We start from the raw sequence: 144,179 nt of genomic DNA on the forward strand, positions 1-144,179 counted from the left end.
TATAGCATTTGAATCCACTTGAAAAGAGAAGTGATAAATCATTCTTATTACCCTCAATCAGGGAGAAAAAAAGCAATCATGCAATATATCAATATCATCCAACAAACACTGTGTCATAAAGTAATATGTAGTACGGGAACATGTTTACACAAAATTTTGAGGTCTCATATTGTATTGATTGTTTTAATCAAAGAAATCCAAAGATATATAGACTTTCCCACATTTATATTGGACCTGAACAAATAATTCTAGTTTTCTTTATCTAAAAGGTCAAACTGAATTAAATTTTTCTCCATGATTCTTCTTGTCTGTATCACAGGCCTTCTGCCAGAGGGTGCTCTAAGAATCAGCACAATGACACCTTCACCTTGAGTTTCGATCATCAGCAAAGGGTGTAAATGTTAATTATCTATAAGCTTAAGGTAATTCTATTAGGTTAAATAGAGAAAGCTGTTTTAATCTCTTAAATGTGAAAGTAGGTGTGATAAAAATGTAAGTATTGTCTGACGGGTGTGGCTCAGTGGTTGAGCATCAACCCATGCACCAAGAGGTCGCCAATCCAATTCCCGATCAGGGCACATGCCCAGGTTGTGGGCCCAATCCCTAGTGTGGGGCATGCAGGAGGCGGCCAATAGTTGTTCTCTTTCATCGATGTTTCTCTCTCTCTCCCTCTCACTTTCTCTCTCTCTCAAATCAATAAAGGAAAAAAAATTTTTTTTAATCAATCAAAAATGTAAGTATTACAGCATAATATGAAATTACCAATACTCAACTACAATAGAGTAGTTATCCTACTACTCTAGTGGCAGCCTAGTTTCTCATGCTAAAAACCCTAGTCAAATAGCTTTACTCCAAATTATCAAGTGATACGCATTTATACTCTGAGAACCAGTTCATCAAGAAATGAAACATATAGGGATGAAATCTTTGACATAGCAGGTAGGGCCAATTATTGTTCTCTTCAAATGAAATTGTCAGACTTTGTCTATTTTTTGTAGAAAGCTTTCAAAACAGAAGTAACACCATGATGAGCTGATTCAATTAAGTACCACTCTGATGCCAGGTTGAGAATCCAAGTCCTCAAACATGGTTCTCCTGTTTCACATCAAGATAGCCTTTAAACAAGTCATGGAAATTAGTGTTCAGGAAAAAGTTCAAGAGTACAAACAACTGCCCTCTGTTCTCCAATTCAAGTCCTAACTCAACAAAAGCCACATTTAAATGTCCTGCCAGCTAACAACAGGTGGCCTTAATGTTATTAATATACTGTTGTCTCTAACCAATAGTATATAAAATTTATATCCAACCACATCTTCAGGAAATAATCCCATGTCATCATAATACTGAGTAGAAGATGTGTAGAAAATATTTAGACACAGGTTGAACTGGGTATATTCTTTTTCTTTTTTTTCTTAATTGATTTTAGAGAGAGAGAGAGAGGACTAGAGAGGGAGAGAGAGATAGAAACATTGATGAGAGAGAATATCAGTTGGCCGCCTCCTGCATACCTCCCACTGGGGATTTGTCCCACAACCTGGGCATGGGCCCTGACCGAGAATCGAACCGGCGATCTCTCAGAGCATGGGTTGACACTCAATCACTGAGCCACATTGGCCGGGCCAGACTGGGTATATTCTTATATCAATACTACAGAAAGAAAAACTGAAGAACTAGAACAGGAAGGAAAAAAAGATGAGGTAGAAGAGGAGGAGGAGAAAGAAGAAGAGGAAAAGAAGCAGAAGAAAGAAAAATCTTTTGCATATAGGTATACTATGATTTACACATAAATGTCAATGAACATAGCATAACACTAATAAAATAATTCATGCTAAAATAATAAAATGCCACTTGTCACACACAATATGTTACTCAATACTTTTTAAAAATTATAGCATCCATTGGTAGTTAGATTTTGCTAAATTTAATCTTGTGCTAGATGATGGACGGTTCTATGAATGGAATATGAACGTATGTATCAAAAGCAATTGTCTTCATCCAGCAATTTGACTTTCTGTATCTCTAAATAAATAAATAATCGAGAATACAGGAAAAAAAACAACTATGTGTATAAATCGGTTCATTTTTAGTTTAAAAAACAAAAATAAAAATCAACTACAACTCTGGCTTAAAACTCCATAAAGTGTTTTCATTACTCTTAAAATGCTTCCACTTTTGTCTTTTCTTTCAACTGGGCTATAAACACCTTGAGAGTAGCAGCTGTGTCTTATTTCTCTCTTGCCTACTGTTCGGTACACATTATTAACAAGGCAAACATCAAATAAGATGGCCAGAGAGCAGAAGATACTGTTTTCTTACGTGGTTAGATTATGAAACTGGGTGGCAATTCTAGAGAGGTCTCTTCATACACCCATAGGCAATTTTTATTTTATGATGTAGATCTTTATAATAAATGCATTCCTGGCAGAATGCTAGTGCTTTATACCATTGCTTTAATGTATTTCGAAATACATGTCCCAGAAAATAAAAGACTAAGCTCTTAAAATTTAAAAATCTGATTGCTAAGAAATACTAAGGAAAGGGTTAGAAGAGAGAATCAAAATCTCGCACAACGTAAGAACAAAGACAAGATTAAAAATGTGAAGGAAAGATAAGAAATGTGAAGAATCAATTCAGAAGACCCAACATCTGATTGACAGGAGTGCCATTAAGAAAGAACAGAGACACTCTAAGAAAAACATCTAAATAATCAAAGAAAATCTTTAGGGTCACGAGAGATGTAGTTTCCAGATTCCTCCAAGTACTACTCAGAATTAATAAGACCCAAATATCATTATGAAATTTGAGAACACCAAGATTAAAAGAGGTCCCAAAAGTTTAAGGAAAGAAAACAACATTGAACCTAAAAAGAAAATTCCATTTTTTAAAAGTTTATATTTATTTTCCCATCAAGAAAAAGCAAAGATCAAACACTTCAAAGTGAACAAATTGTATAAGAAGGTTATAAGCCAATGTTGAAGCAAACTGAAATGTTGTATGGTTTCAATGAGTTGATAAAATTAAGTAAAGAGTCTGCATTTGATCTCTTTCATAGAGAGACACAAGGGTTATGAAATTGCAAGAGAATATGATCAGAACATCTTAATTGACCCTGTAAGGAACATTGTTTGCACAGATATAGCATAAATACTGTTTACTGGTTTTTCAATTTTTAGTATCAACCCAAATACATAACATAGGAGACTTCAAAATAGTTGCAGAAAGAATTGTTAACAACATTAGCAATGTGAAAACAAATGTACATTTTATCCGTGTTGGGGAGTGCGAAGGTATAGAACACTAAAGATAATGTACTAGTATCCCCATCTCTTAAAGTAGATTTTTAAATAGACTTTTGTACATTTACCCAAAGAAATCAAAAGTTCAGTTTTTATAAGTGATACATGCATTAAAAATTTGTATGGAGGAAAATTATAGGACATAGAGACATTTATGTCAATTGGGATTGGTGTTGGAATTGTTTGATTTTCTGTTTTAAATTTGATTCAAAGTCACTGTATTAGTAATTGACCAATAAAAATCAAGCAAAAAAAAATCACATGTGATCTATAAGTCTCGTTGATAGAAGGCATTACTAGAAGAAACATTTGGGGACACATTGTGCAGAAGACAAACTCTGGCATGTAATTTACAGGCCAGATAAGATCATTTTCACCTAAACAGTCTACCCCACAGTGACTGAAGGGTCACGAAGGCCCATTTTGGCATGCATGCATCTTTCGAGTACCTCTGAACTCAACATCTACTTACTCATCTCAAATTAAGGGAAACTGTCCGGCCGGTGTGGCTCAGTGGTTGAGCACTGACCCATGCACCAAGAGGTCGCTGGATTCCTGGTCAGGGCCCATGCCCAGGTTGTGGGCCCGATCCCCAGTCGGGACCATGCAGGAGGCGGCCAATCGATGTTCTCTCTCATCGATGTTTCTCTCTCTCTCTCCCTCTCCCTTCCTCTCTCTCTAAGAAAAATCAATAAAAACATTATAAAATAAATAAATAAAAAGGAAACGGGTGCAACGGCACTGTCAGAGGGACCTCCTCAAAATGCAGGCTCTGCTGGCAACAGAAAGAGCGTGTAACCCTATTTCTTTTCAAACTCTTTTGTTCTTCAGTACAAAATGGTCTTCCTCTACTTCCATCTACCTACACTTTGATGGATTTTTCTCCGAAAAGATTCCGGCCACTTCATACCCATCACCCTGATTGTCCTCGTGTGAAGAAATCATTTTGCAACTCCACGGAGAGTGGGAGAGCGAGCACCGTTCATCTCATTCCTTAGACAGACAAGCAGGTGAAGAAGTCAGAGAGGGACATTATCACAATGACGTCGTATCAAAATTCCCGTCTCTGACTCCCTAGGCTGCTCCCTTTTGAGCCACAGCACAGCTATCTCAGGGCATTTTAATGGTTACTGTAGTTTACAAATTCAGCCCAGAGCAGTTACAGACAGCCCAGAGTGCACGGTCATGATGGGATTCCAGCATCATTCCGTGGAACTGTTTCTCAACATGCTTTTCTCTGGAACTTCCTGAGTATATCATGAACTTATATGAACACAGGAGAAAAGTAAACTTACCCAGGACAAGGGAAAGATGACCGATTTGGTAATGAAAGTACATACATGTAACTAAAAATGATTCAAGTTCCAGGTATCATTGAGGATTTGCCTTTCTAAAGATTCCAAGGGTTAAAAACTTCAAGGGAAAACCACACAATTCAAATGGATGTTTGTTTGTTTGTTTTTTACTTTGGGAAAAGTGTATTGTAGACAGAATTGTACAGGAGAAAAGAACAAAAGGCGACGAGAACAGTGCCTGTAGGAGGCTCCTCACTGATTGAGCATAAAGTCACTTTCCGTGCGAGGCACTGGCTGACCCTGTCTACCCAAGTGTCAAGAGTGCCCTGGAGAGCAGGTCCCCCCTGCAAATGAGCCAACTTGCCCACATAGAAGTACAGGCTGGGAACTACCCCCAAGAGAACAGAGTTTTGCTTACATTCCTACCAGCAAGTAGACGGGAAGCATTCTCAGCCCGACAAAGAGGCAGGCAGAAGCCAAGGCTAAAAGTAGATTGCATTTCTGAGGTTCTGACATTGAAAGAACGGAAACCATATGGGGATTACTTTATTATTCAACTGAAGCCTTCAGGTGGCTTTAAATTAAAAGGAATATTGTCAACCACATTCCTGGGCCCTTTTTTCCCCCCCTTTCCCACCCCCTCCTCTTCTTTTCAAAGTTTACAAGCTCTGTGATTTAGTAGTGGAAATTCCCTAAATATATATTAAGCATTATGTCCACCCAAGAAATTCTTCCTGGCACTCAACCAGTAGTTTGGCATTAAAATCTCTTATATGACTCTTGGGAGAGTAAGTTAACAGTTAACTCTTGTGCATGAGTGTGTGTGTGTGTACACACTTTGAATTTTCCTCCTTTAGAATTATTCTCCACTATGGAAAGATATTTGTTGGAAAGTATACGTGCAGTGTATACTGCAGAAACGTAGTGTCCCTTCTGAAATGTAGGTCACACCCCTAAGGAATTACACCGAGTTTTTATGCAACAGTAACTACCAGATTTCTCGCCACCAGCACAACTGTGAATATCCCCTCCGCAGCCAACCCTCTAGGCTTAATTCCTCCAGCTCTAAAGAGATAATACTGCTGACTGCTTCAGTCAGGGCAGGCGGATGGGCAGCACACAGACCTGCACCTCCCCACCAACCCTAATGACTCATAAGCACCAAATCCTACTTCTTGCTCACACTGTGTGTTCAACCTGGGCCAGGACATCTCTCCATCAGGGCCCCTAGGAGACATGACTGTGCAGACTCCAGTGTGGGTGTATCCACCAAGGCAGGAGGAAGGGATGAGGCAAATTCCACAGAGACCCTTTCCTTAAACATTTGTTTATCTTTATTGTTGACAGTATGGCAGATATCCCCCCTTTCCCCCATTGACCACCCCCCCTACTCCCACCCTCTTCCTGCCTTCCCTACACTATTGTCTGTGTCCATGGTTGTGCATATAAGTTCTTTGGTTTATCTCTTCCTAACCCTCCCACCCCATCCCCCTTCCCTCTGAGGTTTGTCAGTCTGTTCCCTACTTCCAGGCCTCTGGATCTATTTTGTCCGTCAGCTTATTTTGTTCATGATATTCCATAAATGAGATCATATGATAGTTGTCTTTCTCCACAGAGACTCTTAATGCTTCATCTGGGAAGCAACATAAGTGACCTCTGCTCATGTTTCATGGGCCAAAGCCAGTCACATGGTCACGACTAACCTCAAAGGAGGAAAGGAAGTGTGACTGTCCTATGTGTCCCCAAGGAAAGCAGTTGATACATTCGTGATCATCCTTGATGCCACAGGAATTTCACAAAGGCTTTAAAAAACAAAAACCTTCTAGAACCCATAAGGACTATCATTTGATTCTTGAGGTCACAGATCCCATCTACTCTTCCTTATATTCCTAGCCCCAAGGACAGGGAACTCAATTTCAGCTCGACAAAGCCAGAGAGAGAGAGTGGATAGTGTGTCTATGATAGTTCCTATTCCTTTAGACCTCAGGGTTAATTTGGCAAGTTAAGTAAAAACTTTCTTTCTGCTGTTAATAACAAAGATAACAATAAATGAAGGAATGATACCATCTCTGTGCTTCAAATGCTCCGTGGGTGCTCTCCAGGAAAGGGGTGCTCAATCCTAGATAAGCTTGTTAAGACAGAAATTCACAAGGATATAAGCAAAGAATTTCCTTGCTAGTCCTTTAAAGAAGACCAAAAGGATATTTCATCACTTACCTCCACTTAATGCAGATGCAAATTTTCTTACCATTAAGTACTCAGGGTCAGAGCATTCCATTTTCATATGAGGAAGGCCCTTAGTACACACAGAACAGCAAAAGAATGTCTGCAAAAATCTTGCTTTCCCAAGAATCAGTCCAAAAAAAATTGTTATCTAAGAGAGAAGCTGAAGGTCAAATAAGAAAGAACACACAGAAGTGGAACCTTATTTTCTCTAACTCAGAAATACTTGCCTAGCGTTCCTTCTCTGGTCCATTAACCCCGCCTCAAACCCTGAACTTGTAAATGGGAGGAGTAAAGGAGATGTATTGGAAGGAGACTTGGGAGGCTTTTAGTAATGTTAGAAAACCTCTTACTGTTTACTAGATACATGGAGAGACTTAAATAAAAAATTCATGCCAAACAGTATCTGTACAAGAAACCAGCTGTTGTTATTTATTCCACCAGACATGGTTACACAGGACTCCAAACTCTATTATCTAGGCTCAGAGAACTACTCTAGCAACAATTGCATGGGCTTTGAAGCAATTCACGTGTCAGAACAAGGCCCTTATGTTACAGAGAAATGCTGAGACAGTTTATTCTAAGAACTCTACATGCTCCCTAAAAGCTATCAAACCTGAAGAAGAAAAAAAAGATCTCACCATAATGTAGGCTCAGCTCCTAAATTACTTTCCTTCTCCCTGTCCTGCCCCAGACTAGGCAGCCCCTTCCCCACTCCTCCATGCTCATCCTCAATGACTCACGCACACCATCCCTTGAAACAGGACCAGATGCTGATGATCCCAACTTAGCACTGTCTTTCGGTGGTGAAGCTTAAATGAATTCATATACCTCCACCCTCAAGTGTCTTTAAGTACAGTGATCTCACTTGAATGTTTTGCAAAAATTCATTGTTTAGTTTTTGATCAACATCAATGAATGACCGAGAACAGTACAACTACAAGAAAGAAGTTCAACTACTATCTTTTAATTATAAAGGGACTAGTATAAAAGCAATAACTGCAGCCCTGGCTGGTTTGGCTCAGCGGTTAGAGTGTCGGCCTGCGGTCCAGAAAGACCCGGGTTCGGTTCCGGCTAAGGGCATGTACCTCGGTTGCAGTTTGTCCCCGGCCCTGGTTGGTCGTGCGGGTGGCAACCACTCGACGTGTCCCTTTCACGTCGATGTTTCTCTCTCTCCCCCTCCCACTCTATCTGAGCAAAAAATGGAAAAATGTCCTCGGGTGAGGATTAAAAAAAAAAGCAATAACTGCCGTAGCAGTTAATTGACATTTAATGAGTATTTTTCTAATCACCAGGTTCTGTGTTAAGAGCTTTATAATCTCATTTAAACCTTAAAACAACCCTCTGGGCTGTGCCTAGTCACTTCCTTCCAAAGAGGACAATATGAAAAGGAGGCAGGGGAGAGGAACTTTACAGTGGGGAAACCTGGCAAACATGACCTCAGCCAGGTGATCAAGGTCAGCATCAATGATGATAGGCCATGTGGACAGAATGATAATTCAACTTTGTGGTCTTCCACTCAAACACCTGTAACCCAGTCTAATCATGAGAAAAGCATCAGCTAAGTTCCCAAGTGAGGGACAGTCTGTAAAATGCTGTCCAAGTCATCAAAAACATCTTTGAGAAACAGAGGAGTGGAGTCTAAGTAGACAGTAGACATGGCAACACAATGTAAGGTGGTACCCAGGACAAGAATCCTGGAACAGGGAAAGGACATAAGGGGGGAAACTAGCAAAGCCCAGATAAACTCTAGAGTTTAGTTAATAATAAAGTACCCATGTCAGCTCCGTATTTCAGACAAACATCCCATAGTAAGGGAATGTGGTGACAAGGAGGGAAGCAGGTGACAGGAACATGAATACACTCTTTCTATCTTTGCAACTTTTTGGTTCATCGAAAACTATTCTACAATAAAGTTTATTTTAAAAACCCTCTAAGTATGGTGCTTTTATCTTCTTTCTAGAAATTAAAAAATAAGTATAGGTTAAATAGCTTCCCAAGTTTACAGGCAAAAAAAGAGCTTGGTCAGATAGGTCTATTTCACATTCAAGCAACCAGTGGACTCGGGCTGTAATATAAGCACTTAAACAACATCTATGAAAACAGTTTTACCCCAGATAACATGCTGAGAAACTTAAACTAAAGGAATGTATTTCCTCATGACAATGCACTTTTATTTCAGTGCACACTTTCCCAGAAAGGGGCTATAACATTACTTTCTAAAGATTTCATCTTTATTTGCATCACAGATTTCAGTTACTCAGGCCGGGCCATATAATGATTCCATCTAAATAAATCAGTTTAAGATTTTGCCAAAACGTCAATGTTTCAACATTCCATAGGAGAAAAAAAGCATTCGCCAACGGACACTTCATCCCCAAACCTCCTCTTTCAACTCTGCTCACTCGGTACCACCCACATCTCATCAGACGATGGGTATTTTGGGGCCGGTGAGCTCAGTTGTTGCTTTAACAGGATGAGGGGGTTACAAGCTCAAGTGCCCTTCGCAAGGAAATGACATCAATATAAAGAAAGGACTAGTGCACACTTTGGGTTTCTTCAGATCCTGAGAGATTATAAGATCAGCTGTGGTTGCTCCAAAAACCTAAAGAAAACGAACTGTCTTCAGAAATATAATTTCTAACAGTGTTATCTACTGAACCAGTGTTTCCCACAAAGTGAAGCCAGACTCTCTGGGAAAACTCCAATGTCCTCCCAGAAAGGCCCGAGCTGTCCAAGATATAGTCTTCCTTTTTTTCCCTTGGGATTTGCCAAAATATAACAGTAGGATTCAACAAATATTTCTAAATACTGTACTTAATATATTGTCCCCTGTGAAAACATAAAGTGGAAATGATCCAGCAAGTAAGGAAACAGGCTGCCTTCTATGTGTGATTAGATTAGCTTGCCTAAAGACATGTTTTTCTCAATCTTACTCTATTTACAAGGCTTTTTATTTTTTATTTTTATTTTTTTAGGGCAAGTGATTCCTTGAATTATTGATTTATTTTATCACTCTGGGCTTATCTCTGGAGTAGCTACCCCCATCTCCCTTTATACTTCAAACTACCCCAAGGCAAGTCGTTAATGGCATCATATCTGTTTTAATGGAAGAGAAGGATAAAGAGAAAAAAGAGGAAGTAAATATGACACATTTTCCCACAGTCTCACAGCAAAACTGTAAGAGAGTAACAGATGGGACCTAACCTTCCTCATTCATTGGACAACAGAAATAGAACCCAATCCAAAGTTTAACTTCTTCACCAATGGGAAAGAAATGAACCAAGTTCAAGAAGCCATAATTATTCACACACCCACACACACACACACACACACGTACACACACAACTTGGCAAATTGGTCCTTATCCAAAACAAACTCTTCATCTCAAGAATCTTTGTTATTTTTATAGCTGAAGTCACGAAAAATCTTTTCATTTTGGAGCCCTGGGAGGTTTAGGCTGGAATTTTTAATTTCTAATCTCATACCAGTATGAGAGGCCATGTGGACACTACATTTCTAGGATCACTGTGATGAGACAGAGACTGGATATCAGAAGACTGCCCTTTGGGTAGATTCTTGGGGACTCAGAGAAGCATTTAAGCCTCTAGATGAGTATCTCCAAGTGAGCCTGCATCCTGATCCTCCTCCAGTCAGACATCCCTCATCTAAACTCCTATTTCTATCCCCGTCTCAACATTCCAGATGGACGGACACTGAATTCATTACCCTAATCTCCCACCCTTCAAATCCTGTCCTAACTCCCCAAAGGACACCTGCTGAACATTAAACCCAGATTGAGTTTCAAAGCCAGAAACCTACAAAATAAGGAGAGGTCAGATTTTTCAAAGCTCTTGCCGATAAGCTTTTTTACTGTTCTTTCAAGTTTTCATGAATGGTGTCAAGTTCTCCCAATGATTCTCCTATCTGCTTTTGGCTCTCCCAACATCTGAAGTTGCCAACAATCCACATGGTAGGAACAGTTTAACCATATGAGACAGAAGAGAGCAGATAAATAAAACACATATGCAAAAATATGAAGCAAAAGGTGACCATTTATTCTTAATGTTTACATGTCCGTATTAGTTTCCATATTGGTATTAACTCTCTGTAGGCAAAGCAACCTACATCAGTATATCAAATAGAACTGATCCAGCCATTTGCCGTGTGAAAAACACACAGCAACACAACAGAGCCTTGTATTGTGCCTGGCACACGCAGACATACATACATATATTGTTGAATTTGTCAATCAGTAGCCTTTGATATTTGCTAAACAGTCATCTATAGGAAAAATGAAAAATTCTTTCCCTTCCTGGTCTTCACAAATATTTCCAAATAACTTTTACACTTAAAGTGCTGTTTCCATCACTGCCCTTTGCTGTACTTAATATGCAAGTAATACAAATATTAGAACACTTTTGAGAACAGATAGGTGAAATAAATTCATGTAATTACTTTCAAATCACCTAGAGATAGTAACTTTTATGTTTGTTTATATGTCATCTTCCAAATATTTCCAACACCTACATGTTCATCTATACATGCAACACAGATATTTTTTAAAAATAGGATTATACATAAAATGATAACCGTTTTAATGCCTCAACTGGTATTTTATTGTATATTTCCACTACAATTTATTTGATCATCCTAATATTGTTTAGACATTTATAACAAAATACATTACAATAAGCTCATGATAAAGCATTCTCATAGTAAAATCTCTTTACACATGTTTGAGCATAGTCTTAGGATAAACATTCCTAGGAGCTGTATTATGAATATGCACATTTTGTGGCTTTTGGTCCTCTACACAGTTGACCCCGAAACAACATGGGTTTGAACCGCATGGTTCCACTCATACGCAGACATTTTTCGATAAATACTGTAAAGGTATTTTTTTTCCCTTATGATTTCCTTAATAACACTTTTTTTGGTAGCTTAAATTATTGTAAGAATACAGTATATGATACATATATCTCACAAAATATGGTTAATAGACTGTTGATGTTATCAGTACAACTTCCAATCAACAGTAAGCTATTAGCAATAAATTTGGGGGGGGGTGTCAGAAGTTTTATGTGGATTTTTGTCTGTGTGGGGACTGGGGGGTCAGTATCCCTAACACCCACATTGTTCAAAGGTGAACTGTATTGCAAAATAATCTCCAGATAAATCTTCCCCCAAAGTAGTATTTTTCCCATAACTATAATAACACTAGATATTATATTTATTCTCAAACTTAGCCAACTTTTTTTATTTTTAATCCTCACCCAAGAAAATTTTTCCTATTGACTTTCAGAGAGGGAGGGAGGGGGAGAGAGCGAACGAGAGCCAGAGACATTGATTGGTTGCCTCCAGGGTGACCCTAACCGGGGCCAGGATCGAACCTTCAACCCAGATATGTGCCATTGACCAGGAATCAAGCCTGCAACTCTTCAGTATGCAGGCTAACACTCTAACTACTGAGCCACACAGGCCAGGGTTCAAATTTAGACAAATTTGATGGTTAAAAAGTACATCTTGCCCTGGCCGATTTGGCTCAGTGGTTGGAGCGTGGGCCCAAGGACCAAAGGGTCGCCAGTCCAATTCCTGGTCAAAGGCATGAACCTAGGCTGAAGGCTCAATCCCCAGTCGATGTCATGCAGGAGGTAGCCAATTGAAGTGTCTCTCTCACATCGATGTTTCTATTTCTTTATCTCCCTCCCTCCCTTCCACTCTATCTAAAAATCAATGGAAAATATCCTCAGATGAGGATTAACAACAACAGAAAAAAGTGCATTTGTTTTACTTTGCATTGTTTAGAGAAAGGGTAATTGTCCACATACTAAAATATAAATAATATGCATAACATTTTGGAGCATCAGCTCAAAGTGGATACTCATAACCAATAATACAGATAACAGCTTTAAGGAGCTAATAACTATTTAAAATATAGCAGGATGGTTCAACTTAGGATGAAATATGTGTTTTATTTTTTATTTTTTTAATAAGCAACTTTACCTTATTGTCAGACACTTAAGAATGTCTTAAATGCTCATATTCTCTCTTTAGCTCATGGCCCACTTGAGTTTTGCTTTAAATGTGTGTGTGCTGCCCTGGCCTGTTTTGCTCAGTGGTTAGAGCATCAGACCATGGTCCAAAGTGTCGCGAGTTCGATTCCAGCCAAGGGCACATACCACAGTTGCAGTTCATCCCCAACCCTGGTCAGGGTCAAGCAGGAGGCGACCAGTTGATGTGTCCCTCTCACATAGATGTTTCTCTCTCTTCCCTTCTTTCCCTTTCTCTCCCTCCTTCCCATTCTATCTTAAGATAAATAGAAAAATATACTCAGGTGAGGATTAAAAACAATAATAATAAATAAACGTGTGTGTGCATGCATGCACCTATATATGCATAAATGTATGTGTGTATACATATGCATACACATACATCCATATACATATGCCTGATACATATCAATGTATATGTACACACACACACAAGCAGATAGCAGATCTTGCATTTTCCCTAGTCTCATTAAACCAGCTGAGGTGCCTCAAGCCACACTTGCTCTGTCCCCTAAGTGCCACCGCCTTGTCCCGGCCCTGTGAGGAGGGCACAGCCCCACACAGTCATCATAACTGACATCTGTGGGCACGCCGAGGTGCACCTCAATCACGTGTGCCTGCTGGAGAATGCTCACTCACGCACCTGCTTCAACGGTGTGCGTTCAGCCTGTGGGTTCCCTTGATTGATGTTGGTGTAACTGCTCCGCGCTCCCTGTGGGTGGAGGAAGTGGGCTCGGCTCAAAGCAGTTGTGGTGCTTCGCGCTTCCACTTGGTCTCCCTGCAGGAAGGGCCGCGGGGCGCGCATGCGCCTGCGGCTCCCCACACCCGCCCGCCGTGCAGAGAGGCGCCCCATCTTAAAATAAAACAACAAAAACAGGGCTTTGAAAACCAGGAAACAAGCAAGTGAAGGAAGCATCTGTCTCTTTCATTCTGAACAAATCTTCCCCCATGAAACACACACAAATGCGCGCACGCACCCCCACCACCAGGGCACTGCTGATGTACCACCTCCGGCCTTCTAGAGACTTTCAATTTGTCTTAACGAAGTGAGTCCCGACCCACAAGAAAGAGGGGGTGGGGGGAAATGCCTACTTGAGCAAGCTTTACAACTTTCAACAAGGTTCAACCTACCATAAAAAGGGTGGTCATCAATCAAGTGCACACGCATCGCTTTTCATTTTCCACATCCATGTCTTATTTTCAAAGCAAACATGAAGTCGGCTATGGTATAGTCCCCATTTAGATACCCCACAGCCAAACCCAGGCGACCAAGCAGGTCCCCAGATGAATGATCTGACCAGACTCCGCTCTCTTCGGCTGTCCTCACATTGATCTCGCTTTTCAGTGAAGATTTGATGCAATAACCGCAATTTAGAAAAACTGATCACAATTAAATCCAAGCAACAACAAAAAAATACCTGTATATTCTACAAACTATATAAAAACATGCACTAGGTGGCCCTGGCCGGTTTGGCTCAGCGGTTAGAGCGTGGCCCATGGACCAGAGAGTCCTGGCTTCGGTCCCCACTAAGAGCAGGAAACTTGGTTGCAGTTTGTCCCCGGCCCTGGTTGGGTCGTGTGGGTGGCAACCACTCGATGTGTGTCTCTCTCACATCAATGTTTCTCTCTCTCTCTTCCTCCCTCTCTCCCTCCTGCTCTATCTGAAGATAAATACAAAAATGTCCTCCGGTGAGGATAAAAAAAAAAATTCACCAAGTGGACGCCAAAGCATTTCTGTTTCTTTAAATTACTCCATACACCCAGACAAGGGAGCTGTAGAAATTCTGGCAGAAGTGTAATAATTGTGTTCAGGTGAAGTAAGTAGAATTGCCATGTTTGGACAGTTGAAATACTGCCAGTGTCCCATGGACCCATCTAAATGTTTCCTTAGATCTAAATACACCCGCGGTGTTTTTGGTGATTTGAACATAATATTGATCAAGAACAGAGAATCTTCACTTTCTTCCTCCTTCATTTTCACTTCCCGTCTTCCCCTCCTCCTCCCTTTCGCTGCACCCCACCTCTCAACAATGTCCAATAAAGACAGGAACGAGCAGGGATCCCAAGTAATCACCAGGAGCCAGAATTTGGGTTTGGTCCCAATTCGAGGTCCAGAGGTAAACCTATAACTCTAGGTATTATTATCTTTTTAGTAGGGCTCTAAACATAATGTTTTCTTTTCTCATGTCTTCTGTTCAGGGACCGTTTATCCTAATAATGACATTCACTCATCCAAGGGGGGTTTAAGACAACACTTGAAGACATAATTTCTGAACACTACAACCAAGCTAATCACAGCTCCCTTTATTATAGTACATTTTCCATCCACTTTCTCCCACGGGTCCCCGAACTGCCTTCACGTTTTCTAGCCATTTTACCTTCTTCTTTCTAAGAAGCTTTCCACTGGAATTGATGAGAGTTTTCCAGATTTGAAAATAACCTTCAGGAAGTATGAGAAGAAATTACTGAATTGCTGGCCTTTACTAGTTGAGACAACAGTGTGCGTTTAAGTGAAACATCCACCCATCTTTGCAGGAAGTAGAAAAATAGGCGGAAAAGCATGCTTTTCTCAACCACACATATATAATAACCAGGAAGCCCCTGCCCCCCACATGGTGTGGCAGCCAAATGTGTGCTGGAACCTTCTGATAGATGTCAACGGTCAAACATCAGAGAGAAAAGATGCCAACTGAATATAAAAATGTAGAAAAAATCCTTTGACATTGTAAAGACTCTGTGAGCACAGAGAACTGATTAACTGCTGCCTCCAACAACAATGCAAGCCTGACAAAACGCAATTTAACTCCTCTTTTAAGAAAATGTATTAACTGCCCTGGCTGGTTTGGCTAAGTGGTTAGAGCATTGGCCCGAGGACCAGCGGGTCATGGGTTCGATTCCCGGTCAAGGGCACGTACCTAGGTTGTAGGTTCCTCCCCACCCAGTGGGGGTCATGCAGGAGGCAACTAATCAATGTGTCTCTTATATCAATGTTTCTCTCTCTCTCCCTCTTTCCCTCCCTTACACTCTCTGTAAAAATCAATGGAAAAGTATCCTTGAGTGAGGATTAACAACAACAAAAATGTATGAGCGGATGCAGTGCTCTCATTCTGACACCTTTTCTCCCATGAAGCTTCTGAATATCGTCCGTCCACAGCATTATCATCAATCTGATTTGGAACATAATTGGGATGGGACTGGAGTAAAAGAAACTTTAGGAGTTTAGATTCAAAATTACAAAACCATGACCCAGTCCAAAGAAAACCAAGTGTTTACCTAGTATGAACTAAATTATAAGATTTTTCTCTCTTTAGATAATGCCTTCCTTAACAGCTCAGTTTCTATTTTATTATTCCCTTACAGACACTGTAAATTGTATATTTCGAGACAAAATCAGAAATATGGGAAGCACAGACACAAGTCTCCTCATTGTCCTGAGTCACAAAGTGTTCAATTTTATAACAAGGTCATTGTGACTCTAAAGAATTGGTATCTGTTCACCTATGATACATGGCAACTAAAAATTACAGTAATGGCTAATGTGCGTAGCGATTCCACTAAGTACATAGCTCTGGCTTTGTTTTGTTTTGTTTTTAGTAGAGTGGAAGGGAGGGAGGGAGAGAGAGACACACACACACATTAACTGGTTGCCTCCTGCACGACCCCAACCAGGGCTGGGGATGAACTGCAACTGAGGTATGGGCCCATGACCGGAATCGAACACACAACTCTTTGGTCTGCGAGCCAACGCTCTAACCACTGAGCTAAACCGGCCAGGACACCACATTCCCAAATGTACACACAAGGAAACGAAGACTCAGAAAAGTAACTTGCCCAAATTGGCAAAGCTGATGGTAAAGCTAAGACAAACCCAGTTCTTCCTCATCCCATCATCCTCATCTCTTTGTTTCCTCCTGAGCTTCTCCTGCAGAGGCCAATCAAGAAATAGCTGAGAAGGGGAGGTGAGGACCGAGGAAAAGGCACAGTCCCCACCGTGCCACTCAGGACCCATAGGGTACTGTTCCTCAGCCCTAGCCGACACTCACCATGGGAGCATGCATCCCAGTCAAGCCAGATCTCTGGCTTCTATGAAAAAACGAGCCAGATTTTTATATCACTTTTAAAAAATACTGGCAGTTGGTTTTCTAAACATACACACACACACACACACAGACTGCCTTGTATGAGCAAACACAACATATGTAACAGCTAGGGCCATCAGTGTATGACATCTGCCCTACCCCACATTGGCTCCCATTTATTATATCCACCAGGAAGCCACGCTCTCGTCCAAGTCCACAAGTTCCAGCGGAGCCTTTATTCATTTATATTAGGGTTCCGTTCACTTGGCAAATCAAAACTCTCCCTAACTCTCCATATAGTCTCCGTGGACTGAAGAGAGGCTAACTTTGAACAGAAGCATCTATCTTATCACATGTTCAGTACCTGCAAATGAACAATAAAAGAACACAGCCACTCAGCAGCCCCTGGGTTCAATGAGTCCCTGCTTTCCCAGCCCTGCAAACCAGTGAAAATTTCGGAAAGGTAGATCACTGAGGCAAAAAGCACTTGCAGGAACTGCTATGCCCGTAATCTTCCCCGTCCCTTTTTGCCCTTCAAGTCTGATGATCTGGCGGTTCTGGAGCTCTTCCGAGAGGAGTCAAGACTCACTCTGCCAGCCCAGCTGCTCAGAGCTCAGCCCAATCTGTTCCGTACAGTTGGCTGTATTATACCAGTAATGTGACTGCAATTCACCTTCATTTGCTGCGAAGATCATTAACTACCCCTCGGAGAGATACAGCATTAAAGGAAGAGAGTGCCCGAGGCATAATAAATGGGAGTCTCTTGGTAACATAGTTCAGGAAAGGTAAGATGATGCTAGCGAGGCCACCTGACAGTTTCGATAGTCAGAGCAAAGGGAAGAAAACAAGGGCAGGAGGGATGGGACATCAGCACGAGAAAAGCAGAGCTGCGTGCCTGGCACACATGTGTGCTCAGGTGGAGAGAGATTAGAGAGGACAAAAAGAGAAAAAAAAAATGGAAATAAAGACAAGAGGACATTTAACGTTAAATCACAGGAGAGACATGATTCTACTTGTCTGGTAGCTCAAACATTCTACTATGGAGCTGGAATTAGATCTAGACGGAGACTGAGAACAGAGAAAACGAATTACTATCTTACAGGGGAAAAACGCAATATTCTAGACAAGTTTCGGTGATGTAAAATACGGTGAATTCCGTGCCTGGCGTGTATCGGAAACCAGATCATGCATCTGACCTCCCATTCATAAAACTGTGAATTACAGTGTAGAGCAGATGTTTCTTCATTCAATTCATACTTCAGTTATTAAAGTCTTACGTGAGTCTCATTTCAATCCTGTTCTCCAACCACTCAGCCCACCTTTCCACCCAATAAACCAGCACTACTAAGGCACAGTGATGGGGGAAACATCCCTTCTTAGAAAGTTCTGCATGTTACATAAATACCTGGAAGTTCTTCGCTTGATAGGGAGAGCATCACAGTCAACACTCGCTTGCTCTCAGGTACAATTGTTTACACTAATCTAAACCAAATTCCAGTCAGTAAGGGATAGATAATTGGTAGCTAAGTGGGTATTGTACCGGCAGACCTGATCTCCTAAGAATTTCCTTTCTTTTTCTGATTTACTACCCAAAGTTTTTCAAAACAAAACTAATAGGTCCATGATCTACATCTTTGTTATTGTTTTTACCTTCTTTTCCTTAGATAAACTCATCTATTGGTAGAATAGTGGTTCCCAGCTGGGGGCAATTTTGTCCTCCATGGGACTGTTTTGATTGCACACTGGGGATATGGGTGCTTCTGGTAATTAGCGGGGAGAAGCCAGGGTACTAAATTATACAATACAGAGGACAGCAGGCCCTGCAATACAGAAGTAACCAGCTCAAAACGCCAGTTGAACAGAGGCTGAGAAACCCTGCCTGAACGCTTTCTGGGCTTAAACTCCGTCTGCTGATATTCTATATGGTTTTGAGAAGTAGGGGAGCAGACCGAGTTTCTAAATGACATCTTTCTATCATTAAAATACCATCTCTCCACATAGTAGCAGCATTTGACATAAAAGAAAAGAAAGGCAAGGGGCAGAAATGTAAAACTAATATAGAATTACACTGGAACCCTGGTAAATCCTATTATAGCATCAAACTTTGCATCAGGCTCCAACCAGTGAAACAAAACGTCAAAAACAACTGCAATAGTCTAATTAAATTCACCTAGAAAGTAGCTTTAAAACGTAAGAATCCATGGACAGCCAAAAAATAGGGTTTATTACATAAAAAGGAAAAACAGCAGGGGTCACCTCTTGGGGACACACACACCCATACATGTACCCAAACCAGAAGACTACGTGAAAGTTCTTAGATTGGCTTTGAACAAAAGAACCTCACCTAATTGGGGGAGGAGGGGGGGAGAGTTGGGATTTAACCCTTTCCTGAAAGGAAAGAGACAATCACACCTGGAGACTAATTAACACTCTTTGATGTATTCATCTGTCCTTAGCCCAGGAGCTCAGTGGAGTCATCCTAACATGTACAGAACTTGGTAAAAAATAATTTGCTGTGAAGTAATTTAGTGTAAGCTCAGCTCATGTCCCAAGCCTGCCAAATACACAGAACTGCCAAGGATCCTTTCCTGTTGCTCCAGCCTGCGGGCTGATGCGGTTGCTCACCTGGCTGGCCCTCCCCTTCCCATTGATCCTCACTCATTTCCATGGGGTTTTACGTGTGTGTGGCAGGTACAGGAAGGCTGGCTGTGCTGGGCTCTTTGGCTTTCCTGGATCCTTCTTGGCAGTCACACTTGGGACTCCACAGCTCCCAGGAAGGAAAAAAGCAAAAGGGAGGCGCAGTCTTTAACAAGGACAGAGCTGTGCCCTCCCAGCCCACGGAGAACATGCGCTGCCTTGTCAGGATGGGGAAATCACTTCTGAAGTTGAGCCCAGGCCTCCCCAGTGCCGACCGTCCACCAGCTATTGTTCCAGAGCAGACTTCCACTTGACACAATAGAGACACAATGACCAAGGAATCCATTCACTGGGGAGAGGCATTGTTCTCCGAGTAGGAGAAAAAAGTGCAAAGGGAACTGTATTTGAAGACTTCTGGGCAGGGGGTGGGGGTGGGGGACGAAATGCTCCCTGTTAGGCAGGAAATATAGAATATGAATTTGGTTACAATTTATACATTGTCCATGTGTAATGGAAAGGGAAAACATGGATCAGGATTTGTTACAACCCTAGCCACTCCCCAGAGCTAACCCCAGAGCTGCTCCTTAAACCACTGTGGAGAGAATCTCTCACCAGGTGATGGAGATAACAGCAGGGTGTTCACCTCTGGTTTGGAAAAGGAGAAAGGTGAGGAGAAGCGGGGACGGGATCATTTCTACAGTAATTCCAGCCGATTAATGAAATCTTTACTAGCCAATATACTTATACCATTGGAATGCATTAAAAAAACAAAATCTGCTCTGGCTGGTTTGGCTCAGCGGTTAGAGCGTTGGCCTGTGGTCCAGAGAGACCTGGGTTCAGTTCCCCCTAAGGGCGCGTACCCCGGTGGCAGTTTGTCCCGGGCCCTGGTTGGTCGTGGGAGTGGCAACCACTCGATGTGTCCCTTTCATGTCGATGTTTCTTTCTCTCTCTCTCTCTCTCTCTCTCTCTCTCTCTCTTCCTCTTTTCTTCTCTCTCCCTCCCACTCCATCTGAACAAAAAATGGAAAAATGTCTTCAGGTGAGGATAAAACAAACAAACAAACTTAAATCCCCAAAACCCTATATAGGTCAATCCCAGAGGGGAAACAGCAGTGTTCAGCAATGGGCACTGAAAGTATTTTTCAAGTCTCGGCAGAATTCTAGAAATTACTAAATCAGTCAATGATGTTACGTCAAACAGAAGTCTCATCCTAAAAGTAATCATATTAAGATTCCTGAAGATACCTTTCCTCAAAGTGCTTTCCTCTAATCAAAGGAGGTTGGGTGAGAGGGAAGGGTGTAGGTGTAGATGGGACTAGAAGACGGGAAGGGGGAGGGGCTCACAAAAAGCATAGCCATACCCACAGTTCAGTAGTACATTTTGTAAAACGGTAGATCATTCATACCCCCTCTTTTTTTTTCACTTATGAAACTAAATTCACTCATTATGCAACACTACCTTGTTTATTAGATCTATTGGACAAATTATACATAGTTAAATGACAAAATGAATTATATAACAAAATATTGCATGCCAAGAATGTCCTTTCTCCCCAAGTAAAATTTTCTGGAATAAATACGTAGTTGATCATAATTACTCCAAATCATTTTCCAGTTCCCCTGAATCAGAACATCATGAACAGTATATTCAATTGTACCTGTGTGTGTGCGCACACGCATGTGTGTGTGTGTTTGTATGTGTGTGCATGTATGTATTTTTGACATCATGTTATGATACAGTTTGGGCACTATGCTGTTTTATCTTACACAGTCATGTTTGGGATACCCAGCTAGTTTAACCAGAAAAGTTAACAGAATTAGCTACAGCACCCAGTATCAGGAAAATTATTTTGAAGGATATATTTTTCTGAATAAAAGTGCTAGACACAACATTTTTGTGAGTCCTCTTGGAAAACAGAAATAAACTATCAGTGGATACCTGTCAATTACAACCCTCCTGGAGTTCACAGTATTTGTGATTTATGACAGGAAAATCATTCATTTTCCTAATAATTGTGGAGAAGTCTGCTGAATTTTATATAATATAATTGAAGAGACAGTAAGTCAAAACATAGAAAACACCCTTCACACTTATCACAGCCATCTGCAAAGTTTCTTATAGGAACAAACTATATGACATCATGTCAGGCAGATGTAGGAGTTGCCCAGGAATGGTAAGTTACTTAAACACGAGCAGTTGGCTGTCTCCATAGAAAATACCAATTAGCAAATTTAAGGTACTAAACAGAGGAAGTCTTCCCACTGACATGCTAGGCTTGTCCAGGATGGCTCCCCAAAAAGCTGAGACAAAGGACACAGAGCAGTGACAAAGAGCCACCTCCTGATGGCATAGCAGAAAAGTAGAATTTCCTGAGGAAAAATAAATACGAAAATGGCAGAAAACCTTACACTCCACGGTGCCATAGCGGGCAGCTCCGTCCCCGCTCTACTTCCTCAGTATTACTCAAGCCTGATGTCAAAAACACCCACATCTAATTCAAATCGATCAAGCTGAGCAGGAAAAGTTAAACATACATACATACATACATACATACATACATACATACATACATACATAAATGCAGCAGCCGCCACCGTCGCCACCCAATTTTAGCCAGTAATACATGAAGACTGGATAGGAAGGTCCCTGAGCCCTGAGTGTTGGTGGCATTTCCATCATAGGTGAAAAACGCTGGTGACAAGGTTCAGTTTTCCACCTGTGAGATGATGATAATTATTCCTGTCCCTCCAGGGCTCCAGGCTTTTGAGCACCCTCGTCTCCCATGCGCTCCCTGCCCACGTTTGCCCGGCCAGCTCTGCTATCGTCAGCTTAGCTCGAATGTCTGCGGATGACCACAGGAAGGGTTGCTTCCTCCCGCCTTTGTGATAATGTGGCACTTCAACTGCACTGTGACCATCTGAGTACAGGACAGTGTCTCCCACAAGAATCAAAATGCCTTGAAGACAGATCAACATCTATCTATCTAGCAAAGGGTCTGGCATATAGTAGCTGTTCAATAAACATCCCTTGAATAAGTGTGCCAGTGAACAAAGAAGCATTTAAATTATGCCAAAGACTAGAATGAAAAGAACCCAGTTTGCATATTTCTGCCCTCCAATCATCACACTTCAAAGGATTCTAAAGACAGGGTATTTATCTTTTTTTTTTTTTTTATCCTCACCCGAGGACATTTTTCCATTTTTTACTCAGATAGAGCAGGAAGGAGAGAGAGGAAGAGAGAGAAACATCGATGTGAAAGGGACACATCGAGTGGCCGCCACCCACACGACCCAACCAGGGCCGGGGACAAACTGCAGCCAAGGTACGTGCCCTTAGCGGGAATCGAACCCGGGTCTCTGTGGACCGCAGGCTGATGCTCTAACCGCTGAGCCAAACCGGCCAGGGCTATTTATCTTTTTAATATAAAGGAAAATATATCCTCAAACAGAAAAAAATAAACAATCCCATGTAAATCTTCACGAGAACAGTGGACGTTATAAGTTGTAGCTGTGAAATTCTAGTCCTTGGAAAGCTATATGGTATCTCTCTCATCTTTCTTGAGATCTGTTTTTCCATCATGGCGAGGTTCAGGCTGAAGCCCAAGATGACGCAGGGACACCCGTGTGCAAACTCTCCCATTCTCTCCAAACACCGTGTCCCTAGGTCCAGCTGAAACTTGAATTTCCTGGAAGGGTGCCCAGGGAGCTTTCCCTAACCCTTCCACTGACTTAATCCTCGCCCACCCTCTAACTGTGCCTGGAATTACATCTTACGACTACTTTCCTAAAAAGTGGGCACTCCATATAATTGATGGGAAAAAAAATGGGATAGGCCTGGAAAGACGTACACACAAAACTATTTCCTAAGTCAACTGAGGCCAAGTCAAGGTTCTCAGGATGCCACGGCCACTCGCTCATCAGGCTAAGAAGTAGCATCGGAGAGAGGCTGTGGACTCAGAGGACCTGGATTTGAGGCCACACTAGCTTGGGGACCCCGGCAAGTTATGAATTCGACTGTGCCTCAGCCTCTTCAACTATAAATGGGAGCATAATGGTGCCTACCCCACAGGAGTACTGTATGGAAAGAAAAAAGTTAGTACAGATAATGCAGACAGACATCTGTAGTTCACATTAAGCATTTAATAATAGAGTTAGTGCTAGATGGTCTTCAGATGCCCTGGTCTTTGAAAGGATTGCTTAGTAGAACAGTCCAGATGATGAGAAAATGCCCCTCCTGAGCAAATCTCTAGCACAAATAGCATATCACATAGATGGCAGTATAAAACCCTGACCCTACCTAGCCTGACTGGTATGGCTCAAAGGATAAGCATCGACCCATGTACCAAGAGGGCACCGGATTCATTCCTGGTCAGGGCACATGCCCAGGTTGTGGGCCCAATCCCCAGTGGGGGGCAGGTAGGAGGAGGCCAATTGATGTTCCGTCTCATCGATGTTTCTCTCTCTCTCTCCCTCTCACTTCCCTTCTCTCTAAAATCAATAAAGAAAAGAGGATTTAAAATAAAATAAAACCCTGGCCCTAAAGTATTATGTTGCTATAGGGTATGAAATCATGAAGGTTTTAAAAGAAAATACAATGTAGCATTGATTTTACTAGAACCCACAAGACTGCACACACAAAAAAAATCTTTTTTTGCCACATATAACAGAGTAAACAAGAAAAACACTATAATGCTTACTAGCAAAATGTTTTGGAACAGGCTCTATCAGCTAGCTTCCATATCTATCCAATAAGATTTGTCAATGTCACAATCATCTTTTCCACAGCTAATGCTCTGTGTGCGCGTGTGTGTGTACGCACGCATGTAAGCGTGTACACGAAAGTCACTAATATACAGAAGACCCATGCAAGCTTAATACTGTTATTCCTCCCAATTTCTCTCTAAATCTGTGAACTTGCTGTGATTCACATCAGATTTTCAAGGTTCTCTTGTTACTTTCACACTGAATCTGGTCCAAAAGGGGAAAAAATACTAAAGAAAGCAAAACAACTTTTTTTGTTTCTGAAAAACCGAATTAAACATTCCTGATGAATGAGTTCCCTATTTCCTTCAGCCAAGAATATCTGTTGCAAAAAGTATGTGAGGGAAAAGGAAAGTATGTAAGGGGGCCAAGAAAGGGTGAATGGTTATCAGAAAGCTGTGCAGAGAAAGCAGATGATAGAACAGGCAGTGTTAGTATCAAGTTAGTTGTAAAAAGAATAGTGACCTCTATCTCCTGACTTTGGACTTAGCAGACAAAGGGCAATAAAGGTATAATATGATGTCCATTTTCACTTTGAAAGCAGATGGTGAGCAGAGTCTGAGAAAACTGAATTGTATACCCTCCTAGATATTCTGCCAGTATTAGATAAGGCCAAAAAGTATAATTCAGAGCATATAAGTAATCTAATAAAAATCAGATTTTATGCTCTCTTTCCCCTTCATAACTGAGCGACATATAAAATCATAGATTGAACATAAATGTCAAAAAGATTTGTGTATAGCCTTTTTAATGTCTTAACTTGTAAATAGTTTATTTGTGCCCCAAATCTATTATTAAACTTATCTTTGTGGCCAAAGTGTTTTGATATTAGATAATAGGAAAAAAACAATTTACCTCTAAATACAAGAAAAAGGAGTATTTCTTCAATTCCAAATACCCTATGTTCATATACAGCAAATCCCATTTAGCTACAATCAATAAGTAGTTCAGGGAATGGATCTAAATTTCTGACCCTCCATGTGATTTACTTGCATGGTATACAGATGAAAACAAGAGTCAATGTATTCATTTATTTGTTTGTTTTAGTCTTTAGAAGACTAAGTTTGGGGGTGGGGGGTGATGTGACATGACAAAGTTCACACAGTTGACAGATGCAGTGCAGGGATTTGAGCTCAGAGTCTTCTAAATTCAGCATGTCCCTCACCCTATCGAACTACAGCTCCTTTGAGAAGACACCTTCACAGACAGCTGTGGAGGCCTCGACTCGAAAGGCAGATTGAAGTCAGCTAGTGGTGGCGGTTGAGGGTTTGCTTTGTATTCAGTGGGTGTCAGAAGTTGTTTACAAGGAAAACGACATGTTGAGGAGGGGCAGAGATATTGCCCCTGTCAGATGAAATTTTAAGAAAAGGACGGAAAACTTTGCTCCTCCGACAATGCGTTCTGGTCGGCTGTTGATCTCCTTGATGAATAGTTTCAGAGACACAATTCATTGAAAGATTGGTCAAGTCACTCTTTCCAACTTGCAAACTTCTAGGATATATCATATTTATCATGATTATCTCTTATATCTGGATTGTGAAAATCCAAAGCCAGCTTTTATGAAATCTGCTAAATGCATAAAAGAGAGATGAAATAACCCAGAATAGCTAACAATGTTAAGAAGAACAAAGTTGGAAGGCTAACACTACCTAACTTCAAGACTTATTTTAAAGCTACCGTAATCAAGACAGTACAGTATTAGTGAAGAAAAAGACAAATAGATCAATGGAAGAGAATGGACAGCCCAAAAAAGACCACATAAATATAGCCGACTGACCTTTGACAAAGAGGCAGGGCAATGTAATGAAGCGTGGACACTCTTTTCAGCAAATGGTCCCAGAACAACCAGTCGTCCAGATGCAAAAAAATCAATCTAGACATAGACCTTACACCCTTCGCAAAAATCATCTCGAAATGGATCACAGACCTAAATAGAAAACACAAAACTATAAAACTCCTATAGGATAACATGATAAAATCTAGACAAATTTTAGATAAAGCACCAAAGGCAAAATCCATGGAAGAAATAGTTAATAAGCTGGACTTTATTAAAATGAAAATGTTTTGCTCTCTAAAAGATACTGTCGAGAGAATGAGGAAACAAGTCACACACTGGGAGAAAATATTTGCAAAACATGTATCTTATAAAGGACTTTGTTGATCCAAAACATACAAAGAACCCTTAAAACTCAACAATAAGAAACAAAAAGCCCCAATAAAAATGGGCCAGCCCTGGCCAGTATGGCTCAGCAGTAAGAGTGTTGCACACGGACTGAAGAGTCCCAGGTTCGATTCTGGCCAAGGGCACATACCTAGGCTGCAGTTCGTACCCGGCCCCAGTTGGGGTTGTGCAGGTGACAACCAGTCAATGTGTCTCTCTCACATTGATGTTCCTCTCTCTCTCCCTCCAGCTCTATCTGAAGATTAATGTAAAAATATCCTTGGGTGAGGATAAAAAGAAAAGGGTGCCAAAGACCTTAGCAGACACCTCATCAAAGGAGACATATAATAAGCATGCAAAAAAAAATGCTTCTCATCACATGCCATCAGGGAAATGAAAATTAATATAATAAGATCCCACTACATACCTACTAGAAATGCCAAAATCCAGAACACTGACACCACCAATTGCTGGCAAGGTTATAGAACAATAGAAACTTTCAACCATTCCTGGTGGGAATGCAAAATGGTACAGCCACTTTGGAAGACAGTTTGGCAGTTTCTTATAAAACTAAACCTTCTCTTGCCATTCAGCAGTGGTATTCATTGCTATTTACCCAAAGGGGTTGAAAAGTTATATTCACACACAAAAAAACTGCACATGGCTGTTTAGAGCAGTTTTACTCATAGTTGTCAAAACCTGGAAGCAACCAAGATGTCCTTAAGTAGGAAAGTGGATAAAGAAATTGTGGTATGTCCAGACAATGGATTAATATTCAGGGCTAAAAAAAATAAGCTATTACACCATGAAAAAAACATGGAGGAAACTTAAATGCAAAACATGTAAAAAAAAATTTTTTTAAGCCCAGCCAGTGTGGCTCAGTGGTTGGGCATCGACCCATGCACCAAGAGGTCACTGGTTCAATTCCCAGTCAGGACACAGAACCAGGCTGTGGGCCCGATCCCCAGTGGGGGACATGCAGGAAGCCAATCAATGTTCTTTCTCATCAATGTTTCTCTCTCTCTCTCCTTCTCCCTTTCTCTCTCTGTAAAATCAATAAAGAAAAACATTTTTAAAAAAGAAAGAAAGAAACTTAAATGCATATTACTAAGTGAAAGAAGCCAATCTGAAAAGGCTAAATACTACAAGATGCCAACTCTATGACATATGGAAAAGGCAAAACTATGGAGACAGTAAGAAGATTAGTGGTTGCCTGGGTTTGGGAGGGGAAAGGGAGATGAATAGGCAGAGCCCAGGGGATTTTGGGGGCAGGAAAAATACTTGTATGTTTTTTTTGTTTGTTTTTTTTGTTTGTTTGTTTGTTTGTTTTATCCTCACCCGAGGACATTTTTCCATTTTTTGCACAGACAGAGTAGGAGGGAGAGAGAGGAATAGAGAGAAAAACATCGACGTGAAAGGGACACATCGAGTGGCTGCCACCCGCACGACCAACCAGGGCCGGGGACAAACTGCAACCGAGGTACATGCCCTTAGCGGGAACCGAACCCGGGTCTCTCCGGCCACAGGCGGACGCTCTAACCGCTGAGCCAAACCGGCCAGGGCAAAATACTTGTATGATATCATAATGACAAATACATGTAATCCTACATTTGTCTAAACCCATGTACAAAACCAAGAGTGAACCCTAATGTTAACTGTGGACTTCAGGTGGCAAGAATGTGTCCGTGTAGGCGCAATGATAACAAAGGCATTACTCCGCGGGGAAATACTGATCTGGGGAAGCTGTGCATATGTGGTGGCAGAAGGTTTATGAGAAATCTCTGTATCTTCCTCTCAATTTTGTTGTGAACATAAAGCTGCTCTAAAAATAAAGTATATTTAAAAAGAGAGAACCAAAGATGAATAAAATATAATCATACTGATACTTATCATTTTAATCTTTTTGGGGGGAAAATATAGCATTCCTTATCCTCTCAGATAGAGTCAACAGAAAATCATTCATGGACAACAAAGCTGCATGAGATCCTCTACGGAAGCAAACTGTTTCAGGTGGGGAACAATGACAGGTGAGGGTAAGATATAAGTGAATGCCCAATACAAGCATTCATTGAAAGGGTATGCTAGGATACACAGGTAGAAAATTGAAACAGCCCTAGTTAGAACAGAGTAATAAGTGCTATCCCCTGACAAGGGAAAAATAAATAACTCTGGCTTAGGCCACTTTGGAATGTAAGAGGTAACCTAGAACACCACTGTCAGGAGACATGTATGCCTAGCTTCCAATCCAAATCAGACAAAAAAGTCAAAGGAAAGTTCCCACATGATGTTAAATATAAACCAATATAAAAATGATTTATTTAAGGGATATTGTTTATGTTGGAAAGGTATAACAAGGTTGTAACAGCTTTTATTCCGTTGGTTCAATCCCAATGCCAAGCTCCTGCCTTATGCTTCCATGAATGGTTCATCAGGGGCCAACTACAAGTCTACAAAGATGTTTACTTTAAAACAAGAACAAGCACAGGCTGGTTCATTATTCATGTATCTTTCTGAGGAACAGATATAACAGATATAAAACTTTCTAAGGGAACATTTCTATCTTCCAATTGTAGTTTTTTTGGCTTTCATAAGCACCTAGATAGTTTTTCTAACTTTCTTCCTAAAAGAATCCATAAACGCTCAACGGAGGTTTAGGTTAACGAGAAGCACCCGACCACAGGCTCAGGTTGAGGCTCAGATTTTAGAAGGGCAATTAAAACCCTTCTATCTCCGGGGAATACCAAAATAAATGCTGATCTGACTATTCCATTTTTAAAGATTCCAAAAGAAGTGATTACCAAAGGAATATCTAGTCTTGCACTCAGCTCTTCAGATTTTTAAATTATATAGAGTTTCCTTTCCAAAGACCCAATAAAAGATACGACGCCATGTCTTCTTTACTCATTAATTTCTTCTGTTGCTTTAATGAGGTAACTGTCCTTGACCATCTCCCCACTGGGTAGGGCAGACAGATCAGAGTCGTGGGAACCTTTTTTCTTTTATCTCTTGTGTGCTTTGAGTATTAAGCATATTAATGGCAATGACCAATCTTGAATAACGTGGTATTCTTTAGGTAATGTAAAATACAAACACTATAATCCTTAATAAGATAAACTATAATCAGAATTACTGAACTTAAAAACTGAATCATAATACTGAGAGTCTTAATAATAATTCAATCTAAAGCCTTATTTTATAAGTTAAAATATAAAACAATTTTATATTTGGATATGAGGCCCATAAAAATCAAGTTACTGCCCTGGCTGATTTTGCTCAGTGGTTAGAGCAGAGGTCCATGGACCAAAGGGTCATAGGGTGGATTCCAGTCAAGGGCACACCCCTGGCTTGGAGGCTCAATGCCCAACCATGGTTGGAGTTGTGTGGGAGGCAACCAATCGATTTGTCTCTCTCGCATTGATGTTTCTTCTCTCTCTCTCTCTCCCTCCCTCCCTCCCTCAGTCTGTCCCATTCTCTCTGAAAAGCAATGGAAAAATATCCTTGGGTGAGAATAAAAAAAAAAATCAAGTTACTTTATCACCTTTACAATTCTAGCTAGTAGCAAAGCCAAGCCCAGATGCCCAATCATGACTCCCATTCCTTTTCATGACTTTACTGGAATGGATGTTTATATGTTTATACTATGTCTACCATTTTTAATCACATGGTCAATTCTCTTCGTTCTCATGGTTGGATGTAAACAACTTGTTTTCAGAATTCATAAGGACTCCTGGCCCCACAGACTGTGTGCTCGGGGCTAGGCTGGGGACAAGCCCTAGGAGAGCTGAGGGCACAGGCTGTGGCAGTGGAGTGTGGAGCCTGCAAGGAGACGCCGTGTGCGCCTCGCTGCCAACACACACACCGAAAGGGCGACTTTCCAACACTCTGACCCAAAACCAACTGAGAGCAATAAGATGTTCATCCTACTCTTCAATGCGGAGAAGGGGAGGGGGCGGGGGGGTAAGCAACACTCCTAGAGAAGGGTTACTCCCGTCAGCTCAGACAAAGGCAAGGGTGAGGGAAGGTAGAGACAGATTTTCTTTCTGTTCCAGGTAGAACAGAAACGTGGAGCAGAGATATTGCAAAGCCCTGAGCTCGCAGGCTAAAAGAAACTGCCACGGTTCCACTTCTCCCTCCAGAATTAAAACAAACAAACAAAAAACAGAAACATTCATTGCCCTGGCCGGTGTGGCTTGGTTGGTTGGGTGTTGAGCTATGCACCAAGAGGTCAGGAATTTGATTCCCAACCAGGAATCAGTTGTGGGTTGTGGGCCAAATCCCCAGAAGAGGGTATGTGGGGACAGTGGGTTGATGTTTCACTCTCACATCAATATTTCTCTCTCCCTCTACCTTTCTCTCTCTAAAAATCTATTTAAAAAATCTTTAGCTCTGGCCGATATGGCTCAGTGGTAAGAGCATCACCCGTGGACCAGAGACTCCCGGGGTTCGATCCCAGTCAAGGGCATATACCTCGGTTGTGGTTCGTCCCTGGGCCTGGTTGGGTTGTATGGTTGGCAACCAATCAATGTGTCTCTCTCACATGGGTGTTCCTCTCTGTCTCTCTCTCTCTCCCCCCCCCCTTCTCCCACCCTCCCTCCAACTCTATTTGTGTAAAAGTATCCTCAGGTGAGGATAAAAATAAACAAAAACAAAAAAATCTTTAAAAAAAAAAAAAGTGAGAACAGCCAGTTTCTATCCTTCTAATAAAGAAACTCTGAAATTTTTTTTTTATTTCATTTATTCCCCCAAGTCAGAACTAGGCTAATATCCCCAAAGGACCATCATGGATGAGAAAAGGTGAGCAGAAAAGATATGGACCTGAATATGAATCTTACTTTTATTGATATTTGCCTGATCAATAGCAACCCTTGGGCCTGGGGCAATGATCACTGATAGAAGTCAGACAATGAAGACTGTTGGATTGTAGTCCACTCTTGATAATTTAGAGCAAATGATATAAAAGAATTGCTCAGACTCCTGGTTGTGTGTGCCTCCCCCTCTCCTCTCTTAGGTGAATTTCCCTAGAAATTTTCACATATATCATATCATATCTAATAGAACCACAAAAAATACTGTAAATATCTCCACGTGACAAATAATGAAAAGAGAACTCAGAGAAGTTACAAAATTCCCCAGTGTTCACTCGTTAACTGGAAGAGGCAGCTTCTAATCCAGACTTTGCAACTCCAAGTTCCCCAAACCACGGGCACTCACTGAAGAGAATCTCTTATCCTTCTCACTCTTCCATCCTTTCCTCCACTTAAAGAGGTGAGAAGTAGAAGTTTTTAAATATTTAGTTTATAGGTTTCAATTCTCCATGTTCCTTCTACCGCCAAATTATTACTGAAATGTAGAGTAGGTTTTATGTATCTCTTGGGTCTTTGGAGGGAAAATAAACTAATTTTCAAAATAAACAAATAATAAAGCAAAACATGGGCTTAATTTATCATACACGGCTAGGGGCAGGTGGAGGCTAACAGTTTTTTTTCCAACCCAGTTCTAGAATCAAAAGCGGCAAATCCCCAATGGCAAAGTCAATTCTATCTTCCAATCAAATAAATGAGGCCTTCTAGGTTCATCTTCACGCAAGAAAGATAGAGAGAATGGATCCAAGATCATTTATGGATGTTGGGGAAAGTCAGCACCTGTTCATTGAAAGTTAATGTTTTGGGTTCCACACAGGCTTTGGGAAAATTAATATAAATCCTTTTGGAAGCAGAATTAGTCATCCAAAATAGTAATATTCTTTCTCCTCCCAAGAAAAACAGTCTCTGGATAGCTGGGATTTGAGAAGCATGGTGTAGCTTTCTGAATCTCGTGCCTCTGTGGACATGCGATAATGGGCATTCACTGTTCAAATTATGAAGCAATCCCTTTGCTATGTGATTCAAAAACCTTGACTCCCTATTTTCAGATTAAAATGAAGACTCAGAGACTGAACTTGAACCATGTCTGAATGTCTGTGGGCTGTTTTCCCCACAACCAACAACCTTACTTCAACTCCCAACTCTTTAACTGCTCCGACCATGGAAACAGTAATAATGACCCTCCTTCATTAAACCTCAACTTCCCCTCTCACTTGTGCTTCTGACCAGTTCACTCACTTCAAAGCAAGCACAGCATCCTGTTCAGTTACTCAGTGGGACTTCTGTATCTTCACCCAACACCTTCGACCAAAAGCCACAAACAACTTCATGATCTCCGCATTCCTCCCAGTCCAGTGACGGCGATTATGTAACCTCCGATTTTTTTTAATTTTATGTTTTTATTTTTTTTCTGTTGCCATGGGAAAGACTGTGTTTGGTCAGCTCCATCTGCAAGGGGTCATTACTGGCCTTTCCTCCACATAAGACACCACACACCTGCAAAGAAAAAGAATACAGAATTAAATAATTTTTCAAAGAGGCCAAGCAAGGGTTAACCAATGTATTGCTTTGCTCCTGGTCTGAAGAAACGAGGGCAGCTGTATAGTGCTAGCTGAACTCAGCATTTCAGTTTAAGTATTACCAATAAATAGCAATTAATGTTTCCTCATAATTTAATATTTGTCGGGCACAATGGACTGAGCACTTTAAATGAATGAAATTTATATGGGTAAGCTCCATAAATAAAAATGTATAATTCCAAGTTTACAGAAAATGAATGAGGTTAAGAGAGGCTGAGTAACTCACACAGGGCTAATAAGCAGAGGAGCCGGGACTCGAACCCGGAGCCCACAATCTTGCTGCAATGCTTGTCACTCATAGTGCCTGCCCACAGCCTGTGTCATAGCACAGGCCAGCTTCCAGTATGGCCTACTGGCCTGCTGCAGGGACTCAAACTAACACTCAAGATATCTCATAAAGCTAAAAAAAAAAAAAAAAAGAAAAGACAAAATATTTTTGATACCAGAATGCATATGACTGTAGATTGTAGCAGTCACAATGATTCACTTTCATTTTTCCAGCACAAACTAAGTATGCATGTGTGACATTCAGATCGTGTGACCTTTTCCATTGTCTTAATCTTCTCATTTCCTGGAGTTAACTTCGCAATGTAACAGTTCTGGTTAATGAAAATACTATCTGCTAAAGTACATTATAAAGCTGACTTCGAGTCCTAGCAGATTTGTGAGTTTGGAATCAGGAGAGCAGTTGTTCTGTTCTCCTTCCCTTTCTTCCCTTTATTTTCCTGGGAGAAGAAATATTTTATTTTGGCCTCTTCACTAATTAAGGCAATTATTGAGACCCCTGGCACCCTCACAGTAAGGATCTGATTCCTAAGGGTGGAAGGTATAAAAAAGTCCCAAAGAAATCCATGTGAAAAGTGTCAAGTTTGACATACGATTAAAAGAAGCAGAGCCTTAGAGCAGGCTGGCAATATTAATCATTCCATCTCTTAACATGTCAACATACAGGAGTAGAGTCTTCTGAAGGGCCAGACTGCCCCCCTCACACAGATACACACACCTCCGAAGCCCCCCATCTCCCTTCACTCCACCTCTCACAGAAGAATCCAGAGCGGGTGGAGCCCCAGGCCCCCCTTCTCCATCAGCCTGTCCGGCAGTCACAGAGCTGCCTGTGAGTTTGGTAAGACTCTGGCCCCCGTCCCTGGCCTCATCTGACCTTGTCTGTCTGCCATATCACTCATCTCCTGGAAAGGAACCTATTTCCAAGCTTCTTCCACATCAGCAGTAGGAAAGGAATTTTGAGTCTCTGAGTGTTAAGTAAACTGGGGGAAAAAAAGTCCAGCCCGGCTTCCTCAGGAGGGAGCTGAGACAGAGGGCTAGGGAAATACAATGATACACTTTCACTTTGCCAAATTCCCATCCCTTGCTTGGCCTTTGGCAACGCCAGCAGAGAAAGCCAAAAGGAGGTGGGAGGATAAGTGGAAACAGCTCCTCCTCTTCTCCTGCGCTTCCTGGCTGGCTCTCTGTAAACACATCGCCGCCCTTCCCCACGCAGGGAGCCGGGGAGGTGCACAGGCACGCCTCGCTTGGGGGGCCACCCCCGGGCCAGGTGCCTCCTTGGCTCCCTGAGAACCCGGGCTCGGAGGGTGGTCAGGGAGGGACAGGGTGCATTCAGGGAAGCTCGTCCGAGGACAGTGACCTTGCCCTAAACAACTAGAGCTGTTGGGGTCTGTTCCCAGAGGTGAGGGGAGAGTGTTCAGACCAAGTCCTGCTCTCAGCACCACCCCTCCAGCCTCCCCTAAGGTGCTGCACCTGGCCCCCCAGGCCCGAAGCAGAGGTGAGGGATTCCGCCTGTGGGAATGAAAGTCCCCAGGCGGGGAGCAGGGAGGTCATGGTGCTGAAATCCCTGCTTGCAGACTTAGGGCCAGAGCAGAGCCTGTAATTAAAAGTAAACTTGGCAGTGGCTCTCTTAACACAGGAGGCAAAAAGTTAATGTCTGATGAACCGGGGCCCATGCCAAACTCCAGCTCAGTGCCCTCCCCACGGGGGACTAGTTCAAAGGAATGAGGTCTGGTGGTGGCAGACCCACCCAACGGGGGCAGGGAGCCCCTCTCCTGGGCTCCTGCACCACCACGCACCTCTCTCCCACAAGCTCTCAGCACCGTCATTAGTGCCTCGCTGATGTAGCTTGCCCACCAGGCAGAGCTGAGGGCTGACCTTTTCTGGACTTCAGATGCTGTTGGCGAAATATGCTAGGTCTGCACTGTCTGGTGAGCTGGCCGCTAGAAACACACAGCTCGGAGCGCTTGAAGTGTGGCCAATCCAAATCGAGACATGCTGTAAGTTTAAATGAGCAGCAGATTACAGAGACTTAGTATGAAAGCTAAAGTCGAATATCTCAGTTTTTTAACATGCATTACCTATTGGAATGACAATATTTGGGGTCTATCAGGTTCAATGCAATGTGTTAAAATTAATTTCACCTGTTTTTAATGTGGCCACTAGAAAACAGGAACATCCAATATACGTCTTGCATTGTATTTCTACTGGACAGCATTGTCCCCGGTATCTCATGAATGCTGTTGAATGAACCCATGAAAGAATGTTGACTTCAGATCAGCATCAGTATTTTTAAGTCCACACAGAAGTGGTCAATGGAAATGGTTAAAAGAGAGTGAGGCATCGCTGTTCTCTGAAATAGTTGTGTATCTGGAGCTACACTGCATTCTGAGTCATTTGCTGTGAGAAAATGCTGACCAATCACCCAGGACTCCAGAAGGATGAGAGGGCGACAGACTGTCGGCCAGGCCACGCCACTGAGGCCAGACTCAACCTCCAGGCCCAGGGTGGCGACAGCAGACCAGAGGAGCAAGCACACACACTGCCAAGCACACAGAGGGTTGTCAGAGGAGGAAAAACAACTGCCCTGGGAACCCCATCGCTTCCCAAGCCTCTGTTACCTCAGTCCATCTGTTTGCTCTTAATATGTCCTTTAAAAGTGCTTTAAGAAACATCATTGCAAATCAAAATCACTGTGATTTATCACTTCACACACATCAGGACGGCCACTCTATCAAAAATTAAACAGGAAAATAACAAGTGTTGGTGAGGTGATGGAGGAATGGGAAGCCTTGTGCACTGCTGGGAACATAAAATGCTGTAGCAGGTATAGCAAAACAGTATGGAGGCTCCTCAGGAAATTAAACAGTGAACTACCACGTGATCCAGTCCTTCCACTTCTGGAAGAGACAGCTGCACCCCCATATTCACTGCAGCGTTATTCACCATGGCCCACATGCCCGCTGGCGGAGGAACGGATAAACACAGTGGGGCACATACACTGGAAAGCTGTTCAGCCTTCAAAAAGGAAAACCTGGCCCAGCCAGTGTGGCTCAGTGGTTGAGCGTCAACCCCATGCACCAGGAGGTCACCGGTTCAATTCCCTATCAGGGCACATGCCCAGGTTGTGAGCTTGATCTCCAGTAGGGGCATGCAGAAGGCAGTCAATCAATGTTCTCACTCATCAATGTTTCTCTCTTTCCCTCCCCCTTCCTCTCTCTGTAAAATCAATAAAGAAAAAAAGGAAAATCTGCCATATGCTACAAAATGGATGAATCTGGAGGATATCATGCCAAGTGAAATAAGCCAGTCACAACAGGACAAATACTGTATAATCCCACTTGTATGAGGTCCTAGAGTAATCAAACCCACAGGAAGAAGAATGGTTAATTGCCAGGGGCTGGGGGAGGGGAAGTGGAGTCGTTGTTCAATGGGTATAGTTTCAGTACCACAAGATGAAAATGTTTAGAGATCTGTAACACAACAATGTGAATGTACTAACATTACTGAATTGTACACTTAGCAATGGTTAAAACGGTAACTTTTATGTTTGGTTTTTACCACATTAAAAAAGGCGGAGAAATGCATAGAATAACCAATTTTACTGTTACTGAAGAATTCACAGTGAAGACCCTGATCCAGTCTAACATTCATCATCTTTATCATAATAAAAGAAGAAAATGCGTGCACAGATATTTGCACACCACGTTTATTGCGGCGTCATTCAAAATAGCCAAAAGGTGGAAACAACCCGAAATGTCCATCAGCAGATGAGCAGATAAACAAAATGTGGTGGGCACATACAATGGAACATTACTCAGCCTTACAGAGGAATCAAATTCCAACACATGCTACACCATGAATGAACCCCGAAGACATCGTGCTAAGGGAAAGAAGACAGGCACAACAGGGCACACGCTGCCCGCTCCCACTGGTATGAAATATCGAGAACAGTCGAATTCAGTGACTGAAAGAAGAAAGGTAGCTGGCTGTCTTGGGTTGTGGGAAGCAGGCCTGGGAATTCCCATTTAATAGGTAGAAAGTTCAGTTTGGGAAGATGTAAAAGTCCTGGAAAGTGGTGGTTGCACAACACTATAAAAGTACGTAATGCCTCTAAACTGTACATTCATAAAACAGCTAAAATGATATATTTTATGTTATGTATATTTCACTACAAAAAAAAAAAAAAGTAGAAAGTGTTACAAGAGAGGAACAGTGAGGAGGTGAGACACCAGCAGGGGCAGGGAGATTGGAACGGCCCTTAGATCATCGAACAGGAATGCACACACGTCCCTGCACAACTGCCTTGAAACGTTGACACAGCAGCACTGTGCTCGCCACACCAGACAGCCTCTACGACAGCACCCTGTCTTCCCATCAGTGTCCAACTCTTTCAGTTCACTGCTTGAACTCGCCCCGAGACTCAGAAGACAGAAGGAGCGTGCACAGCCAAATGGTAGAAAGGGAGGAAGAATGTGTGTGCACGCGCTATTTGGGGTAAGAATCATCTGTCTCTTTCGACCCACCATTTATATTCTTAGCCTGTGTCTACCCTCACCTATGCCAAAGTCAGTAACAACAACAAAAATTAGCATTACTGATGGCGAGAATATTCTTTCAGATACTATAAATATCATTGATCGAATGACCTAGCAAGGTAATAAGAACAATAGGTATTATGTAGCAAGCACTGTGCAAAAGGCTTTAAGAATTACAGTATTTTTTAAAGCACTTTAAAAATTACAGTGTTTTTGACGGCAACCTTATAGCATTAAGACCAATGAGGAAACTGAGGTTGATAGAATCATGTGTCCAAGAACACCCAGGAGATGAGATTTTCCCCTCAGGTGGGATTGACTCCAAACCCCAGTCCCTGGCTGCGGCTGGTGAGGGCAGCTTTGTAAATAAAGGCCATCTAAACAGGAGGACTATTAACGAGGCAGAGGAAACAGAAGAGTAAGTGAGGGTAAGGCAGGGCAGGCACTGGCGAGCTAATTCCATTGCCGAGACATGGATGATGCCCACCTACACCCACATGAGGTGTGAAACCTAATGTTTTAGGACTGACTACCATTCCAATGTGAACGTATTCTTCTCAAGCTCACCTCATAAACAGGAAGCAGGAGAAAATGACAACCCGCGAAAGAGAAATTCTGCATAGGGGAGAGGTTCATGATCTGCTCTCCGACAGTGTCCTTCTCTCTAGGTTACATAGACAGTTCCACTAGAGGCAGAGAAAATCAGAGGGAAACAGAAGTGTACTCCAGTCAGTGTACCAACCCCAAATTGTGTGTGCTTTCCAAAATAATATACTTGAGATGAAAAGCGTAAGTGCATCAGGAGCATGAGAGGACTGGATTCTTAGTTCGCAGCTTTACGTGGCGTTTTGCCTACACCCAGGTCACAGGCTAATGGGCTCACCACAGGGCTCAGATTCCTGGACAATTCAGTGAAAATGGGACAGAGACCTCACAAAGGAGCACCGGCTTCCTGACTCTGTTCCCTCATTTCCTGTGTCACCCAGAAACCCAGAAAATTACCTTCAGACACATTACAGGATCCAAGCGCGTGCTTCCACGAGAAGCTTAAAGCGCCGCACAGACTTTTCCATTTGCTCTGCTCTTCCCTCTACAGGTGTCATTTTCTGAAGTCCCCACGCTCCTACGCCCGACGCACAGCTGGCGGACACCACCCTGCCCACCCTCTCCTCTACCTGGACGCATTCTGAAGTGCCTGGCAAACACAAGGGGAAACACAGGGCAAATGCCAGTCTGTGACCTCTGTCTGGACTTAGCCAAGCATGATGTGTGAATCAGGTATGTGGAATGGAAGTTTCCATGGCAACGAGACTTCAAGGCAGGCCCGGGAGTCACCTATTCTTTCCACCAAGGTAACAGAAACACCGAGGCCACCGGAGGGACGCTGAAGGGGGACACAGCAAGTTCCGAGTTGTCAGTTCTCGGGTGACTTCAAAGACCCTGGTCCTCGTTGTCTCCTCCCCCACCTTCTGCTCTCCTTGAAATCATTGATCACCCCCCTTTCCGGGGAAAAGGGAGGGACAAATCAAAGAAGTCTTCTCTAAAGGGGGTTGCTTATGAGAAAAACGTAGACAGGACTAGAGACAAAGTGTTTTCTTCAAGTAGAAGCAGCAGCTCAATTAGACAGAAGGCTGGGCCACCCTGAGCAACCTGACCCCGCGCTGTCTGATAGAGCGCGGCGCGATCACGGAGCTTCTTGGCTTTTCTTTGCAACACGGTCTTATCGGGGAGCCCCGTCCATAATGCAAAGCTCCTGAGCTACACTGTGTGTTTTACAGGTGGTTTTTAAAAACTGCATCTGCTGCAGATAGATACTTGAACACTATTCTAAACTTTTAGAAAAAAGTATACTAAAAGAAAAGAAAAAAAAACTTGCATTTTTAGACGCATGACTTGGAGACAAAGAAAAAAGTACACAATATTTTTTGTTTGTGTGTTTTAAAGTATACAGTTTCAATAAAGTCAAAGTTGGCCTCGGTTAGCCGGCTGGGAAAAGGCAGTCTGAATGTCGGGTCCGTGTTGATGTTTTGGCTTTTCCAGCTATTTTCCTAATGGAGACCCAAATCGTGGAAGACAGCAACTCCCCTCTCCACTTTCCGTCCTGAGCTCTGCTCTAGGAAAGCCCTCTGGAGCCCTTCGGACGACCCCAGAGACTGAACAAGGGAGAACCGCTGTGTCACCTCTGCTGATGGCTCTTCTTTCGGGCCGCCCTCCAGTGGCAGCAGGAAAACCCTACGCTGCGCACCTGACCCCCCGCTCGGCCTCCAGACCTTCCAACAGTTCCTCGTGGCAGATCTCTGACCATGGCTTCCAAAGCCACCGCGGCCTGGCCTCCGCTGCCTCTTGACTTCCATCTTCTGCCATGCTCCAGTTTACACCCCACATTCCAGGCAAATCCAACTCTTCTTAATCTCCCAAATTTACCATGATCACCTCTCACCTTTCGCCCTTGCTATTACTGACCCCTGAATAAAACACTAAACCCGTTCTCAATGTCTCAATTCAGATATTACTTACCCCAGGGAGCCTTGGTCCTTGCAACAGTTTCAGCCTACCAGTCCTTCTAGGTACAGCCACAGAACCCTGGCTTCCCTCTCAACATCATCAGCCAAAACTCTAACTGCCAGCTTCGCGTCTATGATCCCATCCAACTCGAAGCTGGAGCAAACCGTGTGCCTTGTTCAACTTTGCCTTAATGCAGAGCCCAGCACGTAGGAGGTGGTCGGTCAAGATTTACCGAAACGACTGAGGGAGTGAATGAACACAATGCAGGCATGCATGCTTGATCACAAAGGGCACCGACCAGATCTGGGCTCCAGCCTCACAGTCCGGTCCTCCTGCTTGTTAGGTCTGTGCCTCCGGGAGACTTCCTTAACCTCAGGGACCCTCACACCCCAACTTTACAAGTGATGCAGCAAGGCCTGCCCATGATTACTAGAAGCATCAAATGAGACAGTGTTTGTGAAGTTCATGGTGAACACGTTAGGAAGTCTATGTAGGATGTTTCCGGAAGGAGGCTAAATGAGAAAGAGAAGAAAGGAGAAAGGTTCCGAGAAGTGTAGTTACTGCAGGGACAGCAGCAGACAGGAATCCGAAGACGAACGCGGAGCAGCTGCACTATTCGTGTATGCTTCCGCAGACAGCAGACGGCTTCTTTTCTTTCTTTCTTTCTTCAGACTATAAGAGAAAGTTTATTTAGAAAGTCGCAGAGGTAGAAGAAGTGAATGGTAGAAGAAATGAGCTCAGGAAACCAATTACAGAGGCAGAAGAAGGGCCCTTGGAGCTTAGGAGAGAGAAAGGTAAAGGGACCCCCTAGGGGGGAGGAGCGGGGGCAGGGAAAGGCACCGGAGGGCTCCAGGGAGGGAGAGCACCTACTGCTTCCTGAGAGGGCATTACTTCCCCTCTTGCCCATGCTGGGCCTAGACATTCTTATTATCCTCAATTTCCCTAATCATTTCCACCAAATACTACCATACTATTAATGTTTCTTTGTTTATTCTCATTCCAACTGTTAAATACCCCCTTTCCCCATGCTGCATGTGAATCTTACCAATAGATCCATAGCCATAATCAACTGCCTCGCTCATGCCTTCCTTGAGTGAAGTAACTCATCCATGTCTCTCCTCCTGAGCTCCTAGTGCACGAAGGGCCCATATTTCACACATATAAGCCATGTCCTTTCTGAAATGTGGGAAGGACCTCAGACATCAGAAGAGCCAAGTCTGGGTTAAAAACATGGTGAGTTGGCAGAGAAGGTGAGAGGTAAGCAGGGTACTAAGAGTCAAAAAACAACATTGACTAGTCTGGCAAGAAAACAAAATTATACAATGAGAAATGAGAAAATTAGCTAGCTAGCCCATTTCTGACCTTCAAAGTGCTGTGGTACTTGAACATGACACAGTACGAGGAAGGCATCAGATAATGTTTCAGAGAGAGGGGGGCAGATAGGGAACAAGGTTTCCCAAATAAACATACCATACCAAGTGATTCTTTACCCTGAAGAAGAAAACCAACAAGAAAAAGAAATGGAAAAGCAAAAGGAAATAGAGACCAGGTGGAAAAAGAACCACCTGAGTGATCAATCAACAACATTTGCTTAGTATTCAGTTGTCCATGCATGGGAAATGGTTCTAGGTGTGTTCTTGGGGTGCACAAGGGGGGATGGGTGTATGCAGAGAACGAAACAACAGCCTCTGTGCTTGCAAGGCCTGGCAGCCTATGGAGGGTGACAAAACATGCAGAGGTGGCAGTGTAACTGAAGATTTGAATTAGTCCATGAGAAGCGCAAAATGAGCCCCGCAGACAGAGTAAGGACAGATCACTATATGCTGAAGTATCCAGGGGAGATTTTTATGAAAGAAGTGATCTAAACGCTGTCTATTTTTCTCTTTTCTTTTTTAGGAAATTTATTGGGTGACACTGGTTACTAACATTACATAGGTTTCAGGTGTGCAATTCTATAATACATCGTCTGTGTATTGTACTGTGTGTTCACCATCCCAGGTCAAGTCTCCTTCATCACCACTTATGCCCCTATTCCCTCTTCTGTCTCCCACCTGCCCCCTTTCCCTGGATAATCGCCCTATTGTTGTCTGTGTCCATGAGTTTCGGTGGTTTTTGTTTGTTTTCTACGTTGGTTAATCCCTTCGCCTTTCTGACCCAGCCCCAGAACTCCCCTCCCCTCTGACAGCTGTCAGTCTGTTCTCCATCTACGACTCTGTTTCTATTTCATTAGTTAATTCTGTTCTTTAGATTCCACCTGAGTGAAATCATACGGTACTGGTCTTTCTCTGACTGGCTTATTTCACTTAGCATGATGCTCTCGAGATCCATCCATGTTGTCACAAAGGCTAAGCTTTCCATCTTTTTTATGGCCAGATAGTAGTGTATTTATGCACCACAGCTTTTCTACCCACTCATCTACTGATGAACGCTTGAGCTGTTTCCAGATCTCGGCTATTGCAAATAGTGCTGCAATGAACACAGGGGTGCCTATATTCTTTCGAATTAGTGTCTTGGGTTTCTTCTAATATATTCCCAGAAGTTAAATCACTGGGTCATAAGGCAGTTCACTTTTTAATTTTTTGAGGTAACTCCAAGTGCTTTCCTTAATGGCTGCACCAGTCTGCATTCCCACCAGCAGTGCACGAGGGTTCCCCTTTCTCCACGTCCTCGCCAGCACTTGTTTTTGGAGTTAGTGATGACAACCACTCTGACAGGTGTGAGGTGGCATCTTATTGTGGTTTTAATTAGCATTTATCTGATGACTAGTGATGTTGAGCATCTTTTCATATGTTTATTGGCCATTTTTATGCCCTCTTTGGAGAAGCGTCTATTCATGTTCTTTGCCCATTTTTCAATTGGATTGTTTGGGAGTTTTTTGGTGTTGAGTTGTATAAGTTCTTTATAATTTTGCATATTAACCCCGTATCAGATAGATCATTGGCAAATAACGTTCTCTCATTTGGGGGTTGTCTTTTCATTTTGTGATGGTTTCCTTTGCTATGCAAAAGCTTTTTAGTTTGATATAGTCCCATTTGTTTATTTTTCAGTTTTTCCCTTGCCTGAGGCAATTTATAAGAAAAAATATTTCTATAAGAAATTTTATTGTCTATTTTTTTCTTCTAGGATTTTCACGGTTGGGTCTAATATTTAATTATTTAATACATTTTGAGTTTATTCTTGTGTACAGTGTAAGAAGGTGGTCTAGTTTCATTTTTGTGCAAGTATCGGTCCAATTTTCCAAGCATCATTTATTGAAGAGAGTATCTTTACCCCATTGTATTTTTGCCTCCTTTGTCAAATATTGACTGTAACTAACGGCTCTGTCTTAAAAGATGAGACGAAGAAAAGGCTGGGATAGGACGTCAAGTGGTGGGGACATGTGCAGGAGGTGGGGTGGGGTTTGCAAGGTGTGGCAACAGTAAGAAACCCAGGTGAAGCAGGACACGAATGTGGAAAAGTCGGCTGGAGAACTGTAACAATAGACGGCATAGAAAAGAAAAAAATCTGAAGGGAATTTAGTAGAGCAAGAGAGAAAAGAAAGAGAAGATCAAAATTAATGGAAAAAAAGAAAAATGATGTTCCAAAGCATTTATCACCAGACAAAAATTTAAATTTAAATGTCTGTCTAAAAAAGAATATAAGTTAAACCACAAACAGGGTTAATATAATGACTAGGTAAGATGACACAGAGATCAATAAAGTAATCATTAAAGTCCCAGTAGAAAAACAGAAAAGTGCTTATAAAGAATTTACAAAACCCAATAAGGACTTACAAATTGCCAATAAAACATAAGAATAAAACTTCTGCCCTGGCCAGTTTGGCTCAGCGGTAGAGCATCGGCCTGCAGTCCAGAGAGACCTGGGTTCAGTTCCCGCAAAGGGCACGTACCTTGGTTGTGGTTTGTCCCCGGCCCTGGTTGGGTCGTGCAGGTGGCAACCACTCAATGTGTCCCTTTTACGTCGATGTCTCTCTCTCTCTCTCTCTCTCTCTCTCTCTCTCTCTCTCTCTCTCCCCCTCCCTCCCTCCCCACTCTATCTGAACAAAAAACGAAAAAATGTCCTCGGGTGAGGATAAAAAAAAAAAAGAATAAAATTTCCAGCAATACAAATGATTCACAATGAAATATGAATTACAATAAAAAAGATACTATTTTTCCTTTCAGATTAGGAAAGTCTTAAAAAAAAGGAGGAGGTCTACAGGCATCTAGATGGGCATTCTGAAATGTCCGTATTGGGCATATAGAACTTTCTTGGAAAGCAATTTACTAACATATGCAAGGGTCCTTAAAAAGACATAGTGGTTTCAATGTAGAACACTAATTTGATAAAATAGTCAGGATAATGGCAAAACTATTCATACCCTTTATAGGATTGCTTAACCTAACACAATAAGCCACCACTAAGAACAACACAATTAGTACAGCAAAAAATCCATAGGAAATTGTGAAATAAGTTGTAGTAAAGTCACATCAAGAATTACAATGCATGCCCGGCTGGTGTGGCTCAGTGGACTGAGCCACAGTCCCATGGACTGAGAGGCCCCAGCTGGATTCCTGGTCAGGGCACCTGCTTGGGTTGTGGCTCGATCCCCAGTAGGGAGTGTGCAGGAGGCAGCTGATTGATGTTTCTCTCTCACATCAATGTTTCTAGCTCTCTCTCCCTTCCGCTCTCTCTAAAAAAATCAATGAAAACATAAAAAAATAAAAATAAAGAATTATAATACAACCATCAAATATCTTTTATATTTTAATGTTACAGGAAGAAAAAATGCAAACTGTACACAGTGGCATTCCACATATAAAAATGCATATAGATATATGCACATAGAAATAAATACTAAATGGAAATATATTAAAATTCTCTCTAACTTGTATAATTATGGGTTATTTTTATTTTCTTTTGGAGGTTTCTCTGTATTTTCCAAATTTTACAATAAACATGGATTTCTATATAATTCAAAATTATATTTGAGTATTAAAAAGTAATATAAACATTTTAATTGCAAATGATACCGAGAGAGAGCGGTCCATGGAAATGAAAAGTAATCATCAATTTCAGCTGACTCCTGATAAAGGCTCAATTCCCAGATAGGAGCAGATTTCCTTCCTAAATCCTGTGACTCTGTGTGATTATAAAGATGATATATAAGATTGCTCCTTCCACATTTTATTGTCCACAAGAAATGACTCTGAAGTCCTTTCATTAATGTTCTCCTCTGAGAAAGTTTTTATAAGAAGAGCAAATGTCAACTTTATTTTGGGTCTTACTGTTTCCAGAGGCCTAAACTCCATGAAATCTACAGCCTAACTCTGCTCTTTCCTCTCTTCTCTGCTCTCCTTCCCCATCTACCTCTACCTCTCTCTCCCCTCCCCATCCGCCTCCCTTTTATAATGTCTAGGGTGTCTTCTCAGTACTGCCCTCCGACCGAGACGGTAGCTCTTTCTTTGACTTCTTCTGTACTTTACGTGAGGTTCAGAGAACCCCCCTCTATTCAAAGACAACTTAAAAGCTTCCAAATACAACTCAATTGCAGTTGCACTTTTCAGATATTTTCAAGCATCATAGGAAACAACTGCCTGTGTGGTATCTCACACACACACACACACACACACACACAACAATATGTAAGAAGTTAACATGATACTGATTCTAAAGGACATGCAATGGTCCCCCTTCGCAGTCCACGCTGGGCTGGGGCAGGAAGTAGAAGCTGGCGACAGCCCACCCCTGGAGAGGGGGCAGAAAAGTGGTGGTAACTCTAAGTGAAAGAGAAGAGCTTGAAATTTTTCTATTACCAAGCCGGGCAATTAAAACATTAAATGTGAAATCTGAGGCACTGTAAATTTCCTAATATGGTATAAGTGCTGAGTTTCCCAAATGATGTTTTCTCATCTTTCAACATATCAAAGAGCATGCCAAAACCCCAAAGAAACATTTCCATTTTGAAAACAAAAATAAACCACACACATCCACATTCTATTAATAGTGTTGTCTTGCCTTAAAGACGGCATCCTTCGTGAAAAACCCCATTGCCGTTTGCATAAATCTTCACAGGACTGGAAACTCCTGTCCAAGACACACTGGACGTGTGTGGGTGAGTGAGGTGCGACGCAGGCAGGAGGAATCAAAGCCTTTCCATCTTTTCCTTACTGGAGACCAAATGTTATGTTCCTCGTCGTCACACCTAAGGACTGTGCAAATACATTCTCCATATTTAGCAGCATTTCTTAAGAGAGACTGTAAAGAAGGAAACTGGCAGAAGATACACAGGTTCATGCCAACTTCACAACATTTGCAGACCTAAGATAAAGGGACACAAGCTTAGGACTAAAAATCCAGCAGAAATTGCTAGACAAAGCAAGGATATGTAAAAAAAAAAACACACAAAAAAAAACCCAATCCAGACCATAAACTCTCGATCCTGCCACCATGAAAGGAACAGCAGCTGCCCTGTGTCGCCCTGTTTAGAGACGGAATGAAACCATTAAAGTGATTCTTGCCTCCCTCGATCCAAACACCCGTGACTGTTACCTGTGTGCTCAGCAGAGTCGGTTGCTGGAATGAGTGCAATGAGCAGTGGATGACATAGAATCTGCTTGAAGGATGCTTCCATTTTTGAGGAAAAAGAAAAGAACCAACATACAAAATAACAGAAAGAAACATCAAATGGGTGGGTACCAGACTTCTGGTGGTGTACTGCATAAGGTATATAAATGTCTAATCACTACACTGTACAGCTGAAATTAATGTAGTGTTGTATGTCCACGTGTAATTGAAAAATAATTTAAGAAAAGAAACAAGAAGAGGTCATTTAGTCCATCTTTAAAGACTGACACTAAAATGGTCAGTTCAACCCCAGGGCCCTTGGGAAAGTCCTGATCACCCGCCTGCATGGAGAGCCTCCTCTGCTTAAGCTGAGTCTCAGGTCCTGCAATGTCCATGGCGAGACAAGCAGAAGGGAAAACCAGTGCGATATGGGGACCTCAAATCCACCCTGACCACGTGACGTGAGGCAGAATGAAGAGAGCTGACTCAGGATTTGGGGACTCAAACACAACTAGGAAGAAAAGAAAGTGGGTATGGTAGGTGGTGAGGGGAAAAAGTCACCTTTTTCAAGCCAACAGATGCAGGTTCAATCCTAACCCAGCTACATACTTACATGAACTGGGCAAGTTCATTAACCTGTGTCACTTCATTCATTTAACAAACATTGATCTACTAGCATACGGCAGGCCCTCTTCTAAGCTCTTAACAATTCTTCATTTATCCCAACAACAAGCAATTGAAGTTGGTTCTGCTACGATGCCCACTTGACAGATGGGGAAATGGAGGCACTGGGTGGCCACATACTTTCAAGGTAGCCAAGTTATGATTCAAACCCGGTCAGTCTGGCCCCCACACCTGAGCTCTGGAGTTCTGCATGGTGTCATTTAGAAACGACTTCCTTGTCAAGGCTGCGGTACGGAATCCGGGAAATGATCGTACAGCACCCAGCACAGTGCCTGACATTTAGCAGAGGCTGAATAATTCATCTCCCTCCTCCCACTGCTCCCCACTCTTCCTCCCCACACTGTGGGAGGCTGCAGGCCAGATCCTGCACATCAAGGCAGCCACCTCAGTCTGCAAAGGCTCAGGGCCTCTGGGGCAAGCTAGACAACAACCCTCTGCCTTTGTCCCCTGGGGCCTGGAACCAACGCCCTAACTCAGGCGGAGATGTCCAGCATGTCCACACCGAGCCGGCCCCTCTTCACCCCAATCTGCATTCAAGCACAGCGCTGGAGACAGCCTTAGGGAAAAGGAAAGGTTTCTGATTTTCATACTAGGAGCTGTGTGTGTTTATGTCAAACATAAACACCACCACACACACACACATCATCATCATCATCTAAAATTTATATCATACCTAGCACCAAGGGAAAATGATCTACTTTCCAGAAACTTCCATTGCCTAGAAACTGGCAGACTGTCTGTAGCAATCTGGGGCTTGTTTTAAGGCAGTCCAGAAACTGATGGTGAGTTGAAGAACAAGAGTCTCTTTTGAAAATTACTACGAGTAATTAGGGCCCTGGGAGCTGTGTCGTAAAACATGAGAAAATTTTGTTTTCCAGCCCTTTTGGCAGTATTTTTACGAGCTGATGACAATAAAACAGAGGACAGAGACTATTTTTGTAGCTTGGGATTAGTCTAAAATATCACTGAGAAAGGTGCACATGTTATCGGTTAAGTGACTTATTTAGTTGGGCAAGTAAGTGGTGGTCCACACAACACGGGATCTAATATATTTGGAATTTTCCAAATGTACAATGAGTGCATGTTACCAACCATAAGACGTTTTTGCCACCAGGTAGGAATGCTTTCTACACACTCTGTCCATGTTTTCCTCAATTAATAAAATGTCCTATTTTATGCTAAAATAGAAGAGCATTATTTTTTGTTGTTGTTATTACTACAGATGTCCCCCATTTCCCTCCCTTTGCCCATCTCCACCCACCACCCCTCCCCTGGCCTTTACCACACCCTTGCCTGTGTCCACGGGCTGTGAATACATGTCTTTGGCTACTCCATGCAATCCCCTGCACCCCCTCCTCTCTGACATTGTAAGTCTGTTCCAAGTACCCATGCCTCTGGTTCGATTTTGGAGAACGTTATTTTATGGCAAGAAACAAGCACCACTACAGTGAAGTACAGACAGTTGTTCTGCCCCTGAGAATGTGCTAACACGGTTTCAAAGTAATTAAGAAGGAAAGCTGACTTTCTACATTTTGAGTCTTAGTCACTGTGGCTACCGGGTTCATTGATGGTCTGCCAGAGCTGGTGAAATTACAGTACTCCTATCCGTGCGGTTTCTAAATCTATACGCCTCTACTGTGAATACGCTTGATGTTCTGCTTTAGAAATCCATCAGCTACTAAGAGAGCCTCCGCAAAGAGTCCAGGTGCACACGCCAGGAACCAAGGTCTTCGTTCATGTTCATGACAGTTCAGCACGAGTGACAGAGGTAGGCGAAGTGTCCTCAGGAAATGTTCATCAGAGATGGGAAGTTTCTATAGGGGACACAGAAAAGGCATCCTCCAACTCGTCCATCTGTCAAGTGCCCCGATGTGAATCAGGCCTCCGTGGTCATATGGAAGCCACACTGAGGCGTGTGGCATGAGGAGGGGACAGGCACAGCCAAGGACACGAAGTTAGCAGTGGAAGGGGAAGGCTGCAGGAAGTGTTTCGGACTTTGTGGGCCTGTGTGAACAGTTCCTTTTCCTTACTGTTTAAGCCATTACCCCCTAGCAGGGAGATTTGTTATCTTCTGAGTTCTTTCAAAAGCCATTAAGTGGGGATGAGGGAGGGAAGAGGTGGGGGAGGGAGGGAGTTTTTATGTGTGTGTCTGTGAGTCAGCAAAAGCCGGAAGCCTAACCAAACTACTTCAAACAACAAGCTGGGAAGGAGGACAATAGCTTCCACCCCCAGACAGTGAGAAATTGCATTATCCTAAGGGATCGCGGCCACCCGTGTGCAGTGCAGATAAGTGAGAACCTTCTCCGCGCTGGCCAATAGGAGGCCTGCAGACACAGCTGCTCCCAGAAGCTCTGGGTGGCCTCTCTTCCAGCCGCTCCAAATGGTTTCAAGGCAAAAACACTGCAGCTGGGTGGTGCTCAGAAGCCCAGGGTGTGGGAGGGGAGGCTGACAGAGCCAGCCCAGGGGTGGCGCCTTACATCCCCCACCAGGTGCTCTAAATCCTCTCTCAGGGCGGAGGAAATGCACAGAGGTCTGGAGGCCGACTCCCAAGGCAGCTGTGTCTGCCTGCACCCCGCCATTCCGCAGCAATGCACTGTGCCTCGGAGCCTCCAGACACGGGGAGGTTTCCCTGCCAGGAAGCTCAGTGCTCTGGAAGCTGGAGCATAATTAATGCCACTTGGCAAAAGAGCGGGGCGTTCGGAATTCAGTCCTGGAGAAGAAAGAAGCCTTGCACACACCCTACAAGCAGACACAGAGCCCCTTGAGGTACTCCCTTTAAAGACTCCGGCAAATCCGATCAAGAACTTACATCTGCAGTAAACTTTTAAATGCAAAAAAAAAAAAAAAAATGTATTAGCTGTCCTCTGAGAGAGAGAGAAACAAATCCTAGCATTCGAGGAGAGGTCTATGAAAGTTGTGGTAGAAGCTCACTTTCAGGTTGCTTTCATTCGCACAGAAGAATTACATTTAAAAATGTGTTTCACTTATTAATGAGTACTTGCTGTTCGATTTATAGTGTTTCTTATTTTCATTTTCCACTGTCAGAGGGTGTATGTATTTTTAAATATTTTCATATCTCTAGCTAATACCTATAAAGTATGTTCAACTGTCAAAAAAGTTGAAACATAAAATAAGCTGATAAGGCTGAAATCTCATACATAGCACATTGTCCCCTGACCAAGTAACCTCTTTACAGGACCCAATTTCGTATATAAATTATTTTGAAAGAAAGTGTGTGTGTGTGTGTGTGTGTGTGTGTGTATACACACTTCATTTATTCTAGAGAAAGAGGAAGGCGGAGAGAGAGAGAGACAGAAACGTGGACGTAAGAGAAAAACATCAATCGGTTGCCTCCCATATGTATCCTGACCAGGGATCCAGCCCACAACCTGGGCATGTGCCCTGATAGGAATCGAACCCACAATCCTTCAGTGTTTGAATGGAACCACACTGGCCTGGCTGAAAGTATAATTTTATTATACACACAAAGTATATTTTATATACTTATTATATTAAAAGTATATTTTTATTGTGTGTGTGTGTGTGTGTGTGTGTGTGTGTAACCAAAGGGAAGGGATTACTGAATACAGAAGATAGGAAAAATAATGCTAAAATTGGAGCACTGGCTGACACTAATATTCATGCAAAACCCAAATGGAATAGGTGTTGAAATTAAAATGAAGTCATTTGACATCTCGATCACTGAAGTGGAGGTTGAAAGACGGGGAGACGGTTTCCACTCGGCCCTGATTTGCTGTGGGGCCCACATCAAGTTGTGTGATCCCCCGTCACAACATCTGCAAAATGGAGATAACACTTCCGCTACCTGCCTCCAAGAGCTGTTAGAAGATTAGATACCAAAAAAGAAAATCCTCAAAGCCCTTTGAGTTTCTCATAAATATAAGACACGCAATGTAATAAAATACCAGCACCCTCTACAAAACTCCTTGAAATAGGAACCAGATGCCAGCAATGCAACAGGGCAAATCACTCACGGGGCATCACACTGAAGAGCTGGCGGCGGCGGGCAACCCTGCCCACAGCTTCCAGTGCGAGGTGGGGAAACCAAGGCTGAAATTCAGGTCTACTCCAACCAAAGCATCCGGGAAAGGAAGTGCTGTTTCAACACAGCCAGGGGGTCGAGGAGCGGTCCTGACAAACACCACCCCAGGTCCTTGCTGAAAGGTCTAGACCGACAGGAAACAATCAAGTGACAACATTGCACTGGGAGTTTTTCACGTGTAGTCAAGTCTCACAGTCAAGTAATTGGTTCCTTGGAGAATTACGTGTAATGACCCCCTCACTGTGAGTAAAATTTAAGCACAGAATACATAAATTAGAGTATTTTTAATCAACTTGTACTGGAAACCAAAGCTGAAATGAACTGTGCAATGCCACCTTTAAAAAGACAGTTATTTTGGGGGGTTCACAGGAATTTGATAAATTACTTTATTTTTTTTAAATCCTCACCTGAGGATATTTTTACATTATCTTCAGACAGAGTGGGAGAGACAGACAGAGAGACAGAGAAACATTAACGTGAGAGAGACACATTGATTGGTTGCCACCCGCACGACCCCAGCTGGGGCCAGGGACTAACAGCAACCGAGGTACATGCCCTTGGCCGGAATCGAACCTGGGACTCTTTGGTCCACAGGCCGACGCTCTAACCACTGAACCAAACCGGCCAGGACAACAGATTATTAAATATTCATATAGCCTAAGATAGTCTAAATTATGGAAAATTTGAAATGGATCAAAGACACACATTTATTATATTATATGTTATATCAAGCACTTATTGTGGGTCATGTGTCAGATTTAAAAAAATGAGTAATGTCCTATTCCTGGTTCTCATCAAACTCAAGTCTAGCAAGGAGGAGACCCAGACACAATCAAGTAGAACACAATTGGGTTAAGAATCAAGTATAGACAGAGTGCTGAGGACGAAGATGGAGCAAGTAGTTAATTCTGCACAGAAAAGGAGAGAGGGCTGCACTTCAAGAAATATTCAGAGAGTCCGACACTTGGACAAGACCTTGCACAATAAACACGACTTCCCCACACGTGAAAGAAGGGAGAGGGCTTTCTAGATAAGGAAACAGTGGCCCATCCTCAGGGCATGTCTCAGTATGTCCTAAGTGAAGCACCGTGGAGACAACCTGGGAAGGTCTGAATTGTGGCAGAGAGAGAGAGAGAGAGAACGAATCACAGGATGATATTTCGAAAAGAAACTTGGTATTTTCTGCAATTCAAGATATGAGACTGAGGCCAAATGAACAGAGCAGGGGAGGTGTATCTGACCCAAGCACGAGACAGACTCCAGGGAAATGGACAGCGTCACTGAGGCCAGTTCTCCATGTGTAGGTGAGGCAGATAGAAAGCAGTTCGCTAAAAGCAGGGCGATAAACTTCACCGTGACTCAGGAATGGCCAGGACACGGGTTTCCGGGAGCAACAGCAGGCCCAGATTAGGTGAGTCAAACACAGTGCAGTAGACTGAATAAGGGCCTTCAAAGAATCCTAAGCCCTGGAACCTGTAAACGTTACCTCCTCTGGTAAAGACTTGGCAGACGTGCTTAAATTAAGATTTTGAGCCCTGGCCGGTTTGGCTCAGCGGTTGGAGTGTCGGCCTGCGGTACAGAGAGACCCGGGTTCGATTCCCGCTAAGGGCACGTACCTCGGTTGCAGTTTGTCCCCGGCCCTGGTTGGTCGTGCAGGTGGCAGCCACTCGATGTGTCCCTTCATGTCGATGTTTCTCTCTCTCTCTCTTCCTCTCCCTCCCTCCCGCTCTATCTGAACAAAAAATGGAAAAATGTCCTCGGGTGAGGATAAAAAAAAAGATTTTGAGACAGAACCATTATTCTGGAGTATCCCGTTGGGCCCTACGTGCGGTGACAAGTAGGCTTTCTAGAGAAGGGCAGAGGGGTTTGACCACAGACAAAGAAGGAAAAGGCAATGTGACCATGGAGGTAGATATTGGAGGGACGCAGCCACAAGCCAAGGAAGGTCAGCAGCCACCGGAAGCTAGGAGAGACAAGAAACAGATTTGCCCCTAGGCCTCTGGAGAGAGAGCATTCCAATGTTGACACCTACATTTCTGTTGTTGTTAAGTCCCCAAATTTATGATAATTTGTTATAGGAGTCATAGGAAATGAATATACACAGTGAGCAAAGAATCATCTCTCAGGTGCCCTGGGTGTCACAATCACCAGACCTAATAAAAATAATTTAGATGGAAGGCACCTCAACCATCAAGAAGAAGTTGAAGTCCAAGCTGAGGCCTTAAAGGAAGGCTAGGTTATTGAACTCAGTAACTGGCCAAAACTTAGGCAATGGAACCCTGATGAAAGCCCAGATTAGGTCAACACAAGACAGACAGAAGAACTGCAATCACGGCCACCAAATGATGACACATGGGGACAGGGAACTCACTCTGAATACGAGTGGGGAAAACAGAGATACAGCAACTCAGGGGGACATCACGGGGCCACCTAATTTCTGGTCTAGGAGATTCGCTTAATTTTAAGTGCCCACTGGACATGGGAAGAGGTAAGAGGGGGATGGAAAACATTTCCATGCATCCTGGCTCAGTCAGGACTGACTCAGACACTGCATCAGGACTAGACCATGAAATGAAAGACATCGGCCATCCATGTGTGGAAAGATTATGGAAATGAGACAGATGGGACATGGAATGCTAAAAAGTTTCAACTGTGCTCTTCAGTCCATAAGGGAAATGACTCAATGAGATCTTTTTTTGGGGAGAGTGGGAGCAGGGTAGGATTATCCACAACAGACTCTATGGCTCAGTGAGAAGGTAACTGAGCCAGCTAAGGCTGATGATGATAGAGGCCAGACAAAAAAAAATAGGGAAATGGAGGTGAATTAGAAAACTATTTAGAAGACGGGGCAGATCGCTTGAATAGGGAATGAGTAGCTGGTGGGACATGAAGGCAGCCAGTAAATGACAACAGCAATCTTTGAAGTACGTAAAAGAAAATCTGATGGTAGAAGAGAAAGAATGAGTTTGCTTTTGGCTAATACTGAGCTTAAGATACTATGGGTCATGTCAGAGATGACAGCCAGAAGTCAATGGAACTCAGATCTAAAATTCAGAATGTCAAATGTTTGAGATGTTTGAAAAAATTACCTATAATGAGCTCTTTCATTTTCTTACTCCTGATTCATCACTATGAAAGGGATCCAAAAAAAAAAAAAAGTTCCCAAACTTTTAATATCCTAAAAACAACATTTTGGAACAATACTCATACTACACACTCATAAGAAAAAACTTGCATTGGCAGCGCTTAAAAATAAAGGTATTAGAAATTTTCTAAGGAAAGGAAGAAAAACCTTACCATTAGCCATGTCCCTTTTCTGTCTGTTTTGAGGCCATCTGGTAGGATGGACAGCAGGGAACAGCTATGCATGGCTCGGGGCAGTTGAGAAGGATGCTCAGGAGGATACCAGGATGACCTGATGATGGAAAAGAAGGCATACTTTTTAAATGTGCAGAGGACATCAAGTTAGACTCTGCCTGAGCAGTAATTACAGATTTACTAAGGGAGAAAAAAGAAAAAAAAAAAAATATGTTCACTAATATAGACACCTGGGAAAAGAGACAAGGCAAAAAAAAAAAAAAAATTAATAAGGACACAGATTTACCTGGGGAAGAAAACGTATGCTATAAATAAGCTAAAGACTCTTTATCCCTCTCCACCAAAACACTCAGGTGTACAGTGCTCCATCACAGAATGCAGCTCCCCTTCTAGCCGGTAATTAATCACGGCTTGTACTAGCTGAAACGTGGAAACGGCTTGGAGCATCTGAAATTACAGATTAGACAGTCTGGGAGGGATGACATGGGGGAAGGCAGCAAGGTTTAATGTGAAGGCAGCAAAGGACTATGATATAATCTCTGTCCTCGACCAATGGGTATAAAGAGAAATAAGGTTCTTTAGCCCCATAATGAAGACCACCACAGGCAGAGGTGACAATAAAATAGCACCTTTATCTTAGTAAGTTTTTAGACTAACAAATACCTATAGTGAATAAACAAAAGACCTAGTAAAATATATGTAAATAAACAAACAAACATATGAGCAAATCAGGTCTTATTTGTAAGACCTATTATGAAAACACATCCATCTCAGTGTTTCTGTTTCAACTGTGAAGGTCATGAGACGTTCAGGCGGTACTGATATTCCAGAATGGAGGACATTATCAACAAAAGCCCCCAATTCATCACATCACCATGCATTTGCATAGTACTTATATGAATGCTGCCTTATAACATCTCGTCTGATCCCAATTAAAGCCATGCATATGTTGACTTTCCCAAATTCTCACCATGGGTTCATGCCACATGTTTTTATTTAGTTCCTACTATGTAAATAATTCTGAGGGGGAGTTAAAAACTGATTAAGTGAAAAATATAAAACATAGGAATATAAAAATGAAAAGCATAACACGGAAATTTTAAAAATGGACCAGTAGCAGGTATTCTTACAAGGCAAGAAATGAGAACTAGAGAAAAGAAGGGTTATGGGCTTTATGTGGAGGAGTATAGATGAAGGAAAACAGGAAGATATGAACTGAAGTGCATGAGTAACGGATGAAAGACACATGAGTGGAAATGTGGGAAGAGGAAATTCCAAAGAATTGGAACAAAAGAAGTTAAGAAAGAGCCCATGTGATGGAAGTTATGACACTAAATAATATATATATATATATATATATATATATACACACACACACACACACACACACACACACACTCACTCTTATATAAAACTTTTATTTTTATATTTATATAAATATATAAACATATATATTTATGTTTATGAAGATGTTAAAGGCAAATGGTGGTAGGGCCCAACGAAGATGAGCTGGTTGAGGGGACTGGCTTCTAACCGCTCTAAGTGTTAGATCAGGAGTGAAACATAAACTATAGGCTTCAATCTGAAAGCTACAGGGAAGAGGGGACTGAATACCTTCGTCTCGGAGGCTAGTTAGAAGGTGACTATAATAATCTAGGCATGAAGCCATGAGTTCCCGACCAGGTAGGAAGGAAAATGACAAAAGAGGGATGGTTGGAAACAAAGAGTCCTAACGAAGAACGGAAAGATTTGAGGGACTGTGTGGATAAAGAGGATAAAAAATAGGAACGGTGAAAAATTGTCTGGGATCAGTAACCAGGAGAATAGGGCTGTCACTAAAAGCACTAATTGGGAAGGAAGAAGGTGGACGAAGTTTAAGAAAGTATTCTGTTTTGAAGACACTGAATTTGAGGTGGGGATAGTATAACTTGGATAAAGTACCTTCTGGAAAGGGGAGAGGAGAGAGCAGATGTGAGCTCTGTAGACTGAAGATAGAAGGTTCGAAGTCATCACTCTGGGAGAAGAAATTGAAATAATAATACAGGCGTAGAGAAACCATTTAGAGAAAGAATTCAGGCACTTTGGGCTGAAAAGATTTTGGAATTTCTCAAACACATGTCACAGTTTCTGACTTAGTGGCCAACTATCAGGAAAAATTCTAAACCAAAGAATTTGGAAATACTTCAGAGATGAGATTGGACTTATACAGGGAACATATTTCTCAAACTATTTCAAGACAAACATCTAACAAGCAAAAGTCATCCTAAAATATCAAATTATCAATTTTATGGTCAGTAATGACATGAAATAAAATTCTGTGGAATTTAGTTATGTAAATAAATTATGGTTAACTAATAACCTGATTTTTAATCACTTAAAACACTATGACCAGAAAAAAAACAACCAAGGACACCAGCAGGTATGTAGGGTGTGGTATTTTTAGTGCCCCTGTCCCCCACACCACTGACAACCACAATAACAGCCATTGACATGTTTATGGTTTCCTGGGACCATAAACATTGTAAACTTTAGTGTCAAAACACCACAAAAGATTTCTCAAACTGGAAAGGTAAACTAAATGTTTTCGCAGGTTGTTTTCAACCTTCTGAGGCAGGAGAGTAAGAAGCTGGGAAAGTTCCCGGGCAAGTGGAATGGGGAAACTGAGACAGAGAGCTGAGCAAACTGGCCAAGCAATTTACAACCAGATACAGGTCCCCTCCCCAGAGATAACATCCAGGCCTCAGCTGTATGTCAGCTCCAGGCCCAGAAAAGCAGCAAAACCAGATGTGTGCCGCCAAGACCTGCTGCAATGACTAATGACCCCTGACCCTGACACGGACCAATCAGTGGAGACCACCACCCTGAAGGCGCACACCTGGAAAAGCTGATGAATATTCTATTGAAATCCTCCCCTCAACTCCCAGCCTTTAAAACCCCTCCAAACAAAGAACCAACCCAGCGTGTGCTTTTTCCCTTTCCTCTCTTCTACCCAAACTCTAAGGGACCCCAGGAGACTGGCAACCTGGGGAGCAATGGGCAGCAGCAGCTCATCCCGGGCCCCCTGGACCTGTCTCCCAGGCCCCTTTACTCTGACTTCCCAGTGAGCTGACCCCAGCCCCCTGGGCTCTCTCCTGTAGCTGCTTCTACCCTAGGCCCTCCCTGTTTCACTGTCCCCAGCTTAATAAACACACTGTCAAAACCACCTGGATTGGTGTTGTGAAATCTTTCCTGCAGGAAGTCAAGAACCCACACCCTGCCGGCCAGCAGACCCACTCAGGGCCAGGTCCCCTTTCCAGTAACACGTCTGGTGGAGAACACAAACTAAGCCTCCTTTCCACAGCTGCACAGACAGAGTTCTGAAGCTTGCCATTCATTGGGGGGAAATAATATGGCTTCTGCATGCAAATAAAAACATAACAATCAAGTCCTATCCAGTTCAAGATGTCCCCGTGATAGTAAAAAAAAAAAGGAAAATGACAGTGTTTTGCCTCCTTTCTTCTCCCTCCTGCAGTAACCCACCAAAAATAAGAGAAAAACCACATTTTCAAATAATAAAATCTAAAAGTAAGGCCTAACATTTGTTAGTAATTTGTTTAGTAATAATGGCTAACATTTATTTAAGACTTATTATGTATCTGATACTAAGGTCTTAAATATCTACCAAAAAAAAACAACAACAAAAAACATTTGTGCTAAGTTCCATTATCACCAACCCCTTTTATAAAAGGAGAAAACAAGGCCCAGAGAGGCTGACTGAGTTGCCCAAAGTTACATCCGTAGTATGAAGTGGAGCCAGGCCTCAAGTCTGAGCAGAAGGCTTTCAGTGCCTCACACTCAACCTCCATGCTGTCTGTCTCGTGTCTCAAATACATGCTCCAACACCACATGCCCTATGAACAAAAAAAAGTAAACTATTGTTGAAAGACAGTAAACACTGTCTATGACATAAGTGTTTCTTGATTATTTCAAAAATCTCCAAGAGTACCAGATACAAACAAACTAAAAGAAAATAGCAATACACACACATGAACACACGCTTTCTAAGGACAGTTTAAATTAAAAAAATATATATTCTAGTCGGTTGTAGAAAAACTTTTGACCATTTAGTGTGATTGAAGAAGAAAGAGCAAGTGATACTAACAGACAAATTGGAAACATTCACTCCTGGACAATTTTTTTTTTTTTTAAGGAAAAAAAAAAAGAACAATTCTCCTGACTCACATGTATCCCCTTTTTAAAGTCAAGTTTGGACTGAATGCAGTATTGCTTTTAAGAAAACTTCAGGAAGTATTCTACACTTCACCCTCCTAATTTTTCTCCCATTTTCCCAGATTGTGGTCTAACTCTGGCACGTGACCCCTGGTAAGCCTGACAACCCTCATTAGAAACTGATGTTTCAACCTGTATTTGTAAAGAATATATTTTAATTGAAGGCCTTCACAACAACTCGTTAACTGCATTGTTGATGCTGCCTACGTTTCTCTGGATCAAATGTTCTCGCTTGGCTAATTCTACCTGAGACATTTACGTGCTACCTTATTTCAAAACAAAGAGAAGAACATGATCCTAAAAATAGCTATTAAAAGGCAGAGAAGAAAGCAACCAAGGATGCACTGAAGAAATGCAACTGTCCACGTGATTTTATTTCCAACATGGGTAGAGGAGGGAACAGTTTTGGGATTCACTCTCCCATGATCCTGTGATAATCTAGAGTTGACAATGCAGAATACAAGCATTGGGTATGTCACATGGTTCTACTGGACCAAAGTGTCAGAATGGAGCTTAACGAGCAGGGTGCCAGAGACAGCAGTAAAAGCTTTATCACCAGCTGCCAGAGAGACTGGAAAAGGCCTCAGCCTCACCATCGTCTTATCTGTCACGAGGTCCTCGTGAACCCTTTCTTCATCACCAAGGTGGTGCGGAGAATGCTCCAGGGAACGTGGGTGGTCATGTTTCTCTCCCTGGCTGCACCCTCTTCCGTCCTGCGGCCCAATGCAATGCTAACGTCAGATCAATGAGATCAGCAAGGAGGCCGCTTTCAAACTCGGTGTCAATAAGGAGAGCGACAGAAGCCAGAAACTCAGCATTTAAATGATTAAAAATACTAAAGTAAAAACAAAAAAATAAAAATTTAGTTCCCATAAAGGACTTTGCATTCCATGAAATTTTAGGACTTCTCTTTATTTATAAAAAATTGGCTGATCTACGCCGAAGAGAATTAAAACTGCAGGCAGACGTCAGCAGTATGAAACTGAAGTCCTGCTTCCCCCTCACTGCCCTCTTCAGAAACGTGTCTTAATGCCTCATCCTGCACGGAACAGTCAGCCCGCGTTTGACAACAGCATGAAACCGAACTAGCACGCAGAGTAGCTTTTCATGGGTATTCTGGGAAACAAAGATTCTGTGCTCAGATTCTTCCTGGTGGGGAAAACACAGTATAAATTAGTAAATTCAAGACTCTGAGAAATGCACAGAAACTCTGTGAAGTGTTGCCTACATTTATTTGACCACGGGATGCATTTTCACAGGGTATCCCCTGGGATACCAGGACTGCATAGACTACAGCTCGGGAAACCTTGCTCTCAACTCCTGAGCTCAGCATCCATGACTTCAGAATCTGACCCCTAATTACCCTTCACCACCATCAACACACATGCACAGCTCTGAGGAACAACGCAGATCTGACACCCCAGTTTCCCCTCCAGTCAAGTTCATCTCCTCACGTCCTGAATAGACACCCGCTCCACTGCTCTGTTCAGATTGTCCCCCATGCTAGAATCTTCCATCTTGTATTCAGTGTAATCCCTCGGCACTCGAAATAGAACCCCATCCCCTTTGAGACTCCTCCATATAATGGCATCTTTCCTTTTCCCTGAACAGGTCACCCCAAATCCAATGGTGAGTGTTTGGAACGCACCTCCTACCTGTGTCACTAGTGTTCAAGCCCGTCCTCGAGAAGCAGCAAAGAGGACTGATTAAAAGCCCCCCAGCAAGTGATCTAAGTTCAAATGCTACCTCCAGGATACCAGGTTCCTGGGGGCCAATTTCTTCTCTGCTCTTCACCGGTTTCCTCATCTAGCCTTTGGAGATGAAATGATATCTACTCCATTATGCCGCTGTGAAGTTTCAGTGGAGGTAACACCCATGACTCTTCCACATTACTGAAAGCATGCAGTACACATGAACTCTATTACATCCCTGTGATCCAAGTAAAATACCCCAAACACCGTGACTGCTGACAATCAGCACACATACAAACCTCCACCATGTTCCTTTCGATGCTACTCCATGCTGTCAGGTCAATTACTTGTTGCAAGAGGAACAGAAAAGGTTCGCTCTGGGAGCTTATTAATAAGAAATATCTTCAGTCCCTAAGTCAAATCACCACTGGGAAATTCATTAAGCAATCTAACTTGCAATTTTTACATTGGCATATCTGTGGAAGTTATGTGTGTGCTACACTGTCATTCATTTGTACATATTTACATTTTTATCCAAACATGGTTTTAGCATCACACACCATGAACGGGTCAGTCCATGTAGAATCACTTTGAACATAAGAGAAAGCCGTTTTCATCTCTTAGTCAAAGGAAAATGTTGCTAAAGCAAAATCTAGGTTTTAATTGTTTTCATTTCATTGAACACATTAATGAATGCTTTATGGGGAAAAAGAGGGAACACACATTTTTATAATATTGCTGAAGATTTCTTAAAACAACACATTCAAAAGCTCCAACATTATCAAATAAATTTAAATTCATTTAACGAAGTTTTAATGGGTGTCACTTAAGGAAAGATCTGAAACCCAAACCCACTTGGTAACATTTTTCTAGTTATTATCCTCGTCTGTTTTCCAACCTTCTACACCTCAAACTCCCCATCACTTCCTTTTTGATCTCTGGATCTCATACTGGCTTCATGCCTTCTAAAATAACTTTTATTTTTACCTTTACATCAGGTGACTCCAATTTGTTGGAGTTCTCATATAAATTTTCAGTATTGTTCCTTTCCAAAAGTCAAGTCTCATTTCGTCCCTTTTCCCCCCTTCCCACCCTACTCTTCTTCTTTGAGAAGGGCTGCTTCTTGGCGTTGGACGCTGACGTAAAGCGGAAGTGACAGAGTGTACGCTGTAAACCAAACCCAGCCTCAGATCCCCTTCTGAAGTCAACTCTCCATGAGAACACGGTCTCCTTCCCTGAAGATGGCAAGACTGGACTTCCACCCACCGCCACTCTCCCTACCGCAGGGGACAGGAACAGAATGGATTAAATGGTAAACACACAAAATAAAAATAGTTTTGTGTTACCGTATATATTGAAAAGTTTTTCACTGTACATGTTACACTATGCATAAAACATGTTACACGTTATACACGTAACACGTGATGAAATACTTAAACCCATAGAAATTAAGCAGTTTTACATCTTCTCTAATGAAATCTAGTAGCAAGTCTATTATTCATTCAAGCAAGTGTGAGTCTGACATTTTTGGGGTCTGATATAATTCTCAGTGTGGTAAAAATGCCTGCGTTGTGCAAGATACGCGTGTGCCTGGCCTATGGACGTGCCGCAAGGCTCGGGAATCATGACATCTCATGCGTCCTTCCTGCCGTCATTGCTATTTCTATGTAGTGATATTGCATAGAGATCATCAGCAATGGGTTAACTTTCCAACCTATGTTTATCTTTTTAAAAATTGGCATTTTTATTTAGACTTAGGGTTATACTGCTACTAAATTAAAAGAGTATAATGTCATTTAGCTCAAATATGTGTGAACCACAAGAGAACCTGGGGACACAAGCCCTTTCTTAGAAATGGACATAAAGCTGGTTCATTTCTGAATCCAATTAAAAGTGAGATCAGTTAATGAAGAACTAAAAAGGACATAAATATAGTTTTATCTCAACAACAGTTGAAACACAGAAATTCAGCATTAGCATGAGGCTCCACCAAATACATGGGGGTTGGGGGTCATGCTATCTGCCTGCCTTCTGCTCTCCTAACTGAGGCTGACTCCATTGTCTCCATTGTCCCCCGTGCAAAGGGTCAGACCCCACATTTGGCCTGCGCACCTGCCAGAAGCTAAATGGAAAGGGTCTGACGCCACTTCACCTTTCTTCATAGAAATCATTGACCTCAATTTTCATAATGAATCTCTTCAGAAATGCATTTGTTTTGAAATAATCCAGGAGAAAGATGTCAAATTATTTTGAGAGAGCTCTTGCATTATTTATCAACTCACCCAGAGTGCCAGCTATAGGCCAAATTGTGAGGTTGATCAAATTTTGGGGAGAATCCACTAAAATCTTTTTTTCTAAGTTCCTTTTGGTCATCCAGGACACCTACAAAAGAGCTTACCAAGCCTCTTCATCCCCAACCATCAAATCCCCCATCCTAGCCACCCCCTCCCTTCCCACGCCTCCCTCATCCCTCCTTCCAGCACCTGATGTTTTCTGCTCCACAGGAGGCCAGCATCTTGTTGTTGTTCATCCTCACTCAAGGATATTTTTCCATTGATTTTTTAAATAGAGTAGAAGGGGGGGGGGGGTCACTGTGAGAGAGACACATTGATTGGTTGCCTCCTGAAGGACCCTGACTGGGGCCAGGATGGAACCAGCAACCCAGGCACATGCCCTTGACTCGAGACCCTATGGTCCACAGGCCAACGCTCTAACCGCTGAGCCAAGCCTGCCAAGGCCAGGCCAGCATTTCTTAAATTTGAGTAATCTACAAAAGTTTACTCATACTTCCAGGATTGACCTAAATTATTTCATTAGATCTTCAAAATGTGGACACAGAACTAGGAATACACTCCTTCATCTTCTAAGTCCTATACAACTCTAAAGCCAAAATAAATTCAGAAGAAACACTTAAAGAAAAGCTATAAAACAACACAATTTAACAACATTAACTGCGCAGGCTAGATGAGGCGTCACCACAGTAAACGTGTCCCTTGCAGCCTGACTGTGGCACTCCTGCTAAAGCCCCGCTCTCTCGAGGAAAGGGTGCTTGGTTCCCGGGCGGCAGGATGGCTCAGTTCTCTCACGCTCGTCCTCTGACCTGCATCAGAAGAGGGTGTCATGCAGCCTGAACCTGTAGAAACTCACCATTTATCCACCAATCATTAGCCAGAAACAAAGACTACTACTTAGGGACCGGCACAAAAGTAAACCCAGGTGCTGAAGTTTCCTGGGAAGACCTGTTGTAACATTACCATTCAGATGTGTTGACCTCAGTCTAATGCCGTCATCAAAATGAAAACACAGCCCTGGCCGGTTTGGCTCAGCGGTTAGAGCGTCGGCCTGCGGTCCTGAGAGACCCGGGTTCGGTTCCCACTAAGGGCGTGTACAGTTTGCAGTTTGTCCCCGGCCCTGGTTGGTTGTGCGGGTGGCAGCCATTCGATGTGTTCCTTTCACATCGATGTTTCTCTCTCTCTCTCTGTTCCTCTCTCTCCCTCCCACTCTACCTGAACAAAAAATTGAAAAATGTACTCGGATGAGGATAGAAGAAAAAAAAAAATGAAAACACAGCCCTGGCCGGTTTGGCTCAGCAGTTAGAGAATCAGTCTGTGGTTCAGAGAGACCCGGGTTCGGTTCCCGCTAAGGGCATGTACCTCGGTTGCTGGCCCTGGTTGAGTCATGCGGGTGGCAGCCACTCGATGTGTCCCTTTCACGTAGATGTTTCTCTCTCTCTCTCTTCCTCTCTCTCCCTCCCACTCTATCTGAACAGAAAATGAAAAAATGTCCTCGGGTGAGGATAAAAGAAAAAAAGAAAAAGAAGAAAAATGAAAACACAAAGTTAAGATACGTTGGAGAGAGTGTATGGTCTGAACAGAGGGCTCCGAGCCCCACTGATGGCCACCTCTCCAGATGCCCTCCCGGTCCTGACTCTCAGTCCAGCTACCATATGGGAAAGCAATATGATGAATCGATTCCTTATGTGGAGCGAGGTCTGACTTTCCAAGATGCTCAGCATATAAAAATAAATTCTTGGAAGAGACCACAGTGTCTTTAATCCAAATAGTACATTTTTAACACTAGAATCCCAGGCATGAGGTTGGGGAGAGAGAGAAAAGGGGAGGGAGAATGGGAGGGAGGAGGAGGAAGAGACATGTATTTATGAGAATAATTTCTAGGAAAAAAATACTTAATTCCCATTGCTCTCTAATAACAGCATACTCCACGTACACGTCTGCTCATTTTTCAATCAATAGCATGTTGACTCAGTATCCTTCCCCAAGCAAATGTCCGTTTCTATATGCGTGATGTTAAGTATGCACATACATGGGTGTGCACACACACACACGCAGCCACCTATGTGCCACTTAGGTCTAAGCAACTCAACAGCACCAGCCCCTCCCTTCTTTTCCTTTCCTAACTTTCTCTGAGAAAACTACCAATGTGGTCCTAAAGGCAGAAGTTGCCCTGGAAGGAGACATTTGTCTCTCATTATCTGTAGCTGGAGGCAGGGAACCATGTTGGAGGTGGAGGCAGAACAGTCCATCCCCAAGAGGACACTCACAATCTCTCTCACTCCAAAACGTTAACCTCAGGCTAATAGGAAACAGCTATATTCTCAAACAAATTTAACTCACCATCCTTTTCACAAGGTCTACTGCACGAGATTGTTTTTGGAGCCCATACCTTTCAAGGAAACTAAACTGCAATAAAATAATCACAATAGCCCGGCCGGTGTGGTTCAGTGGTCAACCCATGCGCCAAGAGGTCGCTGGTTCAATTCCTGGTCAGGGCACAGGCCCAGGTTATGGGCCAGGTCCCCAGTGAGGGACATGCAGGAGGCGGCCAATTCATGTTCTCTCTCATTGATGTTTCTATCTCTCTCTCTCTAAAATCAATAAAGAAAAAAATTATAATCATCACAATAAACAGCAGCTGGCATGTGTTGTACTGGCACGTATACTAAGGGCTTTATCTAGATTTTCTCATTTAGCTCACAACTTTGAGGTATTATGTAAAATTACCACAAGTGACAACATTGTCACATTTTAAATATTTACACAAAGCTACTCCCATATATTTAGACATTAAAACTAGGGTCCTGAAAATGTCATGAGCATGCTCTGACACAGAAAGGCAACTTAATAATAAATCAATGTATTATCCATTTATTCATTCATAATTGATTTAAAATTATTAAATAGATACAAACATTTAAGATGGGTGTAATAAAAATTTTTTTTTTTTAATATGGACACTGTATTGGTAGGCCAGGACTGCCATAACAAAATATCACAGACTGGGTGTTGTAAACAGAAATGTATTTTCTCACAGATCTGGAGGTTGGAAGATCAAGATCAAGGTGCCCGCAGGGTTTGGTTCTTAATGCAGCATCTCCCCTGGACTTATGACGGCCACCGTCTTGCAACTTTCACATTTCTTCCCTCTGTGCTTATGTCAATGAATCCCTTTTGTGTGTCCAAATTTCCTCTTCTTGTAAGGACACCAGATTGGACCAAGGTCTACTATATAGGCCTCATTTTAACTCAGTCATCTCTTTAAAGATTTTATTTTCAAATACTATTACATTATGAGATATTAAGGGTTGGACTTCAACAAGAATTTAGGGGGAATACAACTCAACTCATATTCCACATCAGTTAAAGAAACTGAATATATGCAGTGCCCCTGTGGGTCTCTCCTAGATCACAATCCTTCTCCCTCAGGGGTAACCACTCTTTCCATTTTTGTTTTAAATGTCTTAATAGTTTTACCAACTATACTTGCATGTTTTTAAAACTTTGCTTTGTTCTCAACGAGAACCATTTAAAGCAATGAATTTCCCTCTATACAGTGCTTTGGCAGCAAGCATCTCCCAGAGACTTTGATATATTGGATATGCTTGTTAATCATTTCAAAATATATTCTTCTTTGACATATGAGTTATTTAAGAGTGTGTTGTTCAATTTCCAAATGTGGAAGAATTTTTAGAAGGCTTTTTATTATTAACTACTAATTTAATTTTGCTGTTGTCAGAAAACATATTTTGTATGATTTTAATCCCTTTTAAATTATAGAGACTTATTTGATGATTCAGCATATGGTCTCACATTTGGAATTAAATGTTAATAATAGCATCATTTAATATAGCTGCATTCAATATAGCATCATTTAATATAGCTGTGGCTCTGTTGACTGAAAATATCAGTCACTTATAGGATTGCTTAAGTAAGTAGAAATAATCTAAAAAAATTTTTATTTAATTAGGTGAAAGTTTGACTACTACTTGTGAAAAATGGACAGAGTATTTATTTATTTTTATGGACACAAGTATACTTTTTTAACCAAAGTGCTGACTAAAAGAGGCTGAAGATGATATAATCATATCTTAGAATTACACCATTTTAAAACAAATTATATAATGTGTAAGCCAAATACTAATTCCTTACTTTGCCTCTAGGAGTCATGTACTGGGTGATATCACAAGATCAACAAATTATCTTGAAACTTACCCTACAGCAAATCAAACTGGACTGGTATTTGAAATTTCTTTAAGAAATATCCAGAAAAAGAGATTGTCTAACAACGAGGTTTATTTACAGAGGGACAGTAAAGAATAAATGGGGCCAAATAGATGGTGATGGAGGATGATCTGACTTCAGGTGATGGGTACACCATTCAAACTACAGATCATGTATCATAGAAATGTACACTTGAGCCCTGGGCAGTTTGCTCAGTGGTCAGAGTGTTGGCCCGCAAACCAGAGAATCCCAGGTTCAGTTCCCACTAAGGGCATGTACCTCAGATGTGGTTTGTCCCTGGCCCAGTTGGGTCGTGCGGGTGGAAACCAGTCGAAATGTGTCTCTCACATTGATGTTTCTTTCTCTTTCTCTTCCTCCCTCTTTCCCTCCTGCTCTATCTGAAGATAAATGCAAAAATGTCCTCAGGTGAGGATAAAAAAAAAAAAAAAGAAATGTATGCTTGAAACCTATATGATCTTATTAACCAATGTCACTCCAATAAATTTAATTTTTAAAAGGGGGTTTATATATAAAGGTTATATACAACACAAATGTAAACCTTTTCTTGAAAGGTTTCCAAATATAATACAGGAGAAATAAGCATACAAAACTACTTTTATATTTCTAAAAATGATGGTAACTTTGAAATTTTTTTTTTAATTTTAAGTGAAAAAACACTCACTGCTTACTGTGTTACTGTGGAGAAAACAATTTAGTTAAGTACAGTTTCCCCAAAGCTATTTAAACACCAGAATGCAGAAGTAAACCTTATTTGGATGAGTTTCTAGTCAAGGACTTGACCTATATAACTTAAGTTAAAAAAAAATAAAATTAAAAAGCTAGGCAATATCCTCAAAGGAAGGGGCTAAAAATGGCTTAAAATTTTTCAGCCTGGGGATAAACATGAACTAGAAGAAGCACAAATGTTTCTTGAATACTTTACATCACACAGCTAAGTAGAGAGGATTCTTAAATGTCTCATCTTTAAACTTCTTTAAAAATAAATTTCCATAAGTACTATGGAAATAGCACATTCTAATTTTGGAAAGAATCGTGGTCACTACTCACATGTTTGCAATCACCCTTTAGAACAAGATTGCACAGTTGCAGCTTCTGGGGTGCTGCATTCCAATATGCTATTAGCAATAGCCTATGCGCAGAGCCGCTGGTTAGACTGTGCTCCTACAGGTTCAAACACTCCTCTGGTGAGCCTATGTTAATGAAAATTCTCCTTTCCAAAGATTCTTTTGGACCACTGTGACAGAAACCTTGTATCAGAGCCAGAAAGCAGCCTCATGCCTATCTGCAACTGTACATTTTTCAGGCATTACACGAGATTTTCTTATACAGTTCCCTATTAAAATGGTTTAAATTCCAACCAAGCCTTGGGAAACAGAGCACACACTATCTCGAGCCTTCGCACAGCATCTGGCAATGGGACTGGAGTGTTCAAATGAAAAAACAAAAGTAGTTTCAACTCTAATGTTAGAGAGGCAAATTGAGCCCTACTATGGGATCAAAGGGCAAAGCCTTTTCTTATCATCGATTGTGAAATGTTCTTATAATAATTTTGATTTTACAAAATTGGGTTTTGGCCACAGCCTGCAGGTATTTCCCTACTGCATGCTGGATTAATTCACCTTTATGGCTAATTCCTGTCTAAATGACAAAGGACAATTGATTTCTTTTGGTGAGGTATCCTTATCAATGGAAACGTCCAGGGACTGACTGATGGGGTGTTAAAGGAAAGGACCATTAATGATTTGTAATAAATAAAGCAAAATCTCCACTTATGACCAGCAATTAAAAAAGGCAGCTCTTTTTTCATTGGTAAATGTTTTTAATCTAACATGTATAAAGCAGTCCTACTCAACAATCACTCAACTTATTAATATAACAGCTTTATTAAAGCAATCCCCATGACATGGCCCAAGTCAAAGACCACTCAGCCTCAGCACAGTCTTCATAATATTAAATAAGAAAAAATCTACAAGTCACATGGAAAATGTCATTCAAAGTTACATTGTGGTGTAATGGAAAAACCTGCAACTCTAGAACCAGATGATTCAAATTCCAGCTTGGCACTTATTAAGCATTTTACTGAAACTGTCTGAGTCTCAGTTTTCTCATTTCCAAAATTGGTAAAACCCCTACTTTGCAGAGTAATGTACTAAATGAGGTAATAAATGTAAAATGTCTGATACATAGCATAGACTATAATATTTGCTGAACAGTCCATTTTATTAGTGTTATTGCTTTGAACAAAACTGTAAGAGCAAATCATTTTATCTTTGGTCCATGTTCATATTAAACTAACAGGGCCAAGTAAAAAGTTCATTTAATGGGCTTCTATTAGGCTCTACTTCACTTAAAAAAACAACAGCAACAAAAAACCCAGCTTTCTTTTTTTAGCAATAAAATTGTATTATTACAATATCCTTAATAATATATTGGCTTTTTATGTTGTTGACTTAGATTTCATAAACAACTGAAAGCAACATTAGACTTTAAAATGCATTTATAATACTTAAGCACACATTGCTAGGGTCTTCCAATGGTGTGGGTTTGAACTATACTGAACTCACAGCGGTGGATGCAGTTCATGACTACTCGGGATTAGCACCACCTAGGCAAAGAGGAGATGAGTCGAAGTGATGGCAACCTGGACGCAAACGGAAAGTTGACCGCTCTTGAATTTCCCTCTTGTCAGTATTGATGGAGAATCGGTGCCAGAAGACTGGAGGTGAGGAACATAAAGTTCCCACTTTCAAAAGACAGGAAAGAAAAACACAACGAGAGAATCCCAGTACTACACACCACCAGCACACTTACTGCTGATCCGGGACAGGAGTCTTGGCAAATTGTTAAAAGGATGGTTTGCGACACCTCAGACGAGAAAGCAGCGATGCTGGCACCCAGCGTGGAGTCAACAGGGATAAAACAAACCTCATTTCCTTCTCTGACAAGGCTAGTGGGCTGACAGATCAGGGAAATATGCTAGAGAAATTATATTGGAACTTGAGTAAGAAACCTAACAAAGGTTCTCATGACAAAGCACAAAGTGTGAAACTATGGGCCGAATGCAATTTGTTGCACTAATAAACATTTGAACCAAAATGGCATCAACATCCGATCACTGCCATTCTGTGGAAGGTCCCTAGAGATAAGGTTGTGTGCTTGGTCCTATTGCTTCACCATTTGTTTAACCAATAAGGTTGATGAAGCCTATAGAGGAATATTTATCATGTTTTAAGATTGCTTAATAAAAACTAATATTTGTGTAATGCATTTCTTTTTACCCCAACATCTACATGAACTATTACTCTTTACCTTCATAACTATTCAATGAGGGAGTTTTATTTTCCATTTCACAAACAAGGAAAGTGAGATATTGTTAAATTACTCATTTCAAATCACAAAGCCAGCAAGTAGCCAGGCTGGGACACAACCTCAAATTTTTTGACTTCACATTTTGACCAAAGCCGGAAACAGAAAACAACTACAGATCTATAGATGCAGGATCCAAACAGACGTTGACCAACAGAAGTGAGGGGAAATGTCTGAGAAATGGCATGAACAGAGTCCCAGTGTATCCACATGGGTCCCATTTCGTCATACAGATGCTCTGAAACGTTCGACACAGTGATTTTCGTGAGATGGTAAATTTGCTAATCTGACCAGGCTGCATTCTGTATCCTGAGTAAAAAGGATCCTAGTCACCCTGTCACTTTGCTGGTCACAACCCACCTAGCCAACAGCCTTCAACATTTTAGGTAAATTATAAGAGGGATGGATAAACTGGAAAGCACTTATCACAATGATGAGGGAAAAAGAAATCGTGTCCTATCAAGAATACTAGAAGGAATTATAGGTGTTAAATTAAAGAATTGGCCACAGTGGGTAGGAAGGAAAAGAGACCAACAACTATCTTCAAGTATATGTCACATGTTACGCTGTGTATGTCATGAGAGGGAAAAAATAGAACAATAATTTATTAGAGTTAGTTCAGGAAGTGACATGTATCACTGTGGGTGGTATGTTAAGAAATTTATTAAAGAAACTCATTGTTATGCAACCGTAGGAGTAGCGTCTGTTGTTCGTCAGGAATTGCTCTGGTTCAAGTAGGCAGGACATTGAGAAGAGGAGCTGGATAGGAAGTAAAGATGAGAAAGGAAATCATGCCTCTAACCAACTCCAAATGGGTGATGAGGGGGGAAGGTGCCTTGACTGGAGGTCTGCACTTTGCCCCAGACCTGGAGAAGAACAGAGATGATACCGGAGAGGGAGGAGGGGAGACCCAGGTGGAGCTGCACAGCAGCACCGGGGCCCAGAGATGGTGACGACGCATGTGAGCTGCATAGAGCCCGACTCCCTACACCGATCTTCAGAGCATGAAAACCAGCTGCTCCTTCCTTTCCACCATCAACAGCTTGCACGCATTTCTCTTGTGCGCAAAATTAACCAAGAACCACACAAGGGAATAGTGTGAGGGAGGGACTGTGAAAACTATAGTCTTAGTTCAACTAAGTGGGCACAGTACAGTCACCACAAATGGAACAGATTCCTGACCAATACAAGCATGTGATGTACCCAAAGACTCAGTGGACTTAGGAAAGTAGTGGAATCTCTGCAGTCAACTGTACTTAAGTCAGATGACATCTGGAAGAAATGTTATCAGTACAAAAAGTTATTCACCCATCAGATGTGATAGTTAAGATCCTTTCCCACCTGGCAGGGGTGGGTTGGAACCATTATTCTTGTAAAAGGCATACAATGTTTAAATGAACTACATGCTCATGGAACCTGAAATCCAGAATTATAAGTTTTAGAGTTCATCCAGTAGTGATTTATAAAATTCAAAGATGTTTAAAATGGCTAAACAGGGCCCTGGCCAGTTTGGCTCAGCAGTTGAGCATCGGCCTGCAGACCAGAGAGTCCTGGGTTCAGTTCCTGCTAGGGGCATGTACCACAAAATAAAATAAAATGAATAAAATGGCCATAAAGGAATATAATTTCTTTTTCATTCTAGTGTTATATAGTCCAGACTTCCAATCACATGGGTAGCATCTGTGAAAGGTATGTTGCTGCTTTGGTTAAAATATGGAAAACCCAATGACATCTCTAAATATTTTTTCTTTATTGATTTTAGAGAGGAAGGGAGAGAGAGAGAGAGATAAAGAGAGAGAGAGATAAAGAGATAGAAACATGGACGAGAGAGAACATCAGTTGGCCGCCTCCTACGTGCCCCCCCACCAGGAATCTAGCCCACAACCTGGGCATGTGCCCTGACCAGGAATCAAACCGGCGACCTCTTGGTGCATGGGGCAACACACAACTGAGCCACATGGGCCAGGCCCAATGGCATCTCTAATACAAAATGGTAGAGATGGTGCCATCTTCCCAGGTTTTCAACTCCCTGGGGCTGAGGCAAAAGCCCTCTTCTTCCTCTTTCACTTCTCGCCAATTAAACTCTTACAGGCGACATCTTTTCTTTCTCCTACCAGCACCCCCTGAACTAGACATAATAGTCTGGTACAAGAACAGGAGGAATAATCATGGAGGCAGCTTGCATCCAGACGTGTAAATTCTGCCAAGGGGCCTGCTCCTAGTTCTCATCCTGATCAAATGCCAATCAAGCCTGGACTTCCAAGATCCAAGGCAGGAGATGCCAGACCCAAGTCAACCAAATGGAGGGTCATGGCAGCCTACCAAAACAACAACAAAAAACATGAGAAATTCTCCAAATCACGAAGGAAAAATCCATATTTGAACATATGTTCAATTGCCTAAGCCAATAATTTCTAAACTTGTGAAGCTGTACATGCCCTTTGGCATCTAAATATCATATCTTGGTTCAACTTTTCTATCACAGTTTCTCCTCATCCAACTAATTCACAGCTAGTGGAGTTTTTGCTTCACAATGTCTTCACTTCAGAACTTTTACGAACTACGTTACATGTTAGATGCCATCTTGCTTTTTCATTTCAAAATGTACGCCTTTCTTCTACTTCAGACCCTTTCTATTATTTTTCTTTGTCTCAGCTTCCCGTGATCAACACCCAAAGGCAAAACTCGTTAGGTAAACAGGTATAGTGGAAAGGATGCAGGATCTAACTTAAATCAACCCTACCGAAGTCTAGTTTGTGATATTTTGCCACAAAATGTAGTCTAACAGCTTACACTGAAGCAGTTCAAATACCTCCTGCTGGTGGCATTGTCCCAGCTCTTGCCATATGTATAGAAGTCACCAGCTAATGCATTCAATGCCAGCGAGAATCTGCAGATTAATGAAATTCCCTACTAGTGCTGCAGACATGCCCACAGCTTTATTTCTTTTAACATGATATAAATGCATTTCAGGCTCTGAGTTTATGACCTGTGCTGATTTTTTTGATGGCTGAGTTACGCCCACCAAGACAACATAACATCCAGGCAGCAACCCCAAGGGCAGCATGAGGAGGATTTTCTGATTATGTCATCAAACAGGAAACCTCATGGAGACTCTGGGATTAATGTATTTTCCACTGGAGCTGAAAGCAGGCAGGATGTAGACACTGGAAGGGAGTGCAGGAGAGGGGAATGTTGGTAGGGGTGGAGGTAGTGTCTTTAATATGACATTTAAAGAAATCACTCATATTTATTTACATCTCAAGACTCCAAGCAAATAAAGATTTTTAAACTTCAGTAGAATGTGGTAAGAAGCAAATTATAGAAGTACTGGATATGAATGCACCCCACAAAGAGTTTCTCTAAACCATGGCACCATTCTTGCTCCAGATGGCACGAAAAATAATTTATAAATGACAAAAGTTCAATGGGTGGACGGCAGCTGTTCAGCTCCAGCTCTTTGGCCACCCACTTCAGTAGAACTGAAAGCTTTCAATCAACTCTTGTCTCTCAAAGGGCCTTCAAACAGCAACAGAACATGTGTACAATATGTTCTCAGAAAGTAGCCGGCCAAATATGGAAGATTAGAAAATCAAGTTAAATAGAAATGAAAAATACAAATACATACTGTTTTCTCCAAAATCCATCATACCCAGCAGGGACTAAGAACAAAGGATTTCGAGTTTTGCATGATCTCCTTTTTTCATGTTCTTATGTACTCACAGCTTCCTTTCGCACAGAATGAGAAGCATCTAGAATTTTGACAGTCTTATTTTAATAATAAATAGTCCATGTTGTGCTTGCCTCTCTCCACTTACTCCTAAACTCCTTACATTAAGAAAGCATGCCAGCCCAGTCGGTACTGCTTACTGGACTGAGCATCGTCCAATGGATGAGAGGTCCCAGTTCAATTCCCGATCAGGGCACATGCCTGCTTGTGGGCTTCATCCCCAGTAGGGGGCGTGCAGGAGGTAGCTGATGGATGTTTCTCACATGGATGTTTCTCTCTCTCTCTCTCTCTCTCTCTCTCTCTCTCTCTCAAAATCAATAAAAATATATTAAAAAGAAAGAAAGCATTCCAGCTGAACACAGGCCAACTGCTACTTTGAAACCATGTGTCACCTATTTTATATTTCAGTTCCAAGCATCCAAATAAGGCAAACAAATTAGGACCACCAAACTGCAAAATAAACATTTTCCACCCTTTTATTACAGGCGGGTTGTTTCATCGCTAGTCAAGTCTAGGTAAATCATCCACACACAAAAAAGAAAGGTGAACAGACATAATTATATTAACAAAGTTATTTGAGTTACCTAAAACCAAACTGAACTATAAAACAAATACAACCTAAACAATTTACCACTTTCAAAAGAGCCGATTTCAAGCACAAGAGATAAAGGGCTATGATTTAAGCAGAGAAAACTTCGGGGATAGTAAATATTGTGAAGCCATACGCTGGATCAATTCTTTGGCTCATGCTCTTCATTGACTACAGAAGCTTCTAAGTGTTAGCCTGACCAGGTTTGAATGGGACAGAATGTGGAAGGATGATAAACAGCTGACACCCTTCTAAGCTCCCAAACACAGGAAGCTAAGATCACATCCCTGAAGGCACCAACACACCCACATGCTCCTGCTTTAAGTCCTCTCCATAAACAGATTTCTGAAAGGAGGTGGGTTGCTAGGGCACAGAAGGTAACATTCCCTTCACCCTTATAATATGCATGGGGCAACTGGTCACCCACACGCAAGAAAGAAAAAAAATCTAAACACAGAACTTACACTCTTCACAAAAATGAACTCAAAACAGATTACAGACCTAAATGTAAAATGCAAAACTATAAAACTTTTTTAAAAAAGACAAAACAAAAACAGAAATAAGCCTTAATAAAGCAACAAGTATCATAGTAAGCTAACTTATAGCAAATAATTTTAAGTGAAGATGTTTATAATCAGAAAAGATTTTAAAGAACAATTGGCGTTGGTTGAGAACAAACTGTTCTCCAAGTTCATGTCCATTTTCATATAAGTTCTTGGAGGTAAGCTTGGCCAGGTTTTTTTTTTTTTAATCCTCACCCGAGGATATTTTTTCATTTATCTTCAGATAGAGTGGGAGGGAGGGAGGACGGGAGGGGGAGAGAGAAAGAGAGAAACATCAGTGTGAAAGAGACACATCCACTGGTTGTCTCCTGCACGACCCAGACCGGGGCCGGGGACTGAACCGTACTTGCCCTTGACTGAAATCGAACCCGAGACTGTTTGGTCCATGGTTTCTAACCGCTGAGCAAAACTGGCCAGGGCTGTCCAGCCATTTTTTTAAATTACCATTGAGCTAATTGTGTGGTTTGTGGATTATTTTTATACATTGTTCTACTTGTTAATCAATAAATAGGAGACATAAGAATTAGAGAAAATTGGTCAAATAGTGTATGTTCACAGGGAGCCAGAGAAACACTAAAACCAATCACCTTCTGTATCTTTTTTAAACCCATGTTTTCTACACTTCCTAGCTGTTACTAGGGATAAAAAAAATCAGAAATTCAGAGCTGAGTTTTATTCACAAATAGTAAGGCATTTGGACACCTACCCAGACCTGGGCAGCAGATCTGGCAAGTGTTAAAATTATTCTGAAGATACTATAAGGATTAAATTTCATACCAAAGAAATTTCATTCACTGTGCTAAACATCTCTAGTCAAAAAAATTGTTCAAAACCCGGGTCTGAATACATTCAATCAAGCTGTCAAAGGACAAAGATCTGTTGTCTCTTTTCTTTGCCTCAAGGAACTTGGACAGACAGCCACCAGACAGTCTGCTGAACTCCACGCGGCCTTCAGGAGTGCATTTCTCCAGGACAATCGCTTGACTACAAAATGAACTTAAACAAGTAGTTCGGTAACTTAAGACTCTCTGTGTTAGGATTTTACACCAAATTAGTGTGAGTCTGCGGCTGCTCCTTACCAGGACCACTCGCCAAAGATACAACCAATCAAAACCAGCCGTGCAATGATTTAATAAAATTATAGTTATTTAGAATACCAATTATGAAACAAGGTGAAATTACAGTGCCCAACGTTATTACATATATTAAAGCAAACAACATAATACATAGCTGGCTCTGTGGAATTAGAACTCTCTCTCAGAGTTTACAAAGCACATTACCCATACCAGACCTCTGCTGGGTTTAAGACCTGGCTACCTTTTATGGCCATAACCTAATTCATACTGTCTTAATCCAAATAAACAGATTATTAAAAGCAGATCATCACTACCCACTTCAAGACTTAGTATTAAGCTACAGTAATCAAGACAGTGTGGTACTGGCAAAAGAAAAGAAAAATCAATGCAACAGAATAGAGAGCCCAGAAATAAACCCCCATAAATATAGTTAACTGATCTTTGACAAAGAAGAAAAGGCAATACAATGAAGTAAAGATAGTCTCTTCAACAAATGGTGCCAGAACAACTGGTCACCCACACGCAAGAAAGAAAAAAATCTAAGCACAGAACTTACACTCTTCACAAAAATGAACTCAAAACGGATTACAGACCTAAATGTAAAATGCAAAACTACAAAACTGCAAGAAGATAGGGAAAAACCTAGATGATCTTGTATGTGGTGATAAATTTTTATTTTATTTTTTTCTTTATTTTAGAGAGAGAGAAAGGGAGAGGGAGAGAGAGATAGAAACATTGATGAGAGAGAACATTGATCAGATGCCTCCTGCATGCCCCCACTGGGGATTGGGTCCACAACCTGGGCATGTGCCCTGACTGGGAATCAGACCGGTGACCTCTTGGTGCATGGGTCGATGCTCAAACCCTGAACCCACCAGCCAGGGTGTGGCAGTAAAGTTTTAGATATAACACCAAAGGCACAATCCATGAAAAAAATAATCAATAAGCCGGACTTCAAAAACTTAAAAACTTTTGCTCTGTGAAAAACAATGTCAAGAGAATGAGAGACAAGCCATAGACTGGGAGAAAATATTTGCAAAGGATATATCGAATAAATGACAGTGATCTAAAATACAAAAAAAAAACAACTTCTTTAAACTCAAAAATACAAACACAACCCCATTAAAAACTTAACAGACACCTCACCAAAGAAGATAAACAGATGGTAAGTAAACATATGAAAAGATGCTCTACATCATATGCCCTGAAGGAAATATAAATGAAAGCAAGGAGTTAACACTACACATCTATTAAAATGGCCCAAATCCAGAACACTGACACCACCAATTGCTGACAAGGCTGTGGAACAACAGACACTTCCAACCATGGCTGGTGGGAATGCAAATGGTGCAGCCGCTCTGGAAGACAGTTTGGCAGTTTCTTATAAAACTAATCAACCTTCTCTTACTAGACAGAAGTGGTGCTCATTGCTATTTACCCAAAGGAGTTTTAAAACTTATGTACACACACACACACACACACACACACACAGCTTCATATGTGTATGTCGAGCAGTTTTATTCCTAACTGTCAAAACCTGGAAGCACCCAGGATATCCTTCAGTAGGAAAATGGATAAGGACATTGTGGTACGTCCAAACAATGGACCACTTTTCAAGGCAAGAAAGAAATCTGCTCTCGAGCCATGAAAAGACATGGAGGAAACATAAATGCTTATGACTAAATGAATTCAGCCCATTTGAAAAGGTTACATATGCCATGATTCCAGCTCTGTAACATCCACATTCTAGAAAAGGCAAAACCATGGAGACAGCAAAAAGATGGGTGATTGCCAATGACTGAAGGGGTGGAGAGGGTCGAAAAGGTGGAATGCAGAGGATTTTTAGGGCAGTAAAAATCCTCTTCATCCCATAACGATGAATACATGTGATTATACATGCGTCCAAAGTCAAAAAACGTACAACACTGACAATGACCGACAATGTAAACGATGACCTTTGGGTGATGATGTTAATGTGGGTTCATCAGGTGCACTCTGGTGGGTGACGCTGACAACAGGGGAGGCTCTGCATGTGTGGGGCAGAGGGCACACAGGAAGTCTCTGTACCTCCCCCTACGTTTTGCTCAGAGCCTTACCCTGCTCTGAAAGAATAGTCCTCATGCCCAGCCGGTGATTGAGCATTGACCCATGCACCAAGAGATCACTGGTTCGATTCCCAGTCAGGGCGCATGCCCAGGTTTTGGGCCCAATCCCTAGTGGGGGACATGCAGGAGGCGGCCAATCGATGTGCTCTCGTCGCTATTTCTATCTTTCTCTCCCTCTCACTTCCTCTCTTTCTAAAATCAATAAAAAAAAATATTTTTAAAAAAATAGTCTTCAATTTTAATTATCATAAAAAAAAACAAATAAAAATCTTTTAAAAACTCATTTAAAGGAATCTAGATCATCACTGTCCAATAGGACTTTCTGGGATGATAGAAATTCTATATATCTACACTTTCCAACCTAGTAGTCTCTAGGAATATGTGGCTGTTAACTTGAAATGCAGCTATTTTGACTGAGGAACTGAATTTTAGTTTTACTCAATGTTAGATTTCATTTTAAGTTTAACCTCCTCTTGCGGACAGTAACTCCCATATTGAACAACACAGCTCTAGAAGACTCACACAGTGGAAAACAAGTCATTGCCTGAGCCCTGGTTCAAATATCTGAAAGAGAAAAATCATTCTGCAACTAGAATTACACTTTAGTTTTAAGATCAAACATGTTATGGGTTTTCTGAGGCAGCTACTTTAGGAACCAAGGGGCATCAAGCTAAAAAAAAATTCCACATTCTAAAATATTGTGTCTGTAATTTAAAATATTTGAAAATTAAATAATGATTTTAAAATAAATTACAACATTTTTTCATACCATACTAAAATCTGAAAAGAAAAAAATGGCAGTGAATTATTACAAAAATGATTATCGGGTTGCTCCATGATTATTTTAGGAAGTAAAAGTCCAATTGAAAAAATATTCATTTCACACTATTGGTATTCCTCACCCCTAATTTTAAGAATAAGATGATAGAATAGGCCTGTGTCTAGCACTTTGCAATTTGCATTCTTGTGCCTTGATAGACATAACAGTGAGTTGATTTTGTCAGGTGTAAACAGTGTTTTCACACTTCCAAGAGAAGTGTGCCTTCATTATTATTCAACATTTAATTAAGTCATAACACCAGAAAAGATCTGGTAGTGAGTTTCAGCACACACACTCTACACAGATAACCACAGAAAGAGCTAATCCCGAGCCTGTAAGTCATACTCCGGCAGAGTATCTGGTATTGATAGACATGAGCCCAGTGGAAACAATCCAGGATCAGAGCTCAAATACAATTAGACACAACTGGATCTATGGGGCCACATCTCCTCAACCTCGGTTTTCCTACCTGAAAAACAGGAATGATAATACTGACAACATTAAGGCATCCTGGGTGGAAGGCCCTGCACACAGAAAGCAAACAATAAATGTGTACTGATTTAGTCATATTATGATAATAACATTGTCTTTGGCTACTTTAAATTACGAAAGCTGTGGGACAGTTACCACCTGGTTCCAACTCAGTCTTGGCCATGTCAGGACAGGGAGAATCCTATCATCCAGGTTTTGGGTTTTTTAACTTCTCATCATATAGATGGAGGAGCCCCTTTCATGCATCTTGTTCATTTCCTGATGTTCTAGACACTGCTGTCTCGAACACAGAGCAAAGAAAATAAGCCCTTCATTCCAACAGTCTTTCCAATGCTTCTAAGCATCTGTTTCGATGTCCTCAGATGTTGCCAGACACTGGGTGCTCTTTTGGAGGAGAGATTAATGAGGCCAGAAGTGGACACAACGCCCTAGATTCTGAAAAACGTTAAGCTGAAGAGATCTTGGAGACCATCTCGTCTCATCTTCTAATTTTGTTTTTTGGAACACAGACCCCAGGAGAGATAACTGCTTGGCTCAGATATCAAAGATATTCTGCTCCCCTGCTCTTCCCACCATACAACGTTGCATCAGAAGTTGACATCAGTTTTACTTAGTGCTCAGAGGTCCTATGAACCTGTGTCTACTCACTGGGCCTTCTACAGTGATGACAGCAATAATTAAATTATAGCAAATGATCGTGTGTATCCATAAAATGAATATTAATCATTGTTATTACTAAGGTTATACTTAACCTTTTTAAACCTTTTTTGAATATAGTTTTTTTTCCTTAGGATGTAAGTGAATGTCCTAAGTCAACTATTTGTATGAAAACATGGAAGAATGTATATACTTTTGTAAAAAACACACAACAAAGACAGAAGAATATATAACCTGCTGGATGTTAAAAGACAAATTCAAAGGCTGAGACAGTATTGCTTTGGTTTCTTAACAAATTGTTGAGAAATCACACATAGGTCCCTCTCCACTTAGGTTCAATAGAAACCTAAAATCATATGGACCTGTGGTAACGTCTGTTCCTTCCACTAAACAAGCTGGCTCCCAAGAAAACATAGAAGGAAAAAACAAAAAACAAAAATCAATCATTTTCTTACTTGTAAACATCTCTAGTGAAATAGTTTAAGGGACTATCATCCCTTAAACCAGTGGCTAAAATCCATTTCAGGTGTCATCAATGTGTCAGTGTCGCCCGTGACCTGATCCAGTGCCACCCATTCACCCTCTGACGTGGAAATGAGAACGGAATACAGTTTTGCACAGAGAAGGAATCCAGGGGTGTCTGTGTCAGTGCCCGACAGGCTTTGCGTCTTCCCCTGTCTTCACTGTGCCTTCTCCATGGCAGCAGGTTCCAAAGTATTCAGATCACATTAGGGATCTCATTCTCCTTTTCTGATCTCCACTCCCAAGTTTCAAATACGGACCCCTCGGGCCACCATTCCTGGGGAGCGGAAAGAACTCTGGCTCTCCAACCAGACCGACCTTTGGAACTAGACTCCCTCAAAGGGTAGCTGAACAAATGTGTTTGCCCTTGTAAAATATGTTTCATGTCGTAGAATAAGTGGAAAATTAAATGAGATAATAGATGTAAAACACACAGCACACTATGTGAAAGACAGCGCCCAGGAAAACGACAAATATACTTATCATCAGCAGCAACAACTGAGAACAGTTATAATATTGACATCTTTTTTTAAGGAAGAAAATCAAATTCCTTTCCTCAAGAGGCTTTCAAGCCAAGTCGGGAGGCCCCACATTCTCACAGCGAGCTGAGTGGCACTGTGAGAGAAAGAAGCCGCCACCAAATGAAGGGGACAGCGAGCAGACGGAGAAGTTCAAGGGCAGGGAGGGTTAAGTTAACTGGGAGAGTTGGACATGCTCCCTCAGGCATCGGGACATGAACTGTGCGCTGAAATACAACTCAGTCTTGAAATGCACAGGAGTGGGAGAGTCGCTCCGGACACAGGTGTGAGGAAGCTAAGAGTCCCGTGCACTCACACCTGGTGGGCCAGGGCACAGCAGGGAGAGAGAGATGCTTAGCAATCACGACGGGAAACTAGGTGGAGTCCAGATTGGGCAAGCCTTGAACATCAGGCTGAGAAGTTCAAGGTTATCCTCCAGAAGACGGGGAAGCACTGAACGTCTCTCCGCAGCAGAGACAAGTATCCGCTGGTGGACTCGGGAGAGTCAGAGGCGGGGAAATGAGAACGTGGGGGTAGGCGGAGAGAGTTCATGATGACAAGGTGACCAGAGTTTTCCCCCACACTATGGGCTGGGTCAGTGTGTGCTTGTCCACTCTGATTTCATACACTTGAGTTGAAATGGGGTGGCCTCACACAGGGTACAAATCACTGAAGGGGGGAAATGACAGACTGGTGCTACAGGCCTAGGGTTACACAGACAGCGAGTGAGGCTGGGGAGAAGCAGAGGCGAGGAGGAGGCCAAGCCTTTGGCAAGAGTGAGTCTGTGGTCCCTGAAGGCAGGGTTAAGGAGCCTTATAGGATTGTGAATAAGGATTTAGGTCCTGGTAGCAGACAAGGCAGGTGGAGTCTTGGGCAGGCCTGAGGGCAAGGCTGAAGGAAGCTCAAGGGCAGGAACGGGGCAGCCATAAGAACATTTACTTGATCCAACCAAGGAAAAACTTAATTTTAAGGAGTTACTCAGGTCTTTCTTTACCCTAACTACCTCTGTGGTGATTCTTCCAGGGATAAAACACAAAGGCCCATCAAGGTAGACACATAGTAAGAAAGAATGTGCTATATGTCTGGAAAAGAAAGAAATCACTGTTGGAAGAAATGAAGGCAGAGAGGGTGGTACAAGATGAGCACCGTTCCGCGCCAGGCACTGTGCTTGGCACCTGGCATTTATTATCTCCTTAACCTTCAAAATAACTCTTCCAGCTGCTACTGTTAGGAGGAAATGGGCTCGCCAAAGTTGTAACGTAAGCTGCCCAAGAAGAATAGATAATAATGGTCACATCCGACGCCAGGGTCCAGGGAAGTTTGGAACTAGGAGCTTGCAAAGCAGTTTGGTGAAAAGACAGAGAAACGGCCAAGCCTGCAGGTGTGAGTGATTAGACCTGCATTGAGGGACAGTGGCAGGAGTGGGAGAAAGGCACACACATGACGACCCTGCACAGCAGCAGTGACCAGGACATGGTGGGCAGTGATGGGGAGGGCGACCAGCCTGGGACAGCGCTTCTAACACTTCCAGAAACACAGGACTCCCAGGCAAGTCTGGGTTTCAGCCAAAGACAATGAACTGCTTTTAGATGTGTTGAGCTGATGGGGGGTCGGGGGGCAGGGAACAGCTGGGTAAAGAAATCCTGACAGGTGGGTGGGAATAAGAAACCAAAGTCCAGAAGAAAGGCTGAGCCCTCAGATGTGGCTTTGGAATCACTGGGCCATAGGGCACTTCGGCAGCATTTCTCGGGTTTTCTATGTGGGAGAGCACTGTCTATATTGGCTACAAGAGCAGACTGACATCCAGCCAACCTTCAGAAAACATGCAAGAATTCTCTCTGCCACCCACCAACATGACTAGCCCCAGAAACACACACACACACACATTAGGTTTTTACGTTAATGGCCTTACTACACAGACAAACTCAAAGCAAAATGGCATGTTATTGAGATTCAAATGGGCCACGTTAAAATGCTATGAAATCACGTGGGCTTTGACTCTGTAATGTTATTCAATTGATGTCATTAACACAGAGGATTCAGTCTTGTAATTATTCCCTTATAAGTCCTGCTGTCTGTCTGAGAAAATGAAGAGCGCTCATTTATGTCCCAAAGCAACGTATTTGGGGGAACATTAGAGGGGTTAAAGACAGCACCAAACAAGTGTCGGGGTGCACGTGGGGAGGAGAAAAAGGTGCAGGTCCAGGATGAATAGTGCCCGACCCGGCCACCTGCGCCCCGCCCCCACGGCCTGCAGTCTGGCTGACACAGGGGTGAAGACAGATCCTTTCTCTCTTCCTCGGCGTGCCAGCCCCGCTCAACACTCTAACACTTCATTAACATGCTAATGCGTGATGATTACTGTGTGCAATACCACTGTATATGATTTTCCAAGCCTCTATCAGCCACGGCTAGAATGCAAGGACCCATGGCTAACTCCCCGTTATGAAAAAGAAAACAATATATGGCTCAAAAGGCATTTTCTGCTGTTGCAGGCACAGGGCTTCTGCAGTTCCACTGTTCTTCCTGTGAGCATCGGCGAGAAAGGAAGCTGATTTCTCTGGGTACAGAGCAAACCGTAACATGAATTCTACCAGGAGGGAAAAATACCCGAAATGCCAAGAGGTCAGAGATAGATGGCTATTATGGGCATGGGTTGTTGGCAAAAGTAATGAACAAGGAATTAGAAATCCTGATTCCAATTTGAGGTTCTCCCACTGTCTCACTCTGTAATCTTGGGTGAGTCATTTACTCACTGGGGGCTAGTTTTCTTATTTATAGTATGTTGGGGTAACTATGATTATCTTTGAAATTTCTTCTTGCACAAATCACCCGTGATCAAAGGATATTATTAATGTAACAACTGCTAACCCCTCAATTTCTATAACTATTTTAGAGTCATTTTATAGATTATTTGTAATATTCATTTTCATCTTCTATTGGCTCCAAGTGTTAACAGCAATACCTGTATCCCTATGGAGAATACTTTGAACTGTAATAGGGATCATAGGAGAAGCTAGAATGAATGGGGACAGTGAAATCTCTTGCATGGGACAACTTACTAAAAAGATGTTAGTTCTTCTGTTTTAACTTATAAATTCAAATGCAATCCAAATTAAAATTTCAGCTGTATTTTGAGGAATTTAATAGGTTTTACAAAATTCATGTGGAAAGATAAAGTTCACACATACCTTTGAAAATGAAAACCAAGAAGGACTTGCTTTGCTTAGATATTAATACAAGGAAGCTTTATTAAGAAAACAGCACAGCCCTGGCCAGTTTGGCTCAGCAGTTGGAGGGTCACCCCGCGATTCAGAGAGGCCTGGGTTCGGTTCCCACTAAGGGCATGTACCTCGGTTGCAGTTTGTCCCCGGCCCCAGTTGGGGTTGTGTGGGTGGCAGCCACTCGATGTGTCTCTCTCACGTCGATGTTTCCCTCTCTTTCTCTTCCTCCCTCTCTCCCTCCCGCTCTATCTGAAGATAAATGCAAAAATGTCCTCGGGTGAGGGTAAAAAAATTTAATTTAATTTAATTTAATTTAAAAAAAAAGAAAAACAGCCAAACAGTGGTTAAAGAATAAAGAGAGAAATGGAACACAAATGTGGTAAAACTTGTCAAGGAAACAAAACACCAGCTGGAAACACAGAACTGGATGGTACCTACACTATCTATCAGATGGACTCCAGACAGAGTGAGGACCTACACATAAAAGATGTAAATGTAATAAATTATAAAAGGTAAATTTTATAACAGAGGAACAGAAAATAGTTTATTTCACAAAGCTTCCAAAATAAAATATTGATAAACTGAATTAGATAAAAATTAAGATTTCTGTTCACACACACAGAAAAACCAAAATGGACAAAGTTAACAGGAAAAAGATGACAGGCTGACAGAATACCTGCCCAAAGCCAGCTGAGGACTACCTGAAATACACAAAAAACTTCTGGAACCAATAGAAAAATAAGAAAAACTTCTAGTGGACAAATATGCAATGAATTTGAAGAGGAGTTTACAGAAGGGAAAAATCCAAAAGACAGTGAACATATAAAAAGGCTGATCAGGACAAAAAAATGGCGGCGGAGTAAATGGAAGCTAAACTGACCATCTCCCAGGATCAAACTGGATTTACAATGAAAATAAAGACAAATCATCAGGAAGGGGCAACCGAAAGGCAGCTTGGAGGACAAAATAACCAGGGACACTGACTCAATCCTGGTAGGCTTGTGAGGACGTGAGAGGGGGCCGGTAGCCCATGGTCTGCAGTGGCCTGGGCTGGGGCCAGTGGCCTCAGCTGGAATCTGTGCCCTTGGCTGGGTCCTGTGGCCCCAGGTGGGACCAGCAGCTGCCTTGGCTGGATGCTACGCCCTCAGGTTAAAGTCCCAGGCGGCTCCAAGATGCAGAGTTCGGACAGAGACTAAATTGGCAGCAGCACTCACCTTGGGCTCCGGCAGGGGGAAGGCAGACTGGACTGGAACTGTGTGGGGACACTCAGGATTTGGAGGGTGCTCAGAGCTTTTGCTGAGTGCAGCCACGCAGGACAGTGGGCATTTTACTCCTTCCCAGGGCCCTGGGGAGAGGCGGCAGCCCCTGCCTCGGAGATCCAACCCCACCCGCGGTGGCCATTGAAATGCTAATTGAGGCCCATTAACCACCAGCATCTGCCCCACCCTTGGGAAATCCTCTTACACTGACCACCTGAGGGAGTTTTTCAGTCAACTCAGAAACCAAGGTTCTTCAAAGGACCCCTACTAATAGCCTCCAAACAAAAAAGCTAGAGGATAACTACCATTCCCTGGGCTAGCAACTCTAACGAGGAAAGTAAGACTTGACAGTGGTGTATAAAGTGGGTCCTCCCCACCTCATCCAAACCCAGGAGAGGGAGCCACAAACAGCAGAACACCAACACCAACAGAGAAAATTTGGCAGACACCAAAGCCCACTGTGATAGCAAAAATGGGGAAACACAGAAACAGAAGCCAAATGAAAGAACAAGAGACCTCTACCGAAGATGAGATATATGAGGTGCAATTAAGCAAGTTAACAGAACTAGAATTCAGAGCCATGACCTTGAAGAAGCTCAACAGCATGTGTAAGGACATGAGAACCATGAGTAAAGACATAGAAATGTTGAAAATCACAGTTGGAAATTAATAACCAACAGGAAGAAATGAAGAATGACATATCAGAAATGAAAAACACATTGGAAGGTCTAAAAAGCAGAGTAGAGGAAACTGAGGACCGGATCAGTGAATTAGAAGACAGGATACAAAAAATCAACCAATCAGAAAACCAAAAGGAAAAAACGATTAAAAAACAGGAAGACAGCTTAAGAGAACTGTAGGACAACTGGAAACGTAATAATATTTGCATCATAAGAGTCCCCGAAGAAGAAGAAAATGAGCAAGGATTAGAGAATATATTCAAAGAAATGGTGACAGAAAACTTCCCTAATTTGGTGAAGGAAGAAGGCATTCAAGTTCAAGAAGCACAGAGAGCCCCAAGTAAGAAGAACCCAAACAGGCCCACACCAAGACACATAGTAATCAAACTGCCAAAAATTAAAGACAAAGAGAGAATCCTAAAAGCAGCAAAAGATAAGCAACAGGTTACCTGCAAAAGAAACCCCATAAGGATCTCAGCTGACTTCTCACAAGAAACACTTCAGGCCAGAAGGGAATGGCATAAGGTAATCAAGGTCATGAAAAACAAGGATCTGAATCCAAGACTACTATACCCAGCAAGGCTATCATTCAAAATAGAAGGTCAAATAAAGAGCTTCCCAGACAAAAAAAAAAAAGGCTAAGGGAATACATTAGCACCAAAAAAGCACTGCAAGAAGTGTTGAAAGGACTGCTGTAATTAGCAGGAGAAATGGGAAGAAAAATAGAACCACACTAAACAAAAACGGCAATAAATAAGTACATATCAATAATCATCTTAAATGTAAATGGATTGAATGCTCCCACAAAAAGACACAGAGTAGCTGATTGGATAAGAAAGCATGCCTCATTTATATGTTGTTTACAAGAGACCCACCTCACAACAAGACTCACATAGGTTAAAAGTGAAGGGATGGAAAAAAATCTACCAAGCAAATGGAAAGCAAAAAACAGCTGGAGTAGCAATACTCATATCTGATAAAATAGATTTCAAAATGAAGGCCATAACTAGAGACAAAGAAGGCCACTACATAATATAGAAAGGATCTATCCAACAGGAAGATATAACCTTGGTAAACATATATGCACCCAATATAGGAGCACCAAAATATATTACAAATCTTCTGGAGGACTTCAAAGGAGAAATCGATAGCAATACAATCATAGCAGGGGACTTCAACACCTCACTGACATCACTGGATAGATCCTCTAGACAAAAAATTAGCAAGGAAACAGAGACTCTAAATGAAGCACTAAACCAAATAGATTTAATAGATATCTACAGAGAATTACACCCCAAAACTACAGAATTCAAATTCTTCTCAAGTGCACATGGGACATTCTCAAAGACAGACCACATGTTAGGGCACAAACTAAGTCTCTACAAGTTCAAGAAGATTGAAATTATATTAAGCATCTTCTCAGATCACAATGGCATGAAACCAATTGCAAGAAGAACATACAAAGACATTTGAACACATGGGGGCTAAATAGCACGTTATTAAACAATGAATGGGTTACCGAGATCAACGAAGAAATTAAAAACTTCCTGAAAACCAAAGAAAATGAACACATAACAACACAAAATCTATGAGATGCAGCAAAAGCAGTTCTGAGAGGGAAGTTCATAGCACTACAGGCCTACCTCAAAAAACAAGAAAAATCTCTAATAGACTATCTAACCTCACAACTTAAAGAATTAGAAAGCAAACAAAAAGAAAACCCCAGCCCTGGCCAGTTTGGCTCAGCGGTTAGAGCGCCGGCCTGCGGTCCGGAGAGACCCGGGTTCGGTTCCCGCTAAGGGCCCGTACTTCGGTTGCAGTTTGTCCCCGGCCCTGGTTGGTCGTGCGGGTGGCAGCCACTCGATGTGTCCCTTCACATCGATGTTTCTCTCTCTCTCCCTTCCTCTCTCTCCCTCCCACTGTATCTGTACAAAAAATGGAAAAATATCCTCGGGTGAGGATAAAAAAAAAAAAAAAGAATACCCCAGAGCAAGTAGAAGGAAGGAAATAGTAAAGATCAGAGCAGAAATAAATGACATAGAGACCAAAAAAACAATTCAAAGGATCAATGAAACAAAGAGCTGGTTTTTCGAAAAGATAAACAAGATTGATGGACCCTTAGCTAGACTCACCAAGAAACAAAGAGAGAGAACCCAAATACACAAAATCAGAAATGAAAGAGAAGTAACAATTGACACCACAGAAATACAAAAGATCGCTAACAACTACTATGAACAATTATATGGCAACAAATTCGACAATCTAAGCAAAATGGACCAATTTCTAGAAACACATAGTCTCCCAAAACTGGACCGGGAAGAGATAGAAAACTTGAACAGACCAACAACAACAGAAGAAATTGAAGATGTAATCAAGACTCTCCCAGCAAACAAAAGCCTAGGCCCGGATGGCTTCACGGGGGAGTTTTACTGAACATTCAAAGAAGAACTAACACCCATTCTCCTCAAACTGTTTCAAAAAATTCAAGAAGAAGGAAGACTTCCAAACTCGTTTTATGAAGCCAGCATAATTCTAATTCCAAAACCAGAAAATGACACTACAAAAAAGAAAACCACAGGGCAATATCCCTGATGAACATAGATGCCAAAATCCTGTACAAAATACTAGCAACTCGGATCCAGCAATACACCAAAAACATTATCCACCATGACTAAGTGGAATTCATCCCAGGCAAGCAAGGCTGGTACAATATTCGCAAATCAATAAATGTGATACACCACATAAATAAAGTGAAGAATAGAAAACACATGATCATATCAATAGATGCCAAAAAAACCTTTGACAAAATCCAGCATCCATTTCTGATACAAACGCTCAGCAATGTGGGAATAGAGGGATCAGATCTCAGCATAATAAAGGCCATATATGAAAGACCTACAGCCAACATCATACTCAATGGGCAAAACTAAAAGCATTTTCCTTAAGAACAGGAACAAGGCAAGGATGCCCACTCTCACCACTCTTATTTAACATAGTACTGGAAGTCTTAGCCACAGCAATCAGACAGGAAGAAAAAATAAAAGGGATCCAAATTGGAAAGGAGGAAGTGAAACTGTCATTATTTGCAGATGACATGATACTATACGTAGAAAACCCCAAAGAATCCATCAAAAATTTACTAGACTTAATAAATAAATTTGGCAAAGTAGCAGGATACAAAATTAACATTAAGAAATCGATGGCATTCTTATACACCAAGGATGAACTCACAGAAATAGAAACTAAGAAAACAATCCCATTTACCATTGCAGCAAAAAAATTAAGATACCTAGGAATAAACTTAACCAAAGAAATAAAGGACCTATTCGCAGAAAACTACACATCATTGAAAAAAGAAATAGAGGAAGATATTGAAAAGTGGAAGCACATACCCTGTTCATGGATTGGAAGAATTAACATCATTAAAATGTCCATATTACCCAAAGCATCTATAGATTCAAAGCAATCCCCATCAAAATACCAATGGCATACTTCACAGAATTAGAACAAGTACTTCAAACGTTCATATGGAACCAAAAAAGACCTCGAATAGCCACAGCAATCTTGAAAATGAAGAACAAAGTTGGAGGGATCACATTACCAGATTTCAGGTTATACTACAAAGCCACTGTAATCAAAACAGCCTGGTACTGGCACAAGAACAGGCATATAACCAGTGGAACAGAACAGAGAACCCAGAAATGGACCCAAGGCAATATGCTCAATTAATATTTGATAAAGGTGGCAAGAGCATACAGTGGAGTAAAGAGAGCCTCTTTAATAAATGGTGCTGGGAAAATTGGACAGCTACATGCAGAAAAATGAAACTAGACCATCAACTTACACCCTACACAAGAATAAACTCAAAATGGATAAAAGACTTAAATGTGACTCATGAATCCATAAAAGTCCTAGAAGAAACTGTAGGCAACAAACACCCATTCTCCTCAAACTGTTTCAAAAATTTCAGATACCATATGCAGCTGAATTTTCACTGACACATCACCTAAAGTAATAGAAACAAAGGAGAAAATGAACAAATGGGACTACATCAAACTCAAAAGCTTCTGCACAGCGAAAGATACGATCATCAAAACGGAAAGGCTACCCACTGTATGGGAGAGCATAATTGCCAATGATATATTAGATAAGGAGTTAATTTCCAATATATATAGAGTGCTCATACAACTCCATAAAAGGAAGACAATGAACCCAATTAAAAAATAGGCCAAGGAACTAAATAGACACCTCTCCAAACAGGACATACAGATGGCTAAGGGACATATGAAGAAATGCTCAACAGCACTAATCATCAGAGAGTTGCACATTAAAACAACAATGAGGTATCACCTCACACCTGTCAGAATAGCTGCCATCAACAAATCATCAAACAACAAGTGTTGGCGAGGGTGTGGAGAAAAGGGGACTCTAGTACACTGCTGGTAGGAATGCAGACTGGTGCAACCACTATGGAAAACACTATGGTGTTACCTCAAAAAATTAAAAATTGAACTTCCATTTGACCCAGTGATCCCACTTCTAGGAATATACCCTAAGAAGCCTGAAACACCAATCAGAAAGAATATATGTACCCCTATGTTTGTAGCAGCACTATTTACAATATCTAAGATCTGGAAACAGCCCAAGTGTCCATCAGTACACGAATGGATAAAAAAGCAGTGGTACATATACACAATGGAGTACTACGCAGCTATAAGAAAGAAAGATCTCTTATCCTTTGAGACTACATGGAGGGACCTGGAAAGTATCATCCTAAGTGAAGCAAGCCAAACAGAGAAAGACAAGTATCATATGATCTCACTTATTTGTGGAATATAATGAACATAACAGTCTGAGGAATGGGGTAGTCCCAGAGATGTGGAAGTGGGGTACAGACTGACAATCCCCAGAAAAGGGGGTGGTGGGGGCGAGATAAACCACAGAACTTATATGCATGTATGCATGAACAATGGACATGCACAACAAAGCTGGGGACAGGGCAGGGAGGGAGGGAGAGGGGGGAATCAGTGCGGGGAAATGGAGAAATATCTGTAACAAAAATTAATAAATAAAATACTTAAGCCAAAAATAAAAAATAAAAATGCTGATCAAATTTATTGGTAGGAAAAAAGCAAACTAAAATAAAAACATATTATTTCATATCCATTGGACAGAAATGAGAAAAATTAGAAAACTTAATGCTAAGTATTGGCAAGAGTGTGGCTATATAAACACGCCTACTGTCGGCGGGGTACGGGGTGGACAGGTGATTACGTAATCTGACAATACCTGTGAAATTACACTGTTCACGGTATCTGAGTGGTATACATCTGCCCTATGGCCCACCACCCGCTGTTAGTCTAGATCCTAATAAATGTCCTTTGGTATTTTCCAGTAGGGGGCATGTCTGAGCCTGTGCACAGCACCCTTGCTCGAGGTGAGATCACATGGAAGCCCACCCATGGCAGAGAATAGAAGTAAATTGTGTTCTAAGCACAGTGTAACAATCCATGAGCAGCTGCATGCAATGGAATAGATGCATACAGCAATATTTATAGGCCTCAAAATATAATCCTGAGTGAGGAAAATAAAAAACAAAATAGGATATATAACACACTTACATAAATTAAAATGAAGGTACAATAAATCCAAAATATGAAACTGTGTATTTTATAAGAACATATTCACTGACCATATACTTTGAAAATTAGGTTCCTGAATGAACAGAATTGTGGGTAAACGGGAGTGTCTGAATGCCAACATACATGCATGCCCAAACACAAGCAGGGCCCTATGAAAAGGTATGTTTATATGTTCATGTTCATATATAACAGCAAACAGAAGTTTTACAAAACAACACATGCTTATTACATGCAAAGCACTCTGCTTATATTTTCTATTTCCTTTTTTTTTTTTTCATGCTGATCTCTATTTATAAAGGTGATTGTATAACCTACTGATGGGTTACAACTTTCAATTTTAAAACACTGATCTAGGCAATAATAAGGGCATTATAGTGAGTTCCTGGAGTAATCACAGTGTCATGCACTCATTAAAAATTCAAGCACATCAAGGAGAACTGAGAAAAAGCCCCTCTGTGCTGCCTTCGCCCAGAGACACATCCACAGGGAATTCCCACTAGTCAGAGGCTGTTCCTCTTCACGTGATCCCGCCCGGAGCTGCGCTTCTGGAGAGTGAACTTTTCACCCCTCCTCAGCCCGGGCTTGTCGGACTCGGGCCAACACTGAAGCAGGAAACGATATGCCACTTGCTAAAGCACAAAGAGATATTTTAAAACATAAAGGAACATTTTCAAACATTCCTTAAGGACATTTGAATAAGATGTAGATATAAGAAAATACGGTTCCTGTCTTGAAAATGGAAAGTTGGAAAATATGAAGAGGGTAGAAGTTCTAAGGAAGAAAATAATAAAACGGAGAAGTGGGCAACAGGAGCGGATTGCCCGGGCCTGGAGGGAGCAGGAGGCGAGGTCAGAGCAGGGGGAAGCTACAGAAGAGACCAGGAAAGCCCACTGACTCATCCCCATCTGCAGCTCAATAAATAACAGTTAAACAAAACCAAAAACTTCTATTCCAAATCAACTGAAAACTGTCTTTGGAGGGCAGCTTTAGGTCCTTATACCAGAAGCTCTTATCAGAAAACACATTATTGGACCAATACAGAAAGTAGTCATTTTTAAAGTACTGAAACAGAGTTAGGTACTTCTGGACTAAATGAAGTGAAAAAGTACCATCAAGGGCGGGCACTGAACTTTGACCTTTACAGCTATGCCCAAGCAGAGAGATGAGAATGTGCAGATAGGCTTAGAGACAGAACACCGTCCCCTCTCTTATCCAGGCAGCTGCGGTCTAACCCCCACCCCTCTGCTGGGAGCAGTGTTCCCTGGGGGCCACTTCTGTGAAGGGCTAACCAAGCTGGTGGCAGGAGCCTGGGTTTGCAGTAGGCTTCTCTACTAGGCTATAGTCAACCACTTATAAATACAATTAGCTTAGGTGTCATCTAAAATAAAATAAAATAAAAATTACTAGGTTACATAGAATCCATATAACCAAAGGCACCTGGAGAAGAAATATAATGAGAGGAATGACTTCTGGACTCTCAGGTAGGAAAAGGTAGAGAGAGACAAGCTGGTTGTACAGGTAAGGGGGGGTGGCGGGGAGGAAAGACAATAGGCTATATAGCAGGTACATTAAAAAGAAATGAACACCGCCCGGTTGGGATGGCTCAGTGGTTGAGCACTGACCCATGCACCAAGAGGTCACCAGTTCGATTTCCAGTCAGGGGACATGCCCAGGTTACAGGCTTGAACCCCAGTGGGGGGCGTGCAGGAAGCAGCCAATCGATGTTTCTCTGTCATTGTTGTTTCTATCTCTCCCTCTCCCTTTCTCTCTCTTTAAAAATCAATAAAAAAAATTTTAAAAAAAGAGATGAACACAGAGGAACCATGAAGTTGTTTTAGTATATTACCAGTTACTGGTCCTTTAACTCACAGGTATTGAGAAAGTGCAAAAGTGCACTTACCATGTTAGAGATGATGACCAGCTACTTTCCACTGTGATGAAAACATAGCAAAAGAACAGTAATAATGAAAACTAGCATTTATTGAAAAGGCTCGTTAGCACACACACTTGCCAGTTCTGACAACAATTATGCAAGGCCAACAATAACCTCTTACAGACGAAGAGACAGACCATCACAGGTGTTAAAAAAAAGTCCTCAGGGTCACACAGGAAGAAGGAAGTGGCAGAGCCAAGACTCAACCCATGGCATCATCACTTCAACATGTCTTTACGTTAAGTGTACTGATTCTCAAAACGTATATTTAATTGCAGATCAATTAAGTGAGAACTAAAGAATTTCTTCCATTTAAAAAGAGTAGAATGGGTTAAGTTCTAGAAATTTTCTAGTTTTGATTTTACTACAGTTATTCAAGATACTATCATAGGGGAAGCTAAGTGGAAACGCTATTATTTTTGCCCTTTCTTGTGATCTAAACTTATTTTTAAATAAATGTTTAAACAATAATGGAAATGAACTTTTTGGAAGGATACTTCACTCTTTTACCTTTGGAGATATATTTTATATATATATATTTTATATATATATATATGTATGTATATATATATACACACACACACACACACACTTCATATATTCCATATATAAATATTTGAGATACATAGCAAATAAATATATATTTCTTCTGAAAATATATAGATATAATTATGTATTTTTAAAAGGTTAATTCTCATTTGTCTTCAGTGACTTAAACGGCACAAGAAATAAAATAATGGCTCCTTTCTACTCCCTTTCAAATTTAATAAACTTTCATTAAATACATATTACTAAATGGTACTGTAGTAATATTTTGCCTGTACAAGTTTATCTCCTGCAATTCTCGAGGTTTTTCCTTTTTTTTTTCTATGTCCACTATGTCTATATACGGGAACCAGGAAAACAGAGCTACCATTTATATCTAAATTGAACATCATGAGAATAAAATATCCAGCTGATATTAAAAAGATTTTTTGATAAGAAAATTTACTTTTTTCTTTTCTAAGAATTACTGAGCCACTTTTTTCCTCCAGTAAATAAGAAAATTTTGAAACAGCTACCATTTGTTGAGTGACTTCTCTGTGACATTAAATTCATTTACTATCCCATCTCTATAAAGTAAAAATTAATATGCCCATTTTATACATTAGGAAAACTAGACAGATTAATTTGCAGAAGTCATAAACTATTCAGGGATAAAATGTGGACACAAACTTAGATCTGTATGACACTAAAGGTATTACCCCTTTTTGCTATCTTTGCCCCTCCACACTTTCATTATTATGCTTAAAATGCATCCACTGTGCTATTTACTAACTGCCCTGTTAACAGCAAAATGTCTATTCTACGTACATTTAGACTTTTTTTTTAAAGCCCCAATCTTCATTCCTGGCTCCTATTTGAAGTTAAAGTTTATTACTAAAGCTGAAGAAAAGTCTTTTAAGTATGAAAGAAATGCAAGTGGTATTCCAAGTAACAATATGTGTGTGCTCGAGTGGGAAACATGAGAAGAGCATCTGCCAAATTCATTTTGGCCTCATCTGATACTATCTCACTGATCTAGGGCCAACTTACATTTGTTTCTCTCTCTCTCTTTCCCTCCTCCATTTCCTCTTCATTCCAGAAGCATACAAAAATCATAGCAAAGAAGCTGGATAGAGTTTCCAAGAATACACTGAAAACACTATCAAATAAAGGAATGGTTATCTAGGCCAACGATAACCTCATTTTAACTAAGAATAACCTAATACACTGAAATAAAACAAATCTTTATGGGATTTTAAACAACTAGAAACGAAATCATTTAAATATTGATTTTAGAGAAATAGATTTTCGGAGAGAAATTCTCAAAAGAACTAATTTAATGTCTTTTAATTTGTACTTATGCACAGGGCTTTATAATTTAGTATGAGTCAACCTTCAAATTGAACTTTTTAATTCAAACTTTTTTAAAGTCTTTAATTATGTTTAATCCTACTTCCAGCTGTTAACCCCAGCTCTGATCCCTATCTGTTCAACTTTGATGCTAATGAATCTCAGATTTCTAATACTTGTAACTAAGCATTAGTTTTGAAGGTCTAGAAATTTATGACACTCTCCTTCACATCTCTCTACAGTTGCAATTGTTTTAGTCTAGTATGTGTAACTGGTAGTATTTTCTTTAAAGGACAGTCAGTTCTCAATTAATTATGCTTTTCAAAATGGTCAAGTAAAAATGGCCAGTAGGTTTATATTTTTTTAAGCTACCTAGGTGTTTTCCCCTTATGAAGATATTGCATGCTATCCTCAGTACTTTCCTTCCAACTTCTTGGTAAATTAAGGAACTATACGATATTAGCACAATAGTATAGAAGAAATACCTTTCTAGATAACCAAACATACAGGGTAAAAATATCCTGTCTTCTCTCCAAACTACTAAATATCAGCTAACAAATACAGGGATAGCAATGAATATTTCCATTTGCCACACCCACCCCATCAAAGATAAGACTAAAAAACTGTGTCGGATACATGTTACTCCTGGGATATGCAATAATATTTTAGAATTCTCCCTACCACGTTCATATGTAATGGAGAAGATAAAGTTAACAGATAATTATAATTCCATACGATGAGGATACAGGATAAGTATGGGGTGATATGGAAATACATAGGAGAGATTGTCAACACCCCCTGAAGAAGGGAGAAGTTAGGAGTGTTCAGAAAAGTTTCCTAAAGGAAGAGATATCCAAAAGTAACTAAGAGGTAAGTATCCACTTTGTATCTGCTAAGATTGCTTCAATAAAAACGACTGACACGCCCTGGCCAGTTTGGCTCAGCGGTTAGAGTATCGGCCTGCGGTCCGGAGAGACCCGGGTTCGGTTCCCGCTAAGGGCATGTACCTTGGCTGCAGTTTGTCCCCGGCCCTGGTTGGTCGTGCGAGTGGCAGCCACTCGATGTGTCCCTTTCACATCGATGTTTCCCTCTCTCTCTCTTCCTCTCTCTCCCTCCCACTCTGTCTGTACAAAAAATGGAAAAATGTCCTCGGGTGAGGACAATAAAAAAAAAAAAAACGACTGACAGTAACAGTTGTTGGAGATGTGGAAAACTGGAACACCCATAGTTCACTAGTGGGAATGTAAAATGGATCAGCCACTTTGGAAATTAACTGGACAGTTCCTTCAAAATGTTAACCATAGAACTACTCTGTGATGCTGTTATTTCACTCCAAGAAGTAAACCCAAGAGAACTGAAAACATACATCCACCCAAAACCTTGTACAGGAATGTTCGGAGCGGTATTATTCAAAATAGCCAAAAAGTGGAAACAACCCAAATGTCCATCAACTAACAAAGGAATAAACAAAATGTGCTACATTCCAAAATGAAGTATTATTCAGTCATAGAAAAGAATGAAGCATTAATACATACTAAAGAATGTATGAAGATGGATGAACCTTGAAAATATAATACTAACTCAAAGAAGCCAAACACAAACGTCCACAAATTGCATGGTTCCATTTACATGAACTGTCCAGAACAAGCAAATCTGTAGAGACAGAAAGAGCAGTGGTTTCAGAGGCTGGGGAGAAAAGGAGATTGGGGAGGGACTATAAATAGGTAAGGGGTTTCTTCTTTGTGGTGCTGAAAATATCCTGGAATTACATCATGGTGATAGTCTTGCAATTTTGTGAATGTACTACCACCAAATTATCACTTTGAAGTGGAGAATTTTGAGACATAGACATTATATCTCAACTAAAAAGAGAAAAAAGGAAATAAGGATGAGCAGATGAAAAGAAAGAAGGAAAACGTGGCAAGAATGGTAGATGATAGCCCTGCCCAGTTTGCTCAGTGGTTAGAGCGTCGGCCTGTGGTCTGGAGAGACCCGGGTTCGGTTCCTGCTAAGGGCACGTACCTCGGTTGCAGTTTGTCCCTGGCCCCAGTTGGGTTGCGTGGGTGGCAGCCACTCGATGTGTCCCTTTCACGTAGATGTTTCTCTCTCTCTCCCTCCCTCCCACTCTATCTGAACATAATATCGAAAAATGTCCTCGGGTGAGGATAAAAAGAAAAGAGAGAGTGGTAGATGATAAAGAGAAGGAGAAGTTGACGTGGGTTCCAGAGCACAGAAAGCAGGGAACTGAGTGGGACTGAGGGGTGGCCCACCTTGCATTCGGGCAAAGACACGGAGGGCGGGTGCAGCCTGCTCTGGTTGTAGAGACAGAAGCGAAGGGAGTTGACAGCCAACGCTTCTCTCCTGACCATGAGACAAATAAGCAGCGAGTTGGTGGGGCAGGAAGTGCGAGGTGATTGGAGGAGGTTATCAGCCTCTACAAAGAAGGAAAAGACTTATCCCCCTTTGGTTGCTAGCATCTCTAACTTAGAAAGTAAGCCAGTTATTGAAAGTTTCACAGATTTTCTTTCAAGAAAACAATCGACTTAGGCACCAAATGAGCAGTGGGGTCTCAGAAGAGATTTTGTCTTTTGTCAAGCCTCTGAGATCCTTGGACTGGAGGGTGACAGGCTCTCATGTCATGTCCTGCTGCTTTGGACAGCAACGCCTGCATCTCCAAGCCGTTCCCATTCAGCTTATCACTGGTTCAAGTCCAGGCGGTAAGCACCTTCCTGGTTTATTTGTCGTTCCCTCATATTTTATCATATTTCAACAACTAGGTTCTATAGATTTAAAAAATTGATATGAGCATGTCTTTTATAAAGCTTTTCATAACCGTAAGGGAAAACGAGTTTTTCTCATTATTCACTGTATCTTTTTTTTTTTTAATTTGTCTTCCCAATTGTTCAACATTAAAAAACCAGAATCTACTTTGATGTGTTCTAGATAAAAACATGTTTTTATTTCTCATGCTTTGAAATGAATAAAATTAGCTTACCTTCATTGGTAATGATGATGTTAAGTCAGATGCTGAACATTTTGTCAAAAACTTCCAAATCAGGATCTAGGTCTCCATGGATGATGAAAATGGAATAACGCCACCAGATGACTGTACCTATGGGGGAAGGCGGTGATTTATTAGAGCACTGTGTGAAGACCAAAAAAAAAAAAAAGATGATGCTGTCTGGTTACTACTGGGTCATTTAAATGTCCCAAGTCTTCCAAAAGTAGCGTAGTGTTTGATTTCTGCTTATTAGACAAATATGTAATAGATTTCTACTTATTAGACAAATATGTAAATATGTAATAGTTCAGATTTTTTTGAAAGTTTCTTATGTAGCAGGTACTTTGCACATGTACCCTCATTTGTTTCTTCATCCAATACTCTTTTATAGATGGAAAAAAAAATGTAGTAACTCATATATATCAGAGCCAGGATTTGAACTCGGGGATTCTGGTTGTAGTTCCTAAGTTGTTCATCACTACACAATCTGCCTTGACATACATCCAGATACAATACTCCAAAGGCACTTGAAGCCTAGATGGTATGAGGAAGTCTAGACTTATCCCCCTTTGGTTGCTAGTGTCTCTAAAAATACCTAAGTGTGATCCACAATTCAAAATATTCCAAATCAGGATGACATAGAGAAAAGAGACTGAATTAGGAGGAGGGAACTAGGGTTTACTTTGTAAGCAGAACTACAGCTAATGGGCTATGTGTTGAGATGTTTCTCAAGATCAGCTATGCCTGAGTTTGCTCAACTAGTTGCCCACTAATATGTGTATAGTTCTAAAATTTCATATCAATGAGAAAAGAAAGCGCATGTTAAACCCTCAGCCCTTCCATTGCCAGTGTGCTTTCTTCTCTCCGACTAGTCACTCATTGCCCATTCCTTAGGCACTGCTCAGCGTCTCTCTCTTCTCACTCTGCCAACTGGTCTCTCCTTTACTTCATACTTTGGTTAACGCTGGTCTATCCTGGGTAATTTGGCCCTTATTAGGCTAATGAATAATTCTGTTTTCTCAAATTCTGTTAAGATAAAAGCACAGTATAGACAAATAAAAATGCATAATGCTTAATCTTCTTAAGCATTATATATGATATGTCATGAACTTGACTAAAAACCCTTTGAGGACAGGAAGTCATTAAGAACCCAGAGCAGCTGGCAGGGTGCTGAGGGCATCACAGACGACACTGCCTTTCAGTACAGCCCCCGCCCTTCAGGGACGTTCTGTGGGAACTGGTTCCTTTGGGTGAATACATTTACTTACATTTGCAAATATGTAAACATGTTGAGATTCAATACGTGAACTTGAAATAAGACCTGCAGTCATTATATTTCCTAGGTATTTCTGCCAAAGCAAAGATTTTCCTTTGGATCTTGATTCTGATTTCTTCAATCTTGTTTTCTTTGTATTTTGCTTTGATCCTATCTTTATTTCCACTTTTCTTCCTGAACATTTAAAATGTGTGTGGCCTCCCCCTTATAAAACAGTAAGGAAATCCTAAGGTATATTTAAGGGTAGGGGCTAGCTTTGGGGATCAGAGAAGCACTGTAAAGGATCAGTACAAGATCTTATTATCCTCCTGTGTGAGGAGGGAACAAATTTTCCACTACCAATGGTATTTCTCCCAATGGCTTCTCTAGTCTTTACATAAAATACAGATATGATGGTAGCAGTAGCAATAGTAGCAATCATAATAATAAACACTTGCACGGCATTTACTCCACCAAATACCCTTTACACACTTTACTGGTAATAGTAACATAGTCCTTACAATATCTCCATGATATAGATCCTATTTTACCAACAAGATGAGAAACAGAGGTTAGTTCACTTGCTTAATGTCATGCATCTAGTAGGTGGCAGAAGCAGGATTTGAGCCTAGGTTGCCTGAATCCAGAACACCCACTCATAATCACACTAGTCTACTATGTCTCACTATTATTATGATATTCATAGTGTTGACCCTAAGACACTCTAATGTTCTGATGTTTCTCTCAGTCAAATTTGAGTGAATTTGTGGAGGTATAAAAACTATACCACCTGCCAATTAAAACCCCGATTCAATGAAACTATATTCTTCTCTCTACAATAATTTCACAAAAATCCAAAGCTGAAAGTCTGATTTAATGGTTAAACCCTACAAGATTCTTACACAAATAAAATAAATTTCAGAAACTATTTCTTTTTGCTTTGTAGAATAGAGTAAAAAAAAAAAAAAACTAAAACTTAAGCATTCCTATACGAATATTGAACTTTTTATTTCAAACTTGCAGAAAAGTTGTAGGAACTGCTAAAAAAAAAACTTCCATATTCTCTTCACTCAGATATTCCATTCAAGTTGAGCCAACCACCTGAATAATGGTCTTTCTAGCCAAAGCATCTGGTCCAGGATCACACTTTGTACTTAGATGTCCTCTCTGTTCAGTCTCATTGGATCTGGAGCAAGACCCAGCTCTTCCTGGACCTTCACTGAGCTTACATTATTGACGACTGCTGGTTAATTATTTTGCAGAATGCCCTCACACTGCTGCTAGCCAGATTTTCTCAAGAGCAAACTCAAGGATTACATTTTGGGGAACTAATGCTGTGTCCTTCTGATTACATCCCATCAAGTGACACAGGATGTCAGTTTCTCACATCACTGGTGACAGTAACTTTGATCACTTGACTAAGGTAGAATCTTCCAAGTCTCTCTAGTAGAGTTATTTTATTACCCTTGATAATAGGATTTGTGGACAGATCTTCGTTATACAAATACCCTGATCTTCATCCAAATTTCACTCACTAGCTTTAGCGTCCATTGATGTGTCTTACCTGAATGATGATGATGATTGCCAAATCACCCTTTTTCTAATCTCAACATTCTTTCTATTTATCAGATAGCATTCTATTTTAAGGAGCAGCTTTCACTTTCTGCCACTTACTCATGCATTTACTTATATCAGTATGGCTACCTGGATGCCTTTGTTTTGTGGATATAACCTACAATATCGTTACTGTTCTGATGCTCGGATACTCCCAGGTTTGCCTCGTGGGAAGTCCTTCAAGCTGGCTGCTCTGTTCTTTTGGCATCTTTACATCATTCTTTGAAAACATCTATATTTTCTTGCACAACAAGATATCCAAAACTCATTTTGCACCTTCCCTCCCCAAGCCCTAGAACTAGACATTTTTTCAAAGACTTCTGGTTCCTTTTAGCAAAGACTGGTATTTAGAGAGTGAGATCTGGACAATAAATGTCCTCATGTATTCACTGAGATGTCACTGCATCCTGGCCCTTTCCGGGAGCAGAGTTAGCACATAGATATGTTTCATTTGTGTACATGTGCATATGTACATATTCACAAGTATATATAAACTATAACTTTTCTACTTGTTTCTATATTGGAATTTCTACTTATCTAATTTTTACATATTGAAATTCTTGAGTTCACACAATAGCTCAAATTCCAGTTCATAGCTCAGGGTTCACTCTAGCTTTCTCCTTTTTTTTTTTTTTAATTCTCACCAGAGGATATGTTTCCATTTATCCTCAGATAGAGCAGGAGGGAGAGAGATAAAGAATAACATCGATGTGAGAGAGACACATCAGTTGGTTGCCTCCCACAACACCCCCACCAAAGACGCTGACGAACCGCAACCAAGGTACGTGCCCTTGCCTGGAATCGAACCTGAGACTTTTTGGTCCACAGGCCGACGCTCTAACGGTGGAGCCAAACCAGCCAGGGCTAGCTTTCTCCTTTTTCATATTTGTAACTTTCTTCTCAGACAGCTCAAAGTCTGGCTCCCATTACCTTCGATACATTTGCTCATTGGTCTCACTGGGCCTCCTTGCTCAGACCTGCCTAATGCCTTTTGCCTGCATTATTTGAAAAGAAAGGAAGAAATGAAGGAAGCAAGCAAGGAAGGATGGCTGACAAAACCAAATTCTTGAGATTTAGTAATCTGACAAAAACACAGCCTAGGCCCTAAGATGAAATATATCAACACAGCACGTCATTCTCTTGTCACAGGGGAGACAGAGCCTAAGTAGTTTTCCAGTGGCTTCTCATCTGTCTCCCAATTCCTGTACCATATGCAACCGCTCCTACATTTACAACAAAAATTGACATGTGTAAATATATTACTGAATAACAAACATTTCAAGAACAGGGTGTTACTGACTTTTCAAAACAGATTAAAAAAAAAATTCTAATATATCCTTACTGAACATCCCACCCCCTTAGAGTTAAGATGGGAAACCGGGGCCCAGAAAGGTCACAGGCCTCACTCAAAGTCACAGAGCTAATTAACTGCAACGCACAATCCCACCTCTAGGTTCCTGACTTTCTAGATCAGTATATCATGCTATTTTGAAATGTCCTCCAAATAACGAACATCCATTTTGAGATATGCCCACTGAAAAAACATATGATGCTCCAAGTCCTCGTGAGAAAAATGTATATCCGTGAGTGGATCAAGCCCCGTTTGAAAACTCAGAAGAGAACAATCTCTTCCATGAGAACATCAAAACAACACTCAAAGGCTGAACTAAAAACAGAGTTCACATGACCAGCGCCTGCTCCTTAGGTTAACATTCCACAGTCCCTCCAAGGCATCACAAGCCGCATCGATCACCACACTGCCATTCGTAGGAAGAAATGCAAGGCAGGGATAATGAGACCATCTACCTCATCAGCACATTGGAAGGATTAAGACGGCTCATAAAAATATTATGTAAATGGGGCTGGACTCCACTGTTATAAGGGGCTCTTTTTCTCTTGATGTAAATAGTTTCTGTCAAAAAGCTGATTAAACCAACCTCGTGCAGCAAGGTATCAGCTCTGGCACCATGCTGACGTGAAGCATGACACTAAGCAGGTCATTCCAACTTTTGGTGGCCTAGTTTCCTGTTCCTCCCCTGTAAAATGGAGATGACAGCGCCGAGTTCTCTGAGCTGGGATGCAAATTAAATGAGAATAAAGTATGGGAAGTGCTGAGCATGAAGCCTGGCACCAGTGCTCAGTTAATAAACGCCAGTTCCCCGACCGTCACCACCCGTCACAGCTACGCCATTTCACGTTGCTGGCGGTGCACACTACGGGTCGGAATGGAAAGCTGCCTGAAATTTGCTCTGGTTGAAAAGAAAACAGTTTGCCCGGCCGGTGTGGCTCAGTGGTTGAGCGTCGACCCATACACCAGGAAGTCGTCGGTTCGATTCCCGGTCAGGGCATATGCCCAGGTTGTGGGCCCGATCCCCAGTGGGGGGCGTGCAGGAGGTGGCCAATTGATGTTCTCTCTCATCGATGTTTCTATCTCTCTCTCCCTCTCCCTTCCTCTCTCTCTAGAATCAATGAAGAAGAAAACAGAGCTCATTTTATATTTGCAAGAGGATATTTACGCAACTCCTCGATCACTTCATTGTTTTCCTGGATTTGGCTTCATGCAATCTTTAAGGACAGACCCCAGTTTCTAACTACCCTCCCCCAAGACATGGACATGGTCAGTTGACCCAATTATCTTGGGTCTGAAGATGTCGTTTACCTTATGTGATGTGATACTTCACCCCACAGGGCTAATGAAGGATGAAATTTCAGATGAGGATAAAAAGAAGAAAAAGAAAGAAATGAGATGATTTTATGGAAAGGCGACAAAAAAAAACCCTTAAAAGATTTAAAGCGGATTAGGGACAGAAACAGTCTTGAGACAGGCCAAAAAATGGTGGCTCTCCTTCCTTAGTACGTGACTCCTGGACAACTAAGCTGTTTTATTACTTAAAGCTTGGCTTTTTTTTAACTTTTTTTTTTCTTCTTCTCCAGGGGGGAAAAAAATGTCTAGTGTTCAATGAAATACCAGGTGCACTGTGGCTTTCACTCTTGTTTAAAAGAAAAAAACACCTATTGTGGCTCATAGGCTTCAGCCTAGCCTGTCAGGCAGGAATTAAAATCTCTTTAAAAACAAGCTTTGCATGGTTCATGTGTCAGGCCGATGAGCCGGATCAGCTTACAGAAGGGGCCTGAGATAAGGCGGACCAAAAACATTAGAAGGAAGGAGCCCCCAGAAAAATGTACCATTTCTTCACTCATCTCCCACACCTCCATTCCCTCCTGCTCTCTCCCTTTTGTAAGAATTGGTGCAAAGTGCAATACAGATGAAAGACTAATTTCTTTCCTTCATTAATGACAGCACTAGGGTCTGAATTAGCCCATCAGGAACAAATGTCTACCTCCCTTTTCTAAATATCTATTTTTCTTTAAAAATCATGAAACGAAAAACATCAGTGTAAAGCCCACTATTGGGCCTTTGATTTCATTAGGTTCAAAGGTACAAAGCCTGCAGAGCAAGGAAGTTGGGTTTATTTTAAAAGAATGCATCAAATATTAGCTGAAAATTGGTTGTAAATGGGGCCACTTAAGCCTCCATGGAAAGGAATCGCAGAGGCTTGGGATTAAAATTGCAGGAAGCCAAAAAGAAAATTGAGGACGAGGAAATGATGACTGATGGGCTTGGTGCTATTATCTCAGAATACTAAGGACACTGAAGCTTGGAAAAAAAATTACATAGGTGACCTTGAGAAAGAGTCCAGGCTGAGAAGGCAGCTGGGTGTAGCTTCCTGTGGGGATGGAAGTGGAGTGGGCAGAATTCCTCATTTCTGAACGGATGATGAAGATGTTTCAGATAAGCAGTTTTGATTTCCTTTTAGCATGCGGAGCTGCAAGCTGCATCTCCTAGAATAAATGTCACGTCGGCCTTGTAAAAGGCTCCATCTTCAGGACCTGTAGTTTGAAACTCTTAAATGGCCCTGGAGGATTTCATGGCTTTAGGACACAGGAGATTGGAGATTAAAAATGGACTCTGCTGACTAAATTACTGTACCGGTTTTTTGTCTTATTCCTCTGTCACTATACACAGAATGGGAAGCCCTAAGCCATTAAGGAGACTCAATCTAAACTTCCTGAAACTGATTCAAATGAGAAACCTGGAGCAGATCCTGGATCCCCAGCTATGTGATGGCTGCAAATTCTCACTTCCGCACTTAACTTTCCAAAGGTACTGTCCAAACACTTTCCTTTAATTTTTTTTACTTATCAATTTTGAGAGTGAGAGGAAGGGATAGGGAGAGAGAGATAGAAACATTGATGGGAGAGAACATCGACTGGCTGCCTCCTGCATGCCCCCCACTGGGGATCGGGCCCACAGCCTGGGCATGTGCCCTGACCGGGAAATCGAACCGGCGACCTCTTGGTACATGGGTTGACACTCAATCACTAGGCCAACCGGCTGGGCCCAAATGCATTCCTTTAGATCAGTGGTTCTTAAACTGGCTAATAGTAAGACCGCTTCATTAATCTTAATAATTGCTGTGGACTCCAAAGAGCTTTTTCTTTTTCTTAGATGTAGGTTCCATCTATGAATATTTACCATGTTACCACTTAAAATGAATAATTATTAAATACTTATTAATTTACTAAAATATCTTCTAAAAACACATTTGCATTTATAAAAAGAATACATCTTTATGAGCAATGCTTAGATTTTCCCAAACGTGTAGTGAGAACAGTAGCATTGTCTTACATGGTTGGAATTTTTTTTCATACATGGCTTAATAGAAGACAGCTGGAGTCTCCTATCTGCTACATTCAATCTGTTGTGATGTTGGGTCAAAGTGCATAAAGAAAACCCATTCTTACACAGATATATAGTTGGAAAACAGAGGAATAACATTATAGCCTTTTCAGATAATTTTGGATATTTCTTCCTTGATACTATACCAAAACTCAACAACCGTAGTTTTTATAGGACTCTAAACCCCCATCAATGAACTTATCATACTCTGATAATATTAAAATCCATTGACCTATTTTAGCACTTGATCTTTACCCTTGAGCAACTGTGTAACATCAACCATTGGTCATTTAGAAAATAATGATTCACTGAACTACTCAGAGGTTCCAAATGTACAGTGGAAAACTTCATGGTACACAAGAGAGAGAAATAAGATGAAAAGGGCAAATAACATCTTAGTGTTACTATAAGTATATATTTGACCTTGCGGATCCACTGAAAAGGTCACAGGGACCTCAGGGGCCAGTGAACCAAACTTTGAGAATTGCTGTCTTAGGCTACCAAGCACCAGCAAACAGTGACTTGAGTTGAGAACCTGGAAGCAGTTTGCCAGGTCACTGAAGGGTCCTTTTAGGGGCCAATTAACATTTTAAAAAGTCTCAATATGAGAGTTGTGTATGGTTTCTAAGCTGTCTGCTAGAAACCGGAAAGGACATACCCAGTGGATTTGACATTGCCCTCTACTATAAAAGTACCCGAGTTTAAGTAATCACAACTATGTCTCAAGTTGAAAACCAGATACAAAAAAAAAAAATGTTTTATGACTAACAAGCCAGAATCATTTACTATTGATTTTTCCCCCCTCTTTGTGAAATTCGGAGGTTTAGTGATTCCTTCAAAATCATTATTTGTTGGTGGCCCACCTGCCACTAAGAAAAGTTTAGACTTGAAGTCATTAGAACCTGATAACCTACATTCTCAATTGTCAGCTGGCTCCGAGGACAGGGGCCTTAGCTGTCCTGTTCGATACTGTATCTCCAGTCCCACCACCTAGAACCCGAGCCTGCCACCTAATCAAGGCTCAATAAATATTTGTGAGATACATGAATGACTTCACTTGTACTTGAATGCCATTCAATATTTTAATATGAATATGACACCCATATGAATATACATACATATGACACAGTATGTATCACACTGAAGAAATGAATAAGAAACACAGGGTCACTATAATGGCATTTTAATTCATGAGAAAAAAATACATGAACTTTTTATCTATAAGTTAAATCTGCTTTTATCAAAAACTTTAATTCACAAGCATATTTTTAGTGGACACCTCATAAAATTCAGATTTTGAATTCAAACTCCAACAATTTTTAATTCATTGAAATGCAGAAAGTAGCTGAAGAAAAATTAATTCCTATGTAGATAGGCTTCTGTTTCAATGCAAACTGACACTTCTTTTATTTTAATTTAGGATTTTTTAATTGATTGATTTTAGAAAGAGAGAAACATCAATTTGTTGTTCCACTTATTCATGCATTCATTGGTTGACTCTTGCATGTTCTCTGACTAGAGATCGAACCCAAACCTTGGCATATGGATTCGACACTCTTACCAACTGAGCTACCCATCCAGGGCCAATCTGATACTTCTTTTAAGAAGAAAAATTTTCTTCTAATCCTTTAAAGACCAAAATTCTGGGCAAAAATTGGGCATACCTGGATGGTGTGGCTCAGTTGGTTGGAGCATCATCCCATACATCCAAAGGTTATGGGTTCGATTCTTGGTCAGGGCACATACATAGGTCCCAGGTTCAATCCCAGGTCCAGGTGAGTGCAGAAGGCAACTGATCGATGTTTCTCTCTCTCTCTTTCTCCTTCTCCCTCTCCTTCTAAAAAACCAATAAAAACATATCCATGGGTGAGAATTAAAAAAAAGAAGCTGGGCACAAAATAATACAGGACTAAAATATCCATGTGTGTGCATTTGCATGTATACAGATGAACACATCAATGTAGTTCTCACTGGTCTGTATATAGGTGCAGAGATGGTTCACTGCTCTTTAACTCATAATGGAAGATGGGGGCAAAGTAGGGAGAGAAGATATAGACAGCTCGCCTCACAATGCCCCAATATTTCAGAAGTTTTGATCATTTGGATTATGTAGGTTACTTTGATTTATTTATTTTTTTACAGTCCTGCTTGGGGAGAGAAAGTGGGCCTCCTTGGTAAACAGAAGTGACAGTTTGTGCAATAGAATCGATTATCTGTTCAAGATGGCTTATGCTTCAGGACTATAAAAAATTGCAGGTGGCTTTGGTTACAAGAGGAGCTATCAGTCATCCTGAACTATTGACACATTTTTATGTACTGTAGTCTCAGATCTCTCGCTAAGGTTACCTATTCATCCGTGAAATCTAAAATTTGGAGTCCCACCTGAGGGAAAAGGAGAGATTTAAACTGAAAAGTCTACGCTTAGAGCAGCAGCACATTGTAAAGCGAGGTGGAAGGGCGAGGGCTAAGTTCCCTTCAGCTCACCACCCCAGGGTAGTACTAGTATCCAGCCACCACCTTAGGTCAAACGATAACAAACAGCTATGAGTCCCAGGGATTGCGAAAAGTTACTTAAAACTCTTTTCATGGCTTTGATTTACTATTGGTCATGAACCAATAAAAATTATAGTCAATATTTATTTTTCTTCAACAGTGTGCTTGTCACTGGACAAACTGCAGATAAAATCAATTCCAGCCAATCCCCAGAGCTTAAAAATTATTAAGCACATGCTAACTTTCCTGCATTATTCGAGACAGTGAAATAACTAAGCAGAGCTGAGACAGCCTCTCCTTCAAGAGATGGATTAAAACGCTGCAGTTATGGCCAAGTTCCCTACCGCAAGACGGACCTGCTGGGAAAGTCTGACTGCCGGTTCATGACCACAGGGCCATAATTTTTAAGCACATAATGCTGGATTCGAGATGGACTGGCAGGTGGTTTTTACTGGCGTTTCTTTCCTAACATAAAATTTCTCAACCTAGATCTAAATGAATGAATTCTGGTGCACCTTCATTCCACAGCTCCGCTCTTAAATTCCAAGCTCTGTGCAATCCCACTTTTGTCTTCATCCCCCAAACTGGCAGTCATTACCCAAGGCTCTATTATAGTCAACTCCATGGAGCAAATGAGTCATTCTCTAGAGTATTTCTTCTATCTCTTTCCCTTCTACTGTCCAATATTTGGGCTTTTCTTTTATCCTCACCTGAGGACATTTTTCCATTTTTTGGTCAGATAGAGTGGGAAGAAGAGAGAGGAAGAGAGAGAGAGAGAAACATCGACGTGAAAGGGACACATCGAGTGGCTGCCACCCGCACAACCAACCAGGGCCAGGGACAAACTGCAGCCGAGGTACATGCCCTTAGCGGGAACCGAACCCAGGTCTCTCTGGACCGCAGGCCGATGCTCTAACTGCTGAGCCAAACCGACCAGGGCCAATATTTGGGCATTTTATAGTTCATCTTTTAGAGTTCATCAGAACTTTTACCAAGCAGAACTTTATCAAGCAAATATCTGGACAAAAAGTGGCACTCGACTGTGAAAGGAAAAGGAAGTTAGTATAGAGAAGAAGAACCCACCGATAACAATAGCATGATATAACATATATGTTGATTTTCTCTTTCTTGACTATTTTTGTCTCAAAACGTAAGTCTATGAAGTTGACTATTATTCTATAGAGTAGTGACAGGTGAAATATACTGAAACCTATGCAGACTTTTCTTTTTTGTGTGTGTAAAAAGATAAACAGAAAGATCACCACTAGACAACCCTATCATTTACACTTGACTTGCATCCTATGTTGCTGTGAATTTTGCTCCTTTATACTTATTTCTGCAACCGGCGCCCTGATCACTCACTCACTTGTTCGGTATGTAATACATATGAGACATAGTACTACATCATAGCAATAACATCTTAACGAAACCACTGCCTTTGCACCCAAAAGCCCAGCGTGGTGCTCAGTAAATACAGGGGTAGTCAAAAGTAGATTGATTCACAGTCGTCAATTCATGAAACACAGTTTCTTACTGTCTCATTACTTATTAATTATTGTATTATTCATCATTACTATTATTAACTTACTTTTTCCCACCACATAGTTCCCCCCAAAAAGTTGTTGTTTGTTGGGGAGGTTGTTTGTTTTACAGAACGTAGAAGAAAGGAAAGAAGGGAGGAAACCAAGAGAGGGAATTGCTCGCCTATGGGAAGCACAGCTTCCTGGAAAAGCTGCAACAGGAAGAAAGAGCTACCTCCTCGGGAAGGAGGAGGGAGGGTAGAAGGAGGAGGGAGGGTAGAGGGAGCCTTGGCTGAGAGCAGGCATTTGAATGGAGTCTCAAAGCGCAGGAGGCTTCACCTGATGAGTCGGGAGAGTAGGGATGGACAAAGGACAGAAGGAGGAAAGAGCAGTAAGAGGGAGCTCCGGTCCCTAGGCTTGAAACCTCCCTTGTGACATTCCTCTCCTTCACCTCTCACCTCTTCACAGTCACCGAGTCCTGAGCTCTCTAGCTTTGAATCTCACCCCCGCCCCGTCTTCTCTTCCTGCTGGTGCCACTCCAGTAGAGGACCTGACTGCAAAATAATGCCTCAGCGCTCACTGTGCTCTTCTCCCCCTCCCACCCCGCCCCTCCCCCACCCGCTGCTGCCTACCCAAGCTTCCAGGAAAATGCACTGGGCTTGGCCTGTTGTGTCCTGGCTGAAATGCTGAAGCTCACACTCAGACTCAGTTCCAGGCATCGATCTCATCATCAGCTTCATGCTTCACCAGGTGACGTAGGGACGAGCTATAGAAGGGGATCACAAGGTAACGACCTTACGGGTTAACGACGCTGTGAGAGCGTAAGCACACACAAAGCACATACCCAGCACTGCGATGCCCTCAATAAACAGGCGTGGGGGGAGGGGAAGGGGAAAGAGAGCTGCCTCTGCTCCAGGCTCTCCCCCAGCACTGCCCTGCTCCCCTCTTCTCTCCCCATCCTCAACACGCCCAATAACAACTGCACTCTGCCACAGGAGCTCCCCTCTTCTGGGAGCGCAGTTCAATACTAATTTTCTTTATTCATTATCGACCCTGCCAAACCTTAATTCTCCTCATAATATAGTCCCTGCCTTTAAAGTAGAACCATCTTCTTCTCGGTTTATCCAAGAAAAATGATCACGCCCGTCTCATTCCACAATCAGTGGGTCCGCAAGCCCTGTAACATTCTACCCCTCTAAAATCCTCTCAAAGGCTCCCTCCCTCCATCCCCACTGTCCAGAACATTCATTTCACTAACAAGAGATCAATGAATATAGACCCAATTTAATGTTGGATGCCATGTGGCTGTTGTAAAGATTAAATGAGATAATACAAGTAAAATGTATAAACTCTGCCTTTAAATGCAAACATGTGATGTTGTGATGTCTTTATTACGGCCACAGAAAAAATGTCCAACAACTTGATCAAAACCTTTTGGCAGACAAGGGAAGCCAGGTTAACGGCAAGTTGGCATTTGAAATTGTGGGAACATAATGTCAAGGTATCAAAACACCTCGAATTAGATCACATTAAAGAAGTACTTCCACTTCTACTTCAATACAATGAACTAGATTAGATCAGACCAATCTTCTCAGCACAGAACTAAATAAGCAGGAGAAAACAGTATTAGCATAGCTTCTGTTTGAAGGCAGTAGAGGACCAGAAAGGCACACAGATTTGGAGGGCCATGACCATGGAGAGAATGGAAGCTGACATTGGCCTCCTCTGTCACACATAGAGGATTTTATTGCAAACAATCAAAAGACTAAGAACTTGCACCGTCTCACAGAGCTGGGCCAGCAAAAACTGAAGGTCATGGCCTACTAAGGAAAAGGGCTCCTGGTTACAACCCAGACCTTCTTTCGGGATTCCAAAGGGCTGAACCAAAGGAGCCAGTATAATAATCCAGACATTGAGCAACTTCAGAAAGACCATGGACCACCTCTAGAACAGTCGAATCCCTGTATCGAGGATGCTGCACCAAAGACCACTGGATGTTACATCAGGAGGAAAGAGCCAGACTAAAGTATGGAGAGAAAAAGGGAAAGCAACATATGAAACCGGGTGAGTCTATAGAATCAGAATCCCAGAAGAAGTGAGAGGATGGGGTATAAGCAGTACCTGAAGAGATAATGGCTGAGAATTTTCCAAAATTGATCAAACAATCAAGTCACAGGTTCAAGATGTGCTACAAACCTTGAGTTAGGAAAATCTGAGGAAATTCACACCTAGACCAATAGCGAACAACTACTGAAAACCAAAGACAGAAATGAAACCTTCCAACTGTTGGAACTCAAAGACAAAGTAAATATTATTACAGCTATGGGGGGTGGGAGTGGGGTGGGTGGGGGGCAGACAGAGTATTTTTCAAATAACAAAAATAAGACTGACAGACCCCCAACACAATCGTGGTAACCAGAAGACACGATGTCAGAAATGATACCTTTAATGCACTAAGAGAAAATAACTCCCAAGAATTCTGTAACCAGTGAAAATACCCTTCAAAAATACAGTCCTATAAATAAAATCTGCGGGCTCTTCTCACCAGAACACCTGAACTAATGAAATTCTCAAGGGAGCTCTTGGGCAGAAGGAAAATAATCGCAGGTGAAATCTTGGTGCACAGTGCTTTCCGATGAGTGTTTAAGTAGATCTGGAAACATCAGACTAAAGATCTGAAGACTGAAGGGGATCTTCAGTCTCTGCTTGATCTGTCCTGTTCAATAATCATTCCCACGACTTGAATGGCATTAAAAGTAAATAAATACTGAAAATATGAAACTGCAAATATTATTTAAAATACAAAATTATGCCCTCCATAGACCACAAAAACTAACCAATTTGCTTTTACAGAAATGCTCTATGATTTGGAGCTCTATATTTACCTGTACTTGCCCTTTGAATATCTTTCCTTCCCATCCCATCGTTTCCAAACCAACAAAATCTCTGTCCTTCCCTCAAGACCTATTTTAAATTCCCCTTACAAACTGGATCACCTATTATATGCCTATTTCTGTCCATTTTGTACGAGGCACTATGTTAGTTTCTAGGGCAGAAAAACAGAGTGTACCCATTGTCCAGGGTAGAGGTTATCTGGTTATTGTTCCTGACTGCACACAACCGAATATACTCCATCCCTCTTCTAATAAGAACAACACCTAGCTCGTCCATGATGGCCATCTGGTTTTTGGGGTGTGTGTGTGTGTGTGTGTGTGTGTGTGTGTGTTTTAACTTATCACTGCAGCACAATCTCCCTGAGACTCTCGCACCAGTGATCTCTCTACATCATTTAACACAGTGTCCTGCACACCACAGCCTTTACATAAACATCCACTAAATTAATCTCAACAAGAGAGAGCAATGGTCCCCAACTTACATAATGGAGTTTAGCAAAAACAAACAGAAAATCCTTCATTTAGGATTTTAAAACTAAACTGCATAAGCATCGGGTAAAAGAGCCCTGATTTGTGATATGAACAAAATACTTCCACATTCTAGCTAATAAAAAGCTTTTAATAGGGTTCAAATGTCTTCTTTAGGTTGAATCTTGCTCTGAAAGGCTACAGCAGACTCACATATATGAAGCCATCTTCTCACCCACAGCGACTGACTTTTCGAACTCGTGGTCTTAAAAGACTTCACAACAAAACGTTACAAGGAACAGCTACACACAATGAGAACCGGCATTCAACCAAAAACCTCTCAGCCACTCGGCATCTGAGGTATAGCTAAAACCGTACCTAATTCTTTTCTCCCGCGTTCTGAGCTTTGAACTCATGTTCCTTTTACCCAGGTTTCTGCCACCCCAAAGCAATTTTGAATTTCCTTTATTGGTTCAATTAAACTTTGCACTCTGGAGTCTTCGACTACTGACTTAACATTCTAGGGATAATGCTGTTCGAAAGGCAAGTCTGGATTCTACCACATGCTGTTCTAGCAAAAAAGAGATTCATTGCAAAGGTCTGGACATGCTAACTCTCACCTCCCTCATGTCATTTTCCTATGTTAATTTTGTAACTCAAGCTTCAAAAAACAGCACACAAAATGCCTCCATCTGACCTGGCACTCTTTGGTGTGTGTGACCACATATTATCACTTCTTTCTGTTGCCTTTTTATTCTTCCCCAGATGCTGTTCTCAGTACTTCTATCTGTAAGTGTAAAGGTTGTTTTTCAATACAGCTGAATAGCTCCTTAATAATCAAAAGATAATCAATATAGTAGAATAGACGGAGTCTGGGTTGAAATCTGGCCTTAGGTCTAATCCCCCCTTAGTATTTAACGTGTTGCCAAGGTAGTTAACCTTCTCAGCCTCAGTTTCCTTATCTGTAAAACAGAGCTAAGGATTTGAATTCTCAGGATAATTTTCAGAATAGAACTAGATAATAAGTGGAAATCTATGAACATGGTACCTGATACAGTAGAAAGATATTTGTTCATACATCCATATGTTTGTGTATTCTTCCTTTCTGTTTTCTGTCTTTCTACTACTGTATCCAAAACCAAGTACCTCTCTACTTCAGTGCTACCTCGACAATTGACTTTACCTATCTAGGTTAATTTCACATTCTCTTATTCTCTAAGCCATACCCTGCATTCAGTTTAGACACTGCGTCATACATACTCCTCTCTGTTCCCTGATGTTTCTTTGAGTAATTGAGATTGTTCTTTGTAGATCAGTCTTGTTGCCTCTCCCATTCTCACCATCTCCTTATGGCATCCCCTTCCCCAACTACGAACACAAACGTTAGCTTATAACCTTGAAGATCAAATTGATATTCCCTCTCAGTGTGCCTTCTTCCTGTTCCATCCCGAGATGCATTCCACCCATATCCATGACTCCATCATTTTCGTATGTGAAATGCTAGTCTAGAAAACCAGGTCCTATTTTTAGTATCATTTCAAAGATAGTTTTTCCTTTCGTACATCCTTTTTCCTCTACCAAAGTTACAATATTGTGTCTCCTTTGATCTTGTCTCTTAAAGGTCCTCATACCACTTTGGTAGTCCATTCGGGATACCTACATCACTGTAAGACAAAAGCAAGGTCTTTATTTTAACTACAGAGCCTTTCTTTTTATTGAGTGCTTACTACACGCTAGTTTGTATTCTAAGTACTTTACATATATGAATGCATCAACCTTACAATAACTCTATTATTAGTCTAATTGCATGATCTCTACCTAATAAATAAGGAAAGTGAGATACAAAAATTCAGCAAGAATGACTAGAGAGTACCCAGCTACAATGTGACAGACCAAGTACTCAGACCCTGGTATTCCCGCACTACTGTGTCACAGGCAACTCTAAAGCCACCTGTGTGCCGAAAGCAAGTCAACCCTGCGTCCTGCAGAATGCTGAGGTAACAAGGTCTAAACTCAGCTCCGAGGCTCCCCATCAAAGGTGCTAAGAAAACAGTGCTCCTGGTGAGGAGACAGATGGCGATGACTCTTCAAGAAAACAAAAAACAACCCTCAGGCCCCTCTGCGCTCAGCTCACCGCTGGCCCTGCACCCTCCAGCCCGTTCGGGGAAGCACGGGGAGACGAGACGGCGGAGTTGGCATTGCTCTCACACCTCTTCCTCCAGTTCCCGAGAGCGCCTGGAAGCATCACAGAATCCCTCTCTTCTCCAGAAAGCTTGCCCTGACCGTCTGGCAGGGAATCTTCCATCTCATCCTTCCACTCTGCCTCAGTACCCATACTGATCTTTACAGTTCTGGCTCCATGAAGTCTACCTATTTCTCGACTTGCGTGGGAGTTACATGTATGTCCTTGTCATAATTCACCCAGCTGTGTGATTATATGTTGTGTATTTTTCTGCATGTATGTTACACCTCAATCACAATGTTTTAAAAGTGTATCTATTTGGGCCCCAAACCACATGCAAACAGTCTTTTTTTATATTTTTAACACTTCATCTTCAACTTAACCCATCTTATACTGAGAATATACAGGGGTGGGCAAAAGTAGGTTTACAGTTATACCTGTGGTAAATAAGACAATAATTAATAAATAATAATACAAGAATAAACTCTGTGTTTCACATACTCACAACTGTAAACCTAATTCTGCCAACCCCTGTAATGATTAAGACACAATCTTTAAAATGTCTTTTTATACTGAAAAATATTAAGTGAGCTAGAACATAAACAGGTTATATCATCAAAGTTCCTTAAATAGCTTAATCCTCTGCCTTGCACAGTTCGCACACCCCAAGATCCAGCATTCCTAGCTACTTGCTATTGTCTGACATACATGTTTTTTCACACCTGAAATGCATCTTCATCTAATTCATTCAACAAGTATTTCTTTAGTCAAGAAACAATGTTGAACAAAAGACGCTGTCTCTGCCTAGTGGGAGAAAATGTATTCAAATAGCCAAGCAAGCGGAGTAAAAGTGCAGCTGTGATAAGTGCACGGAAGGAGAGGTACTTGATGAGTGAGCATTTATGAGAGAGGATCTTAGAGAAGTCAGGCTTGCCAAGGAATTAACATGGGATTTGGGGATCTAAAGGACTGAACCAAGGAAGAGAGATGAGAGATGCTTCCAGACAGAGGGAAATGAATGTGCAAAGGCCCTGGGGTAAGAGGAGGCCGGTGAATAAAAGGACCTGAAGGAAGGCCACATCCTTCTCTGCTTCCAAAGCCCCCCCTTTTCCATCAAATACTGCTCAAATGTCACTTCCTCTGTGAAGCTGTCCCCTCCTTTCCATTTGCACTGTAAATGGATATATCCCTCATACCATTATAGCATCCCTCTCATCCTTCTGTTAGCACTTAGTTCACTGTATTGCAATTATCTGTTTATACATCTGTCTCCCTCACTGAGCTGAGAATTCAGGGAGGACAGGAGCAGTCAAATATTATCTTTGTGTCTCTCTGCATACATGTAGAAGCATATTTTAAATGCTCACTAAGTGTTCTACCAGTGAAATAGGACAACTTAACCATGCCATGCACACTCAGACATAAACATTTTTAACTTGCAACTGTATTACCTACTTTGTGAGTCATCTAAATTTTTTGCAAAGACTCAGCTGGAAAGTAGCAACTTTTTAAAAAGCCTCTGTGCCCCCAACCTTAATGAATCATAAGGTGTTATTTACTTCAGCATCAGAAACAGCTGTCCTGACTTTGTTAGCACAACGTAATTCATTTTATAAATATCACACAATTATCTAATTTCTGAGTCTCTGCATGCTGTGAAAGGTGTTATTTTGGAAACAAGTCCTGGCCCATCCAAGGGAAATTCCCAAACCAGCATTGTCATGGCTAAGTATGTCTACAGAAGCATTGAAAGGCCAGAGAGGAAGCATAAATCCCCTGCTGTGGACATTCAGAGTGCTGACAGCCTGGAGGGGAGGGGTCTCCACACACACTCACACACACAGGCACACACACGCCCTCCAGGCAGGGCTGCAGTCACCTGGCCTGCTTGCACTCACAGGTAATAATTTCAGAGCACAGCAAAGCCAACACTTAGCTTCCCTTCTCCAGAGCAGCACAGCCCCTCCACACAGCTGCCTGCCTGCCTGCCTGCCTTTGTAGGATTCGCCAGCAAACCCGGGAAGGATTAGAAAACAGAGGCGGCTTGTTTGCTGGCCCTTTTGCTGAGCCCTCCAAATGGGAATAGCAGCCTTGGAGGTTTTCCTTACATGGTGTCAGCATCTCCACTGCAGATTCTCCAGCCACCTCCAAATCCAATCCCACCCTTTTAGGGAGAGGAAAAACAATGAAATCAAGATTAGGGTATTCCTGTAGCAACCCAATCCTCAGGCTCTCCGGCTATTCGATAGGGGTTGTCAGAAAGGGCTCTCCCCTGCCAGCCCCTCCCACCCCAGGTCTATCAGGACCTGCCATCTTCACAGGATTAGGGGTTGGTTAGCAGTGGTGGGAGTGGTAATTTAAGACCATGCCTCCTGAAGCGCTGTTTATGAACACAAGCAGATGTGTGCTCGCCATTCCCATACTCACAGGCACACTCCTGAGCCCTGGAACTGAGGCCCCGGCCCTGAGAACCGCCCTGGCCGGGCCCCTGCACACCACTTCCTCCTCTGCTGTCCCTGCCTGCCGGGCAGGATGCAGGCCTCCTGGGAAAGCGGCCTCCAGCCAGCCGGTCACGCGGCTGCCCTTTGATCTCTTCCCACCAGACTGGGTTTGCCGGCTGGGGGGTTTTTCATGCATTTTTTTAAAATCTGGCATACATGGAAGTTAGTCCTTATTACAGATTTCCTGCCTTTATCTCATTTAATTATAAAATCTCCTGGGAAGAAGGAAAAGAGGCTATGAAATGCCAGGGAAAGGAGCAGAGCCCCTCAAGGAAAGCCAGGTTCGGAGGGGTGGGGGCTCTTTGATGAGGAGGTCGGCCGATGCCCTCTGTGTGCAGCTGGGTCTGTTCCCAACGGGCTCAGGCCACCTGCTTCATCCTTAGGATGGAGGCAGTGTGTCGTCCACAACTGGCCCTTGAACATATCTGTTTCTCTCGGGCAGGACAAGGCAGAGGGAAATACTGTGAAGTTGGGGGGGGTGGTGAGGGATGCACCAGGACCCTTGTCCGAGCTTCTGCCCTCCCCCACCGCCTGTCCTTAGAAGCCTGTTTACATGCTTCACACATGTTCTAGTCCCGGACATGTTCCAAGATGCGCACTGGATGCTTGAATCCAAGCAGAGTTCAGAACCCTATATATACTATGTTTTCTACATACAAACCTATGATAGGTTTAAAATATAAATTAGGCATAGTCAGAGATTAGTAACTAATAAAAAGTAGAACAATTATAACTAGTAAATATACTGTAATAAAAGTGATGTGAATGTGGTCTCTCAAAATATTTTCTTGTCCTGACTAACGACCCGGCTGGAGCGGCCGCAGTGAAGACAAGGGGTGAGTCACCTCTCAGGCAGGAGGGAGAGGGTGGCGGGAGACCTAACCCACTACTCAGAACAGTGCAATGTAAACCTGATGAATTATTTCTGGAATTTTCCATTCAATATTTTCAGACTATAGTTGACCGTGGGAAACTGAAACCAGGGAGAGCAAAACAACGTAAAAGGGGGGACCACAGTACTCCCCTTCTAAAGAGAATATCCCTAGGAATAGGTCAGAAAAATCCTCCTCTAGGGACCCTCTCAGAATGGCCTTGTCTCCCTTTTCCTCCTCACCACACTCTTAGGGTGCATGTGCATGCCTTATCAGGGCAATATTGCCTTTTTAGGAGAGTACTTAACTCAGCAGCCACTCCGGATAGAATGTACGCCCCTAGAGGCCAGGAACCGTGTAGCATGTAACAGGCACTCATTAAATGCAGATGAAGAAAGCTAAGAATTTTCAGTTAAATGGCTGTAAACATGAAGCCTCCAGTCAAACTAATTTTACATTGGTTCACTTCAAATACCAAAGAGCCTGTATCTTAATATTTTTTTCTTTATTGATTTTAGAGCGAGTGGAAGGGAGAGAAAGAGAGAGAGAGAAACATCTATGAGAGAGAACATCAAATGGCCGCCTCCTGCATGCCCCCTACTGGGGATCAGACCCACAACCTGGGCACGTGCCCTGACCTGGATGGAACAGGCTACCTCTTGGTGCATGGGTCGATGCTCAACCACTAAGCCACACCCGCCGGGCAGAGCCTGTATTTTAAATAAACCAATATTTATTGGTCCACGTTCCCAAGTGTTCTAAGGTACGCCCCAGCCTCGTGTATGTGTTTATTTGCGGTGCCTGGTGAATCCGTGCACTTACTAGACCTATTCAATATAAATTTAAAATTACAGTAATACATATAGTAAGCTTTTCTGTGAAATTAAACTTTCATACATACTTAATTTTAATTTCACAAACATCTCTATATAAGTAAAAACAGGTAAACTAACTTGGTAATTTGTCAATTTTTCAACATACAAAATCAGAAAACCTTCTTTATTATATAACAGACTTTCAGCTTTAACAGACACTCCCTAGTCCGAATTAGTTTGTTACATCAAGGTTTTACTATATGGTCCCATTCAACCATAGAATCTAGGGCTCAAGTCTTTAAATTCTATTAGTATATCCTATAATCCAGGCATCAGCAAAGTTGATATTAAAAATACTAAACATGCCCTGGCTGGGTAGCTCAGTTGGTTAGAGTGTCATCCCAATATACCAAGGTTGCATACTGGGCACATACATGAATCACCCAATGAATGCATGGTAAGTAGAACAACAAATCTATTTTTCTCTAAGGTCACTGAATTTAAAAAATTAAAAATACTAAACATTTTTGTTTTACAAGACACGCGGACTTTGACCCAACTTCACAATTGTGCCTTTATAGTCCTAAAGCAGCCATAGATACTACGGAAAAGAGTGTCCAATAAAACTTTATTTACAAAATGAGGTGATATAATCAGTGGCTGAGTTCATCAACATTACCAATAATATTAAATTGTGAAGATCCAGACTTTAATAACCCAAACATGGTTCTGTCGTCGGACACTGAATTTCAACTCAATGCAACTCATTAGCTGCCCTGGGCTAATGTCTCGGCCGAGTATTACGTATGACAATGATCCTTTGTGTTTGAAGATCATGCTGCAGAACTGTTGAAATGCTTCCAGCATCAGTGGAAATCTATCTTTCTCTTGTATACATGAGCCAGTCAAACAGCTGGTGTGTACAAAAGTGGGATAAACCCGGAAAAGGTAGCAAGTGCACATGGAAATCCATCAATGATTCTGATCTATTCAGTACCCCATAGTCGGTCACTTGCTGGAGTACCAAGTTAAGCCATGGGGATAAACATATTTAACAAAAGTATGCATCCAGAAAATATTAGCTCTGAACAGGATCTTATGGGTCCTCCAAGGAAAAACAACAACATTTAATTTATACCAAGAAACTAAGGTAGGCCTGGCCGGTGTGGCTCAGTGGTTGAACATTGCCCCATGGACTGAGAGGTCCTGGTTTGATTTCCAGCCAGGGCACATGCCCGGGTTTCAGGCTCCATCCCCAGGAGGGGGCATGCAGAAGGCAGCCGATTGATGTTTCTCTCTCACATCGATGTTTCTGTCCCTGTCTAAAAAAAAACAATAAAAACATATTAAAAAATAGAAAGCAAGAAAGCAAGAAAGCAAGAAAGCAAGAAAGCAAGAAAGCAAGAAAGCAAGAAAGCAAGAAAGCAAGAAAGCAAGAAAGCAAGAAAGCAAGAAAGCAAGAAAGCAAGAAAGAAAGAAAGAAAGAAAGAAAGAAAGAAAGAAAGAAAGAAAGAAAGAAACTAGAGCTCAATTGTAGAGGAGGCATGACTATGCGACAGTCAACTATGTGCTCTAAGAAGGGACATAGTCGGCTATGGCTCAACACTGTCTTCCCGTCCTTGACAATGGACCTGACACACAGAAGGCAATTAAGAAATACTTGTTGAATAAACAACCAAAGAATTAATGAATAAACAACAGGTGAGCCAGACCAATACACTTCCCCATCAAAAGTTGTATGGACTTATGAAAACCTTATTCAAAAAGAATCTTCTATGTGTAACTTTCTTCCCAATGCTGAATTGTGTATTTAGTCCTTGAGACACCACCATAAACTGCTGAACTAATGTGAGCAGCCTAAAAGAGTAGAAGCACCACTCAGAGCAGTTAATTCCATCCTAAGGAATGATTTATGCATGATGAGAATCTGTCTGGAACATCAATGATGTCTTTATCTTCAACTACTACTCACAGAGGACTCAGCCTAAGTGTACTCGTACAGTCTGCCCGGGGTTTCCCAGGACTTGTAAAATGCAAGCCTGATTGCTTAGAGGGGTTATGGCTTATTTCACATTATCTACACCCACTCATCCATCACCGTGGGACTTTGTGGTACACAAAGCAAACTCTTCAAAGCAGGGGTTAGGAGGCACTTTCCAACTATTCCTGACTGTTGCCATATTTCCCCTTCCTGACAACAGACAGGACAGGTGCAGCCCCAGGAGACCTTGCTGGGTAGAGTGGCTCGCCTACTCGACCACCACCATCAGATCTAAAGCACCTCGCCCAGCTCCCTAGTTGAAGGTCAAGTGGAAACAGCCTGCATTCCTTCCACAGGTGTTGGCCTTTTAAAAGGAATGCAGACTTTGAGCTCCATTTATGTTTTCAAAATATTGCTTTTTCTTTGAACTTGGAATGTGTAACTTTATCCCCAGATTGTGCAATTTTACATTCACCCAGACACTATTTCTAGGACATGATTCTTCAATATCTCAACTATTTTACAAAATCCTTAGAGAATCCCACAACAGAGAGCTAGAAAATTAACTTTCTTCCCTTTTCCTTAGAAAAGCCGTATAGAAATGTAAATAAATACAGAAGTGTGTGTATGTATATTTTAAGGGGGGTGGGGTGGGGGTGCGAGGGTGGAGGAGAATGGAAGCCATTACTAAAAGGTCCAGAAATTCAACAGCCACCTTGGTCTTCCCTTCTAAGTCTTAACAATGACTACTTGGCCGTGGCCCATTAGAGAACCAGAAGTAATTAAGGGCAGGAATAGTTCTCGCTCCTTAATCACTTAGTCTTTTAAAGAAAAACACTACCAGAAAGATTTGGCTAATTTATAAAAATTCTGAAAACTTTCCCAAGTGTTGCAAAGCAACACCAAATAATATTATATCGATTAAAAAATAATTAAAACATTTAATATATATAAGCTCTGTAAATAAAAATGTTAGACACCACTTTTTCAATTCTTCGTGCTTTATTGATATAACACTTCTGGAAATACGATTCACACTGAGCTGAACTTAAAAACCTTTTGAAATACTGGAAAGGAGCACACATATAGGTATGTTCATTTCATTTCACACACGCATAATTTTCCAGGGTGACACACATTCACGGACACACCTCTGTAGAACTGAAATGCCAGCTTCAAAATAAATTCAAAACATTTACAGCATAAATTCAGACATCTGAGGGGGGTTTCCCACAATTAAATTTGCTGTGCTATCAACAAAATCGGTTTATTTTAAGATTGCCTGTCCAATATATAAATTTCCCTTTGTGTTTGAAATACTTTTATCAGATAAGATAGCTTTTGTTTGAACTGCTATTTTCAGAATTTGCTTTGGGGTTATGAATACACACAGTGAAGTAACTTGAGATTTCCTACCCTGCTTTAAAATGTGTTTCTTCTGTCTGTTTGTATTTAGTAATTTCCTGTCAAATAACCTCACATAATTAACTTTCCTTGCTCCAACCTACTTTTTCCCCCCTATTCTTACTTCCTGAGGACGGTAATAAAATGCTGATTACATTGGGCTGTTATCTGCCTTTTCCTCCTCCGCCCCCTCCTGCACTCCCTTTGTCAGAGCCCACTCTCAGGTTTCAGCAGTTGGTGGACTGGGAGAGACCTGGAATGGAAAGGAAGCAAATCAGACTCAGGAGTTCCTGTTCATCAGCATTTATTGGGTAGCCCTATTGTGAGCTGGGGCCAATCAAGTAGTGGGAGGTACATCTGATTTCCCCCCAAATTCAGTGAAATCCATGGACCAAATCCCCCTTCAACTATTGCTGATGTGTATGTGAATGCCTCCCCACCCCTCACCCCCTGGCACGCGCGCGCACACACACACACACACATACTCATTCCTGATTCAGAGTTGAGATGGCTGAAAAGAGTGGTAGTCCTAAGAGGCTGAGGACAGGAAAAATACCCAACAATGCTTACAGAATTTTATTTACAGGTATTAATAGAAATGAAACCTGCCTTTGTTCATACAACTGAGTGGATCAGCACATGTTACTTCTTGATAATTAATCTTTCATTTCACACTAATTGAACACTTCATAGTAATTATACAAGTCATTCATTAGCTTTATTACCCACACATTCCAAAGGCACACTTGCTAAGATGTGTTAGGGAGAAAAAAGCAAAAAATGTTGACTACATCAAATTTTAATGTTGGTACTTGCAAGACACAATGGTGGATCACCATTATGTCCATCAGCATTTCTTTTTTTTTTTTTTATAATCCTCACCCGAGGATATTTTTACATTTATCTTCAGATGGGGGGGGGAGGGACAGAGAGAGAGAGAGAAACATCGACGTGAGAGAGACACATCCATTGGTTGCTACCCGCACAATCCCAACCGGGGCCAGGGACGAACCACAACTGTGGTGCGTGCCCTTGTCTGGAATTGTACCTGTGACTCTTTGGTCTTCAGGCTGACGCTCTAACCACAGAGACAAACTGGCCAGGGCCCATCAGGGTTTCTTAATCTTGCCCCATTGACACATTGGACCAATTCTTTGTTGTTGAGGGCTGTCCTACTCATTGTCCTGTAGGATGTTTAGCAGCATCCATAACCTCCAGACACTAGATGCAAGTAATATTTTCAACCCCTCCTGTTTGAGACCAACAAAAATGTCTCCAGCCATTGGCAAATGTCCTGGGAACAAAATCACCCTTGGTGGAACAACAGCAATATATGTTAAACTCAGAATAGTAAAGCTGCTTCTCTTTATTCCTTACAGACAAAAATACAGTTTGTGAAAACTCTAACTCCTTCACCATATGAGGAACACAACCTAATAATTCCAGAAAGAGTCTCCACACTAACCACGAAACATGTAAGAAGAAAACGATCATGACTTCAAATCATGATGCTGCCTTAAGTTCTCAAGCAACACATCCCATTGTTCCAAACCCACCGCAAAGAATAAAAGAGACTTATGTCCTAGGGGACAAAAGTCATAAACATTTTCATAGACAAGAAACAGACCAGAAATGCCAACTTGTACGAGGGGCTAAGCCACAGGACGCTGGAATCCAAGCTCTCTAAGCCATTGGCGTTTGTGAGCTTGATGTTTGATGGCATAGTCCACAGCCCAGCAGTTCTACTCCAAGGTCTATGTCCTAGCCCTGGCCGGTTTGGCTCAGCAGTTAGAGTGTCAGCCTGCGGTCCAGAGAGACCCGGGTTCGGTTCCCGCTAAGGGCACGTACCTCAGTTGCAGTTTTTCCCTGGCCCCTGGTTGGGTCATGCGGGAGGCAGCCACTCGATGTGTCCCTTTCATGTTGATGTTTCTCTCGCTCTCTCTCTCTCTTCCTCTCTCTCCCTCCCACTCTATATGAACAAAAAAAAAAGAAAGAAAAAATGTCCTCGGGTGAGGATAAAAAAAAAAAAAGAATCCAAGGTATATGCCCTAGAGAAACTCCTGAGTGCGTACATCAGTTGACATGTACAAGAGTGTTCATGACTGCACCACTACTGATAGCAAACATGAATAAATAAACACAGAAGTCCACTAATGGGAGAAGTGATGATAAGTATATTGTAATGTATGCCAACAATATAATATCATTCACAGCTACAACAGAAAAATAGCTGCTCCATGTTAACACTAATGAATCTTAGCAACATGAATTTGAATAAAGAACAGACCACAGAAGACTACTTACAATGTGATTATATTTTTATAGAGTTCAAATACAAGCAAACCTAAATCTATGAAACTTACTTTTTAAAACCCAATGCGTGTGCATGTTTTTTAAGGCAAAAGAATGAGGAATAGTAAATTCAGATTAGGAAAGCAATGATAGACACATGAGCAACCAGACAGGGTGAGACTATGTCTCAAAAGCAGCAAGGAGATTGGTTAATAGCAAATAAATAAATAAATAAATAAATAGGGAGAAAACAGAATCGGATTTAAATTCAAATCAATTCAACAGACATTTCAATCCCTGCCACCATGCTGGGAATGGAACAGACGGTGATTCAGAGTCAGAACCCAAGATTCCAATTCACAGCCGAAGAGTAGGCCATCTCAATCCCCAGAAATCAGCACCAGCAACATCACTGTGCAGCACTATGATGAAGCAGCAAGAACCCTGAACTTGAAGTCAGAAACAGGGATTCATTTGCAGATGACATCATGTTATATTTAGAAAACCCTAAAGACTACAACAAAAAAATTGTTAGAACTAATAAATGAATTCAGTGAGGTTGCAGGGTACAAAATTAAAATCTGTTGAATTCCTGCACATTAACAATGAACTACCAGAAAGAGAAATTAAGAACAAAAACCCATTTTCCACTGCAACAGAAAAACTAGAATACATAGGAATTCATTTATCCAAAGAGGTGAAAGAACTGTACACTGAGAATTGTAGACAATGATTAAAGATACTGAAGAAGACACAAACAAAGGAGAAGCTACGACATGCTCATGGGTCATAAGAAATAATTTTGTTAAATAGAATTAATGTGTTAAATAAGTTTGTTAAATCACTATACTACCTAAAGCAACTAGTAAATTCAATGCAATCTCTATCAAAATTCCAATGGCATTTTTCACAGAACTGGAATAATTCTAAAATTTGTAGGGAAATACAAAAGACCAAGCCACTTTGAGAAAGAAGTATCATACTCCCTGACTTCAAATTATACTACAAAGCTATAGTAATAAAAATTAAAATCATGGTACTGATATAAAAAACAGAAACATAGGTTAATGAAACAGAATTGAAAGCCCAGAAATTAACGCATGCATATACGTCAATTTACAACAAAGGAGCCAAGAATACACAATAGGGAAAGAATAGTCTCTCCAGCAGATGGTGTTGAGAAAAGTGGGCAGCCACATTCAAGAGAATGAACCTGGACCACTATCTTACAACATATACAAATATTAACTCAAAATGGATTAAAGACTTGAATGTAAGACCTGCACCCATAAAACTCACAGAAGAAAATATAAGCAGTAAGCTTCTTGACATCAGTCTTGGTGACTTTATTTTTAATCTAACTCCAAAGGCAACGGCATGGGCAACAAAAGCAAAAATAAACAAATGGGACTACATATCAAAAAGCTCTGCACAGGAAATTGTCTACAAAACAAAAAGGCAACTTCCTGAGTAGGAGAAGATATTTACAAATCATCTCTAACAAGAGGTTAATATCCAAAATATATTTTTAAAATGCATACAACTCAATAACAATAACAGATGAAAACATGAGCAGAGAACCCAAATAGACATTTTCTTTTCTTTTTTTTTTTTTATCCTCACCAGAGGACATTTTTCCATTTTTTTATTCAAATAGAGTGGGAGGGAGAGAGAGGAAGAGAGAGAGAGAGAGAAACATCGACGTGAAAGGGACACATCGAGTGGCTGCCACCCGCACGACCAACCAGGGCCAGGGACAAACTGCAACCGAGGTACATGCCCTTAGCAGGAATCAAACCAGGGTCTCTCCGGACCGCAGGCTGATGCTCTAACCGCTGAGCCAAACCGGCCAGGGCCCAAATAGACATTTTCCAAAGAAGACATACACATGGCCAACACACATATATGCATAGATGCTCAACATCACTAATCATCAGGAAAATGAAAATCAAAACCACAAGGAGATATCACCTCACTATTATCAAAAAGACATGAAGTAAGTGGTGGTGAGGATGTGGACGAAAGAAAACTCCATGCACTGCTGGTGGGAATGTAAAGTGGTGCCATCATTGTGGAAAACAGTGTGGAGCTTCCTCAAAATGTTAAAAATAGAACTGTCAACGTGATCTAGCAAGTCCACTTCTGGGTATCTATCTGAAGAAAATGAAAACACTCTTTGGTAAAGATCAATGTACCCTTATATTCACTGCAGCATTATTTACAATAGACAAGGTATAGAAATTGAGATATGGATAAAGATGGTGTGACGTAGAGTGTGTGTGTGTGTGTGTGTGTGTGTGTGTGTGTGTGTGAGTGTCTCACAGAAATACTATTCAGAAATAAAAGGAATGAAACTTTACCATTTGCAACAACATGGATGAACCTAGAGGGTATTATGCTAAGTGAAACAAGTCAGGCAGAGAAAGACAAATACTACATGGTTTTGTTTATACACAGAATTTAAAAGACAAAACAAACAAACAAGATAAAAACAGACTCCTAGATACAGAGAGCAGATTGGTGGTTGCAAGGCAGGTGGGGGAGGGGTAGATTAAAAGGGTGAAAGGGATCAAGAGGTACAAACTTCCAGAGATAAAATAAGTCATGGGGATGTAATATACAGCATGGGGAGTACAGTCCATTTTGGTGCACTCACTTTGTACGGTGACAAATGGTAAGTAGACATTGTGGTGATCATTTCACGAGGCAGGCACATGTCAAATCCCTCCGCTGTACACCTGAAACTAAAAATACTGTAAGGCAATTATACTACATGAAAAATAACAACAACAACAGAAAATAGGTCCAAGCCGATCAGAATAGTGGTCTAGTCCAGGCTGGGTTTACATCTGCCTCTGCAGTTACCAAGATCTTAGACTGTGTTACTGATCTTCTTCATGCCTCCACATCCCCAGGGGTAACACAGGGATAACTACAGCACCTCCCTAACAGAACTAACGTGAAGACTCAACAATCTGATATGTGTAAAGCACTTAGGGAAGTTCTTAGAAACAGTAAGCACTCAATAAACTTTCCCTGTTCTTATTAGGCGCCTTCCATCTGATGCCTCTGGGCCCAGGTCCTTGAAATTCCTAAGCTTCTGCTTCCTTCTTTTAAAAAACATAACATCCCTGTCCTCGAAGCACTGCTATGTAGTTGTGGAGGCAATAAAAGGGAAAACTGGTTCATAAATTGCCAGGGTTACACCAATAGTGGTCACAAAACCAAGCTCCTCTTCCTTTCAAAGAATCAAGACTCTTTTTCTTTTTCTTTTCTTTTTTTCTTCGTGTGTAGACTAATATTTGTTAACTCCCTACCTTGCCAAGAACTTCATAGAGCAATTTTGTTTCATAAAATTAGCCACTCTCAGTTCATAATAAGCAATTAAAGGAATTTTCTCCAGAAATTTAGCACATTAATCAGCTGGGTACCTACTACCAGGTGGATGTCCAACCATTAAAGATGTCTAAACAATTTAGTTAACCTTTAGCAAAAATACGCGTGCACAGCGGCCGACTAGTTCAGAGTAAGAGATGTTAATGGTTTTTTCTAAAGCACTATGTGCAATGTTTAGCCTTGCTTCTTTTTAATACTCCTCATTATTTTTTAAATGTAGCAAAGTCAGGACAATGTTTTTGATGAAGCTTTGTGTTCTGCAAGTTCATTTCAGGATCTGAGAAGAAATGAAACGAACACTCGCTTGTGAGAGAGGCTACCTGAGGAGTTCCAAAAGCAAAATTAGAGAATACAAGTATAGCTATAAAAATGGATTAATTTTAAAGTTAGTTTCATAAAATAAACACTCCTAACCCACTCTCAAAGCTGGCCACAGAATGTTTAAGAATAGGCTAATTGCCCTGGCCGGTTTGGCTCAGCAGTTAGAGCGTCGGCCCACGCACCAGAGAGTCCCGGGTTTGGTTCCCGTTAAGGGCACGTACCTCGCTCAGTTGTACTTTGTCCCCGGCCCCAGCTGGGGTCATGAGGGTGGCAACCAGTCAATGTGTCTCTCTCACATCGATGTTTCTCTCTCTTTCTTCCTCCCTCTCCCCCTCTTGCTCTATCTGAGGATAAATGCAAAAATGTCCTCGGGTGAGGATAAAAAAAGAATAGACTAATTACTTTGTGGATTAGTCAAATTCTCTGCTCCTTTTCCTCACCAGCTCTTCCAAAGACCCTACCTCTTTCACTATTGATGCTTTTACTGGTTTAAGCTGCCTTTAACAAACAAACAAACAAAAAAATGAAAAGATGTAATGGGAAGGTGTAATATTAAATTAGTCTGTCTTTCTTTTTTGGACAGTTCTGATGAATGGCAGGGGGTGGGGGTGGGAGGAAGTAGCTAATAGCTAAAAATGATGGCTTGCAATTATTTGAGTCAATACATGTATAATGAAGAATACAAAATAATTTCTAAAACCACAGCATACAAGTTTTATAGAACTGTTAAGCCTAATGTTAGTCATTTTTAGATAACACAGTGACATAACCTTAATGCAAAATTCATAAAGGAAGCAAGTAGAAGTGGTCACACTGCATATTTTGGGTCTGAGAGGTATGTACTGTTATTCCAACTAAACTCCTGCAGTAAAACATCACGAAGATAATCAATGTATAGAGCCCAGCCGGAGGGGAGGAGAGCAATGCAGAAAACCAGCCTGTAGAGAAGCGTCATAAATAGCATTTCATGTTCTACCCTGAGATGAGAAGGAGCCCACAAATATGGGAAGTTGATTTACGGTGAAGGTAGCCCTGCAGGGCATTGGGGAAAGAATGGTATTTTCAACAAATGTCTGGTTCGATTTTTATATCCATCTGGGAAAAGTGCTTTATTTCTCAGCATACATAAAAGTCAATTCTGAGTGGATTGTATATCTACATGTGAAAAATAAAGCAATAAACTTTCCAGAAAACATGAGAGAATAGCTCTATGATTCGGGAGTAGAAAAAAAAAAAGTGCTTAAACAGTACACCAATGACATTATCACAAAGGAAATGACTGATGAATTCGAGCATATTAATATTAATATCTCCTGGTCATCAAAAGGCCCCATTATGAGAGCTACGAAGGCAAACCAGAGTGGGCCAAGGTATTTGTAACACACAGAACTATCAAAGGGTTCACTTCCAAAGTATACAAAGAACTCTTATAAGTCAAAATAATAAAATTTAATTCAATAAAAAATGGGCAAGAAATTTAAATAAGTTCTTCAAAAAGAGGGTAATGAAACAGCCACTACACATAAGAAAAGGCTGTCAACTGCATGAGCTTTTAGAGGGAAATGCACATTAAGTCAATGACGAGATGTTACTGCACACCCACTAGAATGGCCAAGATGAACAAGTCTGATAACGCCAAACGCTGACGGGGATGTAGGGCAATAAGAAACTTCATGCACTTTTAGTGCTAATAAAAAGGCACAGCCGGCTTCCAAGTCCGTCTGGTAATGCCTATTAAAAGTGAGTGGATGAAAACGTCATAACACAGCAATTTTGCTCGCAGGGCATGTATGTTGGTGTGGATGTGTCTGTATCTAACAACACTATACGCTCATATCTATCAAAAGACTTTCATAAAAATGTTCATAACATCATTGTTCATAATACCAAAAGCTAGAAACCACCTATGTCCATTAACAGTAGAGTGGATAGTCTATATTCACATAATGGAATTTTATATAATGATTAAAATTAATGTGATAACATCTTTAAACCTCTCAAACATGATGTTGAGTATGTGTGTGGCAGGGAGGCAAACTCAAAAGAATACAATGATACTCCGTGTATATACACTTCAACATTTGGCAAGACTGATCTAAAGGAAGGTGGGAGGTGGTTTCCGAGGTGCTGGCCATGATTCAGCTGCTGCCTATGAGAGAATCTTGAACAGTCATTGAGCTGTACACTTGCTTCCATTACTTGACCCCAGTAGCTCTGCTTCTGGAACTTTATCTTAAGAAAATAATGACCAATATGAAAAATTTTAGGCACAATATGTTATGTAGTATTACTTATAATGGCCAAAAAGAAATGTTTAACCGGAAGAGAATGTAAATCATGGCCTATCTAACTAGTGAAATATTACACAGCAATAAAAAGTCTCAGGAAGATTCAATAATCTATGCAACAAACCATAAAGACCGACTGAAAGACAGTCAGCGGGAAATATGCAAATAAATCTGTCCAGAATTTAAAGAGTCAGGCTTTATGTGACATTTTGGAGGGGGAGGTGTAAATATTTTTTAATAATTTTTTTATACTGAGATTAGGAAAAATAAGAGGGTTTTTTTGGTTTGTTTTTCAACCACAGAATCCTTCCTTCCTTCCTTCCTTCCTTCCTTCCTTCCTTCCTTCCTTCCTTCCTTCCTTTTACTACTTCAGGGAGGGTGAGAAATTTCTCCTGCATTTGACTAAATAAGAAATGCACAAAACAGTCTCCTAAACAGAAGTGACATTGCCTGAGTAACTACTGAGTGACCTATCTGTACATACTTTTGCCTCCAAGTCTTCACTTTGTAAGAAAGATACTTTTGTTCTCTGAAAGGTAGATAAATGTGATCTACACTCATGACCTAGCCCAGGAGTCCTATGGAACATAATCTTACATTTCTTTGGCTTTTGTACCAGGGATTAAAGAGGATGCACCACATTCATTAGTCTATGGCTCTGGCACCAACCAGAGGTAAATAACATCACCCTTTCATTTGAAGGTGCACCTGAGTATATGAAAAGAACACTAAGCAGGCACAAGGTCCTATGCTCTATCCTGTGGAGTTATAAAGAATATGAAAACAATTCCTACCCTCAAGCAGCATAGAATCTTGTTTACCAGACAACACATTATACAATCAAAAGAATTTAAAAATGTAAATCAAATAAACATTTATGTTGATTACTAGCATCCCCATTTTTCTAAGCTCTAACCCTATCATAGGGGCTGGATGCCTGGAAACTATATTTCTCAGACTCCTTTGCCAGCAAGATTCCAGGTTTAGAGTCTTTCAAGGAGAGGCACGCAGATAGAACTGGAGGTGGTGGAATCCATCTGTCTTTGGCCGCAGTAACAGCAGCAGATCCGTGCACAGTAAACACAGGCTCCTGGACAGAAAGCAGCAGAGAGCCTCCTTGTCCCGTACTGACCAAATGGACAGTCTGGGGACAGACTGTCACACACTCGGGCTGTGACAGTCATATTTCCTGTGGTCCCTGATCTGGATTTGCTCTTCTAGGCCTTTTAATATTTGTACCCCAATTCCCTGTGTTAAATCCTTCCTGCCTGAAATATATAAATACATCCTGTTTCCTCTGTTGACCCACGATAACCAGTCTCAAAGCAGCAGAATCTCTTCTTCTGACCACTTCTGGAAATTTGCTGAATTTTACTATTGAAAACATGGTTTTCTAACTCTACCACTAATTCCTTTTAGCTATTTTGTTTTTACCATGATTATGAGTTTCCTCTCTGTGGATTGTCAAGAAGAGGGAATATGGTGAAGTAAAAAAATTAAAGTTTTCATCTCAAACATGTGACAGAGTTTCATTTTTGGATTACTGACGTTTAATGCTTTAGAGTAGAAATGACATATTAAGTATATCATGCCATTCCTTGAGTTGAAGGCAATTATATAATCACGGAAGGATTAGCCTGATTTTAAATTAAGCTCATCAAAATCATCATTATATGTGTACATGTAAGTATATATATATGTATACACTCATGTCATATACCTTTCAAATTTTATCCCCTTACCTAATCATATTCCTATATACATAAAAACCTAACTATAGTTCATAATAACAATTCATATTACAAAACCATATAAGACTAATGAACAGTACAGAAATTAATACAGTCCTCACAATTTACATGCATGGCTACTGTGGGAGGAAAAAAATGCCATGCCTATCTTGTTAAAAAATCATTATGGATTAGTCCTGACTGGCTGGCTCAGTTGGTTGGGGTGTTGTCCCATACACCAAAAGGTTGCGGGTTTGATTCCTGGTCAGGGCACATACCTAAATTGAAAGTTTAATACCCAGTTTGTGTGGGTACAGGAGGCAACCAATCTCTCTCTCTCTCTCTCTCTCTCTCTCTCTCTCTTTCTCTCTCTCTCCTTCCCCCACCCCATGTCCTCTCTCTCTAAAATCAATAAACATATCCTCATGTGAGGATTTTAAGAAATCATCATGGATTAGAGGTGAGACTTGTGGTTCTGGGTGAGACGCAGCAAGCATGCTTCACCCACTCTTCCTTTGAATCAAACTATGAAACCTCGACACAAATGACAGAAAGCTGATGTATGAAAAGTCTGGAAAGTCAAAAAGCAGCAGGCAAATCACAGAAGACTATGGGAATCTGATGTGGCAGTGGGTTTACACTGTTTATTTTCCGGAAGTATCCTCTGGCCCAAGGAAACCCAGAAAGGAGAGCTGAGCTGAAGGAGCAATTGCTAGAAGCCTCCAATTCTGGCGCATGGAACAAAAGCTAGTACTTCTAACATTCATGAGAATGTGGAAATCCCCGAATTTTGTTTTTTTCTTTCTTCCTTCTTTTGGCATTTTTCTCATGCCCTTGTCCCCAGGCAATTCCACGGTGGGGGGTAGCCGTGACCAACAAGCGTGGAGGTCAACAAGAGTGGCAACTGAGAGTGGAAACTTTTCCATCCATTTGGTGGAAGTATGACTACAAGAGGCTGAGGCAACCCCTGTGGCTTCTTGTACTCTCTGTTCTGCTGCTGCTTGGGCCCAAACACAGCAGCACCCAGCAGAGCCTAAGGAACTGACGAGGTCAACTCTAAGGGACTGAAATGTGCCAGGGAAAGTGTACAAAGGGAGGTGCTCAGGAAAGTGACCCTATAACATTGTTCATGATTCCAGGGATCATCACCAAGCTAAAATGTGTGGATCAGACTTTGCGAACTGAACTCATAGATGGATCCCTGTACAAATCATGGACTGACCACTGTGTGATGCATACCCAGAACAGAACCAGACTGCTGTAATGACTTTGTAAAGTCAATTGATATTGAAACAATAGCCCTCTGAAGGTAGGCTGGAACTTGCAGGCTTACTCTAACCAATTCAATTGTCTGATTCAAAAAGCATTATTTTTATAGGATTTAAACACAACCCAAGTCTCATAATGCAATCTTCAAAATATCTAGAATAAATTCCAAAATTGCTCAACATACCAAGAACCATGAGAATTTCAATTCACACAGGAAAAGATAGTCAACAGATGTCCAATGCCAACATGATACAGATGTTGAAATTATGTTACAAAGACTTTATGGCAGCTAGTATATAAATGTTTAAATAGCCAATCCTGAACAGTCTTGAAACAAATGTTAAAATAAAAGTCCCAGCAAAGAGATAGAAAGTTAAGCAAAAACAAATAGAAATCCTAGAACTGAAAATGACAATAATCAAAATTAAATCACTGGAAAAACTCAAGAGCAAAGTGGAGATGACAGATGGAAAAAAAAAAATCGGTGAACTTGAAGATAAATCAATAGAAATTATCTAATCTAAACAACACAGAGAAGAAAAAGTTTGACAAATACACAAATGAAGCTTCAGCGACATATAATTCGATAACAGAAGGTCATTGAAGTCCCCGAAGAATATAGTATGTGTGGGGCAGGGGTGCTGAAAATATATTTAAAGAAACAAGAGTGGAAATTTTGCCAACTCTGGTGAAAGACATAAACCTACAGATTCAAGAATCTGAGCAAACTTTAAACAAAGTAAACTCCAAAAATTCATGCTAAGACAAATTGTTCAAGACTAAAGACATTCCATTTGGGGTGTTGAAAAAATTCCGGAATAAAAGGGTGGTGACAGTGGCACAATATTGTAGCTGTAACTAATGCCACTGAACTGTACACCTCAAAATGGTCAATTTATGTCATGTGAATTTAATCACTATTTTCTAAAAAGACAAAAAAATAACCTTCAATGTGGCCAGAATAAAATGATAGGTTACAGATAGGGAAACAACATTTAGATTCATTGTACATATCTCATACAACCCATCAAGGCTAGAAAGAAGGAAGTAGCACAAACATTTTTAAGTAAAACAACCATAATGTCAGATTTTATATCCAGTAAAAATATCTGTCAGTAATAAAAGTAAAATGAATATATTCTCACATGAAGGGAAACTTTAAAAATTCATAGCAGACCTGCTCTAAAAGAATTACTAAAGAAGGAAAATGATACCAGAAGAAAACATGAACAACAAGAACTAAGGAAAAATAACAGAAATGGTAAGTATTTGGATAAATATAATAGACTCTTCTCCTCTTGAGTTTAAAAATGAGTTTGATGGTTGAAAGGAAAATGTACCTGATGGGATTTTCAGTACATGTAGATGTTACATGTAAGACAACAATCGCATGAAGGGGGAAGAGAAGGGACCTGTAGAATAAAGGTTCTATATCTCAAATAAAGTGATAAGTACATGTTAAAAAGTTTAATATATATTTTTGTAATCCATGGAGCAACCACTAAAAAAGCTACACACAAAAAAATATATATGGTCAAAATCACAATTAATTAATTAATATGGAATACTAAAAATGTTCAAATAACCCAAAACATAACAGGAAGAGTAAAAAAAAAAAAAAAATAGGGAGCAAATGGAAAATAAATATGGCAATAGAATAAAATGGTAAGCCTAAATGCAAATATATTAATAATTATATTAAAGTACAGGTATAAACACAATTAAAAGTCAGAGATTGTCAGACTGGATTTTAAAAATGGCTCAACTATATAGCTATCTATGAGAGATTCACTTCAAATATGTTTTTATAGGTAGGTTAAAAGTAAAAGGATGAAAAAATATAATGCAAACAAAAAAGAAAATTGGAAAAGCAAACAAAACCAATCATATAATAGGTAAAAGACAAGAAGAGACATTTCACTAAAGAGGATATGCAGATAGCAAATAAATCTATGCCAAGATCTTCACTATCATTAGCCATCAGGAAAATCCAGACTAAAACCACAACGAGATATCACTACACACATCGCAATGGTTAAGGTAAAACACAGCGATGACATCAAATTCGGAAAAAAAATGTAGAAAAACTGGATTATTCATAGGTTGCTGGTGGGAATGTAAAATGATACAGCCACTCCAGAAAACACTAAACAACGTTTAGTTTCTAATAAAATTAAACAATGGAATACTACTCAGCAATAAAACTAAAGAAACTGTTGATATAAATAACAAGCTGAATGAATTTCCAGGGAATTATGCTGAGTGGGGGAAAAAAGCCAATTCCCAGAAGTTATATGCTATATGATTCCATTCATCTAACATTGTTGAAGTGAAGATTTTAGAAATGGGAACAGATCAGTGGTTCGTAGGGGTGGAGAAGTTTGGTTATAAAAGGACACCATGAGGGATACTTGTGATAATGGAACTGCTATGTATATTAACCATAGCGGTAAATACACAAACCTACACGTCATACTAGCGCATTTAACTAAATATATACACAAGTAACATATAAAACTGAAGAAATCTGAGTAGGATCAGTTATTTGTATCAGTGTCAATTGCATGGTTGTGATATTGTATTATAGTCTGTAAAATGATACCATCAAGAGAAATTAGGTAAAGAGTTAATTCCTACAAATGCATGTGAACCTACAATTCTCTCAAAATACAAAGCATTTTTTGTTTTTTTAGAAAAGAGAAATGGAGTGAATTACTATATTAATATTAGGCAAAGTAGACTTGAGAACAAAAAAAATCATCAGAGATAATGATGAAATACTACATATTAATAAAAGAGCTGTTTCACCAAGAAGGCATAACAATCATACATATATATGCACCTAACAACAGAACTTAAAACATACAAAGCGATGGTAACAAATGTAAAAGTAGTAGATAAATTTGTAATTATAGTTAGAGACATCAATACTCCCCCCTCTCAGTAATAGGATGAGCTGGTAGACAGAAAATCAATAAAAACAGCAAAGATCTGAATAGCATGTCAAGCAACTGGACCTAGCTCACACATAGAGAACACTCCATCCAACACCAGCAAAACACACATTCTTTGAAAGTAAATTAAATATTCAACAAGAGAGACCATAACTTAGGCCATAAAAAGCCTCAACTAATTTTCAAAGATTGCAATCATACAATGTATATTCTTAGATTATAATGCAATTAAACTAGAAATCAATAACAGAAATTATCTCTAAATAGTTAGAAATTAAAATTATATATATACATATATACACTCTTAAACTACTTCATTTATATGTATTTTTATAATATTTTTAAATTTTTAAATTATTTATAAGAAAGCCTATTGTACATTAAAAATCAGGAGAGAGTTAAGTCTCTAGAATTACTCAGTCATTAGGAAATCACAAGTCAGACCTAGACTATGCCCACTGCATTACTCCCAGTATTGGTATGGAGCATTAAGAAACCACTTGAGCCCTGGCCGGTTTGGCTCAGCAGTTAGAGCCTCGGCCTGCGGTCCAGAGAGACCTGGGTTCAGTTCCCACAAAGGTCACATACCTCATTTGCAATTTGTCCCCAGCCCTGGTTAGGTCGTGCAGGAGGCAGCCATTCAATGTGTCCCTTTCACGTCAATGTTTTTCTCTCTCTCTCTTCCTCTCTCACCTTTCCACTCTATCTGAACAAAAAATAGAAAAATGTCCTCGGGTGAGAATAAAAAAGAAAGAAAAGAAAAGAAAAGAAAAGAAAAGAGAAGAGAAGAGAAGAGAAAGAGAAGAGAAGAGAAAGAAAGAAAGAAAGAAAGAAGAAAAGAAAGGAAAGAAAGAAAAGAAAAGGAAAAGAAAAGAAAAGAAAGAAACCACTTGAGCCATACTCTGAAACTACAAGCACATGCCAAATAAATGACCATTTCTTAATTAGCTGCTCATAAGTCACTAAAAAATTATTAAGATTGTCAATATAAACCCTTTCATCCTAATTTTCCCTTAATCATCTTGTAATTTGTTATTAACAGCAATATTCATTTAAGGATTGCTTGCTAAAAAAAAAAAATAATTAAATCAATATTGAGATTCTATGTGTCTTGATCTGACTCAGTCCGTCCAGTGCCCTCGTATCCTCAGACAAGTTCAGACATTCTGAGCTTGAAAGGATCTCAGTTCCTGAAATGTGAATTTCTTTTAGACACCTGAGACATTTAGAAGAATTTCAAATCTAGAGGAAATAAAGTTTGACTCAATAAGGACAGAGAGTGGGGTTGACATAGTCAATCAATTGTAGAAGGAGTTGGTTATGGCATATTTTAAGTGTGTTACTCCAGTATTTGTAAATTTTCTAATTCCAAATTATACTCTCATCTCCAACAGATATCAATGTAGTTATTTTAAAGGCAAAAGAAAACTATGTCTATAATAGTGTATTATTAATAGACATAAATTATTCATTTTTACAATGATTCACATGAAAAGAAATAAAGGTTTAACACCCATAGCCTCTGTCCTCAGCTTACAATTATTCAACAAATATTTATTAACTATCTAGGGGTGCCAAACATTACATAGTCATTGCTCTTGAGAAATACCCAGTTCAGTGGAAAAAATGACATATAAACAATTACAATTGAATATGACATTTGCTATAACAAAGAGGCCAAAGACAAAGGGACAATGACAGAGGCTTCACGGAGAAGACATTAGGGCTACACTTTTTAGTAAGTAGGACAGTTTCCAGGAGGATGTGCCAAGGGAAGGAACCAAGAGAAGGATGAGTCCATGCACAGATGGAATATAAAAGAACATTATTTCTTAATAACACTAGAATATCAGGTACTTAAAACATAGGATGAGGAAGGAAAAGGTGGGAGAAGGACTTAGAAAGGCCAGTTGGGAAGGGTCTTCTTCATCCTGGTTTTGAGGCACGAAGAGAAGTCATCAGAAACTTCCTTATGGCCCTGGCCAGTCTGGCTCAGCAGTTAGAGCATCGGCCTGCAGACCAAAGTGCCTCAGGTTTGATTCTGGTCAAGGGCACGTACCTCAGTTGCAGTTCAGTCCCCGGCCTTGGTCAGGATCAATTGATGTGTCTCTCTCACATTGATGGTTCTCTCCCCCTCTCTCTCTCTCTCTCCCTTCCTCCCTCCCTATCTCCCACTCTATCTACAGATAAATGGGAAAAAATATATATTCAAGTGCCCAGTCAGTATAGCTCAGTGGTTGAGCATCGACCCATGCATCAAGAGGTAGCCAGTTCAATTCCCGGTCAGAGCACACGCCCAGGTTGTGTATCAAATCCCCAGTGGGGGGCATGCAGGAGGCGGCCAATTGATGTTCTCTCTCATCAATGTTCCTGTCTCTGTTTCCCTCTCCCTTCCTCTCGCTCTAAAGTCAATAAAGAAAAAAAAAGATGTTCTTTTAAAAAAAAAAATCTCCTTATGAAAGTTAACTCTGGAGACAGGTAGCATCTACTGCCATTGTCTAGCAAGAAATGATGAGACTGAACTAGCACAGTCACCGTGGAAATAGAGAGGAAGGGCAGTGCCCAGAGATACGTAGCAGATAAAACAGAAAAGACTTAGTGATCCAACTGAATGTGAAGAAGGAGTCAGGGCATATGCTTCAACCTGGACACATTCTAAAGACAGAAGATACACTACTTCGTGTGCTGTACCTCTTGGACAGCTGGATGGAGACATGAAGCAGTACTGTGGAAACAGGAGTGTGGTTTAGAAGTCAGAGGTTGAGGGCACAGGGTTAGAAGTCAGTAATTTATGTGAGTTGTTGAAGTCTCTGGGGCTAGATGGAATCAAACATGGAAAGTATATTCTTATCGTTGTGATCGTATTATGTAAATGCTTCCTTGGCCAAAGAGCACCGATTGAAACCCGACTTCAAGCTTTACTCTACATAAAGTTTCCTCTGTTTAAAAATGTTTGTAAACCACTGTTCCGAAATGACCACCATAAAAGCCAATAATTATGCAATGTTCTTCCATCAACAATAAACTTTACTTCTGGAAGGGGAATTGGAAACAGGCCTCCCTCCTGCCCACTCCAACCTGGGTAGGATGCCAGCAGCTGATGAGGTGGACGCCAAAGTCAGCAGACACTCTTCTACTCAAGTTCTCATCAAAACCCCACAACCTCATTCCTACTGGCTCCCCTCCTCTCTCCCACCCACAGCCTTTTCCCCTCCCCCTGCCTTTTGTGTGAATATATCTGTATGCCGCAAAGAGGCGAACTCCTCCTGGAGCAGGTGGTGTAAGGATAAAATATAGTGTATTATTTCAGAAATAAATATGGTAAGGGGAAATCATTTTGCTTTCGATATCTGCGAGAAAGCAAGTGAAGAGTCGAACTAGAAAGGGAGGGAGGGATTTCAAAATCCAAGCAAACTGAGAGGTTCCTTGCTTACGATCATTTTGGAACATCTAAGTCCAACTAGCTTACCTCTAAGTGTACAAAACTCCTGGCAAGGGTGAAGAAGGGGACTATGGGTAGACTGGCACATTTTAGCTGCTCAAGAGCCGATATAAGGTATGACAGGTGCCTGACCAAGGCTCTCGAGAAGTATTCAATCCCACCACCAGAGTACAGAAAATAGTGCTACTAACGCGTCTGCAATGTAAATTATTATGTTTCTTAGCAGAAATCTTAGATAGCAATCTTGGGACTGTAAACCATTCTGAGGGGCCAGGAAATGGGAAGGAACGGAGGGTCTGGAAGTCCCAAATACCCTAGGCTGACCTGAGCTTGGCAACGTCACGTGTCTTTAAATAAAGTGATCCCGCATGGCCCGCTGTTCTGGTCAGACTGATGTCCTCTGACCAGGAAAACAAGACCTGGAGATTTTTGTTCAGTTCTCCTAACACAGAGTTCTAAAGAAAATGTTCTAATATTCTGGGAGGCCTCTCATTATCACTAGAGAAATCTCTAAAACTACAGAAACAAGTCCTGCTGGTATCTGGTCCGGCCTGTCTTTCAGGGGCTGAGAAGTTGCTTTGGGGGGCTCTCCTGACTTGCCCTAAAGGTGTTTTCAGACTGCTCTACAATAAAGATGATTGAAATGGATATCATTTCAACAGCCACCTCCTTGGAAGAAAATAAACAGGACAGTACTTCACCCACCAGAAACAACCAGACATACCTATAGAGTATGCAAAGCAAGCCCAAGTTCTCTCTCTCTCTCTCTCTCTCTCTCTCGTGTTTTGAGAAGGAAAAATAATTTAGTGCATATCTACTGAAAAAAAGAAAAATGTGCCAGCAACACCCAAGATGACGTCATATCAGTTGCCAGCTTCAGGTCAACTACAGTGCAACAGGAAGCTTGGGACTGGAGACAAGCTGGACCCAGCCCATTGTATCCTCCCCTGGACTAATCTCCAGACTTCTAATGACCTACAGAAATAACGCTTTCCACTCTGGGTAGTGAGATAGTAATTTGTGTTTCCAATTTTGGCATTTCAAAAGCTAAGCCCAGAATATACATGGAAATACCCAGTCTACAAAGCATTCCATAGTTCAGAGGGTGCCATAAAACATCACTGAAACACTTTCAAAATAAAGAAGTTACATTCTTCTCAACCGTTCCATTTCTATCAACACCAACCCCAATCCTATTAGGCTATACAGACGGAGGCCAGCAATGGCTGTACCACTGTGTGAAGCGTGCAAGTGTAATCAACAAGACAAAGCAGAAATCTGATGAGAAGATATGAAAAGCTGGGTTTGGGGCTTTTTGTTTTGTTTTAATGCTTCCTCTTCGTCAGTCTATTCACATCTACTTCTGTGCACTGAGCTCTTGCGTAACATGTTGTGTGTATGTTGGGGGGGGCAGAGCGGGTACCAGCACCACCACCACCACCACCATAACAGCAAAAGTATATATTTCTGCCCTCCAAAAGGCCACAATCTTTTTATCTTGGGAAATGATGCTGATGTATTTACTGTTTCTCCCCCGCCTTCCTAAAATCATCACCACATGGTAAGCATCATTTCAGTACAAGAAGAACAGAAGGAGGTCAAGCCTGCCCACAGATTGGGAAGCCGGAGTTTAAGGCCCTGGACAACTGTTTTTATCTTTCCATTGGAGAAAGATATTTGTGAATACAAGAGTGAGATACTAGAAAGAACAATGCAACCCCTCTAACTCGTTATCATTTGTAAATTCCCTGCCTGATTTGATAACAAATATCACTTTTCCTTCAGTGCCACTGGCAAAAAAAAAAAATCGCCACGATAACAAAGGTACCATTATTTCTGGTAGCATTTTCCTGGGTCCTGTTAATAATCACACTTGCAGTCAACTAATGCCCTAAGTTCTCACATCACTAAGTAAATATTGCCTGGTGGCAAATATTAGTATCCCCAACTTTGCATTCCAGCGAAGTCATGAAACCTATCAGAAAGGTCAGATCTCAGTAAATAAGGCCAAAGAAAAAAAAATTTTTTTAATTCCCCTATTTCCACTATTCCCTAGTTTCAACATAAATTCCTGTGTCTCTGGCTCTCAATGGAATTTCCCACCAGACAAGACACATCAGTGGTCATTGTAATCCTGTCGTATCTGGCATTATATATCTGGTTAGTGGAAGTTCATAGAAACAATTATATATCCGGTTAGTGGAAGTTCATAGAAACAACTATATATCTGGTTAGTGGAAGTTCATAGAAACAATTATATATCTGGTTAGTAGAAGTTCATAAAATCATAATCCCAGGAGCAGCTTCTGGATCT

At 41.1% G+C, this 144,179-nt stretch overlaps 1 long non-coding RNA gene across 1 annotated transcript; it reads right to left on the bottom strand.

The window, feature by feature from the left end:
* Positions 1-26,178: 26,178 nt before the first annotated feature.
* Positions 26,179-99,538, bottom strand: LOC118627260. The gene is made up of 4 exons (XR_004959040.1): positions 99,428-99,538; positions 54,862-54,979; positions 32,606-32,863; positions 26,179-26,270 (listed from the first exon to the last, which is right to left on the bottom strand). It is a non-coding gene; the product is annotated as an uncharacterized LOC118627260 (long non-coding RNA).
* Between the last annotated feature and the right edge of the window lie 44,641 nt (positions 99,539-144,179).

This window comes from Molossus molossus, unplaced genomic scaffold (assembly GCF_014108415.1).
Source record: "Molossus molossus isolate mMolMol1 unplaced genomic scaffold, mMolMol1.p scaffold_m16_p_12, whole genome shotgun sequence".
Classification (NCBI taxonomy): domain Eukaryota; kingdom Metazoa; phylum Chordata; class Mammalia; order Chiroptera; family Molossidae; genus Molossus; species Molossus molossus.